Genomic DNA, 140559 nt, shown 5'->3' on the forward strand with positions numbered 1-140559 from the left:
CTAAGACTAACCACGTCCTTGATATCAACAAATGTCCTTCATTGAGCTCAGCTCGCCTTTTAGAAGAGGACCATCCGGTCGGATCACAAAGCAGGAAGCTTCCTAAAGCAGAGGGAGTCAGAGGGTTTGCAATGAGAGGACAGGCAGAGACGTGCCAGGCAAGTGATCCTGAGAAAAACATCAGAACGGGGCTGCATATTGTTTTAACTAGACAAGGTAAAGAATCGAAGATAGCCACAAAAAGTATCCAAGGAGAAAGAATCATGGTGGTGGGTAGTGCTAGTCCATAAATAGACCAATTAACAAATTAGAAAAACCAGAAATACACTCAAGTTTATACAAGAATCTACTGATAAAAATGGCATTTCAAATAATCAGGGAAAGGATTAGTCCTCATGTGGTCCTGAGACAACTAAATAGCCATCTGAAAAATTAACTTCAATCCACACCAAAATAAATTCTAGATAAATCAAAATTTAACTGGAGAAAATGAAAGCATGAAAGTAGAAAATGAAAATATGAATGACTTTTAAAATAATATGAGAGGGGAATTTCTTTCTAAAGTATGATAAAGATTAATAAAAATAATTTTTAAAATAAAATAAAAATATCAATAAATTTTATTACATAAAAATAAAATATATCTTCAACAAAACACAAGCCAAAGACAAAAATTGCAACCTATAAGCATAAACAAAAGGTTAATTGCTTTAACAAATGAGGATACCAACAAATCAATACAAAAGACCACAGACCCAATAGAAAAGTGAGCAATAACTATGAACAGACATTTCACAGCAAAAGAAATGCGTTGGCCTTAAAACTGTGAAAAGATTCATGACCCCAAGAAACACAAACAAACGTTACAAGGAGTGTGGGGTGGGGTCTGCTGTGGTCCTGTTTGGGCATGTGGCTGAGTGCATCTGTGCCCCCGTTCTTCAAAGCATTTTTACACCTCTTCAGAGCCAGCTGTGCCGCCTTTGGAGTATCCTTATATATGGCAAATCTTTGTCATTGAAGGTAAATGTGAATTTTCTTTTTCAACACAGACCACAGTAATTTGGAATCATGATTTTAAATGAAGCGAGTGATGAGGACAGGGCAGTAGCGCTTCCCAGAGCTGAAGGTGCCTCCCAGTTGTTACGGGAGATGCTGTGGCAGCTACGGCTCTGGGCTGTGCCACTGGATGGGTCCAACCGCAGCCTGCGGCTTACTCACAAGAGCATCTGGGACAATCCCTTCGTGCCCCCAGGCCCCAGTTTCCTCCCCTGCAAGATGGGGTAACAGTGGTTTGGAGTCACGGGGTGATTACAGGGTGACTGCTGTCTCAGTTTGCCCAGGCTGAGGGGTGTCCTTGGACACTAGATGGGGGCTGTGCTGGGGGACTGTCTGATCGGCCCCAAGGAACTAGAACTGGACGTGCCTCTCAGCACGGATTTGGGGGGCACTCTGCTGGTGAGCCTCTCCTTTCTCACAAGTTGCTTTGAAAGACAATTCAGAAGCCATGAAGTTTTTGTTAAGAGATTGTGGCAAACTGCTTAAGGGTTTGTGTCTGAGCACAGGTGGTCCCTTTCCATGTTGCTTCTCGGCTTGGCCAGGTGACTTGGTTCGACTAATGGGACACAAGCAGATGCTTGAAACGTTCATGGATCTTGGGGTTTGCCACTTGTGCTGTGGGGAACCCCTTGGTACCGAGTTAGCAAGCCCACTTTGCTGGCCTGAGCACGAGTGACCAAATGGTGGGGCCGGCCCTGCACTGGTGAGTGAGGCCCTCCTAGGCCACCAGCCTGACCACCAGGAGAACTGCCCACCAACCCCAGAACAAGAGAGCGATGCCACTTTAAGCCACAAGGTGTGTGGCGGTTGTTTTATAACCGGCAGAGAGATTTTGTTAAAAAGTTAGTGGTTGAAGCTAAAGCTGCTTAGTGCATAAAATGAAGATGTGGAAATGAGTCTACGCATGGACACTGGAAAGAACATAACACTTTATAAAGTGCAGAGCTGAGACCTAAAGAAGTGAAGTATATAAAATACGTCTTTAGCTTAGATGCACAATGGTCTCTGAAAGGTTTTTTACCCCTGTTTGAATGGTTACCTCTTTCAAAGTTCCTCTTTGTAAGAGAAAATTTCTTGTAAACAAATCCAGATTAGGTGTTGGGGCTTGTTCTGCTATCTTCCTGGTGCATTTGTATCTCAGGAGAATGTCTGCCATGAACACAACAGCGTTCTGGACCGTTCACTGGTACTGGAGGTAGAACTCCATCACTGGGGTGGGTGCTTAGGTCAGGGTCCCAAGGTGCCATCCCAGCTTTGCCCCAGGATGCTCCAGTTTTAAAACTGAAGTGCCATGTCCTGAGAGCCCCCTTTGTCCCTGGCAGACTGGGACTGCTGGTCATACCTTTCCAGAAACAACAGTGAAGAATCCTGTGGGATCTGACAGAAATGCCAATTCTGGGCCTGCCTTGGACCTGCTGAGTCAGAACCTCAGGCCGTGCTGATGCAGCTAAGGGTTGTGCGCTGGCTCCAGGAGGGGCTGGGGTCCAGGCTCGTCTGGCAGGGGCCCAGGGAGGGCTGGAGTTTAACAGAAGCACCTCAGGAACCCAGTGGCTGGGCAAGCCGGCAGACCTGTGGTCTGACCACCAGCTCTCAGCCCTAACCTGCCAAGCCTCAGGAAGCTGGGTTTTCCCGGCTGGCTCCAGGCCACCTTCCAGGCTTCCTTTTCACGTGGGGGACATTGTCAATGTTTCCAGCAGGTGGCACGTGCTAATCACCCCGTCAGAAATCTGAGCAAACCCAGTGGTTGACTTGGTTGCTGAAACATCAGGTGTCTCTATTTGCAAAGCATGCGCAGTCAATCACGCCATCAGCAGTGATGAAGAGAAACGTATAATTGGCATAATTAGCACTGCAGCGCGGTCGTGTGTAATTACAAAGAACACTCTCTTCGGCTCCGGTCAGACTGAAACTGGTAAGCACAGATTTCTGAGGAAAAAGGATAAAGGATGATATTCTGAAATTCAGCCCATTTACTCAACCACATTTTAGCTTTTACTCTGCTTTGTAGGTGATGTGCCAATGTTGCCCAGTCCTGGTAAAAATCTATGGGGTGCCTTCACCAGGACAGAGAAGAAAGTAAGATGGTTTAGTGATGAGTGTGGCCAAAATGCAATGTCTTTTTTATTTCTTAAGGAGGAAATGTGAGACAAAGTAAAGAGCGTAGCTCTATAAATTTTTGTAGTATTCCCATTACTTCACAGTTGGCTTAAAATAAAAAACACATAGTGTAGGTTATTTCTGTTACCTGAGAAATCGCCCCACATCACAGCGACTTCCAGTGAGTGACTTCCACGAGTGTGACTGCCTACTGTCTTGGCGTTGGAATCTCCTGCAGTGGCAGCAGAGGACGTGATCATGGGGCTGCTCTGAGCAGGACGTGAGCTGCGAGCAGCAGAGCCGATGCGACGCGATACCTGAGCTCCCAGCCCTGCCACGGCCGGTGCAGGAAACTTGGCAGGTCCCAGTAGCCCGCCGGGGCCACAGTGGAGACGTAGCTGAGAACCGCAGGGACACGTGTGCACAGAACCTCGGCTGCCCTCATCACTGGCCAGATTTTGGGAGAAAAGTTAGCTTTGAGATCAGCAGTGACATGGGCCTCTCTGAGTTTTGAATAGAGAGTCTTGTAACTTAACCAGGGATTAAGCAGTTCAGCACAGTGTTGAGTAGGTAAATATGGCTGGTGATCCTTGACGCTCTGGGTTGAGCTGGGCTTTGCTAACTAGCTCTGAAAGTCTCAAACAGAAATCAAGCCGTTAAGGGCATTGTGAACGTGGTTGGGAGTTTTTAAAAAATCTGTTAGTACAGGGCTTCCCTGGTGGCGCAGTGCTTGAGAGTCCGCCTGCCGATGCAGGGGACATGGGTTCGTGCCCCGGTCCGGGAGGATCCCACATGCCGTGGAGCGGCTGGGCCCGTGAGCCATGGCCGCTGAGCCTGAGCGTCCGGAGCCTGTGCTCCGCAAAGGGAGAGGCCAAAACCGTGAGAGGCCCGCGTACCGCAAAAAAAAAAAAAAAAAAAATCTGTTAGTACAAAAGCCTTTGAATATCTAAGTCCGTCTTAGGAGTGTCTCATACTGGTAATTACACAATGATGCCTATCTATATATAGTTAAGATGTCGGCATTTAATTTAGAGCACACACACACAAAAAAGAAAACAAAGATGAAACAGAAGCACAAGATCCTCTCCAAAAAGAACCAAATACAGCCCTTTTGAATAAGAATTTCAAAATACCATGCAACCATCTTTTTTGTATTTCTGGTTATTTTATGGGGAGACTGAGACACAGATGAAGCTAACATACACCAGCAGCTGAGGATAGAGCCAGGAATGGCATGTCAATGCCAGATTCTCATATTGAGCTGGAGCAGTTGTTTCTGCTTACTTTTCTCAGTTTTGGCTTAACCCCACTTAAGAGTTAAAGAAATTAAATCTGTATGTGTTTCCGGCTCTGGGACTTCTCAGTTGCTTTTTTAAACTCAGCATTGAGGGCTAGAAAGGAATTTGGGGAAATCCGCCAGCGAGGTGCTCTGGTTTGCTTAGCGGTCCAGAGATCGTGCCGGGGGTTTCCCATCTCGACACCTGATGGGACCCACCAAACCTTAACTCCTGGCTCCTTGGGGGTCAGACAGCTGCTAAATCAGAAAACATCCTCAATTACAGCAACAGAGATGATGATGCCACACATCTTAATTCTCATTTTGATCCACCGTTTAAATTCTCTTTGGGCCGAGTACCGCACGTGTGGATGGAGGTCACACCGGGGCGCAGGCCACGCACACAGTGGGAGACCTGCTCGCAGGCTTCTGGGGCCACGGGAGGCCAGGGCAGCAATGCTTCTTGTCTCCCTGGCAGGAAGCCCTCCTCCAGGGAGCAGGAAGGAAGTGACTGGAGGGCCGTGAGTCACCGACTCTGGCTGAGAATCCTCCGGTGAGGGCATGCGAAACGTTCAGGCCCTGATTAGCTCTGTAGGCCGGACAGCCGCGAGCATCCCTGAGTTTCAGTCCCTCCCGTCTTCAGAGGTACACTCACCACGGTTCAGAGACTGAATGCCTGACATAAACATATGGGGGCAGATTAACTGACGCCTGGGGATGTGGCCTGGCCCTGTTACCCCTGGGACATCACCTTTAAAATAAATACGCGAGTCTTAGGAGGGGCCTCGGTATCACTATGGTAGACTTTTTTTTTTTTTAGGTAAGAAGTAGATTTATTTAGAGAGAAACACACTCCACAGACAGAGTGTGGGCCATCTCAGAAGGTGAGAGCGGCCCGTGGTAGACTTTTAAAAGTAACTTTCTATTTCACTGGCTTAGAAATTTGGGACGAATTAGAGCATGGCCACTGCGACCCAGCTAGAACAGGGATAAACATCTTTTCCTTGCCTCGCAGCAAGAAAGCGACCCTCAGGAACCTGACAGCTGCTGCCGCTCTGTGCAGACCCCAGGCCGGCAGCCTCCGTCGAGTCTCAGGCCCTGTGTGATCAGGCCCTGTGTGATCATGCACTGCTCTGGCCACCGACCTCCGGCTCTTCCGTCCAGCAGACTCATACATGTACATTCTGAGTCCCGTCCACTGTGTGAGCCGGAATTACAAAGACAATTCCACTGGGAGCCATGAGGCTTCCTGCCACCCCGGCCCCCAAACCTGGCACCTCAGCCCGAAGGCCCCGTCTATCCCGGGGCTCCTCCAGGGGCCTCTCCCTCTTTCTGCTTCAGGAAGCTGCTCTACATGATGGGGGTGGGCAGGGACAGTGAAGGCGGGACCTTTGGGGACCTTTGGGTGGTTGGGGTCCAGGGTCATGATCTCGTTAGGGGCACACGGCGTTTGCCGCTTTCTTTGTCCAGAGGACAAGAGGCCCCGCTAACTGCATCTGTTCTTAAGTAAAGCTGAAGACGGCGGGGAGAGAGTCGTGGTGGGAGAGCGAAATCGTGGCCTCACTCACCTCATCCCCTTCCAACGCGCAGAGCCCAGTTTCGCCGTCCATGCCAGGGAAACCCTCAGGCCGCAGTGCGCGCTCCACTGGCATGGTGCAGGGGTCCGGCTGTCCAGGGCCTTGTGAAAATACAGGCGCTCAGGGACAGGACTGCTGGAGATGGGAGTGGGGCACGCGCGGGCTCTCAGGCTTCCCGTAGCGCTGCTCGTACGGCAACCGGCAGCGGACACGCAGAGAAGTGCTCTGGGCGCTGGAGGTGGACGGAGTGCGTAAGCGACACACAGCCACATGCAGCTCCTGCCGTGTGCCGTCCTGAGGGGCGGCTTGGAGGACGACCCTCCGGAAGGCTGGGCATGCTCACTCGGTCACTGGCCTCTCCCCACGCCTCCTCCGCCAGGTGTCTTGACAGGGACAGTGAAGACGCCCCCCGAGTCAGCAGGACGGCAGGAAGCCAGGGCCCACACCTCCCCGAAGCTGGTGCCCAGTCTCCACAGCAGGACTGTGGGCGTGACAGCACTGCACCCCCAGCTCAAACACCAGCTAGTCCTGGGCGCCGGGCCCTCCCACACCCCTGTCAGTCCCTTCACATAAAACAGAGCTGGGCAGGCGAGGGTAGCTGCCTGGAATAGGGCATTTCAAACGGTGGGTCATGGCCAGCGACGGGCAGGTAAGAGCTCAACAGCTGCCGGGGAGCGGGGAGAGGGGTGCGTGCAGGGCTTGTCCGTTTCCATGGCATCAACCCTCCGCCGGAACAGACAAAAAGGGCCCATCATATGCGGTGTTTCCACCGTGTAACAGCCAGTGAGGACTTCAAGAGCAGGGGTTTGTACAGTTTTTTTTTTTTTTTTTTCGGTACACGGGCCTCTCATTGTTGTGGCCTCTCCCGTTGCGGAGCACAGGCTCAGGATACGCAGGCTCAGCGGCCATGGCTCACGGGCCCAGCCGCTCCACGGCATATGGGATCCTCCCGGACCGGGGCACGAACCCGTATCCCCTGCATCGGCAGGCGGACTCTCAACCACTGCGCCACCAGGGAGGCCCTGTACAGTTTTATAAACTTATAAAGCTTATATAATTTAATTTAAAATAATGGTTCTGTTTAACAACAGCTAGCAGAAGTCCCGAAAACGTAGCGGTTGATCTCGTGAGCTGCTGCCTCCAGGCCACCCGTGGCTCACTGACTCATTGAGGGTCCTGAAAGCAGTTTCAAGATTACGTAAACCAGACGAGGTTAAGTGAAGCTGGGATAGAAGATGAAATTTTAGAGCAGATTATATCTAGTCAGGATGTCAAGTGCTTGTGTGTGTCAGGTCGTGACCTAAAGTGTATTTACTTTTGTGGGTCTTTTAACAAGAAGTGTGAGCAGTTCTGGAATCGGGACTCCAGCTGCCTTTCTGCCCAGCTTCAGAGTGACCGTCAGGAGGGTCGCGCCCATGACCTGCTGTCTGAGGGAGATGCCCCGAGAGCTTGAGGAGACGGACTCTGCAAAAGGACACCCTGGAGGGGAAAGAAGGCAGCAGAGCCGGGTTTGTCCTCGGGCCCCTGAGCCGCTGGCGCCAGTCGCTGTCCTAGGTGTGGACGGGGACCCACACATCACCGTCTCATGACACCAAGGGCAAGGTGAGCGGTCGTGCAGGGACCCCTCCCGGGGCGCCGGGTCTCAGACTCCCCGCCGGAGGGGACCTGGGTCCTGCGGGGCTGCAGCAGGAGCACAGGAGGGAACAGTGAGTGCTCATCTACCACCGTCTTGTCCTTTTCAAAAAAATTATTTGTTATTTTGAGGTCATTGTAGGTTCACGTGCAATTATAAGGTGTAGGACAGAGATCCCACATCGCCGTCCCCAAGGCCTCGTGTGGTGACGTCTTGCGTGACCGTGGTGACTGCACAGATCTCAGCAGGAGCTGGGAGAGATACAGCCCGCTGCCCGCTTGGGGTGCACCAGGGCACAAGCACACGCGCATGTGTGTGTGTAGATCTGTGTGATTCTGTCACACGTGCACACGCGTGTGGCCACCACCACTGTCAGGGCACAGAACGCATCCACCCCACAGGGTCCCTCCTGCTGCCTTGTTACGTACACAGCCGTCGCCTCCCCCTTCCCTGGGCCCTGACCCCCACTGTCCCTTCCCCGTCTCTGCAGTTTGTCATTCTAAGAAAGTTGTGTAGGGAGTTCCTGGTGGCCTAGTGGTTAGGATTCCAGACTCTCACTGCCAGGGCCCAGGTTCAATCCCCGGTCGGGGAACTGAGATCCCGCAAACCTCGCGGCCAAAGAAAAGAAGAAAGAAAAGAAGTTGTGTACGTGGCATCACGCGTGAGCGCGGCAGGCTCTCCTCCACCTCGAGGTCGCCGGGGTTACTGCGTCAGTCATCTGTTCCTTTCTGTTGCAGAGCAGAGTCGGCTTCGGCTCCTACCTGTGGAAGGGTGGGTGGAGGTTGCCTCTGGTTTGCAGCGTCAGTGAACAGCGTGGTTTTGCGAGCGTCCTGTCTTTTGAAGGAGACTTTCTTCCTCCAGGCGGAGGGTCTGGGGAGAGCGTAAGGCCTCCCTCTGCACTGGTTACAGGCTCATCGGGGGCGGGCGGGGGGGGTGCTGACTCCTGGGAGGAGGTGGAGGCCTGGAGGGACCTGCGGGGACCGCATCCCAAGGTCCCAGGGCAGAGCCACCGTCTGCCCACCCCCCAGCGTCTCCCAGGCCCAGCGCCGGTGCTGCAGGACAGCCAGTGTCTCCTGGGCGCTGGTGGGGAGGGCCGAGGGGAAAGCATCCCGCCCTAACCCTGGGGCTGATGAAACTGCCAAGCAGGCCCGGGTGCTGCACCCCGCACAGCAGCACACGGGCCCCACGGCAGCCGGGTGGGTGGGCACTGCTGCTGGTCCATTTCACAGACCAAGAAACTTAGCGACGATCAGCGGGGAAGAGTTCTGTTCACCTCAAACCATCTGGAAGGAAGAGAGGTAATTTAACTGGGGTGTCGTGGGCTACGTCTGTAGTAAAAGCAGGGTCAGCCCGTCACTTTCACACTCAAAGTTGATTGCCACGTGTTCACACCCCCAGGTGCTGTGCTTGTGCAGTCTGGCCAGCTGCCACCGTCCACTCCCTCCTGTGCCACCCTTGGCCCTGAAGCTGGGAGTGATGGCCACACAGCTCCTGTGAAGGGGTGAGGGGTAGTCCCGGCCGCGCCGTCCCGAGGCAGCTCCCCCATCCCCAGAGTCGGCACAACCTCAGAAATGGGCTTTCCCACCATCACAAAGCAATTATACTCCAATAAAGACGTTAAAAAAAAAAAAAAAAAAAGACAGACATGGGCTTTCCATTCTTACTCGGTGCTGCCACTGTGTTCATAGCTTCGAGACCACGTCAGCTTCTGGGGTTGTCTCCTCTGCTTATTTCCCCACACCATTCCAGGTGGAACTAACTGCAGGCCGTGGGGTGGACAGTGACTTCCTGCTCTTCCCACGGGATCTCGCGGCTTCTGGACATGTGCCCCGTGCTCAGTAAATGAATCGCTAAACAAGAGTACATACTCATTCAAACACCTTGTACGGCCACTGTACAAGATTGTCTATAAATATTAATAAAACCTTGAAGGAAATACAATATAATGGTGGGCACACAGGTATCATTTTGCTCTTTTCCAGTTTCTTTACTATTACGTTGCATCTCCCAACCTAATGTTTCACAAAAGCAGCAGCTCCTACTGGCCATTGATAAAATCTCTGTTGCGTGGTTGTAACAACCTGCCAAGCAGTTTGCCACCGTGGCTGCCTTTGTCGCTGGGTCTCTGGAGCCTGCCTCCCTGGACAGGAAGTGTCTGTGGGCAGAGCTCCTGGGTTTTCTCCTTCGCAGCTTGTGTTGTGATCCTGTTGTGAGGACTGAGTGGCAGCAAAGCCCCGTCTCCCGTGGTGTGGTCAGTTACCTCCTCCGCTCCTGTTAGCTTCTGGGATCCTTCGATGGAGATTTTAGAAGAAAAGACACACACCATCCGTCCATAGCTAAGAAGGCAAGACTTGGAGCCTAGTTAATTGCTGATTTCAGGGGTGTCTTCAAGGAGCTTCTTGATATTTGGCTAATTATGGTCAAAAATAACAAGTTAAACTTTACTATGATAAAAACGTAGATATTTTGAGCAATTGTTCTTCATAATAAGCGATCAAGGCATTATACAAGTGTCTTCAACAGGTAAGTCCATTAGGTACCTGGGGTTATATTTTACTATTAACTCAAACTGATGGGTATACTGATATTGATCAATGTCATCCCACATCAGCTGTTAGGGTTTCTGTTAGTGAGGCTGGGCCAGGCATGGGCTGGGCCAGTGATCCCTACATCTCGTTGGCTTTACACAACAGGAGCCATTTCTCACGTTTGTTCATCAAGACGGTTCCAGGGCAGCTGCCTCTCCACAGGGACTCAGGGGTCCACTTAGCTCTGAATTTTTTTTTTTTGTTGTTGTTGTTGTTGTTTTTTGTGGTATGCAGGCCTCTCACTGTTGTGGCCTCTCCCGTTGCGGAGCACAGGCTCCGGACGCGCAGGCTCAGCGGCCATGGCTCACGGGCCCAGCCACTCCGCGGCATGTGGGATCTTCCCAGACCGGGGCACGAACCCGTGTCCCCTGCATCGGCAGGCGGACTCTCAACCACCGTGCCACCAGGGAAGCCCTAGCTCTGAATTTTAAAGCGATGCCTCCCAGTTGCCATCGATGGAGAAGAGAGAGACGAAGCTACACGGTGGCTTTTCCCAGCTTCCAACCAGATGCGCTCACTTCCTAGGCACCCGGTCCCTCGGCGAGCTCCCAGGAGCGAGGCAGCATGGCCCCTACTCCCCCCGCCCCCCGGCCCGTCCCAGGAGGAGCTGCTGGTGCTGGCAGTGGCTCTGGCGCTGCCTCCTTGTAGGCGGGCCCCCTTTCCACCAGCAGCACAGAACACCTGGGCTTCGAGCATCCAATGGGAACTTCAGCGCAGGCGTCTCCCCTCTATGGCTTTTCTCCCCATTGTGGCCCAAACGACAAATATTGGAGAAAGATTATTTGAGGGTGTTATTACTCATTTCTCTGGATTCTCCAAATGCTTTCTCTCCTAGACTATCAGGTCACCAGAGCCACATCCCTTGACTCCTAAGGGCCTGAGTAAACTATCAGAGAATTAGGATTGAACATTACGTTCCCAACATTTCCATGTGACAGTAGGAGAAACCACTACATTCATTCAACGAATAGTAGTTGGACTTTTACTATGTGCCAGGCAGTGCTGTGAGCAGAGCAGCAAAGTCCAGTCATTTGAGATGGAAAAATCCTTCCCTGACTTGTTGAATATCTGTATGAAAAAAATTATCTAAAAACTTCCTCCTAGTGCTTAGTTGGCCAAAATATTGTCTTTTCTGAAAAAATGGATACACTTCTTTTTATTAGGTAATATATAACATATATGGAAATATGGAAACATGTTTCCATATTTCCCTTTTCACCTTGACTATCAGGAAACTCAGAGCTGAGCTCTACATTCATTGCAGTAGCTGTTTTCACTGCAGATGTTTGATACAATAATTTCTTCCTTCAAAAAATTTTTAAATTCATTGTATACTGGTCATTTATTTTATGTCACTTCAAATCCTTTGAAAGTAGACTGAGCAGATATGAATAATAAATTATCTAATTATGCGGTTTTAGCCAATACATAAATATCCACTGGTTGATAGATTGATGCCTCTCAATAAATATTTTTGGGGGGGGTTGCAGAAGAGGATTCTATCAAAGAGAGAATAAGACAACAGCGAGTTATAAACAAGAGAGTATAGATGCTTTCTATGAGTCACCACCTTTTCCTTTAATCCCTCAGTATCTTCCTGTCTCTTATAATCACAACTCTAAGGCAACAGATTCTAATTTAGAAAAGAAGGATCAATCCCTTTGGGCAGAACACAGGTTTAAGAAGGCACGGTGCCCGCACAGGTCTACGGAGGTGAGTCTTCTTAGGGAAGGAATAGAGGAAGGGTGCCGTGTGGGTCTCCGTGTTGCGTGGAGGGAAAGCAAGGTGCTCACCGACATCTGGCCCCACTGATGTGCGGCCCCGCATTCTCATAAACTTATTTCCTACCTTCTGAGCACACGTGTCTTATCAAACCCTCTGATGAGCTGCCAACCTCTTGCTCATTTGGTCTGATTAAAATGATGTCATGGATACGGCAAACCAAACTGATGCTCTGCAGACTGTCCAGACTGTCCAGGTCTCTTTGGGCTGTATTATAACAGAGGGCAGGAAAGCCGAAGGATGAGGTGAGATTCCAAGTGTGGGCTAGAGTCTATGCCATGTGATGTAAACGGCTTCTGATTCTCCTCCTTATTCGGGATGGAGAAGAGGGCATTTCCCAGTTCCATGGCCACATACCACGGATCAGAAGCCATGCTGATGTGGCCTGGAAGTGGCACCACCTCTGGCATGGCAGCTGCAATGGGGGCTACTGTGTGGTTGAGTTTTTGGTGGTTCAGTGTCATCCTCCAGAACCTATCCGGCATCAGACATGGGACTGGTGAATTATATGGTCCTTTAGGTCTTTAAGGGAGGTCTTGCTCTCCATGTTTCCTCCAGGATGTGTCATTGCTTTTGAGGCTTCCCTGCTGGTATGCCTGTTAACCCACATACCAAGGAACCGAGGTGGGTGTTTTGACAACTGTCACATGCATCCCTACCGGTCCCTTACCTGTGGTGAGAGGAGAAATGATCACTTGGGGGCTCCCTGTGAGCCGCTCCTAGCAGAGTTCCATGTGTTTCTTGGGCCTCACAAGTTTTGCTTTAACAGGGGCATGACGACCCCTCGACTCAGACCTCAGCCCAGCAGCCCTTCAGACATCTAGGTGTTTCCCTTTCCATGTGGAATTACATGAGTAAATGGCCACAGGCCCCTCTGGGGACATCCCAGGGGAATCCTCACTGTCCACATGTGCAGCCGGGTCCTCTCCTCCAGTCAGCAGGCTCCAGGGCTGAGAACTGGCTCATGCCTGGAAACTGGGTAAAGGGTTGTGACGTTTTATTGAAGCAACTTTCTTCAGCACCCGCGAGCCCTGTCTACGATTTCCTTTGGCAGCGTAAACTGAGTTACACTGCTGCTGGCCGGCTCTCCGTACTGCCCCTGACATTGTGTTCGACTGACCATCACTACAGCCTCTTCAGGTCAGGGCGCCGGGGCTGCCACTGCAGTCTTGCTCACAATAACTGCCCCTGCCTGGCTTCTGATGTTAAATGTCACCTTCTGGCCTCTGTCATGTCACCACCCCATCATCCTCACTGCTCTTAGGGGGCCCAATGCTCCCTGTGACAGCGTCTCCACCCCCAGCCCAGTCCTGCATGTCCAGCCGTGGTTGAGCTCTCTCTGGCACATTCCTCATCCTAGGCACTGACTAGGTTTCCTGGTCTCATGGAGCTTATTTACTCTCCCCTGCCATCTCTCTGAGCACTGGGATGCCTTCCTTGGCTGTCTGCCATGACCACAGGGCATTTCCACTTCACTTAGTGTGGGATGCTGCTTTTTACGAGCTTTCAAAGGCCATACTAGGGGCCTGGGGTCCTGGCCAGCGTGCCAAATCCTGCATCATGGTTGAATGATGCCGTACCAGTGAACTCTAACCTGGTCCCCCTTGCGTGCTGCCTCTCCCGGGTCCAGCATTCTCTGGCTCTGCTTCTGCCTTTGCTCACCCAGCCCCCACTGGCATGTTTCCCGGGTCTCTTTGCAGACCCAGCGCTTCCCTGGCTGGGTGATGCTGCTGTGCTTCCCTGGCTGGGAGTGGAGCTGGACACAGAGCACTGGTACCATCCCGCAATCATCTCCAAGCACAGGGGAAGGAGGACACCTCTTCAGGTCCAGAAGATTTACGGAAAGCTGGAATTCAAGGTTTTGAGTGCATTAATTCAGATGATGTTCCCCCAAGCCTCAGGGTTACAGCAACCTTCCTTGGTTGAGCCTGCAGGCAGCCCTGGAGCACCACTACCTTCATGATTAAGTTCTCCCTCTGATCTGCACCTTTTTTGGTTCTCTGGTGTAGAAGATGAGGCTGTCTTTATATGGTAGCAAGAAAACCTTTTTGTCACACTTTTCTTTAAATGGGTGATCTTTTCACTGCCTTGCCCTCAGCAAGAACCACCTGATTGCAAAGTCGAGGTGATTCCTGCTTCCCAGCCTCCCCATGCCTGAGACGCTGCCCCCCACTGTGTGCCCCCCACTGTGTGCCCCCCACGCTCAGCGCTGCTGCATCCACCAGCAGGTGTCCTGCTCTCAAACCCCGTCACAGAGGCTGCTCCTAGAACACTCCTGGCCCCAGCCATCTTATGCCGGGTTCCTCTGGAAACAGACTCCGAAGCAGAAGTCTGTGTGCAGGCCTTTACTGGCAGTGTTCTCAGAAGGGAAGTCCTGTGAGGGTGTGAGGGAAGGTGGGCTGGACAGAGAAGCAGCTTGACAACAAGGCTGCTGCTACCGGGGCTCCGGCCGATCCTCTGAGAAGCTCGGGAGCTGGGGGTGCTTTTCAGTTACATTGATGGAGGCAAAGCCTTGGTCATGCAGAGGGATGACAGCACTCGCTACAGAAGCCGCCTGACGTCCAGGCTTAGAGACAGCAGCTCTAACTGGCTGCTTTCCTAACCTCCCTGTTAAACCTGAGTAAACACTTCCTATGAAGGTCTCGAGAAGATAAACTCAAGCAGATGACTGAGGACCTGGAAGGAGACGCAGGTAGTCTGGGTAAAGAAAGGTCATTAATCTTTTTTAACATGTACCTAAGCTTTTTTTTTTTTTTAGGAAGTGAGGTAAAGCAATAAAAAGAACAGGGCTTTCTCTTTATTAAGCTTGTAGTCTGGTCTACACATGGGGGGTGTGTGTCTGTGTGTTTGTGTGTGTGTGTGTGTGTGTGTGAGAGCGAGAGAGAGAGAGAGAGAGAGAGAGAGAGAGTGGTGTTGGGCGCTATAAAGCCAGAGGAGTAGGAAGTGGACACGAAATCAGGAGACACAGACAAGCTGAGGTTGGCGGTCTGCGGGTCAGCAAGGGCAGACAAGAGTGCACTTGGCCTGTGTGAGAAGCTAGGAGCCAGGGTGGCCCGAGAGATGCCCGGGGACAGCAGAGGGGCAGGAAGGCAGCGGGAGGGACTGGGCAGCTCTGGAGCCTGATCAGGATCTCACCCGGACTGCGCACTCCCCCAGACCCCAGGTGGCCGGCAGCCCCTACTCTGAGGGGGCTGAGCTGGGCCAGGGAATTCTTTTCCTTTGATACCTGTAGGTCTGAGTTTCTTAAAACCCTGTGCATGTGCCCCCCCCCCCAAAAGCCTCCGGCCAGTTTCCACCGCTCCCGCCTGGTCCCCCCACCAACAACCCTAGCCCGGTCGCCCCCCCAGCAAATCTCGCCCGGTGGCCCCCGCCGCCCGACCAGGTACCCCCGCACTCCCGGCCGGATCCTCCCTGCGGGGCGAGACGTCCCCTCCGGGTCCCTTCGATGCCTCCTTGGAGGCCGACCCCGCCCCTCTGCGGGCCTTGGGATGTGGGCGGAGCCGTCTTGCTCCCGCCTCCTAGCCCTCAGCCAATGGGCAGTTGGGGACGCGCTGTTGGAACCGTAACGCTCCCGCCCCTCTGCGGGCCTTGGGCAAGCGGGAACTGGGCAGGGCCGTGGGCGGAGCCTCACCGCCCCCACCCGCGTCCTCGGCCAATGAGCGGGCTGTGGGCGGAGCCGGAGGTGGAGGTGCCGCGGACGCGCGGGCACTGGGTAGGGCGCAGAGCTCCGGGACTGCGCCGCCGCTCGGGCTCTGCTGCTCTGCGGGGCTCGGCGCGCGAATTCCGGGCAGACCCAGCATGGCGGTGGAAGAAGAGGGACTCCGGGTCTTCCAGAGCGTGAAGATCAAGATCGGTGAGCTCCCGAGGGCTGGCGGGGGCGGCGGGGTCTTCGAGGGGGCTCGCGGCGGGCGCCCACAGGCCCCCGACCCCTTCCCTGGGGGCCAAGGCCCTGACGCCTCCTGGCCATGTGCGCTCCCCGGTTGCGACCCCTCCCCACCACCCCGGAGGCCGCGGGCCTCGGCCCCCTCCCCATCACAGGGAGATGATGGGCCGCGGCTCCCTCCCCATCTCCAGGAGATGCCCGGCCGCTGCCCTCTCCCCACCTCCTCCAAGGACGGACTGGGCCGAGCCGGGCCGGCGGCTCAGGGGGACGCAGCTCCTTGCGCTGCCTCCACGCCACTAGCGGCCCCAGGTCCCCGGAGGTGGGGTCGCCTGCACCAGAGGGAGGTGCGGTGCCGGACTTGGGTCGGGTCCCCGCTGGGAGTGTGTATCTGCGTGTGCATGAGCGCGCGCGCGGGTGCTCTCCGGATGAGTGCATTTCAGGTGCCCAAAACACCAACCCCGGGGTTCCGAGCCTCGCTGAGTGCGGCACCCAGACCCTTCCTTCGCTGGGGAAGTGGAAGCTCTTTCAGGTTCCCCCAGGGGCGAGGGGCCGAGCGGGCGGCTGAATGGAGCCTGGGTGTGCACGCGACTGTGTAGGTGGATGTGTGGGCATGTGTGTGTTCCTGCGTGTTTGTGTGTGTGTGTGTCTGCCTGTGACTCTGTGGAACGCTCTGGCCCAGGGCTCCCTCCGGGCAGGTCGCCACAAGAGCCACCCCTCCCCCTTCCATTGAGAACTGGCTGCGGGAGCTTCTGGCCACCAGGGCCTGCCATTCAGGTCGTGTCCCCGGAGCAGTCTGCCTTTCTCACTGGACCCAAGAGCTGGGGGAGGGAAGTGCAGATTCTGGAGTGGGCTGGAAGGCTATATCTGGACTTCCTGGGTTTATCTGGAGAGACTTGCTTTTTCCCAGTTCTGTTTTAACTTGGGAGGGTGATGTGCAAGTTTCTTCCCCCCAAAACAAGATCGGTTCCTGGAGTGACTGTTGCACATTAATGCCATAAATGTGCCAGCTGAGAGGACAGCTCCCATTGGAGAGGGCTTCTGAGACCCTGGTGTGTTGCCCGTCCTCGGGGCCCTTGTTGCCCACTGAATGCCTGGGTCCTCCACATTCCCATGTGAAAAAGGGGCTCCGGGAACCAAGCCAGGCGCCCAGTGACTGCTGGAGCGTCAGTTGCTGGTGACATTCGATGCTGCTTAGGAATTCCAGCTTACCCCAAATCAGCGTGTTGTTTCCTGTCTGCTTTATTTTGGTTTATGGATCATCGCTGAGACGCTGTTGATATTTGGCTCAGAAGCACTGCAGATGGGATGTGGTCGCACCTCAGCCTTGAGGAGCCTGCCTGGAGAGGGTTTCTCTTGTTTACTTGGTTGAAATCTGCTGTCACTTTCTGCTGAGAGGTTCAACATGGCACTCCACCTGAAGCGTGGCAGGGAAAGTGCCTCTCAGTGCCAGGGTCCAGTGAGCATGAGGGGGATGCCAACCCAGAGGCCTTGAGGTGCTTCCTTAATTAGGGTACAGGAAGGGGTGGGGCAAGGCTGTGAGGGCTGTGCCAGGCTTCTGGGTGCAGCAGGCAGGAAGGGGTCTGGGGACTTTGGGGTTCAGGCCCCGCACGGCCATCCTGGACTCGACTCAGGAGGGTTCTGGAACCGTGGTCTGTTAAGCAGAGGGGATTGATTTCTTTCGAGAATGGCACCGAGGAGATCTGCTGGCCTGGCAGGGCGCCCTCACGGGAGGTTCTGGACCTCACACACAGGGGCCATGTATGGAAGGAAGGAGTTTGAAGATGCTGCTCCGTTCGGCTTTCCCTCTTTTGTGCTTCAGTTGAAACAAGTGAGAGAAATGCCCAGCTCAGCTGAGGATTAGTGCAGCGACTGAACATCTGCCGGTCTAACTCCGTGTGGGCACGGGGTATTATTAGAACCTTTGGACCCCCGCCCCCATATCTGGGGGCTGTAGCAGAGACGATGAGCAGAAACGTCTGTGCACAGTGGTCCAACTCCCTGGACGCGGCTCCGGCTCTCAGAAGCCCCTGTCTTCTCCCCACTCCAAGGGTCTTCACCTGCAGCTCGGGGCTGCAGGAGGGAGACATCTGTGTCCCACCCTCATTGCTGGGGCTTGCAGGGAACAAGGACCTGTGCACAGCACAGGCATTGGGGCAAAGAGGTGTCCTGGGCTGTGCTGCCGACTTAGAGCCGGGGCCGGCCCCAGAGGTGAGCTGTGGGGACTGGCCTGGGGCTTAGTCTTGTCCCACTGTGAGTAGACAGGGCCTGGTGGGCGGTGCCCCGAGCTCTCCGTTTCTTTCCTTAGTCCTCTGCTGTGGCCAGTCTTGACTCTGACTTGCCTGAGTGCCCCAGCCGTGAAGGTACAATGACGAGGAAGGACACCAGAGATGACCGGGAGGAGGGGCGGCTGCGCAGGAATCACTGGCATGCTCGTCTCCTTGTTCCCGGAGACCCTGGCCGGCTGGCCATTCATGCTGAGCCCTGTCTCCGGGCCGGCTGGCTGCGTGCCCGTGTCTGCTGGTGGCCTGCTGGCCTGCCGGCTGGAAGACCCAGGGCAGGCGCCCCCCCGCCCCCCTTTCACGGCCTCATTTTTCCATTTGCGAAATGCCGGCAGGCATTGTCTGTGGCATCCGGTGGGAGCCCCTCATCCCAGAAAGAGACAGAGAGAAACTCTCCCTCCAGTTATAGCATCAGCAGTGTCACCGTTCCTGTGGCTGAGGGGAAAGGCGGAACATTTTGGGGGGCTGAAGAGTTTTTAGTGGGGGGGCCTTGGCCGTTTAGTCCTTAGAAAGTCTGGAACGTGTGCTGGTAGTACGTGGTCATTGAGAGGCTAACGCTGGGGAACATGAGAAGAATCTCTTCCTTTTTTCCCTCTTCCCCTTTCTTTTTCCTTCCACCTTTTGCAAATGAGATAATACATAAGAAAGTGCCAAATAAAAGTAGGGTATTTTTATTGTAACTATTTCAAGTCCTTGTCCTGAAGAACTTGTGTCTTTCCCCACTTAAATCTCGCAGTTATTTTGGACCGTTCTTCTGCACACTTGAAAATCTTACCCGCGGTCTATCTTTGGTAACAGCAGTATCTCATGTCACGTAAGACTGAACACACTTCCTGTGAGGCTGCTTGAGGAAGTGTGCTCCTCTGGCTTTCCATGAGTCAGGGCTTCAGCCCTGGAAGGGAAGCAACGTGAAGGTTTGTAGGCGGCGACGGGTGAAGGCTCCCGCCGAGAGCGCCTCTGCCCGGCAGGCTCCTTTGGACTCGGCACTCCTTTAGGCCTTGCAACATAGCTTTACTTTACGGTGATATTTCCCTTTTCCATGATAGTTACTCCTTGTTTTTAAAAGTGTCATCTTGATAAATGTGTCCAGTTAAGAGCAATGTCCAAAGGTATTCCTCTCAAGCTAAAAAAAGAGAAAATCCTAGCCTTGCCCTTGAGGGTGAGAAAAGCCCTCTTGGGCTGTGAGTGGGTCTCGTCGTTGTCAGGTTTGAGGGCAGCTTGGGGATGCGTGGCGAGTCCCATGTGAGGCCACAGGGCAGACCTTCCTTCTTGGACCCAGAGCAGCGGCCCCCCTGCTCTCCCCGGGCTGAGAGCACCCACTCCTGTTCCTTCTCATTCAGATTTGAACCCGTCACCAAGAAGGGCCAGGGCAAGCGACGTGCCCCCATTCAGCCAGATGTGGCCCCGCGGCAGCTGGCTGTAGGCTCGCCCGCCCCCCAGTCGTCACCCCCCCAGAAGCAGGAGGCTCCTCAGGTCGGGGAAGCGGGGAGCAGGGAGGGCCCCTGGGTGGCCTGGAGAAGAAGCCCCAGACCACAGGGGTTGGGAGCTCAGGGTTCTAGGTCCGCGCTGCCGAGAGTGTGATTTTTTAACCCAATGTCCAAGGTGGGAAGCAGTGGCGCGCTGGTCCCGGGGTCTGTAAGGCTCAGGCGGGGCGGTCCAGCTTGTAAGTGGCAGCGGTTGTCAGCAGCCGGGCGTCACAGGCTCCGTTAGAGGACACGTTCTGTGCGCACGATGGCCGACGTCCGCGCGAGGCTGCGCGTGGGACGGGGAGCGGGGAGCTGCGCCGGCCACGCACGGTTCTTGGCATCAGGGGCTGCGTGTTCTCTGGAGCTCTCTGATGCTAAAATTAGCCTGGATACTCTGTTAACCTGGGAGCGCAGCTCGCGGGCTATTTTTGGCCCCTGAGGACCGGTGTGCAGACTGGCGCTGCCCGCGGGGCCGCAGGGTCGGCCGCCTGGCCGCAGCACGCGGGTCTGGGCTCCTCCGGGCAGCGCAGCGGCGTGTGCTGACGTGTGAGGTGGGAAGGGTGCAGACTTCAGGGTCTGGCGTGCACCTTCTCTCATCGCACCTAAGCTCTCACAAACCCTCATGGAGTCACCTGCCCAGGGTCTTGGCCTGCAGGGCGCGGGAGCTCACCTCGCGTGCTGCCTCCTGCCCGGTAACGCACCTGGACAGGAGGGGCCACCGGTGCCCCTGAGGGGAGGGCCCGGGCCACTGGCGCCTGTGGGAGGACCGGGGTGTGCGCACACGGCCCCTAGTGCAGGTGCTGGGAGGAAGCTGGAGGGGACAGAACGCGTGAAGGTGTGACTGAACAGGGCACGAGACCCGGAGCCGAGCCCTCGAGTGGGGCCACCTGCAGCCCACGTAGCCCCGGGCACGCAGGGAAAAGGGTCTGCAGGTGGTGGGGCCCTGTGGACGGGCCATGGGGCTGCAAAACACCATTTGGCAGAAAACATCTGGATTTGTTTCTCTGAAGCTAACGAGGCACTTGCATGTGTCAACACTCACACCTTCCGGAGAGTATTTGGGAAATCAGGACATCGGAGCATCACGCTTTAGAAACAACCACAGTGGGAGCAGCTAAGCCCGAGAAGTGAGGTTTGCAAGTCACACTGGAAGGTGGAGGCTGCAGGTGCCCCAGCTGCTTCCGAGCGAGGAGGGTCCATGCTGGGCCCAGGCGGCCCAGGAGGGGAGGCTGGGACCTGAGACTGAGTCCTGGCCACCTTTCTCGCTAACTCTGCAACTTCAGGCACATCTGAGCCCACTCTGCCTTCAGTTTCTTCCTCTGTCACAGGGGAGAGTAAGGCCCTTTCTGTGCAGCTCAGCGAGCTTGTGTGAACACAGACACTCGCATCGCTCCGGTCCTGATGGCAAGGTGTTACTGCTGGTACAGTTTGAAGCTACTTGTTCTCTTAATCTTGTAACGGGTTAGAGATCCAGCTCAGCAAGTCAGGAGAAGGTGGTGAGGCAGGAGTGGGGAGGGCTCGCTGGTTGTCTGTCCCCTGCACCCAGGGTCAGCATGGGGGTCTGTGTTCCAGCTGTGCCCAGTCGGTGGGACGTTCAGATAGCAAAATGGGGAGACAGAGTATTGATAAATGCCAGTGGAAGGGGCAGTTACATTACGGAGCTTCCACAGCCTGGAATATTGTGCAGCTTTCAGAGAAATAAGTTGGAGCCCGGCCCGGCCATGTGACATGCAGGAAGCCCGTGGGGTGTGACTGGAAAGAAAGCAGCATGCAGAGCGTGTCTCCGAAGGTCCCAGAGAAGAGCAAGGCAACCGATACGGGTGTGCAGGTGTGGAAGCGAGACCCACACACGTCTGTCACTTGGCCCCCCAGGGCTTGGGAGTGTGCAAGTGGTTTTGTAGGAAGAGGGAGTAAAAGGTCTGTTTGAAAAAGCAAGAATATTACTGTTATGTATACAGATAGGTAAATAAAGAGTTTAAAAGTCACAACCACTTAAAAAATGGAATGAACAATGTTCTGTAGAGGACACTGAGGCCCAGAAAGATAAACTAATTTCCTAGATGACACAAGGCTCACTCAGTGCAGGAAAAGTGTGGGGCTGCCAGCAGGTCCAAGAGCGAGTGAGTGACGGGCTGAGGGCTGGCCCGGGAGGGGACCTCGAACGGACCCAGACATGAGGGCGGCGCGGGCTGCAGCCCTGTGTTCAGGAAACCCTGACCCGGATGAGAGGGAAGTTAAAGTCCCACCATCCACACAAATGACCCTGTGCTTTTCTTTAAGTGTGAGGCAACTTCCAGAATTAACAGTGAACACATTCAAATTGCGGCGTTAGTGCACGTTTCGTGATCCTCCTTAGAAATAAGCGGACGAGTGTCTCCTGACTGCGCGTCCCAGCTCACTCCGTGGGCCGGGACCCACGTGTCGCTTCCACACGACGGCTCCTGGGTCAGACTCAGAGCTGCTCGTTATCGGAAGCTTCTTTGCCGGAAGTGATGGGTCAACAAGTGGACCGTGGGACCACGGGTCGTGACCCTCGTCCTCCGAGTGTCTGCAAACACGGATTGTGTTTCTGCACGCGGGGCAGATCCCTGGCCAGCCCGGTCTGTCCTGAGATTTGGCCTTGCTCGTTTGCGTTTTCAAATAAGCCTGCAGCCCGTGGCAGGGCCAGTCAGCATCCGGGCGAGGGCCCTGTTGGTGCGGCCGCGTGTCTACGCCCGAGACCTGCCGTGGAGGCCTGGGGGAGGCTGGGCCGCCGCCGCTCAGGGTTTGAGCCGAGCGCTGTGCCCTGCACTCCTAAGTCAGACCAGTGCCTGTTTCCCTCTTCGCACAGTTTCTCTTCCTGTTGTCTGAATAATTTCCAAAGTGTAAAGAAGTGATCTGTCTCGGCCCCCATTGCCAATGGGATAAAATCCAAAGGCAGGCAAAGTCGCCGCGTCTCTCTTGGACTCAGGGTGACTCAGAGCCTGGAGCCTCGGTTGGCGGCCGTGCTTCCTCAGCCAGGCTGCCCCGTTAGTGCTCCGGACACAGCCTCGCTCTCGGCTTGGCGGCCACGAGTGCCATTGCGGCCTGCGGCAGCGCCAGGACCGGGCCTGGTCGCCGGCCTCTCCCGGGACTGGCTCCCCCTTCGGCCACCCCCCCAGGGCTGACGGGAGCCCAGGAGTGGGCCTGGGCTTCTGGGTTTTGGGGACATTTAACTGAGTGGGGGGCTGATAACTAGCCTGCCTTTCTCTGGAGCTTTGATTTGGACTCGACCATGGGTCCCGTCGGGTGTGATCCGTGTGTGGAGTCAGGGCCTGTCTCTCCTTCCTGTGACGCCCCTTGGCCCTCCCAGGAGCCCCCCATGGCCAAGCCCCCCGTGGTTGAGGGCAGCTACGCGTGCCCCTGGATCTTCTCTGTAGCTTTGTCTGGTGTGGTTTTTCCTCTGAGGAAAAAGTTGTCGTTTTCCTTTTTTGCTCTGTGGGACTGGTCTGATTTTGTGCACTCTGTGCGTTTCCACGATGCCGGATCCGTTGTTGCCTGCGGAGCCCTGGACACGCCGGGGGGCAGCAGGTGCCCCTGCAGGACGTGGTCCTGTCAGAGTCTGGCAACGACTCTGTGCCTTGTGCAGGCACGTGTCTTAACTGCCCCCCGCCCCCGCCAGGCTCAGAGAAGCCAGGTCACTTTCCCAAAGTCACACAGCAGGAGAGGTTGTGACTGTTGTCCTGTAATGAACTTGAAATTACCAAGGCCCAGGCACTCCTCCTGTGGTCAGTGAGGAACAGCCTTCTTGGGTGTGTTATCAAGTCACTTCCTCAGTAGGCAGCTCACTTCCCACCAAGGCTTCTCCTTCCCTGAGAATCTTTGAACGAGCATTTATGGGAGATTCTCAGGAGAGTGACACCGGCGCCTGAACCTGTGGTCCTGAGAGGCCAGGACACCCGGGGCTCAGGGCCTGCTGACCACCTCCCAGCTGAGTGTCTTGAGCTGCTGGACACCTGAGCAATTTCCCCTGAGACCGTGCTTTACACAGGGGCCAGCCTCCGAGTGGGCAGACTGCAGGCTGCCCTGGGGGCGGGAGCAGCCCTGTTTCTTCCGCCGTCTGGCTTCTGACCATCTCTTCCTCCTGCTGGGGTGGGACCCAGGCCCAGAGTTTGCCTTATGCAGGAAAAGCCCCCCGGCCAGGCAGGCAACAGCGGGGAGGGGTGAAGTGGGCCAGTTAAACTCCAGCCGGAGGTGGTTCAGCCCCAGGCCCGGAGCCTCTGGGCCTCTGCTTGTTTGGACCCAGCTGACTGGGGACTTCCCAGAGCCGGGCTCAGATGGTGGTACAGAGCTGTTTGCAGAGATCCTGGAACCCGAGCTGGTTCCAGAAATCCCATCGGTGTGCAGACTCCAGGGGACCTGGCCAAGCTGCCTTGTTGTAGAGGTCTGCAATGGGCTGCTGTGCCGGGGCTGCTTTTCCCATGGCCTTCGGGGTGAGGGCGGGCTGGGGAATTCCAGATTGTTCTGGGCTGCGGCTTGGCGAGCTCACCCTTCTCAGGGGGCCCTGCTGGCCTGTCCTGGGGCTGACTGCCACAAGCAGTTTTTAGCTTAGGATCTGACGACTGGGTGTTTTATCTACTTTGTAGGGGTGAGTTTCAAGGGCAGAAGACACCGTGTATGCGATGTTCCCATGGAGGGCACACCCCACCCGTGTGTGGTGTGTCCAGGACCTTCTGGAGGAGCGAGGTGTCCCCAGGCTCCCCTGAGAAAGGCCTGCACCCCACGAGGCAGAGCGTTCAGTTGAGGGAGGGGTGGTTCGCCTCGACCTTCTCACGGGGGCCCCTCACGTCCTAGTGCGGGTGTGCGCGCACACGCACACACACGCCCCTGGCCTGTCTCGGGGCAGAGGTGCGTGGTGTCGTGTCACCGCGCGGTGATGGCGGGGGAGGCCCGGGAGGCCCACAGCGGCTCCTGCTGGCTCTTTCCCGTTGGCGGGACCCGTGGTGCCCGGGAACCGGCCTCGTCTGCGCAGCAAGGCGTGTGGAGTTTAGAAGAGGTTCCTGTTTCTCAGGCGTTCTTGCTGTCCTTTCTCCTGCCCGACGTGGTGGAGGCTGCAGAGTCACGGGGCCCGTGTGGGCCCGACCCCGGGGGTCTGGGGGTGTATGTTTGGCGGCGCCTGCCGTCCGAGAGCCCTGAGGGCGTCATGGCCGGGTCCCCACCCCGCTCTGGGGCCTCGCTGCTGGGACGCCTGCCTTTCCGCTTTCTGTGACTCGAGCGTCTTTTCTGCACTTTTTGATTCTTTAATATTTTGTATGTGCATCAGACACCTTTCACATTTTACGCCCACAAGCCGGGTTTTTCCTGTAGCTTCTTTTCCTCTTCATTTCTGGCCCATTCTGTCTCCTGGCTGTGCTCAGGTGGGAGCCCCCAGGCTTTGAGAAGCTCCGAGGACCCCGGGCCGGGCTGGGCTGCCTGGGAGAGTATGCTGGGATCAAGCGAGAGGACGTTAAGGTGAACAGGGAAGCACTGCAAATGGGGGTGCGTGAGCCATAGTGGGTGGGGGGCTGCCGAGGGGCCTCCTCGTCCCCCGAGGTGTGAGGCTCTTGTTTCCTGCCCCGCTGTACGGGCGAGAGAGCCCAGCTCCCCGGAAGTGGGCGCCCTGCCTGGTGGGACCCGAGCCAGGTGGGCTGCAGATGCCCCATGGCCCCCTGGCTCTCCTGGCCGTGCTCCCGGAGACCTTGTAGCTCCTGGGTGATGCTTCTTGGGGCGTGGGGGGGAAGGGCAGAGGACCCTGTGCTTCCCGAGCCCCAGCTGGCCCCGTCCATCTGGGGCCGCGGCGTTCCTTTCTCTGTTCATCATTTCCTGCTCCACTCAGCCCCGCCTCCGTATTTGGAGAAAGGATTTCTCAGCGTTTGGACCCGAGGATGTGTTTGTGCACATCCCGACCGGAAGGAAGGGTCTCGGGGACAGAAAACCCCTGGTCGCTACGGTTTTGCTCCGTCTCTTGACTTTCTGTTTGTTGGTTTTGCGGAGGGTGTTCTGGCCTTCTCTTCTCTGCCTGTGTCCTTCCCGGACGGGCAGGCTGTCCAGTCAGGAGGGCAGAGCCTGGGTCCTGAATGAGACGCTTCCACCTCTTTTTCACCCGCACAGGATTCACTACAGTTAGTAGCAATTTAGTTCTGATTGTTACTAGACCTCCTCCTGCCTCTCCCCAGCCTAGCCTGCTTCCCTATCAGTATATGTGCGAGGACCCACCAGTTTGGTGAATAACATAAGAGTGCTGGGTTTTCTTAAGCAGGAATTTCTGTGGCCGGAAGGAGCTGGCTGGGGGGGGCAGTGGGTGTTGGCCCCCAGCACACAGATCTCTTCAGCCCTTCACGTGCAAGAGGCCAGTCCAGGTTTACTGTCACCGGGGCCTGGAAGTGGTGGAGGCACCCTTTTCGGACAGAATATTTCAGAACAGTGTGGGAGGGTTCTGTGTATCTGACCTGGGACGTGTTGGGGGCGTGTACAGACGTGCTGATTTTGTGCATCAGGGCACGTGGAGGCCAGTGTAAGGGCCACCCTGAAGCAGCAGCAGGAACTCTGAGCCTGACCTAACGTGTGAATCACAAAGACTGGTTGGGAAAAGCTAGTTTCCAAAAGCTCTCCTCCTTGCAAAAAGTGCTCAGGGGTCGTCTAGGGGGGGATTCCGCATCACACGGGCTGACCTTTAGGTGAAGTCGGCCCGGGGGCGGGGTGGGGGGTGACTTTTGCCTCCCTGGTTGTCCCACGGCAGTTGGACGCCACCTGCAGGTGCTGCACGTGGGCCCGTGGGGCCATAAATTGGGCATTTCACAGGATGCACGGGAAACGTTGGCCTTGCCTTCCAAGCCTCTACAGATCAAAGGATAAATAAGACAAACCCATCAACATAGTCACGCTTTTATGGGAATAATAATAACTGGGATTTTCAGGTCTTGGGGAGGCGCTAAGGAAGACTGGAAGGGGTCTCCCTGCTCTCTTCTTGTTCTCCCAGGAACGGGGGCCTATGTGTGCACACGTGTGCACAAACATACATGCACACGCGTGCAGACATGCGCACGCACACACTCTGCACACAATGTGTTTTCCAAACCTGGAGAATTCTTAGAAGTAATAGAAACTGTACGTGCAGAATTAATTTCTAAATGTATAAAGTGACCCCCACTGAAGAGGGCAGCACTTACTTTTCTCATTAAAACTAAACTAAACATTAACTTGTCGTTTTCTACTCTAAGGCTTAGTCTGTCCGAAGGTGTACCTGCCCCCTGGTTAACAGCTCTGGGGAGGGGACGCCTCTACAGCGGCCCCTTGATGGTCACTGCTTCCTGCTCTTAGTAGCAGACGACAGTAATCTGTCTTGTTATGAAGGCGTCTTGGGGTCCTTGAAACGTGCCGTCTTCCTTGGAAGGCAGAGGCCGGGAGGGCGGCAGACAGGACACTGTACGTCTGTTTTAGTGTGCCTGAATTTCTGGGTCGCAAACCACCTTAGGTAAAGTAGGGCCCTGAGCAGGGCAGGCCTGCTCGGGGGACCCGGCCGCCCCCTTGGGCCAGGCTTTTGGGCTGTGCCCCAGCTCGCGGTTTGGTCCTCTGTCTTTTCCTTTCCAGGGTTTTTGTAACCTGTGGGGTCCCTGTAGAGAGGGTGCGGAGCAGGGCACAGGAGAGAAGCACCACGGAGAACACGAGTTGCAGGTGAAGTGAGGGAGCAGCAGGCCGCCTGCTGCAAGGTCCCCCGGTCCCTCCTGGCTCCGGGGTCTCCTGGCCCCGGGGTCTCCTGGCTCCGGGGTCTCCTGGCCCCGGGGTCTCCTGGCTCTGGGGAGCCTGCTGGGCTCTGCCCCCGAGGAACAGAGCGGAAACCAGCAGGACGGCTGGTGGGTTCTCTAAGATGCGCTTGTTCCTGGGTGACCAGTGAGCGTGGTTCCTGCCTTGAGAGCAGACGTCCTGCGGCGGGGGACAGTCTCCCCATCGGGCTCCGAGACACCCGTCCTGAGCTCCTGGCCGCTGGGGAAAGTGTTTCCACTTTCCTCCAGTGCCCCGGTTCTAGCCAGGGAACCGCCCCCCGGGGACAGGTGGCCATGCTCGGGGACTTGCTGTTTGTCACGCTGGGGGTGGGGGAGTGTGGACCTAGTGGGCAGAACCCCTACCCCCCTGCAGCTCAGCACCTGAGTGTGCACGGGGCGTGCCCGGGGGAGGGGGAGGGGGCTGTGTGAAAACCGCGCCTGTGTCCTGTGTGCTCTCCGCCTCTCCTCAGGAGCGTGCGGGCGGGGAGCAGCCAGATCCCATGCTCGCCTGGGGGAGAGACGCCTGCGGTGTGGACCCGCCACACTGCCCAAAGGTTTAGGGTGTGGATGGGGCCAGCAGGACCCTAGGGCAGCGGCACTGTGGCCAGTCCGCTGGCGACACTCCCGCTCTGCAGCTTGGGGCAAGTCACTTAACCTCTCTGTGCCTTAGTTTTAGTGTCTGTAAAATGAGGATACTAATAGCTACTTCGCAGGGTTGTTAGAGGGTTGAGGGTAACTGTCACCCTCCTGCCCGCTGCCTCACTTCACGCTGGAGGAGAGTGAGGCTCAGAAGGGTCTGGACCTGTTCGAGTCGCCAGGTTGCGTCCGTGAGCCAAAGCTGTTTTCATGAGCGGTGGAAGCGGGACCCAGCCGCGGACTCCTGGGGAGGATGTGGCTGTGGGCGGAAGGGCTGGGCTGGGAGGGCGTGGGCTTGTGTGGCCGCCCCTGGGGTCTGGCGGCACCCTCCCCAGCCGTGTGGTCTGAGCTGCGTTACCCGACCCCCCGAGGGGACCCCGGGATGGCACCAGCTCCGCCGCGGGCTACTTCCGAGCCCGTGCGTTCTCTTCCGAGCGTCGATGCTTCTCTGGGCAGCCGCCGATGACTTAAAGGTGAAGTGTTAACCAAGAAGTGTAATCTCGCAGTCGAGCGTGGTGTTGCGGGAGCAGGGACCTGCAGCAGCGTCATCAGGGGCTGTGCTCCCTGAGAGAGGCAGGGAGGGGGGAGCGGCAGGGACTTCTGGCTTCCGGGCGAGCGCAGAGCTCACACAGGGCTGCACGCGTCTGGGAAGAAATGGGAAGAGCAGTCCCCCTTTAGATACTGTGGACGTCAGGTGACAGTTGCTTATTTACCATGTTTTGAATTCTGTAACTTTTTTCTGGATCATTCTGTGGTTTTATCTCTATGGCACAATGCTTTTATGACAGGAAGTGGGTATTGATGAATCAGTTAACTATTTTGTAAATCTAGGATGCTGTCTTGTGATGTCTTTGTAGCCCCCAAACACAGGCGCTATGGCAGGACGTGCACAGTTGGGTGGGGACAGCTGCTCTGACCCCTCATGTGCTAACCTCGCCCGGGAAATGCTTGGGGAAACTGCTGAGCCTCTCACAGGGGGACGAGGGTGTAAATATTTACCCACCTCTGTGGGCTGGGGATGCTTCACTGTCGCCGTGCCCCCCTGCAGCAGTGACCTCTCCATGGGCCGGGGGTGCTCTCTGCACGCAGACATTAGCCAGGGTGGGTGGTGGGGGGAGAGTCTAGCTCCCGTGTCCCCTGCTCGGGTGACGTGGATCATTTCACCAGTGATTTAGAGAGTCTGCTTCTCCCCACACATGGAAATGAGGCCGCTGAGAAACCAACACCAAACAAGTTTGGAGGGTGTGTTTAACCCACTCTCAGGCTCGTCCAGAAAACTTGTCCCAATTTTATTAATGGATAAGAGTGAACAAAGGTTCGGGACTTCCCTGGTGGTCCAGTGGTAAAGAATCCGCCTTCCAATGCAGGGGACGCGGGTTCAATCTCTGGTCAGAGAACTAAGATCCCACATGTCGCAGGGCAACTAGGCCCGCGAGCCACAACTACTGAGCTCCCGCGCCTCGACTAGAGAGCCTTCGTGCCGCAGACTACAGAGCCCATGCGCTCCGGAACCCGCGCGCCACAGCTACAGGCCCACACGCTGCAGTGAAGAGCCCGTATGGCACAACGAAAGATCCCGCATGCCTCAACGAAGATCCTGCGTGCCGCAACTAAGACCCAACACAGCCAAAAAAAAAAAAAAAGTAAACAAAGGTTAGTGAAGAAGGAAGAAAAACACGTTGCTTTTATAAGTAAAATCATATATATAAAAATGTTCCACTCATTTTGGCCCATGCAGTGTAAAGACCAGCCAAGAATAAGGCATTTTTTTAAAGGTAGGATGAGGTGCTGGCCCATTTTGCAGCATTGAGCAGTTTTGTGGCTGGTCCCTGAGGGCCCCAGAGCAGGGATGCGCCCACTTCCACATCCCTCCGCAGGTTAACTGTCCTCCTCACCCCCTCACAAGTGCGAGGCCGAGATGACCCAGAGTCCTTTCTGAGATAGATCTGGACGCAAGTCTAATAAAGGAAACCCCAGGAAGTCCAGGATACACATTAGCACGTGACAAGGGGAAGTTCATTTTTCAGCTCTGCAGATAAACTGCGGTTTGGCCTCCTCACATCGAGGCAAAGGGCAGGGGCGCCGGGGCCCTCCGTGTAAACTGGGGTAAATTAAGGAACCGTGTGCAAGCGAACAAGTCTCAGTCCTGAAGTTCGGGTAACAAAGGCTACCAGTCTGGTTTTCTCACTCGCACATTTCTCTCTTTCTTAGAAGTTTGCTGAAAGCAATGGTGGTTATTCCCCATGGGGTGACGGGGATCCGCAGAGCCTTTCAGATATGTTTCTTTGATGTTCCTTTTGTTTGTTCGGAGGTTTCAGGAAGCCCCAAGCCACAGCTGCTGGTTAGGGTGTGGTGTGCAGGGGGTGGGGCCTGTCCCGGGAGAGACCCTCTCGGGACCAGAGGCCTGACGATGAATAAGCTCGACGAGGACGCTGCCAGGCCCACCTGGACGTGGGAGAGGACGGGACCCTCCCCCTCCTGAGTTTCTCCCCTTCGACCCGCTGTGGACCCACGGAGGGCTCTCCCTGGGGGGTCCTCTGAGGCGGGGCCTGGGGGTCTTGCTTAAGGGTCCCACGCGGAGGGGGTCCGAGGGCCCAGGTCCAAGGTCTGCTCCCTTACAGCTGAGCTGGGCACCCGCGTGCGTCCTGCGTTGTCATCCTGCACTGTCATCGGCAAGGCTGCGCTTGGCCCTGGGCCCGGCTTTCCCGGGGGAAATCCTCCCTGCCCTGCGGCCAGGTTCCGGCTCCCACGGGGGCCAGTGGCTTTGGCAGCTCCGGAAGGACGCCCCCCGCCTCCCCACCCACCGCGCGTCTGCAGGAGAGGGTGGGACCCCACGATCTGATCTGCTTTTGGCTTCTGCTGTTTCCACTAAAATCCACCCCCTCCCCCGTGCTTTGGAATTAGACGGAGGGTGGCAGCGGGACAGGTTTAGGATGGTTGCGTTCTGTGCTGAGTCACCGCCGCTGTGCATGGTGACCCCGGCCACAGCTCGGGGTTTGACAGCCCCCAGAAGTGCCGGTTTTGCTCAGATAGCATCAGGCAGGCCCCGGTCGCCGGCCGTGCACGGAGACTCCACACACTCTGCTCTTACTTCTGAGCTGCTTTGAACAGCTCGTGTGGCTAGAGACTCTTCTGGAAGGAGATTGTCACGAATGTACTTGGAACACCGAGGCTTTTCATGGTGCTGTTGAGAGGCTGGCCCTGCCTGCGAGCGTGGGGTGTGGGACCTGGGGCTTCTTTCCTGGAGCCGCCAGCCCCCTGGAATTTTCACTCAGCTCGTTTGTGGCATCAACAGTGTTCTGTTCTGTAGTTTTACCTGGTTCACCTGGAGCAGCCCTGAGTGGTGGCGGTGCTGGTCCCACGTCCTCTGGGCTGCCACGCCGGCAGCTTTCATGCCCCAGTCGGGGTCTCAGCGCCGTCTCGCATGCTGACCAGTCTCCACGGGCCCCAGACAGGCATGAACCAGGGCTCAGCTTCTTAGTTTCCAGAGCAGTGTGTCCCTGTGCAGCGAGGTGCATGCGGGCTGATGACCAAGTGGGTGGATGCATCCCCGGACCCATAGGAGATGCCCATGGGGCCGGGACCTACCTCTTTGTCCCCCTGACGCCCACGGGCAGTCAGGCAGCTGTCCCCAGGCCGCCCTAGAGAGCTCTAGGACAACAGCAGTGCCGGGTCCCCCCCAGGACCTGCTTCTGTCGGCTGGGCCAGGCGCCGGACACTTTCAGAGCCCGGGGCTGGAGACGGAGGAGGAGGAGGAGGGCAGCGGCGGCTGCGGGGCGGGGGGGCTCCTGCTGCGCCGCCCTCCCCACCCCCCTCGCGTTTCCCTCTCGGGGTCTCGGCTGCCCGCTCCCCACGCTCGTCCCCTGAGGACTGAAGCAAGCACCCTCTGGATGCCGTCTGTGTGTGTGTGTGTGTGTGTGTGTGTGTGTGTGTGTGTGTTCAGAAGTAAACATCTTCCCTGAAGAAGGTGTGGGGAACATAGAAAAGCAAAGTGAGAACATGAACAGCTGTAATTGAACGGCGGGTGCCTCGGGCCTGGGTCACTCCAGCCCGTCAGCCGGCAGCCGCGAAGCGGGGCACGTTTGCGCTCCGCGTGCGCACATCCGTGTGGGTTCCGACCTGTCGGCCCGTTTCAAAGCTGAGAGACCCCCGAATCAAAGGGCGCCCCCGCGCCCGGGGCCGGCTGCAGCCTCTGCTCTGGGAGCTGGAGCGGAGAGGGGCCTGCGGGTGGCGGTTAGAGGCTGAGGGCCTTTGTTTCACCCGCGTGGGTGCATGACCCTGGTGCCCGGTGAGTGGCGCAGGTCTAGAGGCGGCCTCAGCTTGGGAGAACGTGCCTCGGCCTCTCAGCCTGTGCTGCGCAGTGGCCGGCCCTGCGTCTGGAGCTGTTGGTGGTTGGGAGTCATGACGAGACGCGGGTGTACTTGGGCCGAGCTCTGGAGGGACGTCGAGAGAGAGGCGGCCGGGAACGGGCCCCGAGGGCCTGGCTGGGCTTCTGGGTTGGTGGGAAGAGCCCTGTGACAAAGCAGAACTGTGAAGGGGACCAAGAGCAAGGTGCCCAGCGCTGCAGAGTGCCTGCTGGCTACCTGAAGCTTTTCTCTAGGCAAGATCGCTGCACCAGAGGTTTGGACTGAAACAGGCAGCTGAACGTCGTGCGGCCGTGGGGAGCCTCTCGGAGCCCAGGAGCCTGGCCGGCCTGCGTGGCCTGTGGTCAGACCCGAGGGCCTGACAGCTCCTCAGAAGAGTCTCCCTGGGAAACGCCTGGGATTCTGACCCCATTGAAGGTTGTAGGCACCGCGTCCCCGCGTCTGGATCTGGATCTGCCCTGACTGTCCACACAGCCCGAGCCTCCTTCCTGCAGCTCTGAAGTGAGTGGTCACCCGTCTGCTCGCGGCTGCTTCTGTTATTCTGGGCGCCTCTCTGTGATAAACTGGACCTTCACGGTGATAACTGTGGAACCGGAGTTCTGTGGAAGGACTGTGACCTACACGGGACGCTTGGCTCGGCTCAGAAACACGCAAGCTGAAGCGCTGGCGGTGTGATTGGGGGCCGTGACACCCCCCCGTGGACCCGGCCTCCAGTGTGAGGCTGTGGACCCGGCGGGTCCAGACACGCAGCAGGGGCCTCTCCTTGCTGGTATGGCACCAAGAGAGCCAAGCAAGGCGATGACAGTGGCAGCCCCTGTGTTGTGGTAGGAGCGGGAAGACGAGGGCTCGGATGGTCCCGGGGGAGCGCCTGCCCTGGGAGAGTGCCAGGAACTGGGCGTCTCGCAGGCGGTATGTCCCCTTTTTACCGACAGGGACACAGGCTGCTGCTGACCTCAGGTGACAGCAGGGAGGCCGCTGGTTCGGAGCGTTGTACTGTCTCTGTCCTGGAAAGCACAGCCGCGCCGTGAGCCCTGAGCCCGGAGGCTTGGAGCTTCCTGGGAGGATGGGGGGACGCCCGCGTTGGGAGCGGGGCGTGAGGGGCAGGACCGCAGACCTTCGAAGGGCGGGTAACGGGGGTGGGAAGTGGCACCGCTGGGCCGCGCTTGAGGGAGGTGGGGACAAAACGTTACATCTGCCATCACCAGCCAGGGGAACAGAAAACGCGGGAAAAACATCCAGGGTGCTCGGTGTGTGCGAGGGCCGTAGGCTTCTGCTTCTCTTCCCTCCTTTTCTCTGGGTTTCAGAGGTCCTGGGCCGTTGTTCCACTGTTGTAACAACACACACAGTGGTAGCTGCTTCCTGTGTTGCTAATGCAGGGAGCATTCCCTCTGCCCTTGGGCCTCCACCTTCCCTGACGCCCCACCCTGCCCTTTGGCCTTGTCCCCATCTCCCTGCCTGACCTCCGCCCTCTCCCGTCCTCTCGCCCCAGGTCCCCTGACACGGCCATCGGGGCTGCTCCTCCGTCACTGCCCTGGGGAGGGGCCGCCAGACGGCCTCTGCAGCTGGAAGCACTTTTCATTTCTTAGAAGTGGTGGTGGCGTTAGGACTGGACTCTTCTATGAGTGCAGTTTATTTTAATTCATGGAAAATGGCGAATTGGCCCTTGGTTGATTAACGATCGGGCAGGCTAGGCCAGGCCAGCCAAGGGCTCGGATTCTGGGAGCTGAAATAGAAGTGCTCTGGGGAGGGCGAGTGTCCCCAGGTGAGGTGCTGGGGCCCAGACGGCACACGGCCGACAGGGCACGCGGCCGGAGAAGTTTCTGTAGAGTTTTGTGTTTTGCTCAGGCATCGTAGGCTGTTAAGCGGGAAGTGGATGGTTAAATTCAGATTAGAATAAATTAAAGAGTAAGTGTGGAGCATTCAGTGTTGGTTTATTAGCTGGTGTATAAGTTAGCGTGTGGAAATGTGATTATCACTTGGAGGATGACAAGTGACGGGGTTGTCAGCTTGCGTATATGTCACCTTTTAGTAGACAGACATGGTCGACTCTTTAAAACGTTAGGTAGATATTCTTAGATTCCTAATAGACAAAATATCACAGAGGATACCGAAGCAGATCAGAACGTATATGGGCACCTAATCCACAATGAAGACGCATTTTAGTTCCCTGGAGAATGTGGGAGTTGCCTTCTTTGGCATGCGGCTTGAAAAAGGTTACATCCTAACTCACACCATATAAAACAAATGCCGAATGGATTAAAGGTTACAAAATGAAAAACTAAAGCAAGATATCAGAAACATTTTGGAGAATATTGTGAATAACCTCTGGAATGTGGGAGAACTTCTAAGCAGTCAGTAAACTAAAAAGATAGACCGATCTGATTATATAAGAATAAAGATTTATGTCTAAGTGATGACCTCACAGCGGCTGAGCGCTCATGCCCGGGACAGGCCGGCCAGGAGGTGGGGGACAGGCCAGCGGGGCCCGGGCCACGTGCTCGCAGACACTTTCCCCTGGTGGCTCGGCCTCGCCCTCAGCCCTGCCTGCACGCGGTAGCGGGGTGGACCCTCTGTGTTGGTGCCACGTCCTGAGGACGGCCGGGTCGTCCCTGGATCCACGGGTGGAAGCAGACCTGTCTCGTGGTAAAGAGAAAACTGCTCTCGCCGAGCCGTGATCAGTGATCCTGTTTCAGTGACCAAGTTAAGGCTCTCCACCCACCCCCGACATTTCCTCCCTGTGGGGCTGTGAGGGTGCAGCGCAGGGTCTGGAAGTGAACCAGCAGGGCTGGTGTAGCTCAGGGCCGCGGGCCGGCAGAGGGAGGCTGGTGACGAACCTTTTCTGTAGGTGCTTATGCAGCGTTACCGGTTACAATGAATATGTATTTCTTTTGTAGTAAAAAGTGTTCAAAAAGAGGCGGAAAAAAGAGTTTCTCTATAAAACTCAGTTTCAAGCACAGAGCCTGTGCCTGTCCTTCGGTGGCCGTGGACTGTGTGCCCGCCGTGTGCCCTGAGACGGGACAGGTGACTTCCTGGCATGTGTCACAGTTTGGACCCAGCTGGTTCAGGACTTAAGCAGAAAACACTTAATAAGATTAAGTGATTAATTTACCATCTGCCAGGGACTCAGCCTCTGGAGCTGGAAGCTCTCGGCCTCAGTGGGGTTTGTGAGTGAATTTCTAATTTAGAGTTAATAAAGGGGGCATTTGTTCACAAAGCCCTGAATTATACTCTGTCATTTTACATTTAAACTTACTTATCAGAAATGGCTGTTATCATTACACATAATAAATTGACTCTGTCAGTGTTTAATGTAAAAGGAAGGAATAGCTGGCAAAAGAGAGATTAGACCTAAAATTTATATTTAAAATAAATCTCAGATGCTGTTAAATTTATAAGCATTTCTATTCAAACATAGTGCATGCTCTATAGAAATTTTAGAAAACCTAGTTCTTAAGTTTTCAGGGTTGAGAAAAAGGTGACTCATTTCCCCGCTGAAAGCTTTGCCACTGTTAACATGTTGGTTCTTCTGTTCAATTATTTCCTCTCCATTTTGTTTTTCATATGGAGATATATTGTGTGTGCACATATACTTATTAGTTATTAAATATAGGGCTTCCCTGGTGGCGCAGTGGTTGAGAGTCTGCCTGCCGATGCAGGGGACACGGGTTCGTGCCCCGGTCCGGGAAGCTCCCACATGCCGCGGAGCGGCTGGGCCCGTGAGCCATGGCCGCCGAGCCTGCGCGTCCGGAGCCTGTGCTCCGCAACGGGAGAGGCCACAGCAGTGAGAGGCCCGCCTACCGCAAAAACAAAAACAAAACAAAAGAACACACATATATACGTGTGTATTACGTATGTCCCTTCAAACTTGTCTGTGTGTTACTGGAAGGTCTTTGTAAACTCCGCTCTGGTTGCTGTGTCGCAGCCCCCTTCCCTCCTGCGCTCTGGACGCCGGGGGTCCTGCCGTCGGCTCTGGAGGCCGGGCCCAGGCCGTTGGAATTGCCTGTTTTTGGACATTTAACTGTTCCCTTCCTTTTGGCCAACATAAATATTGTTATAATAAACATCGATCCTTCATAAATCTTTGTTTTATGGATTATTTCATTAGGACAGCGGTCCCCAACCTTTTTGGCACTAGGGACCGGTTTTGCGGAAGACAGTTTTTCCACAGACGGAGGTGAGGGTGGTGGTTCAGGCGGCCACGCGAGCGGTGGGGGGCGGCAGATGCTTGCCCGCCGCTCACCTCCAGCTGTGCGGCCCGGTTCCTAACAGGCCGCGGACCAGTACCGGTCTGTGGCCCGGGGGTTGGGGACCCCTGCCTCAGGAGACCTAGATGTAGATGTATTCATGGCCTTTAAAACATGGTTTTGAAAGTTCGAGAAGAAACGGCAGCTGTGGGAATGGTAGCCAGGCGTCAGGGGAGGCCGTGGAGCTGCAGGCACAGGGCCTCTGCAGTGAGGCGTGGGTGCCGTGTCCCCACCTCAGGCCGGTGAAGATGCGGAGGTGGATTTCTGCTTTGTCAGCCGTGGCCCTTGATGTGACAGTGGCTTTGGGGGAGGTGGGTGGCCAGTGGGGGGCAGTTCCCACGCAGGGGCCGCGGTGGCGGGGCTGCTCTGCCCTCGCCCTGGGCGCCCTCCGCGGAGCCCGCGCTGCTGGCCAGAACCAGGCGTAAGGAGCTTGGGTGCCGGCGTCGGAGGGCCAGCACCCGCTCGCTGCGCCCCGAGCTTCCGCTGCTCTTGTGAACGGACCTGCCCCTCGTGGTCCACACAGCTCGGGGAGCAGGCCTGTCAGGCGGCGGGGGCCCTCTGCCCGGCCCCAGGACCACCCATTGCCTCCTCTCTGCGCACTGTGGGCGCGGCCTCCTGCCCCGGGGCGGCGGGAAGCCTCAGGGTGGGAGAAGGTGGGCCACCCGTGTGCGCCCCGTGTGAGCCGCAGGTTTGCCACGGCTGTGACTCAGGAGCGAAGGGGCAAACGCCACCGTCTCTCTGACGTGGAACCTGATCTCGCTCTTGGCCGCTCTTTCCAGTAATGAATGAGGAAGGAAAAACCAAAGTGTTAATTTTGCCGTTTTCTTCTGTCCTAAAGTTGCCACGAAGACTCATATCCAGAGGCCAGCGTGGGCTTTAGGCTTGCGGTTCTCTGCAGGGACAGCAGATTAGAGACCGTCTTTGCAGCGGGTTCACTGAAGCGGGATGATGCTCACCACGGTCACCCACGCCCGACGGCCAGGTCTGAGCGGCACTCCTGGGGGCTCACGGCCTGTGCTTGCAGACCCCTGGGCCCGGCTTCCAGTGTGGCTGCACCTGGCAGTTGGCCACCTCGTGGCAGGAGCCCCCCAGGCCCGGGTCCATGAGCCATGAGCCGGGGCTCCCTTTGGGGCGCTGAAGTCTGGGGTGCTGGGCACAGACCCAGCGTGCCTGGGATCCTGAGGTTCTGTGTTTGTTGGCGTCTCCGAGCCTCTCAGACCCTCGTGGTTTGATGGGGCCGTGATTGCCCTGAGGGGGTCCCGAGTGGCGAACTGCAGTCTGTTTGGTGCCAGGCGACTGGCGCACTTGCCGAGATGTGAGGCCTGGGGTCCTGCCGCGTCTAAGCTGGTCAGCCTGCCTCTCCTCCTGCCGGACCCCGCACAGTGTGGGCACCGCCGAGCTGGTGAGCTCAGAGGGGCCCGGCCTTGGCCGCTCACTGCTCTGGGCCGGGCCGTCTACCCCTCGAGAAACTGGAGCCATGCACACCTTCTGGGGCAGCCAGTCCGCGGACTGACCCTCTGCTGTTTGCTTGTTCTACGTGGCCTCTGGTCACTCACCGAGACTCTGCCCTCAGACCCGGAAGGGATGACAGCGGGGCTCCCTTGGGGGTAGGTCCCTGTCTCAGGCCTCCAGGGCGAGGCCTGTGCACTGCGTGGAGCCCCGCAGGTGAGGGGTGAGGCCGCGACGAGCGTGAGCATCTCTGGCTTGCTTTGGTCCCCACTCAGGTCAGCGCCCGTCTGTTCCCTGAGACCTGGCGAGTCTGCAGCGGGAATGGTTGGGCAGGAGCCCGACCCTGGAGGCCCACATCCTGGCGTGGAGGTCCCCCCGCTGGCCGGTCAGGGGTGGTGGCCGCGGGGAGAAGGGCCGCAGCGATGCCGCGCCCACGTGGCTGCCGGGATCAGGACCATTCTGGATCGCACTTTTGCAGCATCTCGTGCCCAGGTGGGTCCTGGGCTCTTCTTCAAGGTGGTCCTCCACCAGCCGGAGAGCAGGCTGTTGCCACAGATGGTAGAGTCGAGTCGGGAAGCCTGGGGCACGGCAGTTGTTGCCGGGAGGACGCTGTGCACACAGCCCTCGGGCTCGGGCGAAGGCAGACTCGGCCTGTGTCCTCTGACCGAGATGCGCCCGCAGTGTGGGGAGCAGCCCAGACGCCCCCTGGTTCGAATCTGCCGGGTGCCTCCGGGCCTCAGTTCCCCGTGGAGTGGGTGTTCGGGGCTGTGCCTGGCGAGGCCCAGCTGTCGAGCCCTTTGCTGCTGCAGGTCCTGATGGCCCCTCCCTCCCCCTCCACACAACAGGAGGTGTGTCTAGTGGCTGAGGCGGTAAACTTGATGGTGTTTCGTGCCTCCTTAGATTGACAGTGGTGTTGAAAATGACTTTGGAGCTTTAAACAGCTCTTGAGATGTGGAGCCCGGGGTCGGGGGTGGGGGCTGCTGTGGGGCTGGGTCTGTAGCATATTCAGGCCCCGAGGGTGGGGAGAGGCCTGAGTCACCCGGGACACGTGGTCCTGGCGTGCAGGGTGGGCCTGAGATCCTTCCCGCGGGAGACACTCCTGCACATGAATCACGGCTGAGACAGCCCTTTAGAAATAGTTTTGAAGCTTTTATTACTTCATTCTCGGAACCCCTGGCAGGGTCCCGCCTCCCCCCACCCCACCCGCGTGCCTTCCAGCTGCCTCTCTCCTGGGCCCCAGGCTCAAGGAAGCCTGTGTTCCGGGATGTTCCCCGGGTGTCACGCCTTCTCTGACTCCAGCCAGCCTCCACTGTGCCTGCCCTTCCCGCGTCCCCTTGTCACCCCCAGGGGCGGTCACCCCAGCCTCCACCTTCCAGGCTCCTGCCCACCTCTCTGTCTCCAGGGTCCTGCCCCTCGGACCCTCGGGCGCCCTCACCTGCCCCTGACTTCCTCTGCCTGGTGGTGCGTGTGGTCGGCCGCATGGTTGCTGCTCCGCGGAGAGAAGGCGGGTGACGAGCCAAGGTCGTCCTCCCCTCTGGGCGGGTCCCCGTTAGCACCCAGCGCTTTCCTTGTTCCCGCGTTTGCCAGGAACCGCCCAGCGACTGGAACGGGGAGGCCTGGCCCCTGCAGGCGCAGAAGGGAAGCACTGTGACCTCCGTGGAAATGGCAGAGCGCTTGGGGCGGGGGTGGGCCTCAGGGTGGGGAGGTGGGGGACGCAGGGGTCTGGACGCAGGGACGCACTGGTGGCGGGAACCATGGGGGCCTCGGGGGCCCGGCTGAGGGCTGTGCCTCGTTCATGGGGAATAGGCCGCTTTGGAGGGGTGGGGCGGGAAGGGTTGTTCTGGAGGTGACAGGCACGCCCACGTGAGCCACCGGGGAGGCCCCTGAGCATCCGTGATCGGGAGAAGCGTGCTTCCCGGGACAGCTAGAATGCCGTGGAATGTCCTGGAATACAGCGCGAGGCATGGGCAGGGAGATGCCGGCTTTGGGGCTGTAAGGGGTTCTCAAACGTGGGCCGGCTCCTGAGGCCACGGGGCTGGTGGGCCTGGGAGTCTGCTTTTCCAACCAGGCGCCCGGTGATGCCGCTGCTGCCGGTCTGGCCCCCGGCTCAGAGCCGCCGGGTGGACGGACGCGGGGAGCCGCTCGACCTGACAACCAGACGCGTGCCGGTCACCTGGCGGGTGTCCCGGTGAGGCTGTGCCCACACCCTAGAGATGCTGCCTGACACCGGCCACACGCGGGGGAGCCTGGAACACGAGGCCGGGGCCACGCTTCCGTCGCATGAGACGTCCAGGGAAGGCAGGCCTGGTGGGCGCGTGGACGTGAGGCTGGGGCGGGAGTGCTCACGGGGCTGCGCTTCTGCTTCAGGTGATGAAGGTCTTGGGTATTAGTGCTGATGGCCGCGCAACTCTGTCCTAAACAGCACTGAATCGTACGTTTCAAAAGGTTGCATTTTATGCTGTATAAATTACATCTCAATAAAAAACAATAGTTGCAAAAAAATTACAAAAAACTCAAATTATCCACATTCTGAGGGCAACAGGGAGCTAATTCATTCTTTGAAAACTTGGTAAATAAGAGGCAATTACTGAGTGTTTACCCTTGGTGTGTGGACCTCAGCAGTGGGTCAGTAAACGGCAGAAGAGGGGTGCACTCTCTTATAAAATTACTTCAGCTTATAAACCAGAATCAAAGACTATTACCATTTTGCAACCCCTAACGGGTTAGTGGATTTGGCTCCATTTTTATGAGATACAGAGTGGGCAAAACGGATGATGCTGTGGAATTCTGAGAGGGCCAGGCTCTGGATGGGGAGGGGCCTGAGGATGTGCTCAGCGCCGGAAATGTTCCCCATCTTACCCGGCCGTGCACGTAGGGAAACTCGTGGAGCTCTGTTTACCTAGTGTGCGTTGTACCCCAACAAAAAGGTACAAATGACAAACAACAACATCAAATGTACACTCCAAAAGAGGTATTTATTTATTCCCGCCCTTTCTCTCTCCAGAAAAGGGTCTGGGGAGGTGCGTGGCCGTGAGTGACACATGGTCACACTGAACCACGCCCGCCCTGTCCACACCCGTAACCAGCTTTTCTTGGTTTTGCTTGAAATGTGGTAAAATGCACATCACATAGAATTCAGCAGTCTAGCCATTCCTAAGTGTACAGTTCAGGGGCATTTAGTACGTTTACATGTTGTGCCACTACGGGCTCTAGTTCTAGAGTTTTTGAGTCGCCTCTAAGGACACGTCTCATCCCGACCCCCTGGCAACACGGAGGACGCACCGTGTGTTATCAGCATGAGCAGAGTTGTTGTGAACATTCACGTACATGTGTGTTGTTTTGCTTTTTAAAAAATAAATTTATTTATTTTTGGCTGCGTTGGGTCTTCGTTGCTGTGCACAGGCTGTCTCTAGTTGCGGTGAGCGGGCTTCTCATTGCGGTGGCTTCTCTTGTTTTGGAGCACGGGCTCTAAGCATGTGGGCTTCAGTAGTTGTGGCTCGTGGGCTCAGTAGTTGTGGTTCACGGGCTCTAGAGCACAGGCTCGGTAGCCGCGGCGCACGGGCTTAGTTGCTCTGCGGCATGTGGGATCTTCCCGAACCAGGGCTCGAACCCGTGTCCCCTGCGTTGGCAGGCGGATTCTTAACCACTGCACCACCAGGGAAGTCTCCAAGTATTTGTTTCAGCACCTGTTTTCACTTCTTCCCAGTGGAATTGCTGGGCTGGTTGGTGACTCTGTGTTTAAGTTTTTCTTCCCACCGTGGCTGCACCGCTTTGTGTTTTCTTCCTCAAGTTCAAGACAGGACTCTTTCAGAGAAAGGTGTGGGAAAAAGAAAAGCAGAAATAGTACCAAAATATACAGGGTGGGGTCGTATGTGGATTGTTTCTGAAAAATGAACCTAGATCTTTCCTCTGCCAATGGAGTGGGGGTCTTTGGAGGCCAGGCGTCTTCCTTTGCTCATTGAGACCAGCGGGGCTCATGGCTGCACTGCACTTGGCGACTTTCCCCAAATTCATATTTTCCAGATTGTCTTTCCTCCTTGAATTCAAAATAACACTAATGCAAGCTATGAGGAATGTTTTCCTGTCAGAATCCAGAAACCTGGACTGTAGCGGTGCCAGGTAGCCCTTAACCCGAGGTGAGGGTCCTTGGCCTTCACCAGGGGACCCGCTGGAGGGCGGGCGGACCCCCTGCCGCGTCGGGCCGTGCGGGGGTCTCAGCCCCTCCAGTCCGTGCGCCACAGGATATTGTAGGGCTAGTCAGGAGGGTGGATCTAGACACAGCTGGAAAATCAGAATTTGACAGCCAAGGAGGTCTCAGCTCCCTAACCCCTGCTTTCACAGCCTCCGTCAGAGCTGGGGGTGCTAACCCTTGTCAGGGCTGGTTTGGGGGCCCTCGTCCTTCGGAGGACAGAGAAGAGGGACAGGAGAGGCTGGGAGTAGCTTCAACTCCCGAATAAATGGAATGGAATCAGGTCCTTCAAAAAAAAAGAGCCCTTCTTAACAAACGGAGGGCAAAGCACACACAGCATTTTTACCTCTCAGACTGGCAAAGATGCATGATTTCGACGACTCAGTTCTAGCAGGGATCTGGGAAGAGCGTTTTCAAACGCGGTGGTGGCTCGTGAATCGCTGCTCCGGACGAGGGCTGTTTGGCAGCGCGCTGCGTGGGTGTGAAAAGTACAAACCGCCCTTCGGCCGGAAAGTCTGATTCTGGGCGCTTGTTGCTGCTGCCTTCTCGGTCCCGGGAAGGGACCTGTCACTCAGTGGGAGGCAGAGAAGACCCCTCCCCCAGCAGAGGGGGTTCTGCCCGGTCCTTACGCGCTCGGCGCTCACGCGGCCTGGTGGGCGCTGCTGCCTGGGGGCCGTGCTGGCTCCTGTTTACCCCGAATCTCCAGCAGGAGCAGGACTCCGCACGTTGCAGCCTGTAAAGGAGGCTGAGGATGGGACTGAAATGCGGACCATTCAGTGCGCTTGAGCTGCTCCCACAGCTGGGACGGGGCCCTGCAGGCTTGAGGGGAAGGCAGCTTGAACCCCGAACTGACACTTGGTCAAACCATGAGGACCCTTGGGCGGAACGAAGTTGCCAGGGCCTGGGAGTTGGGTGTGGGGTGTGAGGGGTGATAGTTGCACAACCCTGTGAATGTGCTAAAAGCATTGAATTGTGCACTTTAAGTGGGTGAACTTCATGGTCCACCGATCCTATTGCGATAAATCTGTTAAAAAACAAAGATCGAAACATGCACGTACACACCCGTACATGCCAGGCACATGCAGGATGGCTGTCGCAGCCAACGGCCGGCTGCGGGCATGGCTGTCTGGCCATGCCCACTGCCACGCGTCAGCCTTGGTGTCCCCACCTTTCCTGGCTCTCCTCTGGGTCCCTTCCTCACCCCTCACGTCTGGGTCTCGTAGCGCGGAAAAGTCCCAAGGGCTGTGTTCTGTTCTGTGTCGTCTGTGCTCACGGGCACCTCCGGATCGCTGCCCACATGTGCAGGGACCCTAGGGGTGGCCTCCCTGCCCTTGCGGAGCTCGTATCCAGGGGTCCTCACTCTTCTCGAAGTTTCCATGATATCCTCACCTTAGTTTGTTTCATTAAAAAGAAAAATCTAGCAATGGCCCTGCCATCTCTGTTTCCTTTTTCTCCTTCACCCTCTCAGCTACCTTGAAATTCTCACCTCACCCTTTACTGGGAACCTGCTAGAAATTCCTGTGCAGTTCGTAAAGGCAGAGCACAGAGGAGCAGCGGATGGGGGGGCCGTGCAGCCGAGCGGGGGGGGAGGGGGTCTGGACTGGGGGTGAAGCTCCCACAGGCTTCAGCTGCTGTTTAAGTCATCGTGATGTCACACACAATGATGTTCTTTTTTTTTTTTTTTTTTTTTTTTTAATTTATTTATTTTTATTTATTTATTTTTGGCTGTGTTGGGTCTTCGTTTCTGTGCTAGGGCTTTCTCTAGCTGCGGTGAGTGGGGGCCACTCTTCATCGCGGTGTGCGGGCCTCTCACTGTCACGGCCTCTCTCATTGCGGAGCACAGGCTCCAGACACGCAGGCTCAGTAGTTGTGGCTCACGGGCCCAGTTGCCCCGTGGCATGTGGGATCTTCCCAGACCAGGTCTCGAACCTGTGTCCCCTTCATTGGCAGGCAGATTCTCAACTACTGCGCCACCAGGGAAGCCCCCAATGATGTTCTTGATCCCTGTTTATTTCTTAGGTGTTTTCCCTACTTTGTTTTCCAGAAGCTTCTGCATTGATCTTAGTAACCAGCTAACCCACGTCTTCTCGTGTGAAAATCAATCGGGAGATGTGCAGTTTACACGTGTATTCAAATGTGTCCACAGCGGTTCTCGGGAGGACCCCGGCTTCTTTAGACTCTGCTTCTGTTCTCGAGGGGCTCACAGCCGAGAGGAGAGATGGGAGGGAATTCCCGCCCGGGCGAGGCGCGGGTGCCCGGAGCTCGGGTGGGGAGGGTCCCGAGGCTGGTCTCAGGCCGGGGGCGAGAGCAGAGGCACAGCTGCTCGGGGTACCCGGCACACGGGGCAGTGGCTACCGGCACATGTGTCAGATGCTGTGTCTCAGTCGTGGGGCCTTTGACCGAGCTGTTGATTGAGTGAGCGTGTATGTCACGGAGCACATACGTCCTGCCCCCAGAGGGAGCCCTGGAGGGGGGGCTGTGCCCCCAAGTGCCTGCTGGGGCGCCTGCTGCCCCGTTTCCACCGTCCCCGAGGCCCCTCAGGTGTGTCCCCAGGGTTAGGGTGGCAGAGTAAGTGCCGCTTGCTCTTTTCTGGCCTTTGCAGCCCTTCGAAATGCAGCATTAGGTGAAAAAGTATGTCCTCAACAGAGGCACAAATGTTCAGGTTCCAAGAAATCAGAAATACCCATTCACCACAGCATTCTGAAATGAAAGGAAACGAGTGGTTTCTCTTTCCCTGGACTTAATTTTACAGCTTTTATTTCGGGATTGAGTTATTGTCCAAGAACACTATTTTCATTTCTAGCTTAATTGGAAAAGCACAAGAGAATAGCACTTGCTTTTTTTTCCCGATGGGAAAAGAGCAGCCTCTAAGTAAAAGCAAAATTAGCTAATATTTTGTGTGTTTTTAGGTGCTGAATAGGTTGAATTCAATTCAGATGGAGGATCTAGATAATTCTGGGACTGTGCTGTTGTCCACAAAGTCCGTCTGGACGTGGAGAAGCGGATGATCGTCCACCTGCTGTTCCTCGTGCCACAGGCGTTCTTTCTTGTCCAGGAGCCTAAACTGCACTTTTCTTTAGATTCTAAGGCCTTCTCAGTTCAAGCAGAGAAGTGCGTAGGGTGCTCCGCGCCCCCTTGCCTTAGGGCGTCTGCCGGGCTCTGCATGAAGGAGCACTGAGGGCGGGGGGACAGCCCAGGGTGGAGGAGACACCCACCCGCCCCCTGCAGCCCCGGCATTTTCCGCCGGCTCAGAAGCTGGGGGGCTCCCACGGGTGTCGGGGCACCGGGCCGAGCAGCCCGGCAGGTGGTGCCAGCCCTGCATTTTATGATTGCAGGGGTCCCACAGATCTGTGCCCCAGAGGACCCCCACAAGCCCTGCAGGGCCGTCCATCCAGCCAGAAATTCCCGTCCCTCAAGGTGACCGGTGCTTGGGCCATGGGGAGAGACGGAAGCTTCCAGGGGCGGGTGGAGGCCTCAGGCGGGAGGAGACCCATGTGTAGCTGGGGGCTCTTGTCGGTACTTCTCTCCACAAGTCTTTTGGGCGGCGACAAGATAGAATCTGACAGTCACGGCACATGAGGAGGGCGGACAGGTGCCCCTGGGAGGGGCTGCCCAACCCGGCCAGGGACTGTTAAAACGGGGACGTGGCCCAGCACCACTGGATCTTCTGAGTTTTCTAATAGCGTGGGAGTCCTGGATTAGAAAAATGTGAAATCACCAGTTTTAAATGGCGTCAACTAATTCAGAATTGAAAAATCACCGTGTAGGGAGAGCATTGCCTTCACCGCCAGCCCCCAGCTGAGACCTGAGGGTCAGCTCCCAGCCCGGAAGGCCCTTGGTCATTGCTGTGCGGTCCAGCCCCCCGCCGCACTCGCCCAGCTGTCGGTGGTGCTGCCGGAGCCCGGGTGTCCCCCGGCTGCACGGCTGCCGCACTTCATTATTATTCTCATTAGAGTCGGAGGTACTTTGAGTCAGAGTCAGAAGGCAGCAGGGGCGCAGGGCAGGGTCTCCTCACCTGGAGGGACGGGATCTCTCCAGGGTGTCTCCTGGGCTCTCCGCTGCCGGGTTAGTCCACCTTTAAGCCCTCACCGTGTGCAGGGAGGGGCCCGGTGAAGAGCTGCTTTGCCTAGACCCCCGTGAGCGTCTGACAGCTGTGCTATCACATCTCACAACGTTGGGGCCAGGGATTTGGGCTGGACGTGAGGCCTGGATGGAGCCATGGTGGGCAGCTGGTGGGCGGGCTGCCCCGCAGGCATGAGATGCGTCCGTCACCCGTGTGGGGCGCTGGGAAGTTAGACTGGCCCGGGTTGTCCAGGCAGCTGCATTGTCCCCACAGCGGTGGCCTCCGGGGCCTGGCCTGTGGCTCAGGGCTCAGAGGGTGTCCAGTGGCCAGGGTGGAGGCACATGGCTCTGACATCTCCCAGGAAGCTGGGCAGTCACTGCTGGTCAGTCAGGGCCCTGAGGCCAGCCCAGACCAAAGGGAGGGACGCAGGAGTCCCCCTCGGAGGAGCAGAATAGGAGCTATGACTGTCCCCACGTCGTGTCTCTGGCGAGTGTCTTCAGAAGCTGCCGTGTGTGGTCATTTCATCACAGACTTTCTCCTTTAATCCCCGGGACAAACATTTCAGGGACGCTCATCATCTGCCCGGCGCTGCTGGGGTGCTGAAAACGAGACCAGGCGTGGCCGTGGGGTCCACAGCGAGGAGGGGGTGACCAGAGGCTCCCCCGGGGTCCCTCCAACCCGCAGTCCCCGGGCCTGAGGGGTGACCCTGTCGTGTCTGTGTGCGGAATGGGGCCTCACCGGGCTCTTCCTGGGACTCCTGGCCGCCCAGCGTCCTCGGCCCCCGTCAGCGTCCCCTCCTGTGCCAAGCGATTCTCACAGGTCGTCATTCGAGTCCCCACCTGCTGAGGACAGAAAAGAAGCAACCCATGAGCATGTTTCTGCATCTTTTGTAAAATTTTCTCGGAAGACACGCCTGTCCCTTTTTTCATGGCGTTTCCTCCTGGAGAGCTGGTGTCTTTCTTTCTTCCTTTCTTTCTTTCTTTTCTTTTCTTTCTTTCTTTTGGGCTGTGTTTGGTCTTCGTTTCTGTGCGAGGGCTTTCTCTAGTTGTGGCAAGTGGGGGCCACTCTTCATCGCGGTGCGCGGGCCTCTCACTATCGTGGCCTCCTGTTGCGGAGCACAGGCTCCAGACATGCAGGCTCAGTAATTGTGGCTCACGGGCCCAGTTGCTCCGCGGCATGTGGGATCCTCCCAGACCAGGGCTCGAACCCGTGTCCCCTGCATCGGCAGGCGGACTCTCAACCACTGCGCCACCAGGGAAGCCCCTGGTGTGTTTCATTTTTAGGTAAATTGTGAGAAGTGTGTGTTCTGCCATACTTCCATTTGTTCCTTAGCTTCCAGGAAACTCGGAACCACTCACCGTGGGGTTGGAACTTTCCTCCCTCTTACCATATGTTAAACGTTTAATTTCCATTTTAACAGCCTTTTTTTTTTTTTTTTTTTTTGCGGTACGCGGGCCTCTCACTGTTGTGGCCTCTCCCGTTGCGGAGCGCAGGCTCAGCGGCCATGGCTCACGGGCCCAGCGGCTCCGCGGCATGTGGGATCTTCCCGGATCGGGGCACGAACCTGTGTCCCCTGCATCGGCAGGCGGACTCTCAACCACTGCGCCACCAGGGAAGCCCTAACAGCCTTATTTTAAACTTGTCTTTCATGTTGTCGCCTATTCTTTTTGGAAATTGGAGGAAACCTGCGATGCATGTTAGTAAATCCTCCTGTGTCCTGGTCATGCCCCTGCCCGGGCGCAGACATCAGCCGAGCCCTGCGGGTCCGGCAGCTCAGCCTGGAGCTCTCCTGACTTGTAAGTCAGCATGCAGTAGAGGAGGCTGTTGGTAACTTGATTATAAAATCCAATGTCATCAGGTTTTATGGACTTTTGTTCTATTTAATATCAAGTGCTAAAGTAAAATAGCAAGGCAGTCAAAAATATATTCATGGAAATAGAATGTTTCAATCATGAAACTGATCTTTTGAGGCCAATAGGCTTTTATGTAGGTATAATGAGCTGTTGTTGGCTGCCAGAATTTGTAGACCCGTTAGGTGTTTAGAATGAGCAGAAAGCCCATGTAAAGACGGGAGCACCGGGGGTTGTAATTCCTCCATGTGTCCTGCCTCTGTGCACAGAGGCCCTGGGCCGGGGAGGGTCGCTTTTACAGGACTAGTGCACTGGTCTCTAGTACCTGTTTAGGTGTCATTTGCAGAGGTTGGCCTGTAGTTGAGGTGAAAACCAACACACTGAGCAGGAAAGAGCGAAGTTCCAACACTCCATGGATGTGGCAGACTTGAGCCCCCGGCTCACGGCTGGGAGTCTCTCTTGGGGTGGCTGAGGACACTCTTCTCGAGGGCAGCAGACAAGACAGAGCCCCTTGGAGGTGAGCTGGCTGACATGCGGTGCCCAGGCTGGTTAGACCTCCAACACCGTCTTGGGGTGCAGACAGCATTGTTGCCCCGCAAGGGCAGTAGGCTTTCTCGTCAGGGCAGAACCTAGCGGTGCCACGAAGACTGCCCACAACCCTGCGGGAGGCGTGGACATCCACACCTGGCTCTTCCCTCCACCGGGTCAGGTTGGAGACCCAGCTGCCTGTGGGTCTGGGGCTCTCTGGCTGTGATCACCCTGAGTGTGACGCCTGTAATCAGAAACAGGTTTGCTGTTTCAGTGCTGTTTCATTACCGATTTTTAAGTGCTCCCTTTTACTTCTGTTAGTAAATTCAGGGTTCAGAGATGGTACTGGGCGCCAATTTGCTGTCTCTATCAAATTCACCAGCAGACAGTTCTGGTGGGTGAACAGTGTGCGCTTTTGAGACGTGGGTAACAGGAGGGAGGCGTCTGAAAATGTGACTTGGCTCGTAGACTGAAACCAGAGCTTACTTTCCTTTTTCCTTGCGGGCGTTTATCCATCCAGTCATTCAACAAATGTATACGAGGCATGGCTTTACCTTCTTAGGTAAATGTCTCCACACACTGGGAAAAGGGTCACGGCTCTCTTCTCCTTTGAGGGAGACCAAAGGCCCCTAATCTGCATCCAGGGAGGGGAGCGGCCTCCGGCCTTTGGCACAAGTAACACGCCTGGAAGAGACGTCATCTGCTCTGAGTGTGGCTGGGACATGCCCCGCCCGGCCCCCTGGGCCACGGTGGGGTCCCCAGCTGGAGGACCCTGGGCAGACCACGCGGCCAGGACCGGGTGCCGGCCCGCTCCCAACCTTCCTGGCCTGAACCGCTCGTTAATGTTGGCGCGGCTCTGCCTGCCGGTGCTCTGGTGCTGCCGTCGTCATAGCAACCGGGATGTTTCTGTAACCGGTGGGGGTGGGCAGGGCCCGGGGTGGGAGGCGGGGAGCCAGGCCACGTTCACAGCCGCACAAGGTAGTTCGGCATCTCGCAGCTGTTAACCCGATTGCTCGGGGCAGGCGCGTCCGGCTCTTCTGTCCTTGAAGAGAAGTGTCAGCTGCCGCTGCTTGTGTTCTGAGGTTCTTCCGGGAATAAACAGAAGAAAAATCCCAGTTCTGTATTTTCCACCAATGGCCATCTCCAATAAGACTTTCAAAGAAAAGGGTTTTTTCTACTTTTAAGAAACACAGGAACTTGCAGCTAAATATCTCATTTGTTGCCCCAAAAGTTCCAGCAGGAAATAGGGTCACATTCTAGAGGTGTCAGCTGGAAAGTCAGCAGAGCCGGGCTGTTTGAGGGGGAAGATTTGTGAATGTAAATCAGTTTGGAAAGCGGGCGGGAAGCCACTGGGCCCCTTCGGATGTGGGTCGTCACGCCCCCTGCATGCACCTGTGTGTGCACACGTGACTGCTCACGTCTGCCAGGAGCCATCGGAAAGTCTGTCTTTGGACACTTAACAGCGGGCTCGAAGCCGGGCAGGGATCACGCGCCTCTTCTCAGATGGTCTGTGGGTCTGTGCCTGACTCTTTGTGGACTGGCGCTTCCCGGAGCCTTCTGTGAGGATAATCGCACCCCTAGGAAAACATTCATTTGTTATTTCTTTTTCTTCACCATCTGAGAGTCCCTGACGATTCCCTGATGATTCCCAAAAGAAAAATTCCTAGAACCTTTTGAGTTAGAGGAGGCTGGGAGACGTGTGCTGTCTTGCTTTTACGGTTGGGGAAGCCGAGGCCCAGAGGAGAGGCCTGGTGTCCCGGCCGCGTGTGCGGCAGATCCGCCTGTGCAGAGTGCAGCTGGGGCTGCTAGGAAGCCTCAAAACACTCGATTTATTGGCCCAGAAAACATCCACCCAGTTACTGAGCCACTTCTGTTCATTGCTGCTCTCCTCTGTCCCGAGCAAAAAGGTTAATCAGAAGTTTGAGAGAAAGACTCCGCACCGGTCAAGCTCACCTCCACCCTTGGGAGGTCACAGCAGGAAGTTGCCAACTGCGTGTTTCCCGGAGAGCGGCGTCAAGTGTGTTTGTGGGGTGTGGGCGTGGCTCCTCTGGGTGCTGAGCCCTGAGGTTTTGGTTTGCTTTCTGTTGTTGTTGCTTTTCCTTCAGTTTTCACCAGAAGAGGTAGTGCGGCCCTGGGTGGTACTAACAGGTGTCGGCCGTGCCTGGGCTGGGTTGGTGGGGGCTGGGTGCTCAGCCCCGGCCCCCTTCCTGGCCCTGGGTCTGGGGCCTGCACACGCCCAGCCGGGGGGGGGGGGGTCCTTCCAGGGAGGGGCTTCTCCCCCCTGGTTGCAGGCCCCTCTGCTCCCAGTCAGTCCACAAGCAAAGGGGCTGCTTGGACTTGCAGCCCAAGCTCACTCCCAGCTTCTGGCAGAGGGTCCAGCAGCTGCGGCTTCGCTAATGGTCTTCGGTGAGACCCAAGATCAAAGGCGACATGGCGTCCAAGATTCCATGGGGCCGTGGGCAGCTCCTGCCTTTTCTCCAGCGTATGTCAGGGAGGCATGGCCCGTGGCTGGTCCCCCCACCCCAGGCTTCTCCTCACCGGCTTCTACACAGCTGGAGTTCGTAGCTTACTCATCAGTAAAAAAAGAGTCCTTCTCCTTAATTATTGCCCCAACTTTGACCTAGTACTATCAAATTAAATTCAAAATAAAAAGGGACCCGGGGCATGAATAGATAAGCAAAACGTTAGCCTTGGCAAAGAAGCGAATCCTGTCTCGGGCTGTGATGTGGATGAGCCTTGAGGACGTTGCGCTCAGTGACACAAGCCAGACCCAGAAGGACAGGCAGTGTGTGGTTCCACTTCTGTGAGGTCCCTGGGCAGAAGGTGGGCGGCAGGGGCTGGGGGTGGCGGGGAAGCGGGGCTCGTTGTTTAGCGGGTGCAGTTTCAGCTTTACGAGGTGAAGGAGTTCCGTAGATTGATTGTGCAACAGTGTGAATAGAGTTCACTGCGGTGCTGCTGAGCTGTATGTGTGAAGGTGCATGAGAGGATACATTTTAATTTCTATGTATCTTACCATCATTTAAACATGAAAAATATTAAAGGGACTAATGTGGGTAAAACGATACAATCCTTAATTCCTAGGCCAATGGATCACTACTTTTATAGGAATCCATTGCTTTAGAGGTTAATGTATATGTTACCTTGCACTGTAACAGAACAGATGGTTTTCTCATCAACACTTTGGTGGCAAGAAAACCGAGACCTCATGGAGAGCTAATGAACATACAGAAGTGGGCAGGTGCCTTGCTGTGAGATAAATCCATCATTGGGAAAGGTGTCTGTGGTTAACAAGGAGACTAAATAATTCCATGCTAAACTGATGATAGATTTACGTTTGCTTTTTAGGTGAAGCCAAAAATCTTCCCACTTACCCGGGGCCAAACAAGATGCGAGATTGTTACTGCACCGTGAACCTAGACCAGGAGGAGGTTTTCAGGACCCAAATCGTGGAGAAATCACTCTGGTAATGTCTGCTGCCGCTTTATTTGATGCTGACAGTTGCTTCTGTGTGGACGGTTTCCTCACTCGATCCTTATCCTCTCTCTCGGCCTGAGAGAGGAACGGGCTCCCGGGGCAGCTACGGACTCGTGGTCCCTAAATGCCCGTAATGACCGGGGCAGAGCGGGAGGGACAGAACACATAGACTTCTTTGTCGGCTGAGAGGTGGACGAGGACTTTCTAAGTCCAGGTGAGCTGGGCAGTATATAGTGCAACAGAAGAGTACAGATCAAGGATTTCAGAGCATAAATATTCGGGAAGCTTGCTTTGACCATCTTCCTTTTTCTAAAGAGGCTCAAGACGGGGGTGGAGGTAACTGTTCACAGAGATCAGAGACCTAGAAAGCATTGTTGCTAGATTTGAGCAATAGAGGGGTCAGGTGAGAGAGGGCAGCATTTAAGCCTCAAGACTGAGAGGTTTGCAGCCTAAGAAGCACGTCCGTGCCCCTCAACCCCAGCTTGTGTAGGAACCGTTCGGAGAGCCTGTTAAAGCCCGGGTGTCACCCCAGGCGGGTGTGGTAGGGCGGTGATTTGCATTTCCCACCAGCTCCTGGCCTGCTGGCCCCGGACCCCGCCCTGGGGTAGGAAGTGGTGGCACCTGTGGTCACAGCACGTCTCCGGGAGAGGGAGTGGGTAGGTGGAGGGGCCCTCTGCCGCCCTGGCAGGCGGGCGGGGACGGTGGCGTGAGTCTGGGGGAAGCACAGTAAAGCCAGGTGGAGTCCCAACCAGAGTAAGTGGTTCGGGAGCCCGTGCTGACAGTGGGCCCACCCTCGGGCTTAGAACTGTGGGTTGTATGGGCCCATCCAAAGAGCTATCTTGGGCTTGAGAACATTTTTAGCAGATGAATTATATCCTTGCATATTGATGCTTCTAAGTGGGAACAAACAGCACATTCTGATGACTTAATGAATTTAACTTTTAGAAACTGTTAAGATCTCCTGCCCCACAAACATGGAGACACTTCCCTTCTCCGTCTGCCCCGTTGTCACCCAGACCGGCAGGGCTGCTCCTGAGGCCCTGTGTTATTTGAATGCACCCTCTGGATTCTCTGAAGTAATTTGTTGAAGGAGAAGGAGAAGACTGAGGAGTTTGTCAGGAGTCGCGTGTGGCTTTGGTGCTGATGTTGAAGGTGCTACCGTCGCCCTCAGGGCTATTTCCGTGAGCTCCCCAGGAGAAGAGTCCACGTTAGAGGGTTGTAAACCTGGAGAACCAGCGTCTGTGTCTGCAGAGCTGGGCTCCCCGCAGACCTGCTGGGTGAGGGTCTCTGGGAAGGGAATTTGGGAACCTCTGCTTTAGTTGAGGCCTAGAAATAGGGACCATTCCTGAAAATATTTCTTACAAGTTTAGAAATAGAAATCATAGTTTCTGGTTTTGATGGCACAAGAAAATGTGCTTTTGGAGCAGAAAAGGGAGGCTGAGAGCCAAATAAAAATAGTGGTGTAGTAATATTGTCTCTTCTGGGAAGTCAGCTACCTGTGATACAGCCAGAATCAGGGGCAGCCCCCAGACACTGTCACCAGAAGCCAGTTAACTCTAGTGAGTATGCCGAGGTGATTCTCCCAGCTCATCAGAGCGTCTAACCCTTCACAGACCATTCCTGCTTTCCTCAGACAGTTTTAATAAGCTTAGTTTTTGAAAGGTTAATTTATGCATTAGCTCAATTAATATTTATTGAGTGCTTATCTAATATGCCAGATAAGTCAGGGAGTGCTGTAAGCAGAAAGTTAAAGCGGACAGTAAATAAAGAGACAAACCTACACAAAATAATTCCAAGAGGTTAAAAAAAATGAGACAAGAAACAAATGGGACCTAATTAAACTTAAAAGCTTTGCACAGCAAAGGAAACCATAAACAAAGTGAAAAGACAACCTATGGAATGGGGGAAAGTATTTATAAATGATACTACTGACAAAGGATTAATTTCCAAAATATACAAACGGCTCATACTTAATAACAAAAAAATCAAACAACCCAATTAAAAAATGGGCAGAAAACCTAAATAGACATTTCTCCAAAGAAGATGTACAAATGGCCAACAAACACATGAAAAGATGTTCAACATCGCTAATTATTAGAGAAATGCAAATCAAAACCTCACTGTAATGAGGTACCACCTTACACAGGTCAGAATGGCCATCATTAAAAAGTCTACAAATAATAAATGCTGTAGAGGGTGTGGAGAAAATGGAACCCTCCTACGTAGTTGGTGGGAATGTAAATTGGTGCAGCCACTATGGAGAACAGTATGGAGCTTTCTTTAAAAACTAAAAACAGAGCTACTATATGATCCAGTAGTCCCATTCCTGGGTGTATATCCAGAGAAAACCATAATTCGTAAAGGTGCATGCGCCCCAATGCTCATAGCAGCACTATTGACAATAGCCAAGACATGGAAGCAACCTAGATGTCCATCACCAGATGAATGGATAAAGAAGATGTGGTACATATATATATATAATGGAATATTACTTAGCCATAAAAAAGATGAAATGATGCCATTTGCAGCAACACGGGTGGACCTAGGGATTATCATACTAAATGAAGTAAGTCAGACAGAGAAAGACAAATATATGATATCACTTATATGTGGAATCTAAAAAAATGATACAAATGAACTTATTTACAAAACAGAAACAGACTCAGACATAGAAAACAAACATGGTTACCAAAGGGCATAGCGGGGAAGGGGAGAGGGATAAATTAGGAGTTTGGGATTAACCATACACAATACTATATATAAAATAGATAAACAGCAAAGACCTACTGTATAGCACAGGGAACTATATTCAACATCTTGCAAGAACCTATAATGGAAAAGAATCTGAAAAAGAACATATATATATATATATATTCTGAATATATATTCCTGGATCACTTTGCTGTACACCTGAAACTAATACACATTGTAAATTAACTATACTTTAATTTTAAAAATGATTTAAAAATATGGGTGTATGTGACCATTTAGTTTTGAGGCAAAACCCCTATTTATACTGGTGAGGGGCAAGCTGGTAGCCCCAGACCTTGACTCTACAGTGTAAGGGCAAAAGCAAATAACCTGCTCCATAAAAGAAGTTCGCAAGGAAAATTGTGCCTCCACTTGGTGCTGAGTACTTGAAATCACAAGCTGGCTCTTGTGAGTGTGTAGCCTGAATCCACACCACATCTGTGGTTCAAAAACCACAACCCACGCACGTATATTAATGCAGTCTTGGGTTAGTAGTTTGTAACGCCTGCTGAGGCAATGACAGGGCAGTCGAAAGCAAATCCACTCCTCTCCTTCAATCTAGGTCTCAGGATTCTCCAGTAAAACGTTTCAGGGAGCTTGAGCTCAGAGGAGAAAATGCACAAAGAACACAGAAATAAAGCGTCATGTGCATTTTCCAAGAGAAACAACAGACAGCAGAATCAGGCCTGCAGTGTTTGCAGAATGTCAGCTAACAAAGTTTAATGAACTTAAAAGTAATGAGACAAGATTGAAAACATGAGCAGGATACGGAACGATGAAGAACGCCTGCACCAATTTGAAAAAGAATGAAACAGAATTTCTAAAAACGCAGATCACAAGAATTTAGATGAAAAACTCAGTGAATGAATTAAATAGTTGATTAGACATAGCTGAAAGGAAAATTGGTAAGGTGGAAGGTACATTTGAAATATACCCCAGAGGGACTTCCCTGGTGGTCCAGTGGTTAGGACTTTGCCTTCCAATGCAGGAGGTGCAGGTTCAATCCCTGGTCAGGGAGTTAAGATCCCACATGCCTCGTGGCCATAAAACCAAAAGATAAAACAGAAGCAATACTGTAACAAATTCAATAAAGATTTTTAAAATGGTCCACATCAAAAAAATCTTAAAAAAAAAAAAAAAAAGAAATCTACCCCAGAGACAAAGGAATGGACAGTGTGAGAGAGGTTTAGAGACACAGAAGGTGGAGGGACGTCTGCATATGTCCTGTGGGGATTCCTAAGGCCGGAGACCTCGGGTGGAGGTCACAGGGGGTGGTGTCTTAATGCAGCTCAGTTCTTGAGGGGCTGACTCTGGGGGGCAGAGCCCAGCAGCACAAGACCCAGACCCAGATGGCAGCTGTGAGGGTGGAGGGAAGGGGGCATGCCTGGGTGGCAAGGAGGGCATTGCGCCCTGGACAGGCCACCGGCACCAGCAGCCGTCAGGGTTCAGTGTTGCCCGCACAGGGCAGCTGCACGCCTTGCTGTGTTATGGCCCTAACTCCCGGATCGTCCTCCAGGCTCAGCATCGCCTGTGAGGGTTGATCATTTGTTTGGCAAAGTTGCTGTAGGAAACAAAGAGCCTACGTCTGATCTCTGGACCTGAGAGAGCCGGCAGGACCTGGTGCCCCTTCTGGGGCTCGTAGTCAGAGGGGCCTCGGTGGCCGCAGAGGATCAGTGCCACCCAGCGTGGTCTGTGCTCCCTCAGGCTGGAGTGCAGATGGAGCTTGAGGGCGACAGGGAGGACACACACCCCCTTCCCTCCTTTCTCCAGGGGAAGGGGGTCCGGGAATCGGGCTGCGGCCTGGCTCTGTGGGTGTCCCCACGCCCTGGGTCTGCAGAACGCCGCTCACCCATGAGCAGGTGTCACCATCCCTGCCTTCCTTTCCTGTGTATCTGGCGTGGGACAGTGGGCACTGATAGGGGACTGCTGTTGCAGATTTACTGGGGAGACCCCTGGGTCGGACACCTCGGGGAGAAGGAGGCTGTTCCGGCCCCGCCCCTCCTCCAGGACGGTGATTCGGGGAAAGTTCTGTCCTGAGAACAGTATCTTCCTGATGGTGCAAGTGGACGGTGTTCACGTTTAACTTTGCACAGCTATAATTTTTAATCATTTAAATGGCAAGTCATCATTTCTTTACCATTTATTTAAACGGAAAGGCTCTATGAAACTGGGTTGTCAGGGTCTGGGCGGGTTAGCTGCCTGCCTGGGGCCACAGTGCATCTGCGGAGGGCATCCTGGGGTCCCCGGGAGGGCAAAGCAGAGCTGAAGGCTGCCTGTGGAGAAAACCACCGTCCTATCCAGTAAAAGGAGCACGTTCGTGCTACAGTTAAAAATAAGAACTCTTAGGAGCTGGGTTGGTCCAGTCGTTTGCAGGCGTATCCCATGAAGTGCCAGTTTTTCCTTTTGTCCATGTAAGTGATTATTTTGAGGAGGACATTGCCCGCCTCTCCCCACGACAGGCAGGATGGGGCTCCTACTCGGACCCTCACTTTCCCCAAGGGCAACTCTGTTGAGGCTGTGCTGAGCCTCCTGCCTGGACCGCCCCCCCCCCCATATCCAGCCCAGAAGCCCCTCCCTCCCGCCCCTGAGGGCCTCTGGACCGGAGGGCCCCGACCCCGCGACTGTGCCTCCTTGCCTCTCGCAGAGTTTGGTTGTGTCTGTCAAGCGATAAAGGCAAGTTAGAAAGTTGTGTTCACAGTAATATTCCTTTTTGTTTAAAAAACTGGCATAGCTCTAAAAATGGTCTGGTATGTGAGGACTTAAATGCCAATGTGGTTATTTTTTCTGGGTAGTGGGATTATGGGCAGTACTTTTGTTCTTTTGTTGGTAGGTTTTGGTTTTTTTTTTTTACATAACATTAGAAGTTAGTAAAATAACCGCTTTCTAGAGCACAGTGAGGAAGGAGCTAGCTCATCACCACGCTTATCTATTTGGGTGTCATTACAGAATCTCTAATCCCGTCATTGTCGCCAAGAATTTTCCGGAATGAAAGGCTGTTCCCCCGCGGGTGGGCGCGGACTTCCGGGTTGGAATCAGAAAGGAGCATGTGGGTCAGTGGCTTGAGAGGGTCTCTCTGTTCCTCCGAGAGATGCAAATTGCTCAGAAAATAGAGCTTTGTGTGGTGGCCTCCGCGGTCTTCGGGTCTTTGTCTCCGGGAGGGAGAAGTTGTTTGGGGTTAGGGTGTGACAGCACAAGAGGGAGCCTGTGGTTTGGGAAGAAAGACGTCATTTTCTCAGATGTTCTTAATGAAAACCAAGTTGTTGACTAGAAAACACCAACTTTGAGATTATGAGACTGTACAAATAGCATCATCTGTCCTTATGTTTCTTTTCTCTCTAATTTCTCAAGTTAAAGCTTAAAAAATAAGTCTTTTTGACATAAATGCAGGTCTCAGGCCCAGACGTTCCACACCACCCTTCCACCACCCCCGGTCCTGGGGAGCTCCAGGCGGGGACCCTTCCACCACCCCCGGTCCTGGGGAGCTCCAGGCGGGGACCCTTCCCCCCGGTCCTGGGGAGATGTCTGGTCCAGGGTGGGCCTTTAGCTCGGAGCATCCCCCTGACATCGGGCTCCAGTCCTCACTGAGCCCCTGAATCTCAGGATATGGGGCTTCTCACGGGGCTTCCCAGATGCCCAGCTGACCGCCATGCCCAGGCCCACGTAAGGCTGGGACCCTGCAGGGAGAGACCACCCTGCAGGGAGAGACCATGGGCCTGCCCTGTCCACCCTCCCTGAGTAGACAGTCAGTCCCCGTGGAGCTGTGGGCTGGGCAGTTTGGGTGTCGGGATGCTGTGGTTAATGGGTTCCTCTGGGGTCCCCAAAAGCTCCCCAGGCTGCCGGCCCTCTCACGCCCCCAGGCTTCACCCTGACACCCTCCTTCCCTTGAGGCCTTTCTGAAGGTTCTGGAGTCCGGGGGCTTCAGTTACCTTAAGAAGCGTGGCCAGGCCTTAAAAGGACAGTCCGGGTGTGAGTTGTTGGTGAGGACACGTGATTTCTGGGGGTGGGGGGAGGGTAGGGGCTGCACGTGGGAGTCCCATGTGGGGTGCACCCCATGTGAGCAGATGGGGAAACTGAGTCTGGAAGAAGTGAGGAACCCGCCAAGGCCACGTGGCCATCCACCGTGGGCTGCAGGTCACCCATGAGGGCCGGGCTCTGGCACAGACATCGGCTGGGGTCCTGTGCTTCTGGAAGAGCGTGTTGCTGGCCCTGTAGGCGGGCGCCCTGGGTGCCCTTGTGCCCTGTGATCCAGCCTTGTCCTGCGGGCCAAGACTGGCCCAGGTGGGGTCCAGGCAGGGTGCTTCTTCCCCAGCATTTGGAGGAAAACTGTGATCTGACCTCCAAGGCTCCTTCCCCGGGAGGGTCAGCTGCATCCCTCCGTTCACATCTGCATGAAGCTGGGGGGGCAGGCCCTCGTTTCTCCATCCGTCCTTCGCGTGGACGGAGCGGCTTTCTGTCCCGGGAGCCGCCCCTCCCTGTGTTCAGGCCGTCACCCACGACTTAGGGGGAGGCTTCAGCAGCAGATGCTGAGCACCCGGCCTCCCAGTGAGATGCAGTAGCTTATTAGAAGCCTCAGAGACAAGCTCTCAGGTGCCGAGGGCCTCGCTGCTTTAAAATCGCCATTTGGAGGAAGTGAGAGAGGAACCAGACAGGGTTTCTCCTGCTTCTGGGAGCCATGGGCGGTTCGCGCCTGGGGTGCAGGCCCTCCCAGTGCTGGGGTCCCGCGAGCACCAGCCCGTGCGGGGTGCAGGCTGCACGAGTCCCCTCCCTTCCCGACTCTTCTGTGGACGTCTGAATACAGTATTTGGTTTCATGAATTTTAATCCAGGTTTTAGTGAATGGTTTAACCACCTGCACATTTATTAGCCGAACGCAGAGCTGTTCAGAGCCGGCCAGCACCCTTTTCGGAGAACGGGCCCTGCCTGCCTGGCTTCCAGCTCTCTCTGGGCCTCGGTGTGGGCCCCGGGTCCCCGCTTCTGGGCACCTGGACTCCGCCAGGGCTGCCCTGTGGTGCATCCGGGGCTTGCGGGGAGGCTCCCCTCTGTCCCCGTGGCTCCCGCACTCCCCCCCCACCAGATGCTGGGAAACGGATGCTGGCGTTTGCAACATAGGACACAGCACACAGCACGAAACCGGGGAGAACCTCGCGTCTGGCCCCGGCGGGGGCAGGGCAGTACCAGCCGGGCTCTGTGGGGGCCGGGGAAGGACTCTGCGGTCCTGCGGGGGGTGCCCTGCCGGGACCTCTCGGCTGCACATCTGGGCTCACGGAGCAGGAGGCCAACAGCTTCCCCTGTTGGAGGCTTTTTCTCTTTTCCCAATTCTGTGAAACTGCATTTAAACTTCTCCTTGTAATTAGCGAGGAAAGTGCTCTGGCCGGCCTCAGAGGCCAGAGGCCACGTTTTAATCCCCTTGTCAGATAGTGGTAGTTAAGGCCGTCCAGTCCTTCGCGTGGCATTTTCCCTTTATCTGGACAAGCCTGCAACCGTGCAGGGCATGAACCCTGCCTCTGTTGCTGCTGAGCTGTGCGCAGAGATGCCCAGGCAAAGGCGCCAGCTGGGGGAGCCAGGGTTTTGCAGCCCCTCTGAGTCCCCCAGAAAGGAGAGTCTGGGTTGCAGGCATGTGGGGGGATCTCACCCCGCTCCCCACCATCCACAGCTTCCTTTTCTTTCGGAAATATGCTTCCAACTCTGCCCCCTTGAAGAAACACTGCAGGCTTTCCCGTCGACCAAGAAGGGGGTGGCCTGGCTGCGTGCGGGCACCAGGGGGCGCCTGTCCCACCCCCAGGACGTCTGCCTTGCTCCCTCATGCCCCTGTGGGCCCTGCTGATGCCAGCGCCGACCTGAGAGATGCCATGATTGGGCTGAGGAGGCCTTTGTGCAGAGACCCCCTGGGCTTCTGGTGGGGACAGCCGGGTCGCCTGCCTGTCCCTGTTCGTGGACGACAAACATTCTCCTTGTATGCTGGGCGTCAGGTACTTGCCTTTTACTTTGCAACATAAATTTAAAAGTTCTCAGTGGATTAGTATCCTGAACTTGAAAAGAATGTGAAAAGATGGTCATTTGACAGAAAATGAGCCAAAGACATTTCAACACAAAACGAAACAAGAAGTGCTTCAGACACACTTGACAGATATTCAGCCTCACCAATAATGTAAACTTTTCAAATGAAAGCAGTAGTTTTGGTCACCAGCTTAGCAGAGTTTGTAAACATTGATGGAGACCTTCCTGGAAGGTCCGTGGTCCCAGAGCCCAGGATGGAGGACACCCTCCCACCAAGTAGGCCACCTCGGGGACTGTCCTGAGGACACCAGGGCTAGGGACACTCCTGGTGGTGGACGTGGGGGAGGACTTGCTGTCTGCGTGTTGGAAGGTGTGAGTCCTGCAGTTGTGGTCACTCAGACCTCAGGTGCTGTTTGGCCTTTACTTACTTGGGAAGTGGTCCATGGCCTCATGCTAAAGGAACAAGCTGACTGTATATCAGGTTGAATAATGTAACCCCACGTTTATTTAAAAACATGTGTCTTTATTTTTATTCTATATCCGTATAACTTTAGAGAAAAAAAAAACTTAAGCATGATATAGCCTAGAATGTTAATTCTGTTATTCACTTGCTGACATCTTTATGTATTTTTAAAATTTTTTGTTTTTGAAAAATAGCTTCATTGAGATATAATTCACATACCGTATAATTTACCCATTTAAAATGTGCAGTTCTGTGGTTTTTATTATATTCAGAGTTGTGTGGCCATCACCACAACCAATTTTAGAACATTTCCATCTCCCTAAAGAGAAACCCATTCCCTTTACCTGCTCCCCAGCCCCTGGCAACCAGGAATCCACTTTGTCTCCGCAGATGAGCTTGTTCTGGTCATTTCACGTAGAGGGAGCAGCACCCTGTGTGGCCTCTTGTGTTGGCTTCTCTCGTTGAGCATCAGCGTCAGAGCTGAAGGTGCCCGCGGGTCAGGGGCCCCGTTCGGTGCGTCCGTCCTCTGTTGATGGATGCTTGGGTTGTTTCTGCTGTAACCTTGCACGTACCAGTTTTGGTGTGGATGTGTTTTCATTGCTCCCGGACATACCCCTGGGGGTGGGCTGTTGGGCTATAATGGTTACTCCGGGTTTACCGTTTTGGAAAAGTGATGGCCCCATTTTACATTCCTACAAGCAGTTCAGTTTCTGCATGTCCTCACTGAGGGGAGTGCATTCCGGGTGCAGGACCGCCCTGTCCCGGGGCTCCTGTGCCTCCAGGGCTTGGGGTGAGATTTGTGTCCCCCACGTGTAACCGGCTGGCGTCACGGCTCTGTGTCAGGAGGTGGCAGGTGTGGGACTGAAGGTGCTACCCTGTGACCCACCCCTGAAGAGGGTCCTCTGAGTAGGGCCTGGGCAGTGTGTTTTCTAGAAACCTCTCCAGGTGATCCTGATTTGCAGCTGAGAGTGGGGACAGTCCCCCAAGATAAAGCCGGGATGGGGGCCAGGCCGTGGGCAGGGGCACTGGAGTCAGGACTCGCATGTGTGGCCGTCTCGGGGGCAGCCCTGGAAACACCTGCCGTACGCGTGCGCCTTATCGCGAGGCCTCGGCCGCAGCTCTGACTCCTGGGGGACGTGCCTTTGGGGCTCTGGCCCCCAGGACATGGCGGAGGGAGAGCAGCTGGCTTCCTTGCACACCTGGACCTCAGGCTAGCGTGGTCCCCCTTCCTGCTCTGGACCTGAGCTGGTCAGTAAAACAAGCGAAACCTGTGAGGTGCTTCTGACAGCAGCACCACAGGTGGGCTCGTCCTCCTCCCGAGCGGAGGCTCTGATGCAGCTCCTGCGCACAGGTCCTTCCATGTCTGTCACCTGCCCTCGCCTCCCCCCACCCCCAACCTCCCTCGGCCCGCCGGGACCACCAGCTCCCAATTTCATGTCCCCCATGTGAGGTCACAGGTGCATGCCTGAGGCAGGCGCTTGGAAGCCGGCCCCCCCCAGGACTGATCCTCCACCCAGGACGGATCCCCCCAGGACTGGCCCCCCCCCAGGACTGATCCCCCCAGGACGGATCCCCCCCTCAGGACTGGTTCCCCACAGGACTGATCCTCCCCCAGGACTGACCCCCCAGGACTGATCCCCCCAGGACTGGCCCCACAGGACTGATCCTCTCCCAGGACTGACCCCCCCAGGACTGATTGCCCCCCAGGATGGATTCCCTCCTCAGGACTGATCCTCCCCCAGGACTGACCCCCCCTCAGGACTGATCACCCCCCAGGATGGATTCCCTCCTCAGGACTGATTCCCCACAGGACTGATCCTCCCCCAGGACTGATCCTCCCCCAGGACTGACCCCCCAGGACTGACCCCACAGGACTGATCCTCCCCCAGGACTGACCCCACAGGACTGATCCTCCCCCAGGACTGATCCTCCCCCAGGACTGACCCCCCAGGACTGACCCCACAGGACTGATCCTCCCCCAGGACTGACCCCCCCTCAGGACTGATCGCCCCCCAGGATGGATTCCCTCCTCAGGACTGATTCCCCACAGGACTGATCCTCCCCCAGGACTGACCCTCCAGGACTGACCCCCCAGGACTGACCCCCAGGGCAGGGGACGCGGCCTCGTAGAATCTAACGGTGCCCCTTCTGTCTGTGTCCAGCCCCTTCTACGGAGAGGACTTCTACTGCGAGATTCCGCGGAGTTTCCGTCACCTGTCCTTTTACATTTTCGATAGAGACGTTTTCCGGAGAGATTCAATCATAGGTAGGTACCGACCGACCAGGTGTTTTCTTCATTTTCTCCGCCTCTTCTGAACGGGGCTTATTCTCACAGAATTGGGGCATCTCCCGGGCACCCCGTCTGAGCTGGTGAGCCATGCCAGCATCTCGCCTGCCCTTGCTGGCCGTCCCGGAGCTGCCCTGTCACTGTGTTCTGGGGCGACACACCACGAGCTCACGCGGGGACACGGGGACACGCGGCAAAGGCAAACCATCCTTCAAGGCGAGAGTGGCGTCCCCCCAAATGACTCCCGGAGCCTTCTCCAACCATCCCACCACCCCAGGCCTTGCCCATCCCCGAACCCAGCACCCGTGTATGGAGGACTGGGATGGTATTGGGGTGCCCTCGAGGTATTGGGGGTGCACTCAAAAGTATTAGGGGCTCTCAGAGACACTGGGATGCTGTCAGAGGTACTGGGGGTCTCAGAGGTATTGAGGGCCCCAGAGGCACCAGCGTCCTGGAGAGAGCGGGGCCCACCTTGAATGTGGGGCAGCCCAGAGCCGCCCGTTTGGGGGGTGCACCTCTGTCCCAGGAAAACCCTATCAGTTCCCCGTGGCACCAGAATTAGACCCGAGCTGCCCAATGTGGGCTCAGTTGTGGCCATGGGACCCCAGCTGCTCGTCGCTGGCCTGGCTGCTCCTGGCAGGAGGCGTCTCGGTGCTTCGCTCCTGGACAGAGCAGTTGAATCTGTGGGGCCCCTGACACCGCAGCCTCCCGCCCGCTCCTGGGGCGTCTGACCAGCTCCACTCACTGTCCACAAGTGACTGGTCAGGAGTGTTTGCGCCCAGGCCAGCAGCCCTCAAAAAAAAGTCTGAAGGCAGCTCTGGAGCTGAGGTCCTTTGAAGAAGCATCTGGCAGTGTTTCCAGCACATGGATCAGAGCTTCCCACACTCGTCAAAATGCAGATGCTGGTTACTGGGTCTGGGGCAGGGCCCAGAGTCTGCATTTCCAACAAATAGCATGCTTGGAAACTGCTGTGTTTTACGTAGAAATCACCAGAGTTTGTTCAGGAAGTACACGGCCTAGATGACACAGCAGCTCAGATAATTCACCCTTGACTTCATTTAAGAGGGAGCTGTGATAGGGCCTCTCGGCAGACCTTTAACTCTGAAGCGAGAAGGGATCGTGTTTGCGGGGGCACTTCCATGCTGCTCGTCCTGCAGGCCTGCTCCCTTCGCTCTCAGGACGGCGCCCGAACCTTAGCTTGGCACCACGCTCTGGGGATTCCTCCTCCAGCCCAGACATAGGCTCTGGCCCTCCCGGCCCCTCTCCCGGTGCCTCGCGGCCTGACGCCCACCTCAGGCCCTTCTCCGATGCCCACGTGGCTGCCGCTGTCGGCCCGAGACCCAGGTCAGCTGGAGGCTGCTCCTTGGTGTGCGTTGTTCTCACCGTCGCCTGTGGGAGCATTTCTTTTGTGTCCACTGGACCGTACTTCCTGTGGCCTGGGGCTCTCGGAGCAGGGCCCGGGGGTGTCTCGGTCTAGCGCTTGCTGGATGCACCCAGGTTTGTTCAAGAAGGAAAGGAGAGGGCCAGAGTGGTGGGTTGGAAGCTTACATGTTACCTGATGGAGCTCACCTGGGCGACCGGTGAGACCCACAGGGAGATGCAGCGCTGGCAGGGTAGCTGGCTCAGGTTATACCAGAATGAAGAGGAATTTGACTAATCCTTGGAGGTACATGGGAGCTTTTTTGAGTGGTAATCCTAAGGAAAAAGAAATTTTAAAATATCTTTGCACATTTTAATCAGAGAACCTGATCTAGTTGGTTTTGGGGTTATTTCCCCTTATAAAAATCAAGTAAGATGTTTATCGATCATTCTGTTTAAGGCACCCGCTATTTTTAAAGAGAACCAGCAAAACCATGGTTGAGCAATTCCTGGTGGCTTTAAAATTGGGATGTGTCAGGGTGCAACCAGATTTAGATGTTTTCAACATTGTTCTCACAGCCGTAAAAATAAGAGGCTGTCTGGATCTCCAGGGATAATTTGAAGTTATGACTAGCAATTATGTTGTTACCAGGATGAGAAACTAAGTTCTAGGGTATAAATTTGTGTCACGGAAACGAGCATAGTGTCACCGGCTTCTCACGTCTGCCATGTGATCTGATGGCACCGCACCAGGTTCTCTGGGTGCAGCAGCGCGTGGGCCCCCCCGCGGACCGAGTCCAGGGGTGGGGTTTGTCTCAGGGAGGGTGTGGAGATGCAGTGTGGGTGTGGTTGAGGCAGTGCTGGGTCAGGGCCACCAACCCCACTTCCAGTGCGGGGCGTGGGCTGGTGGGGCTCTGGGGGCCTGGAGCCAGGCCTCCCCCTCTGCCCGACTCCGGCTGTGGGCCTGCGCATCCCACCATCTCCCCGCTTTGTCCCTCCAGCCCCGCTGGCAGGGGCTTCCTGCAGTTTCTGTATTAAAGGGTGGGGGTGTGTGAAGTGAGACCTTGATCCTTTTGTTTATAAGCTGGGGTTATCAAGGTATAATTTGCACACTGCGCCCACTGCAGGGAAGTGCCACCGTTTTCCACTCGTCATTCGACGGAGGTGGGGTCGTGTCCTGCTTTTAGTGATTGTGAATAAAGCTGCCATAAACATTCTTGCCTAGGTCTCTGTGTTGGCAAATGTTTTTATTTCTCTTAGAAAATACCTAAGAGTGAGATTGCTGGGGCGTACTATAGGTTTTAAAGGACAGCAGAATTTGCCATCCCAAATAGGCCACTGTGGCATAACGATTTGTTTGAGCTGGAAGGCAGTTGGGAAGAAGCAGACACAAGGAAATCTCTCTACCCTAAAAGCAGAACGTAAATTCATCCAAATCTGAGACGACCCTAGACCCTTGTCAGCCCAGAGGCTACACCAAAGAACCCACACAACGAGCCTTCTGGACCATTGGTTCCCACATACATTTACCTTCCTTGAAACTCAGAGTCCTTTCCTTGGTCTTGTCACTTCTCTGAAAACTGGTGGTGGTTGTTTTAGGTTAAGATGCTACGAGTTCCAGCCACCCCCTTGAGATACTCATCACGGAGTTTCCCCCACCTATATCTGAGATACACATGTTAATAAACTTCTGTTTGTTTTTCTCTTGTTAATCTTTCTTTTGTTACAGTTCTCTTTGTCCTGAGAGCCTAAAAGAGTAGAAGGAAAAAGATTTTTCCTCCCCTGCAGTGTATGTTTACCTTTATTAGAAACTGACAACCTCCTTTCCTGAGTGCACCATTTTGAATTCTCTCCGGCACTTGTATCATCAACTTTTATTTTTGATTCATTTTTGCCCTTCTAATATGTGCGTAGTATCTTATTGTAGCTTTTACTTTTAATTTACTTTTAATGATGTAGGGCATTTTTTCATGTGTTTATTTACCATCTGTATCTCTTTGGTAAATCATTCAAATCTTTTGCCCTTTTAATTGGATTTTCTTATTGAGTTTTTAAAGTTTTTTAAATATATTCTGGATACAAGTCCTTTATCAGATGTATGTTTTGCAAATATTTTCTTCTAGCTTGTGGCTCGTCTTTTCATTTTCTTATGAGTGTCTTTTGAAGAGCAGAAGTTTTTAATTTTGATGACGTCCAATTCATCAAACATTTTTTTCTTTTATAGTTTGTATTTTTGATGTCATGTCTAAGAAATCTTTCCCTACCACAGGGTTGTGAAGATTTTCTTCTATCTTTTCTTCTAGAAAGCTTTTGGTTTTAGCTCTCATGTTGCGATCCATTTCAAGTGAATTTTACACATGACAGGCTTCCTTTTTCTCCTTACAGATGTCCAGTTGAATTACCTTAGCAGCTTTTGAAAGTCAACTAACTTTATATGCATGGGTCTATTTATGGCTTCTGTGTTCTGTTCCACTGACCTGTATTCCTTTCCTCACACCGACACAAAACTGTCTTAATTCCTGTATCTTCACAGCAAGTCTTAAGTCAGTCGTGTGAGCTCACCAACTTTATTCTTTTCCAAACTTGTTTTGCTATTCTAGGTCCTTTGAATTGTCATTTACATTTTCAGTCATCTTCTCAATTTCCAAAATGACTGAGATTATACTGATCTATAGATTAATTTGGGGAGAATTAGCATCTTAACAAAACTGAGTCTTCAGACCCTCCAGCATGGCATGTCTCTCCACGTACTTGGGTCTTTAATTTCTCTCATCAGGGTTTTGTGATGTGTTTTCAGCACACACACACACGTGTGTGTATGTGTGTGTGTGTGTGTGTGTGTATACATATAATATATCCCTATATTTTATGATTTTGATAGAGTAGACAAAGATTTCTGGGATAGTACACCAAAAACTCAAGCCGTAAAAGCATCATTTTGTGGATGTGCTGTTGGCATCTTTTCGATTTCAATTTCCATTGTCATTGCTTGTGTGTACAAATACAATTGATTTTACGTATTGACCTTTATTCTAAACACACCTACTCTGCCAGCTTTTCTTGTAGCTTTTCCTATAGATTCTGTGAATAAAGACTTATTTCTTCCCTTCAAGTCTACAGGCCCTTGTTTCTCTCTCTTGCCTCTGTGCGCTTGCTGGGCACCAGGGTGAACAGGAGCGATGAGAAAGACATCTCTGCCCCCTGCCAGGCCCGGGCGGTGGGGGGCATCCGGCTGTCCCTCCTTAGTCACCACCCTGCAGGTGTCACCCCTGGCTGCCCACCTTCCTGCACCCTCTGACCTACCGTACCTGGTTCCCCACGTCACATGCTGCCTCTTGAACTACCTGATGTGCTTCTCTCTTCTGAACAGACCCTGGCAGGTACAGCACCCACCAGAGGAAGTAATACACGGGGCTTTTAGTGGTGGAAAGGCTGCCACACCACCCGTGTCCTTGTCAGAGGGTGACGCCCAGGGGGCATAGTGACCTGATGTCGCTCAGATCGATCGGGACAGCTGTGGATTATGACACATCAGGCACGTTTAAGTGGGCGTTGTGGTCTGCAGGTCAGGTGCTCCCCAGGACAGCCTGTGGGAACACCTACCTCTCACGTGTAAAGAGTGCATGTTCATGTGTTCTTGATGTGGTCGGTCTCTAGAAGGACAGACTGGCAGCTGGTGACAGAGGTAATCCTGAGGTGGGACCCGTGTAGCAGGGGAGAGAGAAAGTTATTCTTGGCTGTATTGTATATCTTTTCTAATGTTTCAGACTTTGTTCTATGATCTGGTATTACCCATTTAAAACTAAGTACTTCCGAAAATAAAGAGTAATGAGGTTGTGTACGTTGTAGGGGTCATATGAGCCTTACGTATGTGCCTCCTCCCTCTTCCAGTCAAAGCTGATAAAAACATTGCATTTACTGAAAATTTCAGACTTCAGATGTGACCCTCCTATCCAGCTGAACTAATCGTGGAGTCTGCAAATTTCTTTATCCCTTTTTAGTGGAATATTATTGCCCAATTTAGTTCCAAGAAATGTTTGTTTCTTGTGGCTTTATTCCTGCAACACTCAACATTATATTCCCATCGGCGAAAGGGGTGGAGTTTTGCAGGAGCCGAGCAGAGAGAAAGCCGGGGGCTCTGCCTGGTGACAGGTGGTTAGAGGCGGCGGGACCCCCGTCAGGACCTCGGAGGGTGCCCCCAAGACCAGGAGTGGTGGGAGGGGAGGGGCCTGGGATGGGCCGGAGTTAGGGTGGGGTTAGTCCTCGTGACTTGATGCTGGCTGGAGCGAGGCCTGTGTGGCCTATAGCTCCAGTTCCCTGAATCCCTGTGGAACACCCTCTTTCTGCAGCCTGTGCGCTCTGTGTCTTCTGCCCTCCACCTACGGGCTCTGCATGCCGTGGCCTCAGTGCCCTGTGAGGCCTGTGGCTGGGCAGGACTTGGCTGCAGATGGGTCTGCGTGGCCAGAGCTGAGCCAGCGAGGTCGATGTGGGCAGTGGTGTTGACCCTCGGAGCCAGCTGTGCTGCGTCCACCTTGCAAGTGGACAGAGGGCTGGCCCTGAACCGCCGAGCCTGGCCTTTCCCAAGGCTGTGTGACGGTGGGAGGTGAGTGGAGGGCCGAGGTGAGCGTGCTGAGGTGCTGCGGGGACAGTGGGCAGGGAGACGGGGCTGCTGCAGGTGACGGTGGGGAGTAAACAGACCCGACTCCGCCACGCTCAGCCGCGGCACTCGGGCCGGCGCGTCCCTGCTTCATTTCCAGCTTCCCGTCTGTGCCCGGTGGGTGCGCCTGTCGGGTCTGGACACCAGGCGTGAAGACTGCAGGGCGAGACCCTTCTCTCACCCACCTGGGTTCCCCGGCTGGACCCCTACAAAACTAGATGGAAGATGGGCTAACAAGAGAGAAGCAAGCATTTTCTAACGCCTTCCAAGCGCACGTCTTGGGAGGAACCTCAGCGTCGAGTAGCTGGGAGCTGGCAACACGTGGGCCCGCAGTGCATCTTAGCAAAGGGACAGCACGTTCAGAGGAGGCACAAGCCAGAGGAGGGGGGTGCGGGCTCCTGGGGCGCCGAGCGCTGGAAGGAACCGTGCAGGCTGCCTGGCGGGGTGTGTGCACGGGCCTCTGGGCCGACGCCCCCTCCTCACGGCCGAGCCGCCCTCGCCTCTCGCTCTGAGACGCGCCACGTGTACGTTGGGTGACATTCTGAGCTCCCCCAGGAGCCACCTGCAGAGTGTCCTTTCCCTTAAGCCTACCAACCAGCAGGTGGCTGGGCCCCAGCGAGGCCTCGTGTGAGCCTCTGAGAGCAGAGCAGAGGCTGCCCTGTGGGCCCCAGGGGAGGCCAGAGAGGAGGTGACATCGCAGGAGGGCCTCGTGGGATGGGGGCGTTTGGGGAGAAGAAGTGGTAGGAGAAGCACGGAGGGCAGAGCCGCAGCGACGAGGCCCAAAGCCTGTGGGCGGGACGTCTGCCACGTCTGTGACCAGCACCTCCTGCCTCGCGCCGGGGTTGCTGCAGGGCGACGTGAGGGGAGAGTGCGAGGGGCTGGCGGGCAGCATGTGTGGGCAACCAGAGGATCAGCTGGGGCGTCCGGCCCCGCTGTGAGGCCGCCGGGTGCTTCTGCTCAGAAGCACAAGTCTTTGAAGAAACAGGGAACGGAGGGCAGTCCCTTTGCGGAGAGGACTCTGTGTCCTGGGTGAGGGCAGGGTGGGCCAGCCAGCTCGGGGCTCTGCAGGGTGGCCACAGGGGCCTGGGGAGCGTCCCAAGTAGCAGATGACGCGGGGTGAAATGGCGCCAGGGGCCCAAAACGTGTCCTTTGGTAACTGGACTGCGATCCTGAGTTAGGCAGTGTGTCCTGGGCTGTTCGCCAGAAACAACTGAACTGAAAAAATGTTGACTTTTATGTTGTCCTTTATCGTTCCTATTTCCGTGTGTGATTTACAGTGTACGTGTGTACTGCATGCATATACATGTGTACTCAGGGATGCTCACGTGGGCAAGCATCCAACTCCCCGTGGTCCCCGTGCCCGAGGCCACGGGATGTGGGGATAGGAGGACAGCCCAGTGCCCGGTGCCCTCTGTCCTCCCAAGCTGTGGGGTGTGTGCTTGCTAGCTGCCACGTACGTCTTTCGAATAAATAAGGTGAATGAACAATGCATGACGGTGGTAGATGGATATTTAAATACCATACATCTGTGTCAGGTAATGTCATCACACACGTATATTTACGTGTGTATTTTCGTTGACATTCTAGCTCCTAAGTACCAAGCCTATGTCAGGAATGTAAAACTGTTGAGAGCAGACGTCCTTAAACTTTGGGACCCACAGAAGTTCTCTGGGGACCTCGTGAAAATGAAGATTGCAGGGCCCCACCCCAGAGATTGTTTTCTCACGCAGGATGGGGCTGGGGAACTTGCATTTAGGAAACTCTCCAGCTGTTTTGATGCAGGTGGCCTGTGATTACACTTTGAGAGACACTGATTCATAGACCCAGGCGGGCGATAACCCGGCTCATTCCACGGGCCCGACAGGAACACGTGTGCACACGTGCTACATAAGCTAGATGTGCACACACGTGTGCACACTCTGTGAGCCAACTGTGGACGTTGCCTGTGAGCTAGATGTGCACACACATGAATTCTAAGCCACAGCTCATGCGGGCAGACACGCACTTCCAGGGACTCTGCAGCAAAGCCCTCCCGGCAGACGCCGTCCTGCCTTGCTCTGCAGCTCGGGCATCGGGGCAGGGGATGGCCGGGACGTGGCTGCCCGGGACGTGGCTGCCCGGGGTGCCTGCTGCTCACCCCATCCCACACGCCGCCCTCCGGGCCCTGAGCAGTGCACCTGGCGTAGCCGCCCCCCGATCTGTAAGATCTGCGCCGGGTGCACCCATCTCCCGCAGCCTGGGTGGTGGGGGAGAGGCTCCCATCCGTGCCCAGGCTGTGGACACCGTGGAAGTGACCTCGAGATGGGCTGTGCTCAGGGTGGACGTGGCACCTCCGAGATGCAGAGTGGCATCTGTTGCTCTAACTGCGTCGTCTCTTGCCCGATGATCTGTTCTGTATTTCCCATTTGGAGTGACTGGCAGAGGTAGTGGAGACTGCTCCCAGCCCTGCTGGGTGGGAAGGTTGGTGCCTTCGTGACCGGTCTCCTCTGCATTGATCTTCCAGGGAAGGTGGCCATCCGGAAGGAAGACCTGCAGAAGTACCACAACCGGGACACGTGGTTCCAGCTGCAGCACGTGGACGCCGACTCCGAGGTGCAGGTGAGGCCTCGCGGGGCCCACGGGACATGGGGGCCTTGGCAGAGGAGGCCTGATTGTGGTTAGAGACAGAGACGCTGGACTCTGGCCTTCAGAGGGACAAGGCTCAGCAAGCTGTCCCCTGCGCACGTCCTCCTGGGCTTGTGCATTTGGTTTGTTCCATTGGTTACTGTCGGACTTAGTCGTGCAGCTTAAAAAATGTAACGTGCGAAAGAATGCAACGCATACCTGAAGGTAAAGAGAGAATAGGTGAGAAAACGTAAGGCTGTGGGCGTTGCCCATTGGAGGTGCCCGTGTGTGTTCCGGGCTCCCTGCCCTCAGCAAGGCGGGGCTGGAGCTGAAGGGAGTGACCGGAGGGATGAAGTCCCTGTGGCCTGAGCGTCCCTGGGGCTCGCCCAGCGCCCTGGCGATGTGTTAACTGGGACTGACCCCTTGACCAGTGCAAGGTGCACCCACCCCGGGACTGGGGGTTTCTCCCCCAGCTGGGCCGCTCCCCATGCCCAGGGTCCAGGAGATGCCCGTCATGGGGGCCGCCTGCATCTTCTCTTCTCTGGTGACCCTGGCATGAGTTTCCGGTCAAGCCCGTCCCCGAGCCCCGGCCATGCCTGAATTCCGGGGCCAGCACCGAGCTGGGCCTGCTCTGAGCTCAGCAGAGTGCGTGGCTCTGATGCTCTCTGAGCCTCGGTTTCCTCTCCTGTAAAGCGGGGTTTTGTGAACAGCAGGGTCAAACAGCAGGTGTCACGGACAAAATCCCCAAGTGGGCGCCTCGCGAGGCCTTCCCCGGGCTCCTGGCCCAGCGTCAGCATGCCTCCTCGTGGACCTGGGGCCTTGGCCGAGCTTGGAACTGCACACCGGCGGCTCAGGGTGTCCACTGCCGAGGCCCCTGGTGGCCGCCGGGGCCGATGCTCAAACTTTGACAAAGAGGCAGCCAGAGGGACGCCTTGAGAAGCCTAGCCCAAGGGACATCGTGAGGGTGCTTCACGCTCAGTTAATTCTGACTGAGGGGCCCACACGTGCTGTGGAAATTGGGGGCCCTGTGACTGCTCAGAACTAGTCACGGAACCCCAAGTCCAGGAGGACTGCGGCCACTGCTGCTCAGGTGACCAGGAAATCACCTCCTTAGGAAGAAGTTTCCGGACCCCTGTGCCGTGTGTGCTTTACACCTGGGCCCGGCCTGCCTCCGTCACTGTCGTTCTTGAGAGATTCCGCCTGTGGCCTCGATGAGCCTGCTGTTTAGTCCCCAGATTTAAGTTCTGTTTTGTTGGCAAGTGTAGCTTTTCCTTTTTCTTGCCTTTTCAAAAAAACCAACTTTTAATTTTGAAATGGTTACAGAGTCACAGGAAGCCACAGGAAGTACTGCACAGGGAGTAAGGGTTAGCAAGCTGTGTGTTCTCCTGTTGACACTCAAAGACTGAAAATAGGAAGCAGGGCCACGTCCCTTCCCGGGCCCCGCACAGTGACATCCGCATAACTGGTACAGGGTCCCCGACCCCATTCAGGTCTCACCAGCCCCGCGTGTGCCTGCATGTCCCCGTGGGTGCGTCTCACGCGTGTGGCTGTGTAACCACCACTGTCCAGATCCGGAGCCGCTGGGTCACCGCAGCCTTGGGAACGTGACGCGTGTGTCCACCTGCAGCCTGAGGACGCCCAGGCCATTCCCTGATGGTCCCTGTGACGTGGGTCCCGACCCACTGGTGATTCCACGGAAGCGGGACTGTGGGCGGTGGCGGCCGCTGAGTTCCAGGCACCGAGCAAGTGCTCTCCAGAGGGGACCCGTCAGGTGCCACGGGCAGCAGCCTTTAAAGGGTCAGTTACGCAACTTCCCTGCAGCCACGAAGGTCAGGGGACACATACGATTTCTCTAACTATCTGCTCAGCGATTCACAAAGGCAGCAGAAAGGGAGTGTCGCAAAGCCAGGGCCCACGAGAGACCAGCAAGTCATGGAATTGGGGGAAGAAGAGGAGTGGGGGAACGCCTGGCTTCCCTCTGGAACTGATGTCTGTGAAGGTCTCTGCTCAATCGCTTTATTAAAAAGAGCCCGTTAGGGGCTTCCCTGGTGGCGCAGTGGTTAAGAATCCGCCTGCCGATGCAGGGCACATGGGTTCGTGCCCCGGTCCGGGAAGATCCCACATGCCGCGGAGCGGCTAGGCCCGTGAGCCATGGCTGCTGAGCCTGCGCGTCTGGAGCCTGTGCTCCGCAACGGGAGAGGCCACAACAGTGAGAGGCCCACGTACCGCAAAAAAAAAAAAAAAAAAAAAAAAAAGAGCCCGTCGCTTCTCCTCCTTCCCTGTCCCCGGCTGGGCACCTTCTGGATGAGGCAGTCGGCAGGGACGGCCCTACCCGTGGTCCGCGCCGGGCAGCGGTGGCCAGAATGCATGCTCACGTCCGCGAGGGCCCCTGCCGATCCTCCAAGGACACCGGCAGCCGCAAGCTCTGCGTTGAGCGGCTTCTGTGAAACTTGTTCTTGGAGCACGTGTTCCGAAAAGGCAGAGGCAGGAGGGCCGCCCCAGCAGAGCCGCAGCCCCCCAGCCTGTGGCCTCTTCTTGCACCTGTAGCGACAGGGCAGTAACCTTGGCCTCATAGTGGACGCCCTGGGAACGTCCTCTGTGTGTCTGCCGTCCTGTCTGAGGATTTCCCCAACAATCAGCGCCTGCAGCCATACACCTGCAAGGACCTGAGAGTCTTTCTAAGGCTGGGGGGCGTCCGAAGGAGAGGAGGGGGTGGCCTTCGCCTCCCCTCGAGGACGTGGCCTTCGCCTCCCCTCGAGGACGTGGCCTTCGCCTCCCCTCGAGGACGTGGCCTTCGCCTCCCCTCAAGGACGTGGCCTTCGCCTCCCCTCGAGGACGTGGCCTTCGCCTCCCCTCGAGGACGTGGCTGCTGCTCTTGGTCGCCCTCACGTCCCTGCCCCCTCCCGATGCTCTCAGCTCGGCGGGGCTGCAGGTCCAGCACTCAGTCGCCTGCGCCTGGGTTTGCTCTGCGCTGACCTCCGCCTGGCCTTGCAGGTCCTGTGCAGAAGGAGGACAGGGCAGTGATGGCTCATGTGCTGCTGGGCCCCTGCCTGCGGCCACGGGCCCTGCAGATCAGGGACCGATGCCTTCCTGAGAAAATTGCACAGGAACCACCGGTGCTTTTCTCTCTTAATTAATAAACTTTGTTTTTTGAGCAGTTTTGTCTTTGCAGAAAAGTTGAGGGGAGTGTATGAAGAACCCCGTGTACTCCTCCCCCAGGCATTGCTAGCGTCCTGGGTGCATTTGCTATGGCTGACGCCTTATATTCGCTGAAGCCCCCGGCTTACAGTGGGGTTCACCTTGGGCTCTGGGCCCCCCTGGCTGACAGGTGGGTGACGTCTTGGATCCCCTGTCGGAACCACTGCTGGTTTTCTGCAGCCAGGAGTGACGGCCCTGCTTTCATTTCTGTTTTTTCTTAGCGGGGCTAGAACTTTACCAATTTTATTGATCTTTTCAAAAAAACAGCTTTGGTTTGTTTATTTTCTGTATTGATTTCCAGTTTTCATTTTCGTTGATTTCTGCTCTAATTTTTATTATTTCTTTTCTGCTCACTTTGGATTTAATTTGCTCTTCTTTTTCTAGTTTCCTAAGGTTAGAAACTTACATTATTGATTTTTGCCTTTCGTCTTTTCCAGTATCTGCATTCACTGCTTTAAATTTCCCTCTAAGCATTGCTTTTGCTGCATTTCACACATTTTGATGTTTGATTTCATTTTCACTTGTGAAAAGAAATGAATTCAAAGTATTTTTCAGTTTCTCCTGAAACTTCTTCTTTGGGCTGCTTGTTATTTGGAAGTGTGTTCTTTAACCTCCACGTGTTTGGGGATTTTCTAGCTATCTTTCTGTCACTGAGCTCTAGTTTAATTTCCACTGTGGTCTGAGAGCAGCTGTGATGTGATTTTTACTCTCCTAGACTTGCTGACGTGTTGAAGGCCAGGTTGGTCTCTCCCAGTGGATGTTCCGTGGGGGTGGGTGATGCTGCTCAGTCCCAGCTCTTTTTTTAAACGACTTCTTCTCATTATTCTCCTTAAATGAGACTGGGAACGACTATGAAACCAGCATTCTCAATGCTCTGTCCGAAGCTTTCTCTTCTCACACACCAACATAAATGCGAGGACACCGGCCAAGTATCAGTACGTCCTGCTTGGGCTAATTGTTAACAAGCACCATTCAGCTGGACCCCCTCCGGGGTTCTGGCCCCTGTGGGAGGCGTGGCCACCTCTGCCCTCAGCCTGGCAGGTGGGCCTGTGACTGCCTCCCTGGGGAGAGGGCTCCCGCTGGGGCCAAAACAAGCGGAGGGGACAGTTTTGTGTGTAGCTATGCATCCATGGAAGGTCGCGTGCCCTGCAGAGGCCGAGCCTGGGAAACCACACTTCCTGCCTGCCCTGTGCAGGGTGTGGCCCGCGCCACCCTGGGGCGTTGGTGTTTGCGGTGGGACTGTTTGTGCAGTGAGGATGGGTGTGAACTTCTGAGCTGCAGGTCCTGGGTTGTTCTGCAGGGGTTTCTCTCCGAGATGTGTGTGTTTGTGTTTTATTTACCTCATACCACCCTCCCCCAAACCCCCCGAAATGTAACAGCACGAATCAGCTGACAACATCTGCCGCCTCCTGGAGGACGCGCTGCCCCAGGAGAGGAGTGAGCGGTCACAGTCCACATCCACCCTCCACTGGGGAGCAGAGGTCCGGACGGCCGGCGGCTCCCCAGCCCAGCCCAGCGCCCGGCGCCCGAGGCTGGGGCCCCACTTCTCGGAAGCCGGTCGCGCATAGCTGCGGACGTGTCGGTCCGAGGGGCCACCGTCCACCGTCTGCCTCAGAGCGGGCGCCCGTGCACCTGGGGTGCGACGAAGGACACCAGGCTGACTGGGCCACCAGTGACAGCTGAGCTTCTGCTGGGCTGGTTTCCAGGCCGTCAGTCTATGCGTGCTTGTTTCACTGTAAGGACGGCAGTGCCCGCTCCGGGGACAGTGCTGAGGATCGGGTGGCTCAGGATGAGCCACTGGCCTTTGGGGACTTTGTTTTTTCCACCCGCACAGGGAGGCCGCGCCCCCACCCCCCGCCACTCCCGCCCCAGTTACCGGCCCCAAGGATTCACTGTCGGACCAGCCTGCCGCGCGCCAGGGTTGTGGTGCGCAGTGGACCCTGTGTCCGCGCCTGGCGGGTGAAGGGCGCTCGGGCGGACGCCCCGAGCCACTGTGGGAAGAGCCACTGCTCTAGGCGAGTGCGTCCCCGCGAGGGGCAGGCCCCGTCAGAGCCTCCGCAGGTAACAGATGTGACTCCGGGTCGGGATGCTGGTGTTGCCCGGGCCGCGCGGCTGTGACGCCTGCGGGCTGGTCCCACCTCGCGGGACTTGTCGCGGGTTGCCTGCCCGCAGGTGAGGGCAAGGCCGGGACCCAGCCCTGCCCGCGGCTGGGGGGCCTGGACGCATCTGCGGCTGTGAGCACCGCCTGCGGCCTGGGCTCCCCACGGGGAGGCATCCGTGTCATCGGGAGCCCGTGTCAGTGTCGTGGGTGAGGTGTCTGGTGCGTGAGGCCGCCCCACCCCCCATGCTGCGGCCCGGGGCACCTGCTCGCTTCCAGGCTCGCGATCCCGGAGCTGGTTTGCTCTGAGTGGGAGACGCTATCATGGGGAGCTCGTGTCACCTACCAGTGCGGGGCCCGAGAGGTGTGTAGGAAAGAGGGCCTGGGGTGATGGAGGTATCGCTCTTGACCCTTCTCATGTCCAGACCCTGGTTTCTTGTTTATTTTCTCTTGTCTGGAGGGCGGGGCTCTAGCTGGGGGTGCTCCCCGCACCCCCCATCCTCAGGCTGCGTGTCCGGGTCCAGCCTCTCCCTTTCTCATAATCGGTGCTGCTGGCATTTTGTCGAAACACTTCTGTGGTGGCTCAGGTCAAGCTTAGAAGCAGCAGGTGGGAAGGTCTGGCCGCTGTTGGAGCTTCCCTGGGGCAGAAGAGGAACAGCAAGCATCCCGGGCCCAGGAGCCGCTGGCCAGGTCAGCACACGCCCCGTGCAGACGGCCCGGGCCGGAGTGCTGGATGCTCCCGCGTGGGGTCGGGGTCCCGCGCTGCAGTGGGCGACTGTCGGGGCTGTGACGGGAGCGTGCGGGGCTGAGCGCCCCTCATCGACCCCCCAGCTGGTGAGCAATCCCCACCGCGTCCTGGGTTCTCCTGAGACGTGGCAGCCCTCACAGGCTCTCCCCAGGCTGCAGGGTCCAGGGGTTTCAGTCGGAAACGACCTTGGAGACAATGGATGCAGTTCACTCCGTGTCTAAGGAAAGTCAGTTTAATTTAACCGAACGCTCGCTCACGGAAACACGAGCATCATGCCTCCTCCCGTTGGACTTTTCGGGAGCTCGTCTCCCCCCTTCTCTTCGTGGCCCTGACGATGCCCTGGCCGTGTCCGCCCCGCCCACCCGCCGTCCTCAGCCGGCGCCCTTTGCACAGGCGGACGGGTGGAAGCACAGCCTCGGCTGCTCTGCTGCTCCTCCCAGGGCGCGCGTGAGCGTCCGCTTCCTTCCTAAAGGGCAGGGCTGAGGTTCCTGGCCTCCGACCCTGCCTGTCGCAGACGCAGAAGCACCGAGACGCCTGGGCAGAGCTGCCCACGCCTGCCTGGGGCCTGCGGCGCATGAGTGGACACAGCCCAGAGTGGACAGTCAGGCCCATTTGGGACACTGCTGCCTCCAGGACCTTTTCCTTTTCTTTCTTCTGAAACAGTGCCTGCTGTCAGCGTCGTGCCCGATGGGCTGCAAGCTTCTTTAACTCTCTGGGATCTGAGCCGGGTGGCTGGACGCGCGTGGATGCCACGCAGGGTCATGTGTCACCAGTCTGTGATCAGAGCCCAAGAGCTCCCGCTGCTTGTGGCCCCCCTGTGACCCCCTGTCATTGTCACTTTCAGGGCAAGGTCCACCTGGAGCTGAGGCTGAGTGAGGTCATCACCGACTCGGGTGTCGTCTGCCACAAGCTAGCCACGCGGTAAGTCACGGGACGGCCGCCACGGCCTGTCTGCCCAGGACTAAGTCTCACCCCCAGGGAGTGCGGTGGCTCATGTTTTTTAAACAAATGACTCAGGATTCCCAGACTTGGGCATTCCCCAGATGACTTTCTTAACATCCTTGCTCACCCTGGAGGTGACGCGTTCGGCTTTTGCAAATAACCAGTTACTCAGGGCGACGTTTAGGCAAAGAGGCTGGGGTTGTGGAGACAGTGAGGTGGGGGCGGAGCTGGGGCCTGACCTCAGGCCTCGACCCGAAATCGGAGCTCCTCCTACCCTGTATGCTTGATGAGTGTGCAGTGTGAGTGTGTGCAGGTGTGAGTGTGAGAGTGCAGGTGTGTACGTGTGAGTGTGCACATGTGTGTATGGGATCGGCTTAGACAAATGCCTGGGGTGTGAATATACCTTTTGCAGTGAAATAGGCTCTGGTTGGATGTGATGCAAGCAGCCGTGACCCCCAGGTTATACAGCTGAGCCGTGACCCCCAGGCTGTACAGCTGAGCCGTGACCCTCAGGTTGTACAGCAGAGCCGTGACCCCCAAGTTACACAGCTGAGCCGTGACCCCCAGGTTGTACAGCTGAGCCGTGACCCCCAGGCTGTACAGCTGAGCCGTGACCCCCAGGTTGTACAGCTGAGCCGTGACCCCCCAGGTTGTACAGCTGAGCCGTGACCCCCAGGTTGTACAGCTGAGCCGTGACCCCCAGGCTGTACAGCTGAGCCGTGACCCCCAGGTTGTACAGCTGAGCCGTGACCCCCCAGGTTGTACAGCTGAGCCGTGACCCCCAGGCTGTACAGCTGAGCCGTGACCCCCAGGCTGTACAGCTGAGCCGTGACCCCCAGGTTGTACAGCTGAGCCGTGACCCCCCAGGTTGTACAGCTGAGCCGTGACCCCCAGGCTGTACAGCTGAGCCGTGACCCCCCAGGTTGTACAGCTGAGCCGTGACCCCCCAGGTTGTACAGCTGAGCCGTGACCCCCAGGTTGTACAGCTGAGCCGTGACCCCCAGGCTGTACAGCTGAGCCGTGACCCCCAGGTTATGCAGCTGGTGAGGTGATATCTGAGGGAGGAGGGTGCAATGTGCCCATGACACCTGTTTTCCTGTTGTGCGTCTTGCATCCAGGTGTCAGCGTGTCGGTTTTTCTTTTTCTCCGGGATGTGTAACTGCCGTTGGGGCCAGGCAGCGTGTTGGTTAGCGCCTTCTTCACGGTGGTCTGTGAGGGGCGGCAGTGACACTGACGGGCGGCTGCTGTGCTGCATCTGGCAGCGCTTCTCCAAGACGCCAGCTGTGGGAAGAACTGCTCTCCCTGTCTGAGCTGCTGCCGGGAAAACCGTTACCTCTGCAGATCCAAAATGCACCACTGTCCCAACCTTCCTGTTCAGCAACTGAATGTGATCAAAATACGTTTGCCTTGAACTCTGGGCTTTGGCAGAGGGAGGGGGCGAGTGAGCCCCTTCTCGTGCTTCCAGCCCCAGAGGTAGCAGCCCCCCGACTGAGGGAGGGTCGGTCTTGTCCTGAGACCTCCTCCCACCCGCCCACCCGACGGGTCGCCCTGTGTGTTCCTCGCATGCGTGACCCACCCGCTGTCCCTGTGGCTGCCGGGACCCCGAGCCCCCGGGGGCTTCTCAGGGTGTCAGCCCCTTGCACAAGCTCTTGGCTGGCTCAGGGTTCTGTGCCTGTCCCTGGAAATGTACCTGAAGATACTTGTTTAGTGACGAGTTAGTTAGTTCACAGAGGGAGGAAGATGACCCAAGACCAGGTTAGTAGCAGGGAGAGAAGTGCAGAAATTCCAGAAGAAGAGTGAAAAGAGAAAGAGTTGAAAAGATTCACTAAAGTCCCTGAGGGCCAGCCTGTCTAGCGGGGCGGAACGCAGTGGTGGAGAAATGGAGAGAGACGGGGCCACACGCTCCAGGGAGCAGGAACGGAGGGGACGGGCCCTCGCCCCGAGGGAAGAGGTCCCGTAACGCGTCAGGACCACCGGGCTCCCGAGAGGCGCAGCAGCCACCCAGGCCACCCGGCGTGGAGGAGTGAGCGAGGAGGCAGGGCGCCCAGAGCCACGGCGTCGAGCACGGGGTTAGGGCTCTGCTTCCGGCCAGGCTCCCACCACAAAGGACTAAGGAGCTGACGCCGTGCGAGCCAGCCGTGCAGGCGGAGGGCGATCGGCCCCCAAGTGGGGAAACAGACAAGGTCGCCGCAGGCCAGCTTTCGTCCTGGAGGTGCGTCGGCAACGTGGCCAGCAAGGCGTCCCCAGCAGAGCCCAAGGCGGGTGAGGCGACAGATGGGAGCTGGAGTGTCAAGGCCACCGTGGGCATGTTCTGCAGGGCAGGGGACCTCGTGGCACTCCCCAGACCTGCGCCAACGGGCAAGGTGGAGTCCCTCAGGGCCGGGCAGGCGAGGGGCCGGGGGGGCGATGGGGCCATGGAGCTGGGGGCCATCCGAGTCCCCACCAAGCCCAGTGGAGAGCCTGCGCTCACTCCGACCCGCAGCATGGACTCCAGGGGCCACACCGGGCGGTGGGGCCGCGCTGTCCCCGAACAAGGCTGCTGGCACCTCCCGGACAGAGCCGCAGACGAGAATCGCTCTCCAGACAAGAGACCCCAACCACTGACAGCGCGGATGAGCCCAGAATCCGGGCACCAGCGACGTGAAGTTCACAGCGCCCAGCGTCCCGCCAGAAGCAGGAGCAGGAGCTGTCCAGCGACAGCCAGGGTGACAGGCGCAGGAGTGACCAGGGCGGTCCAGAGCCCAAAGGGGGCCAGGCGCCGGGGTGGTCGGCAGAGTGAAGCCCGAGAGAGGTGCGTTGCAGGCAACGCCCGGCCTAGGGCTCTAAGTCCCTGGGGTGCCGGGCCCTCAGGTCCCCACCGATAACACGGACTTCACCACAGTTCCTACCTGGCAGGCCGGGCCGGGCGGATCTCTCTCAAGCTCCTAGGAAGGGAGGGCGGGGGCTTCGCTCAGGGAAATCTCCACTGTGGACGAAGAACGTCAGCTGCTGTATCTGTAGACAAAGGGTGTTGCGGCCCCTGCAGCTGCCCCCACGGCGCCCCTGAGGGGACACCGGGTGGGAAAGCACAGGACGCTGGCCCCAGAGAGCTGAGGTGCAGATCAAAGGGACGATTCCAGTGAGCCCCGACTCCCGTGCCTCACCACACATGGAGAAGTGCTACATTCCTTAACTGGAGATGTCTGGTTTTCTTTCATGAACAGTAATTTTCTGATGTTCCGACTACCTGGTCTTTGTTGCAGAAACTCCTGCATATCCTGGCTCCCCCCTGACCTCTTCAGAGGGGTCCCTCCGAGCCTTCTGAGAGGCTGCGGCCCCGGCTCAAGTCCTCAGAAAGTCCACCAAATAAAACAATTCTCAATAGTATTTGTTATGCGTTTTTTTTGCAGTCGACACCAGCAACCTGTCCTCCGCAGCCGGGCTGCTTTTCCCTTTTCCCTGGATGCACGCGCACCTTCTCCTGCCTCCAGATGTCTTATGACTGCTGACCAGCGCGTCCATCTCTGTCTATTAGACAGGAGCCCCTGGGAAGCACTTTGCAGGGACTCGGAGCTCTTGGCCTGAGAGCTGTTGAGACAGCTGCCCTCCCGGACCCCCGGGTGGCCTTGACAGATGGCCCGCTGGCCCCGGGTCCCCTCCTGACTTCCCACATCTTTCCTCAGCATCCTCGAGTGCCAGGGCCTCCCCATCGTGAACGGACAGTGTGACCCCTACGCCACGGTGACCCTGGCAGGACCGTGCAGGCAAGTACAGCCTCGGCTGGGGGGGCGGCGAGGTCGGATTTCCCGCTCGGGAAAGCAGGTGAACCAGACGAGGGTGTGCAACTTTAACTTCCTTTTGTTTCCTTTATTGCACTAGAGTTGCTTTGTAAAAAAGAGAGCCTTTCTGATCTTCACGTTGGGTATCTTTGGCTCAGTAAAGGGCCCCGATTTGCATACCATCTGGGGTTAGAGACAGACACGCCCGTAGGCCACGGTGACGTGCGTGCTGGATGGCCCAGCCTCAGCCAAGAGATTCGGCATCAACAGTGTTTGTTTTCCATCCTGATCTTCCCCCCTCGATTACAGGTCGGAAGCAAAGAAGACAAAAGTGAAAAAGAAGACCAACAACCCCCAGTTTGACGAAGTGTTTTACTTTGAGGTTGGTGTTTCAGTGGCACAAATGCAGTTGAAAAGCACACCCCAGGGTCTTTGGCAGAAAGACCCTCAGTCGCTTACTTCTGAGAATTCTGGGGTGCTGTGCCCCCACGTGAAGACCCCGTCCTGCCCTGCAGCTCGAATTCCTAGGACCTGTTCTTCCTTCCCTGGGCAGAAAGGCTGTTTGTTGCTTCCAGCATGACCCGGTTTTGAGTTGAATGCTGACAAATTAATACTTGCCAAATTATCAAGACATTGATTTTGTTTGTGGTTTGGTTTGGTTGGTTTGGGGGTTCCTGGTTTTTGCCTGCCCCACCCAGTCTTCCCTGAGCAGTGGAGGGAGGCTTGTTTCACCAGAAGTAGTGAGGGTCTTGAGGCAGAAGAGGAAGTGCATTCAGATGAGAGCCCCCGACTGCCCCTCAGAACGTGAACCACCAGCAGGACGGCGGCTGGGGGCCGAGGCTGGAGCAGAACGGCCAGCCGCTGGCTCCATGGCCTCGGCCCCGGGGACGCGCAGGTGGCCGTTCTTCCCCCACAAGGGCCACAGCACAGATGAGCACAAGGGGGCCTTGCTCCCAGTGCAGGGAGAGTGGGCAGCCAGGGGCAGCAGAGGCCTGACGGTCTCCCTCCATCCCCCAGGTGACCAGGCCCTGCAGCTACAACCGCAAGTCCCACTTCGACTTCGAGGACGAGGACGTGGACAAGCTGGAAATCCGGTGAGCGGGAGGCGCTCGGGGTCGAGTTGCTGGCTCGGCGGGGCGGCCTGATTTCCTCTCTCCTGCTTGCTTTTTGCTTTGTCTTTAAACATTGGGGAATGGATAGAAAGGAGCTTCAGTTTTCTGGATTATTTTAATGTGAGGCTGTTGGGTGATGGCGAAAGGGCAAAGGTGGTGTGTGTTCGCTTTGCAGTATCTTCCGCCGGGCTGAAGGGCGAAGGCTTCGAGCCCCTCTGCGTGTGCAAGGCCCGGCCTGGCCGCGGTCCCGCTGCTGCGGGGCCCCCGCTGTGCCAGGTCGCAGCGTCCGCTGGGGGACTCGCCAGCCCTCCTGCCACGCCGGCCACAGCACCTCCCCCGCGTCAGGGGGCAGATCATAAGCCTGGGGCTGGGGTGACCGCATTAGGTCCAATGGGCCCCGCTCACGAGAACCGTGGGGATTCTCCAGATTTGACATCACTTAAAATCTGCTTTCCTGTGGGTCAGGGTTTCCCGAGGCACCTGAGGTTCGGAAGCTCAGAGGGGCCAGAATCGGGTCCCTCCCACGAACCCGGCCTCAAGCAGTGACAAGCCATGGGGGTGTGGGGCTCCTGGCAGCCGGGCTTGTCCCTCCAAGGGCCTGAACTGCCCAACCTCACGCTCCAGCCGTGCTCAGTGTGGCCTTCAGGCCCCATCCTGTCCTGCCCCGGGTTCTCTGGGGAGAGCTCGGGGGCGCAGGGACCCCGCCCCGCCTCGCCGCCCGGTAAAAGGTCCCGCACAACTGCTGTTTTCCAGGGTGGACCTCTGGAACGCCAGCAACCTGAAGTTTGGGGACGAGTTTCTGGGGGAGCTGAGGGTCCCGCTGAAGGTGCTGCGGCAGTCCAGCCCCCACGAGGCCTGGTGAGGGCACCCGGGGCCCCGCAGCGGCCTCCGCACGGAAGGGGGCCGTGCCAGCCGTGCCCCGCCACACTCAAAACCCTCGCGTGTCCCGGAGACCACTGTCCTGCGCCCCATCTCCCTCTCTCATCTCCAGGGCACCTGGTTCCCTTTCACCAGGGCTTCCAGGTCACATCACGTGACAGGGAGCAGATGCCAGTCTCGGCCGCTCCGGCCCCAGACTGGCTTCACTCCCCACATCCCCGCAACAGACGCTTGGGCGGGGGCAGGTGCACGCACCCCACGCCACACACCAGAGCCCTGCACGCCTGCAGACCTGGGTGGGTAAAATTTGGGTTGTGCCCTGGGGAAACTGGAATTCCTGATTCAGTGCCCCAGGCGACCCTGCTCAGCCAGCAGCCCGGCCTCGTGACAGGGCTGTGACGGGCGGCCCCCGGTGGCCAGTGCCTCAGCCCAGGGCGCGCCGCCCGGCACGTGCGCTCAGAGCAGCCGGGTGCCTGCAAGGCCGCCGGCTGGGCCGGGAGAGGTAGAGTGTCTGTCAGGAGGACCGCCGGGTGCCCGTGTGCCCGGGGCCACCCGCCCTGCAGCACAAGCCCACCCCCCGGCGTGCACTTATGAGGGTGATTCCACCTGGGCTCTGCTCAGGGCTGGCCGCTGTCGGGTGTCAGTCTTCAGGGGTAAATTGTTTTACTGCAGTTTCCTAAACTGCTCATGACCCCTTCCCCTGTCCTACCTGTTCCTCCCGCCCTCCCGCTTCCCCACCCCAGCGTCTGAGTCTGTGGCTCTGTTTGATCAGCACCAAGTACACAGTGTGGGGGATGCCCATGCGGATGCTGCGGGGGTGTCAGATGGGGGACGCCCCAGGTGCCCGGACCCTGCGGGAGGTATCAGGTGGGGGACCCCCCAGGTGCAGGGACCCTGCGGGGATATCAGGTGGGGGACCTCCCAGGTGCAGGAACCCTGCAGAGGTATCAGATGGGGGACCCTCAGGCACAGGGACCCTGCGGGGGTTTCAGGTGGGGGGACCCCCCAGGTGCAGGGACCCTGCGGGGGTTTCAGGTGGGGGACCCCACAGGTGCCCGGACTCTGCGGGGGTGTCAGGTGGCGGACCCCACAGGTGCCCGCATCTGCGGGGGTGTCAGGTTGGGGCCACTGAGGCAGAGGGACCTAAGCGCGGTGTCCTGCAGAATCTCCCGAGTCCCCTTGCCTCAGACCCCGACACAGCCTGTGACGGGAGGACCACCCAAGCGGGGTCCCTGGGGGAGCTGCTGCCTCAAACTGCCTTGTTTGTCCGTGTGTCCTGCACCAGGTACTTCCTTCAGCCCCGGGACAATGGCAGTAAGAGCCTGAAGCCGGAAGACCTGGGGTCCCTGCGTTTGAACGTGGTTTACACGGAAGACCACGTCTTCTCCTCCGACTACTACAGCCCCCTGCGGGACCTGCTTCTGCGGTCGGCGGACGTGGAGGTACCTGCGTGGCTCGCACACCGTAGCCCCCACCTTGGGCCTGCCGTGTATTCGGGACCCTCTGGGTCTCCCTCTGCTGGGGATGGGAGCCCTCACGCCCCCCGCAGCGAGAGCCACAGGACCTGGCGTGGCCCACGCCTGGCGCTCTGTCTGACTGTGACCCCAGGGTCGTGGCCCTCTGCTCACCGGCCCGGTGCTGTGTGTGGTTGTGGGGGAGGCGCAGACCCGCCGGGCACGCGCAAAGCAGGGGCTGGGCCCGGGGCTCACCTCCTTCACGCCCTGTCTCCCCAGCCCGTCTCGGCGTCCGCGGCCCACATCCTGGGCGAGGTCTGCAGGGAGAAGCAGGAGGCGGCCGTCCCGCTGGTGCGGCTCTTCCTGCACTACGGCCGGGTGGTGCCCTTCATCAGTGCCATCGCCAGCGCCGAGGTCCGGAGGACCCAGTGAGTGCCGAGAGTGCCCCGAGACCCTCCGGGGGTCCGGCCTGGTGAGGGGCTGGACGGGGGTCCGGGCGGCCAGAGGAAGCCACACGGGCCAGGGTTCCTTCAGAGACACACTTGCTCTTTTAAAAATGCGCCTTTTCTCCTGGGAACTGGGAGGCACGTGGCACGGAGCGGTGAGCGGGGCACCGGGTGCCTCGGGGGCGGCTCCGTTCCTGAGGCTGGGCCGCGGGCCTTCCGGGGAGGTGGGTTCTGCTGGGAGTGGCGCCCTGGGACCGTTGGCTCAGAAGGATCCAGAGCGCGCCCTGCCGGACGCGCCGTGAGGTTGGGCTCTGCTTCCCGTGCTGACCCCAGGCCCTGAGGAGCACAGGAGGCCCTCGAAGCGCAGGGCGGGGGGCGCACGGCTGCCGCGCCCCACGGACCCGGCGGTGGCCGCGGTGGGTTTGTTACACGGCAGGCAGGCCCAGGGCTCAGGCCCCCACTGCGAGGCGTCGGTCAGGTGGCCTCCCTGCCCCCTGGATGCCTCCCTATCCGACACTGTTTTCCAGGGATCCCAATACCATCTTCCGAGGAAACTCGCTAACGTCCAAGTGCATTGACGAGACGATGAAGCTGGCGGGGATGCACTACCTGCACGTCACCCTGAAGCCCACCATAGAGGAGGTGAGGGAGGCGCTGCTGGCGGGCCAGAGTCCCGAGGGGAGGACAGGCGACACAGAGCCCGCAGCCCCGGGCCCCGCCTAAGCCCAGAACTGTGGCTTCCACGTCAGCTTCTCCCCGGCTTCCCAAGGGGACCTTCTGAGCATCCCAGAATCTTCCTTTTCTCAAATTAGAAAAATACTTAAGCAAGTCCATCATTCCACTAAGACAGAATGACACACAAGAGAAAAACTGGTTCTTCCGAGGACGCCTCCTTCCCCAAATCCGCGAGGCCAGAGAGACAGCCCTGCTGCTGTTCCCCCCCACCCCAAACCCCTGCCCCGGGTCAGACACCCTGCGAGGAGTGACCCTCCATCTCTTACTGACCCCTTCCTGGGAGGGGGTGTTTCCCCCAGAACAGTTTCACCAAAAAACAGGTCCTTTGCGGTCCTTGCGGTGCTTTGAGGGAATTGAGAATAGATTCTGGTTTGATCTGTGAGCCAGACCCTGAGAGCACTTTGAGGTAAAACGTTAATAAACTGGTGAAGCCTCATCCCGTGTCAGCCGCCGCGCTGCAGTCTCGAGAAGGACCGCCCCTCCTGGACCAGGCCCGCCTCGCCCGCCGGGACCCCGCCCACCTGGGCTCCGGGCTCGGCTCACGCACTGCGTGTCCTCAACGCTCTCCGCAGATTTGCCAGAGTCACAAGTCCTGTGAGATCGACCCCGTGAGGCTGAAGGACGGTGAGAGCCTGGAGAGCAACACGGTGAGGCCCGGCTCGCCCTCCAGCAAGGCGCTGCGACCCCCGGGATGGTGGGTGGTGGCAGGCGCCTGAGCTGCAGCGGCCTCAGGGGACCACCCCCCGCCCCCGGCGCCCAGCGCCAGCCACCACCTCCCCTGCTCTGTGCCCGGCCTGCGCCTCCCCCCACCCATAACCGGGAGGCTCCCATGGGTTGGGGGCGTCTCCCTCAGCTCAGCAAACACGGGTCCCCAACCTGGGCCACCTCTGGCTGCTCCTGGAGCTCTGCCGCAATTTTTAAAACAGCCAAGTCCCTGTTTTCATCTTTCCGTGTGGTTTCTTCACGTGAATCGTGCCAAGTCTTTGCCTCTAAAGAGCAGAGACCGGTCCTGGCATTCGGGAGGTCACATCGCTGCGGGCGCTGCCTCTAGGCTGTCGGTCGATGTGGGGGACACAGCGTGCTCCCTCCACCCGCATCCCCGGTTGGTTGCATGCGTCACTGTGATTGCAGCGCGCTGCTCCTGACGCGCGACAGGAAGTCTGTCTTTGCTGCTCTGGGGCCCCAGCCCCGCCCTCGTCCCTCCTGGCGGCCGTGGGGCACGGCAGCCCAGGGGAGTCCGGAGCAGACGGCACTGAGCCCCACCTTTGCAGGAGAACCTGCGGCAGTACGTGGACCGCGTCTTCAGCGTCATCACCAAGTCGGGGGTGAGCTGCCCCACCGTCATGTGTGACATCTTCTTCTCCCTGCGAGAAGCGGCCGCCAAGCGCTTCCAAGGTGAGTGCTTGTGGCGCTCACACCATGGGGACGCCCACACCCCTCTCTGGACGAGGCCTCCAGGCAGAGAATGGACGTTCAGGGCCCTATAACGAGGGTTCTGACCCCGTAGCCAGTGGGCAGGGTCAGGCACGAGCGGGCAGAGCCCCCCGCTCCTGTCTGCACTCGCCCCTGTGTGAGTTGGGCCCCAGCCCCACCCGGAGGCCACAGCCGAGCTTTGTCCCAGTGGTTCCCAGTTTCTTCCCGGCCCCCGGTTATTCCCTGCGGCTCCAGAAGCCCCGGTGAGTCGGCTGTCTCTGTGTCCTGGCCACAGATGACCTGGACGTGAGGTACACGGCCGTGAGCAGCTTCATCTTCCTGAGGTTCTTCGCTCCAGCCATCCTGTCCCCCAACCTCTTCCAGCTCACGCCCCACCACACAGTAAGTGAGCACCTGTCCTGTAAGCTAGTCAACCAGACCTCCTGACCATCCGGCCCCCTGGACCAGCAGGTGGCCCGGGCAGTTCCCGCGAGCCGAGCCGGGGAGGTGCAGAGGTAGCCCCAGGTGGTGACTGGGTCGTGAACGTGCCACATGCCCTTACGTCTTTGTCTCAGGAAGGTTTCAAGACGTTTTAATCAAAGTTGTGTTGTTAAAACCGCTGGATGGTGTGACCAGGGCTTCGTCTGGGGGCTTTTGTTTTGACGTTACCCCCTGCCCACACACAGGAAGATGGAGCGTGGATACTCAGTCATCATTCGGGCCACGTGGTCAGCAGATGGTTTTTGAGCTCCCACCGTGAGCAAGGCCCGAGGCCCGAGCCCTTGCAGAGAGCGTGCCAGGGGGCCACAGTGCTAGGCGGAAAGCCCAGGGTGATGGGCCCGTTCCTGGTTTTGCTGGTTTTAAATTAAGCCTGCGAACCGTGTGGAGGGTGAGAGGCCCCCAGGCTGGGTCCCCGGGAGACTCAGACCCAGGGTCGCTGGGGGGATCCGATCCTTTGCTGGAAACGTGGGGTCTGGGGTCAGGGGTGGCCTGAGAGCCTGCATTTCAGCAGCTCGCAGACCACCCGGGTTGGAGGGTCCACAGGGACCTCCGAATCCAGCGTTGGCGAGTTCATCTGCTCACTCACGGACGGCGCTCGCTCTGGGCAGCTTTTAGGGGTGTCGTTCGTTTTGTCGGAGGCAGTCCTGGGCTCATTCACGACTCTTCTGTGAGACCGTCCCCTTCCCGTCTCTGGCAGGACCCGCAGACGTCGAGGACGCTGACGCTTGTCTCGAAGACCATTCAGACTCTCGGCAGCCTGTCCAAGTCCAAGTCTGTGAGTCGCTGACTTGAGTTCTCTTTTCCACACGAAGGAGGAAGGGGTAGTAGGACAGGAGCAGGCGCTGCCCAGAGTCTCCCCGCGAGGGGCCGTGAGGGCGGCCTGGGGGGGACAGCCCGGCCGCACTGGGTGGAGGTGTGCCCTGTGGGCGGTGACCGTCCCCTGTGGGCGGTGACCGTCCCCTGTGGGTGATGACCATCCCCTGTGGGCGGTGACCGTCCCCTGTGGGCAAAGATGTTCCCTGTGGGTGATGACCGTCGCCTGTGGGTGATGACCGTCCCCTGTGGGCAGAGATGTCCCCTGTGGGTGATGACCGTCCCCTGTGGGTGGTGACCGTCCTGTGGGCAGAGATGTCCCCTGTGGGTGATGACCGTCCCCTGTGGGCGGTGACCGTCCCCTGTGGGCAGAGATGTCCCCTGTGGGTGATGACCGTCCCCCGTGGGCGGTGACCGTCCCATGGGCAGAGATGTCCCCTGTGGGTGATGACCGTCCCCTGTGGGTGATGACCATCCCCTGTGGGCGGTGACCATCCCGTGGGCAGAGGTTTCCCCTGTGGGTGATGACCGTCCCCTGTGGGCGGTGACCGTCCCATGGGCAGAGATATCCCCTGTGGGCGGTGACCGTCCCCTGTGGGCGATGACCGTCCCCTGTGGGCAGAGATGTCCCCTGTGGGCGATGACCGTCCCAGTGGGCAGTGACTGTCCTCTGTGGGTGGAGATGTCCCCTGTGGTCAGTGACTGTCCCTGTGGGCAGTGACCGTCCCCTGTGGGTGGAGACATCCCCTGTGGGCGGTGATGTCCCCTGACGTCAGTGACCGTCCCCTGTGCGTCCCCCGTGGGCAGCTAACACTCCCGCTGCCATGTATGGATCCGCAAACCGTGTCCCCTTGGCTGTAGGGACTGCCTAGCCCTGCCACACAGCCGGGCGTCCTCGGCCTGAGCACCTTAAGGAAGTCGGGGTGCTGCCTGGTGACCGAGGGCTCGTCTACATGGAGCCAGCGATAGCCCCCCCTTTCCCTGGGTCTGAGCTCGTTTTACCCCTTTTGGTGACAAATCTGCGTCTCCCCTTTACGGGGGCTTCCTGGAGACTGATGATGTGCCAGGGCCCCGAGCGTCCACCCCATGACAGCAGCAGCGGTGTGGGCTCCGGGTACCCCGCACACAGGCAGTGACGTGGCCTGTTCCTCAGGGACGGGCCTGTCAGGCTCTGTCTGGAAAGGGTTGAGCCATGACCTACAGGATCACCCCAGCCCTCCCCATTCTGTTCTCTGTGGGGCGGAGTGACCCAGGCTCTCAGCACTGCAGACAAGCAGCCCCCTGCAGGGCAAACGCTCGGCTTTCTCTGAATCCGAGGGACACGAAGCCGTGCGCCCACGCTCTCCTGCATCCGTCAGCCCCAGCGTTTGTCGGCTGGAAGCCCAGATAAACAGGCACCTGCTGGGCTGAGGTCTGCACAGACTCGCTCGTTTTCACACCCAGGGTAGCAAAGTGCCCTCATGCGGACACAGGTCCCCCCGGGTCCCTCTTGCTGTTGCCCCAGCTCCTGGAGGTGAGGACCCCTCCCGTCCCAGCAACCGCGTCTGGGAGCCACAGCCCGCGAAAGGTGTTGAGTCATGCACGACAAAGATCTCACCAAGGACCCCGTGTGGTTTGCTTTTTGAACACGGTTTGAGTGGAATCCACCCTGCAGAGTTTGGCAAGCCCCTCCCTGCGGCTGGGGTTGGGGTACTCAGCGCCCCGGACAGCATCCACCCCTGTGTGTTTTGCTGTTCAGCGCCCGTGACCGCACTCTAGATCTTTCGGGTTCGGGCCAGGAGACCTTAGGCCTTCATTAAGTGACCTGTTTCATTTTAGGCCAGTTTTAAGGAATCCTACATGGCTGCCTTCTATGAATTTTTCAACGAGCAGAAGTACGCTGATGCAGTGAAAAATGTAAGTATCGGCAGCGATTAACGCAGACTCAGGGAAGCAGAGGCAGCTGACTCGGTGGGAGGGATCCAGACGGTGGTGGGTGGTTGAACTGAGCAGGGGGGCCCTGTGGGGGCAAAACCTGGAGGGGGGCCAGGGAGGGGAGCCGGGATGGCTTCCAGCTCCACGGGGGGAGCAGGTGGACCTCCAGGTGTTAACCTGAGGCCTGGCAGCCTCTCAGGAGCGGTAACAGCTGTGGGTGCTGCCAGCCCTTCCCGGGAGGGGCCGGGGGTTCAGCTAGGGCTGGAAGTGTCTCAGTCTCAGCAGAGACAAGACCCCATGGTCCTCTCAGAGGGACCCCCGCCCGACAACTTGCTTCTCAAGAGTCTCCTCTCTCCTCTGGTTCCAGAAGGAGATGCAGGGCACCCAGGCGCTGTTCCTACGAAGGTTCGCCTTTTAACCATCCGGTTTCTTTCCCACTTCAGTTCTTAGATTTGATCTCGTCCTCCGGGAGAAGAGACCCCAAGAGTGTGCAGCAGCCCATCCTGCTTAAGGAAGGGTAGGGCTGGCGGGAGAGAGGCAGGGTGGGGCTCCCAGGCTGGCTCGGCGCCAAGCGGGCATCCCTGCCCGCGGGGCCGGAGGGCGTCCAGACCCGTCTGGGGCCTTGGTCCGTCTGGAAGAGATGCCCCAGGGCTGCGCCATGGCGAGTTTTCACTCCTGTGCCTGTTTTCTGCTGAGGCTGCGAGTGGAGGGATGCCCATGTGGGAGCAGAGTTTGAAGGCCGGGGAGACTGAACGGCCCCCAAATAGTCAGAGGCTTCTGCCCGGGTGGCTCCCTCACCCGAGTCCAAGGCCCCCCTGCCCTCCGTCAACCCCTCGCTCAGAAGTGTCCCTCGTCAGGGGCTCAGAACACAGGACGTGGCAGAGAGCAGCTACCTCTCACCTCCTGTCTTTGCTTGCAGAGCACACCTGTGGGGCTGGGAGCCTGCCGCCGGCACTTTCTTTGGGAGCATCTCTTGTCCGTGTTTTCAGGGTGGGAGGTGAGGGAGGTGCCCTTTGTTGGAGCTTAGATAGACCCACGGTCATCACCAACTCGTGACTTGAAGTTGACACCCGCACAGGAGCCAAACTTTTCAAAAGTAGAGACCTTTGCCTTTTGATTTTTAAATCCTGTCACTTGGAAATAAAATTATAAGATACTGAAATCCCACAGTCTGCTTCGAGTATCACAGGTACGGCAGTGGCGACCTGTTGTGATTCTGCAGGCTTTGATTTTGTGACTTGGGCTGCCGGAGCTGGCGGGCAGGGGGGCCATGCGCCCAGCCCTAAGCTGCTCACCCACCAGCCTGTGCCGTTCACGACAGGTTCATGATTAAGAGGGCACAGGGGCGAAAACGCTTTGGGATGAAGAATTTTAAGAAAAGATGGTTTCGCCTGACAAACCATGAATTTACCTACCAGAAAAGCAAAGGTAACAAGAATAGTTCGCTTTTTATTCGTTCTCACGTATTGCATCCCGAGAGACCAGAGCCTTGCCTCGGCCCCTGTGGCGGCACTGGTCGCTTTTCTGGGGCGGGCGGGTCCTTACCCGGGAAGGGGGCACCGAGAGGGTGTCCTGGGCATCGTGGCGAGCAGCGTCGGCACCTCCGGGGTGGGTGCGGGGAGCAGGGCCTCGGGGTGGACGCTCTTGTCCTGTGTGGGTGGCTATGATCTAGATCACAGTATGTTCCCATAGAAACCGGTTGGCTTCTCAGGACCCGGGTCCTGTTGGGGGTGAGCGCGTGAGGCCAGCGTCCCCTGCCTTCGAGGGGAGACTGGCCCCTCCTGGCGACTCACAGGCACACTCTGCCACAGGGGACCCGCCTCTCTACAGCATCCCCATCGAGAATATCCTGGCCGTGGAGCCGCTGGAAGAGGAGTCCTTCAAGATGAAGAACGTGAGTACTACTACCCCGTCCCCACTCGACCTCGCTGCCGCCCCGCGTCCTGCACCTGCTCCCAGACCCTTGTGGGCCGGCAGCCACAGGTGCTGCCACGGGGCAGAGAGCCCGACCCTGCCTGCTGGGTTGGCAGGACCCGAGGGGCTTCTCTAAGACTTTTGATTTAGATTGAGTCTTGCATCTACAAGCTCCAAATACAGAGCAAGGGCTGCAGCCCCTCACCGCGAGCGGTTGGTCGTTTGCACTTGTCCTGTTTGCTGAGTTGAGTCCCCGGCCTCCTCCCATCTCTCTCCGTGTAGATGTGCATATGTCTTCTGAACCATGTGTATCTTCAGTGTATTTCTTAAAAACAAGGACATCCTTTATATAACTCTGTGCAGCTGCCAGAATCAGGACACCCAACCCGCACGCAGCGTTACTACTGAGCCACCATCCAGCTGTCCAGTGACATTCTCTAAGCCGTTGTTTGTCCCAGGCCAACACCTGGTACTTGGTTCTCTGCTGTCTCCTTAATCTGGGACATTCCTCAGCCTTTCTCTGTGTTTTGTGGCCTCGGCATTTTTGAAGCAGAAAGGCCAGTGTTTGGAGACGGCCCTTGGTTTGGGTGTGTCGGGGTCAGTGTGGCAGCTTCAAGTGATGCATTTTGTAGGGACTCCCTCGGATGTGGCACAAGCGCTGGTGACTTGTATCAGGGACCCGTGGCCCGGGGTCTGTCAGGGACACGTGGCCCAGGGTGAGTCAAGGACATGTGGCCTGGGGTCTGTTGGGGACATGTGACCCAGGGTGAGTCAGGGACATGTGGCCCGGGGTCGGCCGGGGGCCCATGGCTGGGGGTCGGTCGGGGACATGTGGCCCCACTGGATGCATCAGCTCTGCCCCGTCTTTCTTGGCCACACGCTTTTTGCCTCTCGTCCCTTCGCTGCATCTTGTCGCTTCCTCCTGCCGAGAGCCTTTCTCTCTCCCTGGTGTTTTTTGGGCTGTGAGGCCCCGCAGGGCCCCGTTTCATTCAGGGAGGAGCCCCTCATTGGTGAGACCACGTGGGTGCTCACGTGGCCCGGATCTGGCCGTGGGAACGGCACGGTTTTTGCTGCCCCTGTAGCTCCCCCCTCCGGGCACACGCCGTCCACGCAGTCGGGCCCCACGGAGGTGTCCGCGTCTGCAGGAGCCCACGTGTGGCCTGACCGGCAGGAATGAGCAGCTGCCAATCGGCTTGGTCATTTCAAAGTCAGACTTTGGGCGGAGGCTCTGGGGGACCCTCCCATCAGGTCCGCCTCTGCTGACCGTCCAGATGCTTGCAGACAGCTTGGGGAACCCCTGCTTTGCGTTCACTTCCCGACACTGTGGGCACCATAGTAGAAGGGGGCTGGGGGGACGGTGCCTGAGTTCTCGTCACCGAGCACCTCCGCACAGTGGGGAGGAGAAAGCACTGCTGCCCACCCCCCGCCATCACCGCCGTGTCCCCTCCTGTCCCCTGCGAGGGGGAGCACGGGGTTCCCACCGGGTGGCAGGACGACTCTGCTCTCCAAGGGGTGGTCTCGTGGGGAAGTCCCCTGCAGCCTCGCGTGGCCACTGGGGGACGATGGCCTTGCGTCCCACCTCCCCAGGCCGCCAGCCCGGAGCCGATCTGAGGGCTTTTCTGGGTTGTCTGTTTTCATTAGAAAATCTGTGCGCTTAGGTCCTGTTTCTCCCAAGTCTGTTCCCATTTCTCTTTCTCTGTTCCTAATTTTCTAAATATTTTTTATATTTTTCAGTTTCGTTAGATATATTTTGTATAAGTCGCCTGCAGTCTTTTCTGAAGGAAGGTGGGGCTGTACATAATAACTAAGAGTTAAAACTTCAAATCCTCCAAATTATTCCCGAGTCTTCCAGCTTTAAAGAGACCCAACCTGTGACTGGGCCCAAGGGTGACTGGCGGCGTGGGCTCCACACCCAGGGTCCGTGGGCGGAGCCATGGGTCTGAGGCCGGCCCCACGGCCTCAGAGGGTTAGGATGCTCGCTGGACGGATGGTTGGAGACGGCAGCTGCGCTCGCCCCGCGCTGGCTCCCAACCTTGGCTCCTGGTCCCGCCCCAGGACAATTTGAGGCCACGTTTTGGGCCGGCAGATGGCCCCGTGGCAGGTGTGGGCGGGTTTCCGGACCTGAGGGAGGTTAGCACCCTCGTCCTGCCCCCTTGGTGGGCCGCGTCCTGCCGCATGTGTCTGCACGGCACCTCCCACCCCTTCCCCGGATGGGGCTGGGGACGCTGTGCTCTCAGCCGGTGGCGTTCCCGACGACCACAGAGGGACAGAGTGTGGAAAATACCCTAGAAGCCGCCGTGAGCTGCTCCGTCCCGTCAGGGTTACAGTGCTTCCCTCATTTCAGGATCCTTTTCTCATCGGCCTGTGTTTTCGCGCTGCCGTCCCCAGAGGCGGCTTCCACGCACTAACTGCCAGGCCAGCGTCCTCTTCCATTTGTGAGACGTCTTCGAAGGCCTGTGCTGTGCCGGGCCCTGGGGGAGGGGCCAGCCTGTGAGGACGATCGGAGCAGCGCGCTCCCTCCAGGGCCTCCCCTCCGTCGGGGATCACAGCCACGTACAAATCGTGCAGTCTGAGGCCTGTGCGACGGTGCATGTGTGGGTAGGGCGGGGCTGGGGGGAGCCTTGGCTATTCACTCAGGAACTTGGACCCAGACCCCTCCCAGAATCCTTCGAATCCTGTTCCTCCTCCCGGGCACACCACCCCACCTTGCAAAAGGCCACCGTGGACTTGGACGTCCCGACTCCTGGCCTCCCACATGCCCTCTGACAAGTCCAGCCTGACAGCCTCCCAGGGCTCAGGGCTGCGGGCCTGCGTCTGCTCGGAGCACCTGACCCCCAGGGCCTTTGCACCTACTGTCCCCTGCTGCCTGCTTTACCTCCCTGCTTTCCCCACTGAGCTTAATTAACTCTGGGTCGCCCGTCTGATCGCAACTGGAGGATCGTTTATCTCGAGGGCTCTCTCCTGACCCTCCCTTTGGCCTCCTCCCTCACACAGCCCCTGTGCTTTGTGTTCACTCTTGTCTTTCTTGCTGGCTGGGAGCTCATGAGAGCAGAAACTCTGTCTGGGCCACTGTGTCCCCAGAACCTAGGACAGTGCCTGGTACTCAGGAATGTTTGTTGAGTGAATAATAAACAGGAAAGGCAGTGGAGGCTCCGAGAAGCCTCACGGGGGAAGTAACATCTGCCTGGAAGGAGGAGGAGGGGTCCCTGGAGTGGTCAGGCTGTGTGGGGGGGTGCATTTCAGATGGACAACAGCACATGCAAAGGCCCCGAGGCCAGTCTGGGGATGCGGACGGGAGAGTGGGCAGGGCGTGCTATGGCGTCTTGTACAAAGCCCATCCCGCCCAAAGAAGGAGGAGGCCCAGAGGAGCCAACGCGTCTGTGTGACAGCCACGTCCCACTTCAGGTGTCCTGGGGGAGGCAGGTGGTACAGTGCCTTTGCTTTTCCAGGGGGACCCCAAGACCCCCGAAAGGCAGCGCCCTGGCCCGGGTGACCAGGGCTGACCCAGCCGAGCCACGCAGCCTCCTGTGTCCCCCCTTTGCTCCCACTCGGCCCCAGGCTGGTTGGCGTGGACAAGAGTGGCCCTCGCAGTTCAGGCAGGAGGCCCTGCCACGGGGCCCCCTGAGCCCGCTCTTGCCCCTCAGATGTTCCAGGTCATCCAGCCCGAGCGGGCACTGTACATCCAGGCCAACAACTGCGTGGAGGCCAAGGCCTGGATCGACATCCTCACCAAGGTGAGCCAGTGCAACCAGAAGCGCCTGGCTGTCTACCACCCGTCCGCCTACCTGAACGGCCACTGGCTGTGCTGCAGGGCCTCCTCAGACACGGCCGCCGGCTGCTCCCCCTGCACCAGGTAGGCTGTGACTGGCACCGCAGCCCCGGGCGGGGATAAGTGCGGGGCTGGGTCCCCCGTCTTCAGTGACCTTTAGATAACCAGCGCCACAACTGACCCCTCCCCCCCTCCGCCTCTCGCGGTGTCTGGGCAGCGGCCTCCCAGCAAACATCCAGCTGGACATCGACGGGGACCGAGAGACTGAGCGCATCTACTCTCTCTTCAGCTCGTACATGAGCAAACTCGAGAAGATGCAAGGTGAGGCGGGGCGGGCGGGGGTGAGCCCTGGGGGCCGCCAAGGGCTGCGCGCGGTGTCGTCATTTATAGCGCTGATGGGGAAAACGTTTCTGCGGGTTGAGTGGCTATCTTGGGGGCAGCTACTTTGATAACAGGCTCCATGGGTCATTTTAAGATGGCAGTTAGCTTGCAACCTCTGAGCTGCCAGATTCTTGAGAAGATCCTATGTCTTAATAACCTCCCACGCCTCCAAACAAGGAGTTTCATTCTTCTGTGTTTTCCGGAGGGATGTGTGGACCCGTGTGTGAGTGCGCGTGTGTCTGTGCCTGCCCAGCAGCTCCAGGCGTATCTGTGCAACTTTGTTTTCCTGCATTTCGTTGCTCTCCCTGCCCTGCAGAATGAAGCAGTGTAGGTGACGCAAGTCAGGAGACCAGGGGGGCACCTGGGCCGTAGCAGGAGGGGCAGATGCAAGGCGAGCTGGGGGGCGGGGAGCTGCTTGACCCTGCACTGGGGCTGGCGCTTCCCAGAGCTGCTGGTAGAGATTCTGTGCTGGGCCCTGCAGCCCCCTCAGAAGGTGCCTGGAAATAAGCCTGTTGGACTCTTTTCCTTTTCGTCTCCTGGTCAGTTGTGGGCCACAGCCTGGAGGGCACTTTAGCCATGCCTTGGTGAGCATGCAGCCGCCCGCCCATGTTCTCCAGACCCCCCACCTCCCTCTCTGCCCCAGCACCACGCGGCAGACCCCTGTGCCTTTGCCCCTGATGCGCCCCTCGTCTGGCTAACACCGTGTGTCCTGTGGGGGCCCCTCCTGAGCTTATCCTGCCCCCGCGCGGACAGCCTGTGCTGATCTCTGTCATTGCGATGATACCCTCTCAGATCTGTTCACCAGCGACACACATGACCTTGAGAGGAGAGGCTGGTGTCATTCATCCCGGTGCCTGGCACACAGGAGGGACTCAGTACCTGTTTGCTGGATGCGTGGATGGATGGGTGGATGGGTGGGTGGATGGACAGTCAAATGGAAAGGGGTCTTGAACACCCAGCCTCCCTCCCAGGATAGCAGTGATCTTGACAACAGGGTTCACAGAAAGTCAGCAGGATTGGAGACCTTACCGCTCAGTTCATGGAGGCACCAAAGCGCTGAGTCACTTTCCACAGTCTTCAGGCCTCTGCCTGGAACCTCAGGGCTTTCTTGAGGCGGATACTCTGCTGTCAGGGGCTCTCATCTCCTTGAGACCCTCGTTTATGTCGGCCAAACTGCCCTGAGCACTCAGCCCGTGGGCTGACGACATACCAAGGCCCCTCCTCCGGGCACAGCAGCCTTTCCGTGCTTGGAGACGGTTGTGTTCCGGTCGCCTGTGAGTCTGTCCCCCCACCTCCCTCACGGCAGGGACACCCACTCAGTGTCCCCCTGAAGTTTAGTGCCCAGTGCTTCAGGTGGCGCAGGGCCAGTGCAGGGCTGGGTGGGATCGTGTGCTGAAGGGCTGCCGTGGGGCCTGGGCTGCTGGACCGAGATCATGTGGCCAAGATCCTGGTGATGGCAGCCAGCCGCCTTGTCTGTGCCCTGGAAGGCAGCCTGCACCCACAACTTCCCACAGGCATGATCAGGGGGCCTGGGAAGGTCTCGGGGTGACTTTCACAGACACGGAGCCGTGCTGCACGCGTGACCGTTAAATCAGCGTGAAGCCTTGTCACCCTCCCCCCGCGGCTCAGCCAGCACCTCGGTGCAGCTCATCAGCCAAGGGCCACCGTCTGCCCTTAGCAGGGAGCAAGACGCGCTTTTAGTCTTGCCCTTCCCATCTCAGGGCACGGACATTGGGCTCACTGTCAGGGCCTCTGTGTCCTGTGTCACCCGGCCATTGGGTGTCCTCCCGACTTTGATATCTGCTCCCCAGTGTCGCCGGCAGGGGCCACGCTCGCTGTCCTCCAGTCCTTGGGACGCGGCGTGTCGGTCAGCAAGTCCGCCTTTGGACTGTCCCGCGTCTGCCCTGTGCTCTTCCTCGTTCCCAGGGCTGTTTTAGAAACGTGCACCCGCCGCCAGCTGGCACCAGCACGCGCTCCAGCGTTGCCCAGGCTTGGTTTGGGGAACCCCGTTAACGAGGAGTACAGGGTGAGCTTGCCGCCCGGCCCAGCGGACGCTCCGGGTCTGTTTTGGGTCCAGGCACGAATCTTGCGTCTGACGTTGGGCCCAGAATTAAAACCTGCTCCCCAGCCTGGTCCTGGGACCTCCTCCCGGGCCTGTCCTGGCTCCCGCCCCCGCGGCCACGCTCCTTGGCGCCCTAGCATGGGATTCCCCGCGACGCACAGGCCTCAGGGCATCCGCTGCGAGACCAACTGGGCACACGGCCCCCTCCTCTGGGAAACGGCAGCGACGGGCCCCACCCGCCAGGCTGGCCCAGGGGCCGCGTGGAACAACCCCTGTGAAGCGGTTCACGCAGCCCCTGAGCTTAGGCGGCCGGGCGTCCCTGCCTGTGTCCCGACCCCGCCGCTGCCCGTCCCCCCGCGTGGGATCGCGGTCCTTCGGTGATTCCCATCCTGCTCCGCAGCTGCCCTGTTTCCCAGGAGGGTTCACTGAGGCTCGGGAGCTTGAAGGACTCGCTCAAGGCCAAGCAGTTACAGCCAGAGGGGATTTGGGGAGGACATGCAGGCAGCCGGGCTCCAGGGGCGTCACCGGTGTGGCTCACCCTCGCCCTGGGTGCTCCCGCCCCGGTCTCTGTGCCTTTATCCCTCGCGTGTGGAGCCCTTATCTTTCTCACGTCATGTTCCCATTTCCTTGAAATTTTGAATCTTCCCAGGTTCCCTTGGCACAGACTTGTGATTTTTCAGTAAGAATTACGAGGTTTCCCTTGAGTTGGAAGTGAAGGCAGTAAAGCTTTCTGTGACGGTGAATCAGCAGCACGTCACAGGCCGTGCTGAAGGGGCCTGATGCCAGCTCACCTGGGCCGGGCACCTGGTCTCTCTGTGGCCCTGGAGTGCAGGACTCAGCTCGGGTGTTTGTAGGCAGGTGAGGGGCCCGAAGGCCACAGCGTGGTCTTCAGCAGGAGTGAGGTGGTCAGATGAGAAAGGTACCTGTTGAGCAGGTGGGGCGATGGAGGCCCTCAGAAGCTGCTAGCACAGACTGGCCGACAGGTGACGGCTGAGAGGATGGCTTCTTGTCCACCCTGCGCCCTGCAGGTCCCTGCCGTGGCGCGTCCTTGTAAATGTGGGGTGGAGCCCGGCACACCTTTCTAGGGTGGGGCTTCTCGAACGCATCTCCCCAGACTGACCCTGGGTGAGCCCACCGGTCCTTGAACCAGCCTGGCTCAGGCTCCAGGAGCAGCCGTCTGGGATCCTGGGCCAGGCTGCACAGAGCCCGGTCACTCTGGAGAGGGGTTGGGCCCTGGTGCTCAGCCTTGAACCCTCGGGGCTGCGGTTCCGGCGCTGCAGGCTTCTCCGGGGTTCAGGGTTGGCCCCACTCTTAGCGGCTCCTGTTTCGTGTGCGTTTGCGTGAGCGGTCGGCCCTTCCCCGTGTGCTCGGAGGGCAGCCTGTCCGCTCGCCCCAAACTGACCTCGGCCCCTGCCCCCGACGCTGCAGAGGCCTGTGGGAGCAGGTCTGTGTACGACGGCCCAGAGCGGGAGGAGTACTCCACGTTCGTCATCGACGACCCCCAGGAGACCTACAAGACGCTGAAGCAGGTCATCGCCGGGGTCGGGGCCCTGGAGCTGGAGCACGCCCAGCACAGAAGGGACAAGTTCAAGAGGACCAAGTACGGGAGCCAGTGAGTCTGGGGTCTTGGAGGCATGGGGAGCCGGGGAGGGGCCGCCTCGGGCCGCCTGCCTGTGGGGCGCGGCGGGCCCCCTGTCTGGCTTCACCCCCAGCGCCCTCTGCACCGGGTCCCCGGAGGCGCCTCCTGCCCCCGCCTCGCGACCCATGTGCTTCTGAAATTAGGCTTCCATCGTGGGCCAGCGGCCCTGCCCCTGGGAAGCACCTTTTGCCTCTCCGGGCTGGCTCTGGACCCCGGCACCCCCACCACCACCGCGTCCTGGGAGGGAGGGGTCGGCCGCAGAGGGGCAGGCGCAGCCGGGCCCCCCGCACTCTGTGCCAGGGGCTGCAGCTCCAGCTCTGGGCAGGCAACCAGGCGGCGCCCTCCTCCTGCTCGAAGCGTGTGGGTGACGAGAGCCTATGAGCACTTGGAGCCCATGGACCCGCGGCAGAGCCCGCCCCAACACCTGAGGCAGGAGCCCTGCGTGGGCCCAGCCCCCTCCCTGCTGGCTGCTTCCTTCCAGGGAAGACATGGCTTGGGTCTGGGAAGGGAAGGGGGGCTCTGGGAGAGACCCTGACTCTGGCCAGGCTGCGAGGGCGCCCAGCACCTCTGGGGACGCCGACCGTGCCTGCTGCCGGCTCCACAGACGTTCACATCACATTCTAGACCCTTTAACACCCTCTGTCAGATCCCACGTCAACCGTCTAAAAATGCCTTTTTTAAAACACGGCAGAGCCCGTGACTCACGGCTGCGCCAGCATCTGTCAGCTAACAGGGCACAGCGCCACGTGCTCACTGCAGGAGGCCATGGTCTCCCCACGCATGAACACATGTGCCCTGCACGTTGAGACCGGGGTCACGGGCTGTGCTTCCGCAGGCAGTTTTGGGCTAACTTCTTCCTTTGCTAGTCCATCCTTCTCATATTTATTACGATGAACACGCATCACAAGCAAAGGTAGGAAAAGGTGATGACAACTACATACACGTGAAAGGATGCTCAGCATCACTAATCATTAAAGAAACGTAAATCAAAACTACAGTGAGATATCACCTCACACTGGCCAGAATGGCCATCATCAAAAAATCTACAAACAATACGTGCTGGAGAGGGTGTGGAGAAAAGGGAACCCTCCTGCACTGTTGGTGGGAATGTAAATTGATACAGCCACTATGGAGAACAGTATGGAGGTTCCTTAAAAAACTAAAAATAGAATTACCATATGACCCAGCAATCCCACTACTAGGCATATACCCTGAGAAAACCATAATTCAAAAAGAGTCATGTACCAAAATGTTCATTGCAGCTCTATTTACAACAGCCAGGACATGGAAGCAACCTAAGTGTCCATCGACAGATGAATGGGTAAAGAAGATGTGGCACATATATACAATGGAGTATTACTCAGCCATAAAAAGAAACAAAACTGAGTTATTTGTAGTGAGGTGGGTGGACCTAGAGTCTTTCATACAGAGTGAAGTAAGTCAGAAAGAGAAAAACAATACTGTATGCTAACACATATACATGGAATCTAAAACAAAAAACGGTTCTAAAGAACCTAGGGGCAGGAGAGGAATAAAGACGCAGACGTGGAGAATGGACTTGAGGACACGGGGAGAGGAAAGGGTAAGCTGGGACGAAGTGAGAGAGTGGCATGGACATATACACACTCCCAAATGTAACATCGATAGCTAGTGGGAAGCAGCCGCATAGCACAGGGAGATCAGCTCGGTGCTTTGTGACCACCTAGAGGGGTGGGACAGGGAGGGTGGGAGGGAGGGAGATGCAAGAGGGATGGGCTATGGGGATATATGTATACATACAGCTGATTCACTTTGTTATACAGCAGCAACTAACACACCATTGTAAAGCAGTTCTACCCCCCCAATAAAATAAATAAATAAATAAATAAACAGGCGATGGCAGTTCAGAGGCGCACCAGCCACAGGGCGGCGCACGCTCACGTTGCTCTCCCTACACCCCCGCAGGGAGCACCCCATCGGAGACAAGAGCTTCCAAAGCTACATCAGGCAGCAGTCTGAGACGCCCGCCCATTCCATGTGAAGCCCGCGGGACCCCCTGTCCCAGGATGGTGCCCTGCGCTGCGCCGGGTGAGCCCATGTCCAGGAAGGAGAGAACACCAGACCAGAGGGCAGCTCCTCAGCTTGCAAGCCGACAGGGGTCGAGCTTGTGAACTTCTGAGGCTCCCGGGCCATTTCTGGGTGGCTGTGCACTTGATCACGCCAGTGGCAGGCAACCTGAGCTGGCATTTCGGGAACAGGGTGCCAGCGACACCGCGGCCTGCAGGGCGTGTGCCCTGTGCTGCGTGCACGTTTGTCTCCGCTGGTCTGTGGCGCCCGCACCGTGGAGCCTTCCGGCACTAACGTTCTGCTTCGACTCAGCGGGGATGTTGTGAGCGTTATTCTTTTCCTATGAGCCAGCCGTGGGCGGCCACCAGCACGAGGCCTCCTGGTTTCAGCTTTTGACGTTTCTATCGGTCCTGGCCAGAGGGTCGGAACCGCACGGAGATCCCAGTTTGAGGATGCCCTCGCTCTCTGGGGACATGGGGTCCTTTTGCAGAGAGATTTCCTAGGGGTCCCAGCCTTCATTCCCGAGGTGGGAGCCCCGCTGCCTGCTGCTGATACGCGTCCACGCAGCCGCCACATCAAGCAAAGTTGTGTTGTTTGCTGTCAGTGGGGCTAAAAGTAGAATCCACGTTTGCCACCCTGGTGGGAGTTTGGGGAAGGTTGTAAAAATAGAAATGTGCATTATTTTCAAGCTGTTTTTCTTAATGTTTTTAAAGGACTGTTTTTAACTAGCTCTTTGATATAAAGTAACTCAGAACATCCAGGCCTGTATGTGCCTCCATAGGACAGAAAAGGGAGTGGTTGTGTCTCATGGCAGCCAAGTAAAGGTCCCCGAGAGAAAACAGGGAGGGAGGCAGGGAGAAACCTGGGCCCGCACTGGGAGGCTCGGGAGTGGACACCGGGCCAGGGGCAGTGCTCGCTGTCTCTGAGGCCCTGGGGGCTGCCAGGGCTGCTGTGCTTTGGGGGTTGGGGGTCCTGATGAGCTTCTGCTGACTCCCCCGAAAGCCTCGGCTGCAGCCTGGCTTTGGAAAGGCCCTTTCAGACCCATAGGACCAGGTGCCACGTGCCCGTCTGTTCAGACTCGAGATCTAGATGGCAGATAGTAACATTGCCTGTTGTCACAAAAATGGTGGAGGAAAATGTTGCAAAAATAAAAAGCTCCATATACGCAGCTATTAGGCTGCTCCAAACTGCAGTTTTTAATATGGATTTGTAATTTAATGTTTCTGTTTATAAGATACTAATGATTTGTGATGTATTTTACTGGCCAATTAAAACAGACCTTTTATTCTTTCTGAGACTGGCTTGGTTTCACATGAGCATCCACTGATACTGCACACGTGGAGATGGGGGGTGTGGTGGAGTGGGGCAGGAGGGACGACATACCTGTGATGACAGGCGAGGTGCCTTGACAACAAATGTGGTCCCTCTGACGATAGAGGGTGTCCCCCTGATGATAGGTCCCCCTTACAACAAGTGTGAGCCCCCTGATGACAGGTGAGGTCCCCTTAGCAACAGGTGTGGTTCCCCCTAGCGACAGGTGTGATCCCGACGACAGATGTGGTACCCATGGTGACAGGTGAGGTCCCCCTAGCGACAGGTGTGATCACCCTGACGATAGGTGAGGTCCCTTTGACGACATGTGGGATCCACCTGACAACAGGTTTGGTCCCCTGACAACAGGTAAGATTCCCCTGACAATAGGTGAGGTCCCTCTGATGACAGGTGAGGTCCCTCTGATGACAGGTGTGGTCCCCCTGATGACAGGTGAGGTCCCTTTGACACCTGATGGGATCCCCTTGACAACAGGTGTGGTCCCCCGACAGGTGAGGTCCCTTTGATGACAGGTGAGGTCCCTCTGGTGACAGGTGAGGTCCAGTTGTGGGGCTTTGGGTTGTGCTGGAAACCACAATGCTTCTGGGATGGAAAGGTGTGGAGTGCGGCCCTGTGAGGGCCATGGGGACCTCAGGGCGGACAGAGATGGCGTCAAGCTCAAGGAGGGTGGGAAAGGCAGGGTCCCTCATGTCTCCGAGCACTCAGCAGGGGGGCGTGTGCTCGAGGGCCAGACACAGATCAGTGTCCCGAGGGAGGGGGAACAGGAGGCTGGTGGCCTGAGGGGAGACAGAGGGAGCTCAGTGCCGTTGAGCAGATATGGCTGCACCCCTTCGAAAGGCGGAGGGGAGGACTGGATGCACAATATGGGGGACCCACCCTCCCCCTCCCGGGGAAACATGCCTCTTCTCATCTCCTTTTTCCTGTCTTTTCTCCATTTGGTTTCCACTCAGTTGTCTTTTTAAGTCCAGCCCTGGTCGGTCGCCTGGTATGAGAGAGTCGTGGGGGGAGGGTGGTGGGATCTGGCTCTGGGGAAGCCGGGTCAGGCCTTCAGGGGTGCCGCAGCCCTGAACCGAGGACAGTGGTGATGAGCCTCCTTCCCAGGTGCATGTGGACTTGGGGAGGAAAGTGCTGTCCTGCTGCTCTCCAGCTCCTCCTGTCTGCTCTGGGTGGGGGCCAAGAGGTTCAGATGCCCCAAACACGAGCGTCCACGGCAGGGCCGCAGGGCAGCTGCCAGGGGCCTGGGCAACTCAGATTCACACGCAGGCCCAGGCCCGGCGGAGAGAGTTGGGGCTGGCGGGGGCGGGTAACGAGCCCTGCCCACGTTGGGGTATGTGGGAGGACTGAAAAGAGAAAACCTGGGAGAATGAGGACCCAGAGCCCCACTCCTAGGACCCCAATCTTTTGCGCCCCAATCTGTGCCCACTGACTTTCTCCAGACCACCTGTTACCTCAAGAGGGAGCTGGTTCAGCTGCCCGCCGTCCTGGCTTCATCTGTCTCCCCCCCGAGACAGCCTCTGAGCAGCATCCACGGCGGCACCTGAACCGGCCCCTGGCTGGCGGAGCCGAGGCCTCCTGGGAGCTAAGATGCTGGGAGCTTGTTTAGGGAACGGAAGTGCACGTGGAAAAAGGGAGTCAGTCACTTTTACTTCGTTCTGCACATTTATGACACACCTAGTGCTGTCGGCTGGGTGCCCAGGAAACACCTGCTATGATTTGTCCCCCGTGGTCCCAGATGAGAAGAAAAACTTGTGTTGAATAGATTGTCAGCAACTTTCTGTCAGGCTGTGTTATAGGCTGAACTGTGACACCCCAAAATTCATGTGTGAAGTCCTGGTCCCCAGGACCTCAGAAAGTGACTGCCTTTGGAGCTGGGCCTTTAAAGAGGTGATTAAGGTTACATGAGGTCACTAGGGTGGCCCTGATCCAGTCTGACTGGTGTCCTTTTAAGAAGAGGAGGTCAGGACACAGACACGCACAGAGAACGACCCCGTGAGGACACAGGGAGGAGACGGGCATCTACATGCTGAGGAGAGAAGCCTCAGGAGGCCAGCCCTGCCCACGCCTGGACTTCAGACCTCCGGGCTCCTGACCCAGAAAGCGAATGTCTACTATGGAAGCCGCCCAAGCGAGCCTTTGGTCACGGCAGTGTCAGCAAACAGCTCGACTGAAAACGCAGAGGAGGGTTTCCTCGGCACAGTTCAGAGGTACCTGTCCGCAGACGGCTGCCCTCCGAAGCTGCGTTTGCGTGAATCTCCCCTCGTCTGGAGGGGGGAGGACGCAGGACGCCACCCAGGGCCCAGGCCGCCAAGTGGAGTCCCCGCCGTGACCTCCGAGTCCTTCGTCCCTGCTAGGAATCAAGAGATTCACCTGAAGGCTCAGCAGACCCAACACCAGAAGCGCCTGCAGAGCCGCATGAAGGCCCCCGGCCACCTGGCCCTTTGCCGTCTCTGCTGAGAGGCAGGCGGCCCTGGGAGGAGGCCCCTCTGACCCAGGGCCGCGGGAGGGGCCGCTGCTCTGCCTCTGCAGTGATGTCACAGGGGCCACCTAGCAACGGGGCCCGGGCACACAAGGGCAGCTCCCCGTGGAGGGGGTGGAAGCCATACGCTCCGTCTGAGGGCTGCGTGAGAGCCGGTCCTCCTTCTTTCCCGTGGCCGCACACAGGAGGCACCGGCCGGGCCCCGGGGCCCCTCCCTCGGCCGTGAGCCCCGGACACCTCAAGGCGGCCAGCAGGATGGCTGAGCTCCAGAGGAGCCAGAGTGTGGGCTGCCTGCACCGGAAGGGGGACCCCCCGAGCTGCATCAAGACGCTGTGCAAGGAGCTAGGTAGGGCTGCGGGCGGGACGGGGCAGACCGCTCTCCCTGGGCCAGCGAGGGCCACACACCCACCCCCGCCCCGGACCCACTGCCCCTGCCTAAGATCCTAAAGGCCAGGGTGGGACGTGTCGGGCACTGGGGCCTGAGGGGCAGGGCCAGCCTGGGACTGTGTGGGGACATCCTGGGGGCCCGCCGGAGGGCCAGTCTGGGGCTGCAGGGGGGCAGCTGGAAGCCCTGTCGAGGGCAGGAGGACGGGGTGAGGACAGAGACCTGGGCCCCGTGGCCTGTGAAGGCTCTGGGGACGTTGGGAAGACCGTTGGCACGTGAGGGCCAGCATGGGAAGTGTCTCAGGTTTATGAGGAGGCCCTGGGGTGAGCCCCAGTCCCGCTGCCGGAGCAGGGCCCTCACGGCCAGGGGCAGCAGTGAACCCACGGGCTGGGGGCCGCCCGTCTGCTCGTCACTAGTGTGGCCTTTACATTGTAAAGTGTGAGCACTTATACCCTGTGTCAGCCACGTGTCCCACTCCGGCATGTTTCTAACCCTGCGAGTGGGCCATGGTGTGGCCGAAGTGGGGACGGGTACCCTAAATGCCCTGGTCCTTACGTGGACCTGCCCCTGGAAGGTCAGCTACCCCAGGGCAGCGGGCCCGAGGTGGCGGAGAGACGGGGTGACTGCCAGTCGTCGGCAGGACCCCAGCAGTTGTGGTTCACACCAGCAAGTGCCCTTTGCTGAGACTGTCGTGTAGGAAGTCTAAATGACTCTGTTAGGAAACAAAACTCAGTAAGCGGGAAATGCGGTTTGCTTGTTCAAGCCCTAGGGGCGATTTTAAGAGGTCATTGTATAAAAATATTTGTTCTTCTCTCAGCTTAAAAGTCCAAAGCTGTGTTATCTCTGGAGGAGGAGGGGAAGTGGGGGCCGGCGGTCACAGCACAGGGGCCGCTGCATCTCCACTACCTCCGACCGATGAAAGTCCGAGCACAGGGCTTCCCTGGTGGCGCAGTGGTTGAGAGTCCGCCTGCCGATGCAGGGGACACGGGTTCGTGCCCCGGTCTGGGAAGATCCCACATGCCGCAGAGCGGCTGGGCCCGTGAGCTGTGGCCGCTGAGCCTGCGCGTCCGGAGCCTGTGCTCCGCAACGGGAGAGGCCACAGCAGTGAGAGGCCCGCGTACCGAAAAAAAAAAAAAAAAAAAAAAAAAAAGTCCGATTACAGCCGCTCCTTCTCAGGCTCTCGGGAGGGCCGAGCTCCCCAGAGAGGAAACCAACCTATAACCTGCTCAGGAAATACTGCAAGTAGCCACAGCACCACTGGGATTGCCGAGACAGGATGGATGGCAGGGACGCACCGAGCGCCGTGCACACACCCGCCCCAGGCGCCAGGCCCGGTGGGGCTCCCGGACAGCAGGGAGGGGCATGGAGGGGATGAGCCGCCCGGAGCCGGAGCCACGCGGAGCACTGCTCGCTGTCCAGCGGCCCCCCGGGTGAGGGCGGGGCACCCGCCAGGCCTGGGCGCTCACACTTGGAAGCAATAGCCAGGAGGCTGGTGCCGCAGGGCCCGCAAGTGCCAAGGTGACGTGGACGCAGGAGGCGGGGCCGAGCGCCTGTGGGACACGCCCCCCAGCCGGGCGGGAGAGGAGTCCGCGCACGGAGGGGCCACGCGAACCCGCGGATCCACGGCTGAGCTCGCGCCCGGGCCCTGAGCCTTTGCCTGGGACGCCAGGCCGCAGCCGCCGGCCTCACTGCCGCGGAGCCTCCGGGCCAGGCGCCCCAACGACGCGTCCCGGGCAAGGAGGGGGCTGTTCCCCGGAGGGGCTCCAGGCCTCGGCCAGCAGGGCCTGCTGAAATCCGCAAGGTGGAGGCAGCTCTCGGTCGCGAAGGGAGCGAGGGGCGCCCTGGCCGCGAGGTGGCGTCCGGCCGCTCGTGCAGAGGGTTCATGCCAGTGTCGGCCCCGCCCTGGCCCGCGCCTGTCCCGCCCCCCGCTCCCACCGGCGCGAACCCCGACTTCCGGGGGCGGCTCGCGGTCCAGACAGTGACCTGTAAGTGGTTTGGCGATCACTTAGAGGCCAGCTGAAGAAAGGAAGCAAAGGAAATAGTCTGTTCGCGTGCGGGGGCAGAGCTTCTGCCCGGCCTGCCACTCCTCCCCGAGCCACGCACGAGGCCCAGCCGGAGCAGTGCCCTCGCGCCCCGCCTGGAGCCTTACCTGCTGAGCCCTGCTGGTGCGCCCAGAACCGCGAAAAAAGCAGGGCCTTTCTTAGAAAGCGGACAAAGGGGGAACCCACGAACACGCTGATATTTTTACTTTATGATAACGAGGCACTGGGGGCAGGTGTGTGTTTCTCGTTCCACAGCTGCTTTGGAGCAAAGAAAAACCAGGCTCTCTTTTTACTGATTCTTTCCTTCCTGCTGAATACACGTTACAGGAAGGAGCAGGTTTGAAGATCTATCTGGTTCAGCCCTGTGTCTTCTAAAAACGGACACACTTGCACACATACACAGACATGCACAAGCACACACGTGTGCACCCACGGGCTAGGGGCTGCTGAAGATTTTCCGGAAGAAGTCCACCGTAGATCCCTGCCAGAAAACCACTGAGCCGAACCATTCGGGCCCTTCCATCTGAGGTCGATGCAGCGCCTTTCCCGCTGAGAGCTGCGAAGTTCTGAAATACTCTCTGAAGACCCAAGGTCGCCCCACCCTTGGCCTTCAGGGCTTTGTTTCTAGGTGGCCAGGGCCGGCCTGGGGATGGCAGCACAGCCGTAGGTCAGCAGACGTCCCGGAGCCGGTGTGCGAACCGTGGATTGAGGAGGATGCACAGCACCTAGTTCTCACCCACAGGGAACTCAGACCAGAGACAAGGAACGTGCGCGGACGACCCAGCCCAGGGCCGGTGCCGAGTGCCAGGGAGGATGGGCGTGACGGAAAGCTGCCTCCAAGGAAGGTCGCTTAACACTGGGCAGGGGGCCCAGGTCCCCATGAAGGATGGCGCTGGAGGATGGCAGGGGTCGGGGGACACGGTCCGGGGGGGGGGACACGGTCCAGGGGAGGGACAGCATGCAAGACAGCGAGGACCAGCGACAAAGCAGGAACAGAAAGCAGGGCACCTGCCAGAGCCAGGCCCTCACCCCCTCTGTCCTGCAGGTATCCCCGGCCCCGAGGCCTGTGAGCTGAAAGGATCCCGAGTAGCTGATCTGGCCACCAAATTCTGTAGGAAGTCCTCCGGGATAGAGGCTTGCAGAGGCATCCTGCTGTGTCTCCTGTCAAAAACATTATTTAAAGCTTGGAGTCTCCCTGGGGCGGTGTTTCCGTCGGGGCCAGGAGTCCAGGCTGTGTGTCAGGCTGGGGGGTGGAAAGCAGGCCACTCTGGGGAGAGTCTGGAGCAGCTACGGGGACTGTCATCTCAGGCATCTTGGGCTCAGAGGTGACTGCACAGAAACGGGACCTGGAGCGTCTGCGACCTCGAGACCCCTCCCTCGGGGGCTTTCTCTTAGGTCCCAAAGGGGGTAGGAAACCCCCTTGAGGTCTGCAACCTACGAGAAGCAGAAGCCTGCGTTTCACCAGGAAACCCCGGTGTCTTGCTCAGAGCTCACAGCTCACGAGGCTCACGCTGTCTTGCCGCGGTCACCAAAATGCAGCTTCCCCGTAATTGTTCACTGACACCCGCTCCATGCATGAGGCCGGGGCTGGATCCTGTGCCCCTTTCTCCTCACCGGACAGAGACCTTTCCCAGCCAGAGGACTCCCACCGCCAGCAACGCCCCTCAGAGGGGCCAGGAGGAGCGTCCTGGAGGGGATGGTGTGGCTCAGATCTCACCTCCAGGGCTGGGTCGCCCCCCCCCCTCCACTGGCCGCAGGCTGAGGCCCGCCCCCCCCGCCCTGGCCCTCAGCTCCTGCTGCTTCCAACCTGCTGCCACCAGGAGGACGCAAGGGGTCCCTGTGCCTGGCACAGTGACAGTAGAGGCAACGCCAAGGCCTCCCGCCGCGTGCCACAGAGCGGGCAGAGGCCCTGCGGGGACCCTGTGGGGGGCAGGGGGCCTTCGACGCCCTGCACCGGCCTGCAGAGGGCTGATGTGAAGGGTCGGGGCGGGCAGCCTCCTGGGCCGGGGATGCGCGAGAACGCCGGTCAGAACTGGGGCGGCGGTGCCGACACCCCGCGGGTGGCCCGTCAGCATCCTCGCAGGCTGACGACAGACCCGCTGCTTCCTCCTCAGAGCCTGAAGATCAGGGGAAGGACCTCAGAAGCGACATGGAAGATGCCCGCTGGTGAGTGGCCTTGGTCCAGCGGAGGCAGCTGTGCAGAGACGTGGGGAGGACACGGCAGGCCGGGGTGGGAGTGGGCGCCAGGTTAAAGACCTGGCGGGTGAGGGGTGGCTCGAGGGAGGCCAGGGCGTCCGGAGAAGACCTCGAGGCTCAGACGGGAGGGTCGGGGGCCGGTGACCCAGGGGGCTCGCAGGGCCTCAAGCAGCCCCCCACCGGCATCCCCCCAGCCCAGCATCTTGGGGCCGGCGCCTATCACTGCAGACCTTCCCCCTCGGATCCCCGGGCAGAAGGCATCTCCCCTCGGATCCCCGGGCAGAAGGCATCTCACCCGAGAGCCTGCCGGGGCTGCCGGCGTCCCTCGTGTTGGGGCAGGTCGGGGTGACGGCTCCTCAGGGAGGTCAGCTCAGCAGCCCTGCCGCGTCCTTCTCCGCTCTGCCCACCCCTCTACCTGGGTCTGCCTCGCCCACTGCCCGCCAGCCCCGCCCTGCTGACCCAGGGGCGCCAGTGCCCAGGAGGGAGGAAGGTGTCGTCTCCAAAGCCCTGCTTGCACCCGCTGCAGCCAGGCGAGCCCGGAGGAGCAGCGCCAGGACGCCGCTGGGCAGGTGCAGGGGCATTGGAAGGAGGCGGAGCCCGAGGCCAGCGGCCAGGAGGAGCCGGGCGGCAGGGAGCGCGCAGACAAGCGCGCCCTGGAGGCCAAGGTCAGGAGTGGTCCTTTAATGTGCACGCGCTGCCGGCCCTGCGTGTGGGAGTCCTGCCTCAGTTTATCTGTTTGGTGTCTTCTTACAGGAAGGAGAGCGAGAGTCCGTACAGCTGGGTGCCCTTCTGGAAACAGAGGCAAGAGCTTTTCACTTCAGTAACAGAGTCAGAAGGGGAGGCCTGTCAGGCACAGTCCTGCCGAGGACGCGCGGGCTGGACCAGGCCCCGCCTGAGCTGCCTCAGCGCCCAGTCTGTGCTCCTGGCTGGCGCTGGGGCACCTTAACCCCGGCTTGCCAAACAGCACAGCTGCTGAGGAAGCGGGGGCCCAGACAGGAAGTGACCCTCAGCTTGCCCTTGTCAGGGAGCCCCAGCTCCGGCCCATCGCAGCCCGGGGGCAGCGGTGCTCACAGGACCCTGTCCGAGAGAGGCTTTCCTTCCCCTTCCCGATCCGCATGCGGGGCGGGAGGGGAGCTGGGCTTGGCCTGCGTCCAGGGCCCCTGGGGTCCCCTCCACTCCCCAAAACACTTCTCCCGGTGTTGACTAAACTGCTACCACTGGGCTAAGCCAAGGTGCCTGGTCAGAGACCTGGGGGCCGCTGCACCTGAGCCCCCCAGGCCTTCCCAGCTCACTGTGTGTCTCTGCAGCTCGGGCGCTGCCCAGGTGAGCAGGCCTGCAGTGGACCTGGAGGGTCCACCCCGCTCTGGGCATCACCAGCCCTGATTCTCAGGGGGCAAAGCTGGGGGACACCCTCTGAGTTCTCAGGGACCTGATGGGAGGTGAGCAGGGAGGGTTGGGAGGCCACATCCCTCCTCTCCCTCTGCCAGAGGGCACCTTACCAACCACACTGTCAGCAGGTCCCACCACACACGGCCAGTGTCTGGTGGGCTCAGTGTAACACCCAGACCCTGGGCACCACCTCAGGAATCTGTGTGCCTCCCTGGCTCACCCAAGCCCACCATACACGCCTCTTTGGTTTCTATCCACAGAAATCATCTGTGTTTGTGGAGGTTGATCTGGGAGACCGAGCAGAGGAGGTAAAAAAACCCAAAGTTCACAAAGCCAAACCACCCACCGGGAAACGCCTTGCTTGGAGCCATGCGGCATTCCCAGAAGCTTGCCCCGGGCATGGGTGTGCTGGAGGCTGAGGCAGAGATGGGGCCCTGGGGGTTGGAGACTGGCCAGGGGGCCAGAGAGCACCTTGCTTCTTTCTCATTTTCCCTCACGCCAACCGACACACATTCCTGCACCTCCATAGATTCCAGGGCCTGGGTCATCCCTCGAGGTACCCAGGGGCCCTGAGAACCTCTTGTGAGATTGTGCTGGGGTGGTGAAAGGGCACAAGCTGAGGAGCTGGGAGACCCAGCCTCCACAGCTCTCCAGGGAATGCTCAAACAAGTCACCATACCTCTCCATGCCTCAGTTTTCTCATCTGCAAAATGGGGATCTTAGTAGCACCCACAGCCCGGCATTGTTTTGTGACACCCTCAGAACACTGCCTGGTACCCAGAAAGTCCCAGCATTAGATATCATCTTCACCACCTACACCACCACCACCATCATCACTATCTTCATCACCATCAACATCATCAAAACCACCACCCCAATCATCATCTTCATCGCCATCAGCATCACTATCTCCATAATCTTCATCACTATCGTCATCACCTGCACCACCACAGTCATCATCACTATCATCACCACCTTCATCACTTCTTCACCAGCATCATCACCATCATTACCATCATCATCACATCATCACCACCATCATCACATCTTCACCATCATCACCACCATCATCACATCTTCACCATCATCACCACCATCACCACCATCATCATCACATCATCACATCACCACCATCATCATCACCATCATCACGTCTTCACCATCATCATCACCACTGTCACCACCTACACCACCATCACCATCATCATCACCATTATCACCATCACCATTGTCACATCATCATCATCATCATCACCATTTTCTGTAAAAGGAAGTGGTTAACCCCATGGCCTGACTGGGCCCTTCCAACACATATATTCTCCATTTCTCTGCTATAGTGAGCAGCCATCTCTTTGGAAGTTTTTTGAAATTCTCTCCTGGCAAATGTAAGCCCCTACCTGGGGGTTGCTTTTTTCCAGATTGCACCATCTAAATCTGCCCTCAGAACATGCTGTACGATGAAGAGAGCTGTTTATTGACCGCCTCCACACACAAGGCTACCACGGGGCACCACAGGCTTCAAGGACTTAAGAAGAATCAGTCAGGGGCAGAGCTGGGACTTAGGGCCCAGGTCTTCTGACCCACAGTCCAGGGGTCATGGTAGCTCACATCAAGGGCACAGTGCCTTGGCCAGGGTCCCCTAGTTAGAAACTTCCACTTGACGGTGCCCCGTCTCGTGGGAGGATACTCAGTGCAGTCTCCACGCCCCATCTCGTCCTTGGGCAGGATCAGCGGGTCCGGCCTCGGCCCCTGTCATGACCTCCTCGCCTGTCCCCTCAACTACTGCCACCACATCCCACAGGTGATCACATGTGCCATGAACGAAGAGGAGTGGTTCCAGATGGACATGGGGGATTTTTCAGAGGACGAGTGAGTGAGGAGGTCGCACTCGGGGAGGTGGGGGTCTTTTCCTCCCGCAGGGTTTCTGGTTCCTCCTGGGCGCACGCAGAGCCCCAGGCGTGTACTGCGGCTGGAGGGGTGCGGCAGGATCCCCGTGAGCCCCACCTCCCCCCTAGCTAGACCCCTCTCCCCACCCTGTCAGCCAACAGAAGGGCCAGAGTAGGAGGGAGGGACAGGTGGGAAGAAGAAGAGGAGGAGAGAGTGGGAGGGTCTCCTCTCCGTGCAGCTCGGGGTTTGGGCTGCCGAGGTCGCAGCCCTTGGTCCCGCAGGCAGTGGGGGGACCCGTCCCACGTGGCTGCTGGCTCAGCAGGGCAGAGGGACCTGGGGGCTGGGGCGGGAGACGTTTGTCCTGACCGCCTCCACCCTATGGGTAGAGATTGTGAGGCTGTGAGCCACCTGGGAACAGGTGAGACGCTCGCCCAGGGCCGTGGATCTATGGTATTTTAAACAATACAGAGAAACACAAACGAGAAAATAGCAATGTATCCACTTTCCCCCACTCTGAATGAACAACCACATTAATGTCTTGGCTAATTTGCTTGCACGGTTTTTAAAAGAAAAATTTCTCTATTTACTTTGTAAAACCGATACGCAGTCATTTAAAATAAATGAAACAATGTGAGATAGCACAACACAGAGGAAAACTTTTTTTTTTTTTTTTTTTTTTTTGCGGTACGCGGGCCTCTCACTGCTGTGGCCTCTCCCGCTGCGGAGCACAGGCTCTGGACGCGCAGGCTCAGCGGCCGTGGCTCACGGGCCCAGCCGCTCCGCGGCATGCGGGACCTTCCCGGACCGGGGCACGAACCCGTGTCCCCTGCATCGGCAGGTGGACTCTCAACCACTGCGCCACCAGGGAAGCCCCAGAGGAAAACTTTTAAATCTGCAAGTGCCACCTCTCGGAAACAGTGGGGACTTCACGGGAGCACATGGCCCCAAAGGAAGATCCGGAGCAGAGGCCGGACATCGGGAGAACAGGGCCTTCTTCGGGCCATTTTCCTGGGTCGCCAGCTGTGAATGTTTATAGCATTACAGCCCTTTGCTTATTTGGCAGTTGCTGTTACTGCCTTTCCCCAGGTTGTGTGTTTTGGGGGAGAGCGTTCCTGTTAGGAAGTGTCCCCCCACGTCTCTCCTGACCTCTGCTCACACAGCCAGCCGTGTGGCTTTCACCAAGATGTCAGGACTGCCCGGCACGCTGCCAAATCTGTGCTTGGGGAATTCCCTGGTGGTCCAGCTGTTAGGTATCCGCGCTTTCACTGCCAAGGGCTCAGGTTCAATACCTGGTTGGGGAACTAAGATCCTGCAAGCTGTGTGGCATGGCCCAAAATAAATTTTTTTTTAATTTAAAAATTAAAAAAAAAATTAAACCAAATCTATGCTTGACATGGGAAGGTCTTTCCTAAGCAGACGTCTGTTTTTCTCATCAATTCTTGATGGACGTAGTGATGGATTCGGCCACACCGGACACAGCCTGGCAGCTCCTTTTCTGCCCCAGGCCAGGCGGGCCCAGGCCCACCCTCTCGGCCTCTTAAGAGTCCGGCTCCCCACCCCCTGTGCTCAGTTGCCCCAGAGAACCTGCAGACGGGCCGTGCCCAGGAACCAAGCCTCAGCTGCTGGAGGCTGCTTGGCCAGCAGGACAGGGTCTGCTCCACAGGGGCCTGGCCTGGACATTTGCCGGGCGGGGCCACCTGTCTGCCCTGCTCACCTGCAGCCTCAGTTTCCCTCAGAGCTAAGCCGCCTCTATCCAGCCAGCCCCCTAGGGCACCCAGGCACTAGCAGCCCACTAGCCGCCCGCTGGGGGGCTTTGGCAGTGAGCCGTGGAGGTCCCTGCGAAGGGAAGGGGGCCACCTCGTCCCAGAGCCTCGGTTGGAAGTGGAACCCCCAGAGCCCATGCACAGGGACAGGCACGGGCTGCGATGCTCGGGAAACGCTGGGCTGGGCACCGTCCACCTGCAACGCCTCTTCGCAGCCGGGCAGGGGAGGGAGGGCGGCTCGGCTCCGCTGACCTTCAGGGTCTGCTGTGCTCAAGGGGTCGCTCCTGGGCTGGAGACACGAGGGTGGGGGTGGGAGGGCAAAGTCTGGCTCTGCACCGGCCGGGAACGCCCCTGGCCTTGGCAGGATGGGGCGGGGGCAGCTGTCTCCCCCACCCACCCCGCCCCTCTCCGTCTCCAGGATCGGGACCAGCTGGCTGTGCTGCATCTTGTACTCCACCAGGAAGAAGGTGGAGAAGGTAGTTCACGCTCAGAGATGGGCTGGGGCCGAAGCGGGTGCCTGGAGGGGCAGGAAGTAGAAAGGGGGCGGGGCCAGGCCGCCTTGTGGGTCCCACTCTAGCCCCGCCCCCTGTGGCCAGGGGTCTAACCGAGGTCTCCACTTGTCTCCTAGGGTCGGCGACGCCGGGAGGGGCGAGGGACAAAGCCAGCAGCCCTGAGAGACGCCACGGAGACCTGGTGCCGTGACCACCCAACGTGTGACGTCCCCACCATCACGAAGTGATGACGCCACCTTTAAAAAGGGCTCAGTAAAGCGCAAACAGAAAACGTTGTCCCTCTCCAGGGGCCCCGTCCCTTCTTTCCACGCACCCTGTCCCGTGAAATGTAAGTTGTGGGGGAGATGCAGTCCAGGGATGGACGGCACAGGTGGCCGCACCTCCCAGGTCAGTGGTCGCGCAGCCCTGCACTCAGCCCCAACGAGGGCTGCCACCAGGGCACGGAGGGACCCCAGGCATTGGTCCCCAAGCACCGTGGGCGGGCGTCCTTGCAGCTGGGACTGGGAGCCCCAAGGGCCACGTGGAGGAGATGAAGCCGCAGGGAGGTGCTGCTTGCGGGAGTGGAGAGGGGCGTCAGGGGTCAGGGAGCCGCACCAGGGAGACCCGAGGCTTCGAGGCTCCTCTGTTCAACCAGCTGAGGCTCAGCAGCCTGTCCCAGGCCATTCCTGTGTTTCAGCCCAAGACTAAGGACGCGGTGGCCCACGGGTCCCCAGCAGCAGGCACACTTGCGCGTTCTCACCAGGCACACCCTCCTGAGCAAGTGCCCCCTGTCCCTGCCCGCGGGGTGGCAGCTCCTGGCTCCGGCACCTGGCCCCCGAGTAGGGCACCAAGAGGAGCTTCTGGAGAGTCCGCCGGAGGAGGCTGTCTGGGCTGTGGTCATTTTACTGGTCCCTCTGCTCCCGGGGCTCAGCCACAACAGGCCCCCGGCCGGCCCTCACCCTTCGTCTGTCCGCGTCCACCTCTGGCCGCCGCGGACAGCTGGCCTCGGTCAGAGCCACGTGCCGCCTGTCTGGCCATGGAGGGCCCCCGGGGGGGCAGGGCGGCCTCACACGTGTGCACAACCCGGCTGGCTTGGCAGAGACCTTTCACCTCCCGTGTTGGCTGAGGTGCCTGCGGGGAGCCGGTCCGGGCGGCGCTGTGGGAACCTGCAGGGCCGGCCGCAGGTGTGGACGTGGTGGCTCCTGTCCCCTGCTCACGGGCCAAGCTCCAGCCCGGCAGGTGGACGCGGCCCTGGGGGCCTCCGCTCTGGCGCCCCCAGGCCCGCCGGGGCCCATAGAGCGGGTGCTACCCGTGGAGCCCAACCACAGCCCTGCGTCGCCCAGCTCTGCATCCTGCCAGGGAGCACGCCAGTCCCAGGGGTGACGAGGGCGTGACGAGGGCGTGACGCGGGCCTTGCGGATTTAAAAAGAGCCACGACCTGGAGGGAAGCTGTATGACCTAGCTCGCCGCTGGCAACTCAGTGCGCTCACGTCACACCAGGAGGGAAGCCGGAGTCTCCCGCCTGAGGCGCCCTGGTGGCCGTTGGAGCTGCTTCTGCCCATCGTGGTGCTTGGAGCTCGGCATGGGGCCAGCCTGGCCTTTGTGGCCTGCAAGCAGAAGACGGGTGTTTACATTTAGGGAGGGTTGCCCCGCAGCCTCCCCCTGCTTGGAGGCCCCAGTCCTCAGGGTCCCCCGACTCAGCCTGCAGGGGCGCCTATGCAAGCTTACCAGAGGCTGGGCCCCCTGTCGCCTGACCCAGCTTCCTCCTCCGTCCCCGCTGGCCCCCCAGCTACTCAGACACCAGTGAATGAGAGGCTGCAGGGCCCCCCCCAACCCGGGGCAGGGACGGCCCCGACGCCTCTGGTGGACACTAGCCGCACGCTGGCGCCCGTCCTGTCTGGGCCCCAGAGCACCACGCCAGTGCCTCCTGCTTGCTTCTCCCAATATTAGTATTCTCCCCCAAGTCACATATGCGTTTTCACTGTGGGAAATGTTGGAACCAGCAAAAAGCATTTAGCCTGTCATCTCGTCAGATTACCTTCAGATTATCACTGTTAGAATTTCCATCTATTTCTCGTTTCCTCTCTCTCTTGATGTGTACCCAGAGCTATATATGGAGATGGGTAAATAAAGCTTTTTTACAAAATTGGCATCACACTGCACCAGTTTTTTTGTTTGTTTTACAAGTTTTCCTTACGTCATAAGCCCTTTCCCCAATATCATCGTAAATGTTTGCTGACAGCCTACCACGTGCCAGGCACCGTACCAAGTGCTGGGGACATGGCTATGGTTGAACGAACGAACCCTGGCCTCGCGGAGCTTCCATTCCAAGGGGGAAGCGAGAGTGGGCGTCCAGTGCGTCTTGCTTTATCTGCAGGCAGCCCCACAAAAATGAGCTCCATCATCTGATAAGTGATGCTGCAGGGCCACACCTCCCAGGGCACGGGGCACACCTGCTTATGAGCACGCAGAGTAATGTGAGACGTGGATGGCTGGCTGGGCGAGGAGGGGGCTCGGGGAGCGTGCGGCGAGCAGCGGTGACCACGTGACACCTCGAGACGTTTGGCGTGTCTCGCTTCACTGATTCTACAAGGTGGGCCCTATTATCGTCCCGATTTGGCAGCAGGAAGGCCGGGTGTTTTGTGTGGGGAAGGGTCCCTAGCATGGCTCCTCCCACCGGCTGCTGCCCTCAGAGGCCGCCGTGCCCACGCGCCAACCGACGTATGCTGTTGCTGCTGCTGCCGCCGTCGATTCCTAGTCTTTTCCTGCTGCTCCAAGGACTTGGACGGGAAAGGGAGGCGTCCCCGCCCTCCCTGATCCCGCCTAGAACGGCAGCCGCGCTTGCCCCCGCACGCCCCCTGGTGGCGGGATGGCGCCCTCACAGCCTCTCTGTTTTTCAGTGGGGAAGTCATCCTCCCAGACCTTTCACCAGGAGGCGGCCGTGGCCTGATGCTTCATCACCGTTAGAGATGTTAACTCTAGTCTACTCACTGAAGAAGCAGCCAGAATGTGAATGCGGTGGTGGCCGTCTGTTGTCGGGCACAGTGAGGCCTGACCCAGGCCCCGTGTGCACGGCCGCTGCGCCCTCCAGTCCAAGGCATGTAGCTTACATGCAGCCCGGCGGTCAAGTGTCTTGGCCACTGGCCCTCCCCGCACCATGACCTCGCGACCCATGACCCCACGAGCTCTGTAGGACAGACAGACCTGCACCTCTGTCTAGAGTCCTGAGCGCCTCCGAGGGTGGACGACACTTGGCCCATGTGGAAACCCACCCGCCAAATAGATGCTTCCCGTGATGCCCTGACATACTTCACACAGCAAAACACAAACACGAAGGTCACTCACACGGCAGCATCCTGAGGCCCCTGTGCCCAGTATCCCTCCAGTGTCCCCATGTCCCCAGGTTGCCCTGTGTCCCCAGGTTCTCATGTCCCCCAGTGTCCCCATGTCCCCAGGTGCCCTCGTGTCCCCAGGTGCCCATGTCCCCAGGTGCCCTGAGTCTCTCTGGACTCCCTGGTGTCCCTAGTGACATCCGGCATGGAGGGCCCACTTGTAGGAGGATGGAACTGAGTAAGGACGGCCTGGCCGCCGGGGGTTGGGGGGCACTTGCTAAGGCCTTTGGAGGTGAGAGGCTCACCAGAGCAACACGCAGAGGTTTTGCCCAGCGAGGTCTGGCTAGACTCCCCCTCTGTCCCCCTCCATCTGCATGGACTTGGGATGGGTCTTCAGAGGAGTGTGATGCTCACAACACAGGACGTTTCCTCCATGGACCCAGCCCGCTGTGACAGTCTGTGGGCAAAGGTCTTTCCGGTCCTGATAAGCATGACTGTGGATCAAGATCTTCTGTGTGGAGCAGGGTGTTCGGAAGCCGGGAGCACGCCCTCGGGGACAACAGCAGCACTTAGATGGATTCCACTCTGATGGAGCCTGAGACAAGCCAGGGAGTGATCCCATTCTACAGACAGGAGCACTGAGGCTCACAGAGGCAGGGATGGAGGTTCCAAGGGTGCCGGGCAGTCGTCCTGTCCCACAGGCGGGAGCCCTGGCCGGTGTCAGGGCACATCCCACCCAGGGGGCCCAGACAGCCCTGCCACCCACAAGTTTCGCCTGCTCTTGGGGTCAGTGTGAGGGGCTGCCTGGTATTCCAGCTATGACTGTATCTGGACAGGTTTTTGAGAACTTCACGCCAGTTCTCGGGAGTAAGTGGTACCCCCAGACCCCACAGCAGAGCATCCTGAGCCCGGCTGGGGCTGATGCTGCTCTCTGGGGCGTCCAGCATCCCAAGACCTGACGCTGGTTCCTGGGAAGGGCAGGAAGAGCCGTCAGTGCTGACAGCCCAGACTTATGGAGCAGGGAGCGAGCCGGGAAAGCACAAATCATCCCCCGCCCGGGGCTCTGGGCTGTCCCTCCCCAGGCACGGAGCCAGCATGGAGCAGCGCTGCCCCCGAGGGACTGTGGTGGCGGGGAAGGACTCAGGACCCCCAGGGTAGCAGAGCCGCGGAGGACACCCCACCCCCACCCCCACCCCCCACGCCCCGCTCATCTGCTTGACTCTGTGTTTGGGGCCTGCTCTTGTCAGCCACAGACACCCTCCGCGGGGCTGTGATGTAGAAGCTGGAGACTCAGACGTGGACGCCAGGGTGCAGCCAGCGGGAGACACGGGACATCCTTGAGCCCACGTGTGTGCGGGTGCTTGGGCCGGGGAGCGCCTGGCCTCCAGCAGGTCCTTCGGGAGCCCAACCCCTGCACGCTCCTTCAAGCCCTGCCCAGGCTACTGTCAGCTACCCTCACATCTGTCCAAGCGCTCACTCGTCCTGGACTCCATCAGCTTCGGTGAAGGAACAGACCATCAAACCTGGGCTCCCTGCTTCCTGAGGAGCCATCTGCCTGGTGCCTGGTGACCGCACGGGGCAGGAATAACACCTCCTGCTTCTTGAGACGGCCGGTGGTACCCACCTCCCTGGCCCCGTCTGGCTGCGGGCTCTGGGTTTGTTGGGGGCCCTGGGGGCTGCACCACTGACCACCACCCCCGCCCACCAGGCAGGAGCCCGTAAGCAAGCCCCGGTCTGTGCCCCGGGGTCACCGGTCCCAGCCCTACAAGCAAGCCTGCCTCTCGCCTGTCCAGAGCGAGGACGCCCTCGGTGTTAGGGTTCACACAGACCCTCCTCCAAGCAAGGAACTCTGACCTCGCTTCCCACGGCTTCCTCATGTGTGTATATTCTACGTGTATATAGTGAACTCGTGTAGAGCCCTGGGCTGCGTCCACCCGCCTCAGGACCTCCAGCCTGTCCCACCTGCCTCCCTCCAAACCAGGGGCTGACCTGGCCTGGAGCGCCAACCCTGGCTTCTCTGTTTTCCCCAAAATAGTTCAAGGTGTTACAGAGGCAGCCCTGGTGTTACTGAGGTCACCAAGCAGCCAGGCGGCGAGGGGGCACTGGGTGTCTCATCTGACTAGTCCCAGGATGGCCTGCACAGCCCCAGCTGCTGACACATGCTACCCTTCCCAGTGGCCCTCCTGCTAAAGCCTCCGGTTTAAACCTCTGCCCTGACAGGACAGGACAAAGAGAACAGCTCAGACACCGGCTGTCCCTGCAGGGGTGCTCAGTTAACATGGAGCTAACTAACTCAGCTAATAACCTAGCCCAGTTTACTACACAACCAGCTGACTACCTAACCCCCTTCACTGCTTAACCCACCTTACTACTTAGCCCAACTAACTATCTAACCCAGCTGACCACATTTGTTAGCTACTACCTAACCCAGCTAACTACTTAAACCAGTTGACTACGGATCCAGCTCACTATCTGCCCAGCTAACTACCTATCCATCTGACCACTTACCCAGTTGACTACTTATCCCAGATGACTACCTACCCATCTGACTTCCCACCCAGCTCACTACCTTTCCAGCTGACCACCTGCCCAGCTGATACCTACCCATCTGTCTACCTACCCTGCTAACTACCTAACCATCTGACTACCCACCCATCTGACTACCTGCCCACCTGACTACCTACCCATCTCACTACCTGCCCATCTGACTACCTGCCCAACTGACTACCTACCCATCTGACTACCTGCCCATCTGACTACCTGCCCATCTGGCTACCTACACATCTGACTACCTGCCCAGTTGACTACCTGCCCAGCTGACTACCTACCCATCTGACTACCCGCCCATCTGGCTACCTGCCTATCTGACTACCTGCCCATCTGACTACCTGCCCAGTTGACTACCTGCCCAGCTGACTACCCACCCAGCTCAGTACCTGCTCAGCTGACCACCTGCCCAGCTCCTCTAAACCAGTGGCTCCCTCGGTGAGGGTTCTGCTTGCCACAGGGGTGCTGTCTGTCCATCACCCCCCCATGCTCGGACGCCCACCTTAGAGAACGACCCGGCTGCACTGTGGACTTGAGGACTAGCCATGGGAGCCACGCCGATCCCATAAGCGATTCCAAAGGGGTGTCCGTCCTCACGCCCCTGAGCTCTCTCGTCGGCTGGTGTGAGTTCGCCCGGCTAATTTTCTGTAGCCCTCTTTCCCAGTTACTTACCGATGGAAGGTCTCCCGAAAGGAGGGCCGTCCTGTCCCTGCTCACTTGTTTATCCAGGCGGCCATTTCCATCGGCACGGCTCTCACACACGTTACTCTGTGGGTTAGGACCCATCACCACGTATTCGCTGCTCACAGGATCCCATCTGTGGCCACCAGCAGCGCCTCCAGGGTGTGCCCTGTGTCTGTGACACGCTCTTACTTCTCTAATTAACTAAATCCGGGAGCGTTTCCTGGCTTTCTGGCCCCACTAGATGTTCCGGGCTCATCTCACTGTTTTCCCTGCCCCTGCGCAGTGGTGAATCAGCCGCTCCTCCGAGGACCTAGGCCCCACTCAAAGGGGAGATTAAAGGCGTAATTGGAAACGCTGAAAGGACGTTCTAATAGGAAAATTGACACGCTGGTCGAGCCCAAGGGCAACCTCTCCACCCAGGTTGCTGCCGGGGGGTCCTGCAAGCCAGCTGGCCGGGCAGAGGCTGGTCGAGGTTGGGGACCATGCGTGCGCCCCCGGCCACCTCTGCGGGGACTCCACTGCGGCCTGAGGGGAGGGTGTGGCCCTGCAGAAGGAAGGGGCAGGCAGCCCACAGGCTCCAGCAGGCCCCGCGGGCCCACGGCCATCCCCACGGCCATCCCCACGGCCCGGGGGGCAAGGCGGGGCCTGCTCCCAGAGTCTGGGGCACCCTCGGCTCACGTGTGCCCTGGGTGAGTCGGGAGCACACAGCCACTTGCCTGAAAGGAGACCCTGACGCTGGGGGTGTGAAAACGTCCCTCCTGAGGAACGCCTGGCTGACCTCCCCTGCCCGACACCAGCTCCTTGAGACCCGGGCTCCTTCCCCTGACAAGGAGGAACACTTATGAGCACCTCAGATGGATGATCCATTTGGTCCTCACGTAAAACGTCTCGAAAAGGGACTGCCATTAGCTCTGCTTTGCAGATGACAGCGTGGGTCACAGAGAGGTCAGCACACTGGCCCGGGCCACACAGCACATATAAGGCAACCTGGACTCCAGACTGAGAGGTCGGTCAGGGCCTGACCACTGCCTTCCTGTAGGGGCTAGGGCTTGTGCTTGTTCCCGATTCACACCTGGGGAAACTGAGGCAGCCTCAAGGCTTCTCACCGAGGGGCTACGGAGGCCCTGGTCTGGCACGCCCACAGGTGTGTCCCCACCCCCGTTCTGGGCGTTTCACCCTGTCACGGGGACCACGAGCACAGGGCAGGGGCTGCCCCCGCCCCGGGTTCAGGAAGGCCCCGCTGTAAGCTGAGTTTCCACAAGGGAAGGGGGCAGCAGGTGAGGGCCGTTTGTGAGGGGTGCTGAGCAGGGGGGACGGCTGAGCTGAGGTGTGGAGACGGAGAAGAGAACACAAGGTTCAGGGTGGGCCACGCAGATACCCTGTCTGGCAGTGACCCCCTGCCCCGAACCCCGGGACTGGTGGGTACGTCGCCTCGCTGGTGAAGAGGACTTGGCAAGTGGGATTAAGGTGGGGCTCCTGCGACAGGAGACTGTCCCAGGGTATCCAGGTGGGCCCGGTCTACACACCGGGTCCTGGTCAGAGGGAGGTTGGGGGCCAGAGACAGGCGAGGCTGGGAGATGCTGCACTGCTGGATTTGGACTCGGAGGCCTGGCCTCCGATGCTGGCAGGAGAGGCCGGCCTTCACGGAGCCTCTGGTGGACACAGCCTTGCAGCCCGCGGGGCCAGTGAGGCCACGGCTGACCCCCAGCTCCAGGTGGGAAGGCGCTGAGTCTGCAGAATCTTGAACTGCGAAGCCTGTGGTCATTTATTGAGCAGCCAGAGGCCTCTCGCCCGGGGCTGCTGCAGTCACCTTGGGACCCGCTTGTTTACGAGGAGTCCGCGCGGAGGACCCTGCAGCCTGCCCGGCGGCTCAGGGCTGTGACACGCAGACATCTGGCCTCGGCCTGGACATGCACGGGCTCAGCGGGCAGCAGGGCCGGAGCCCAGGACAGGGGGTCCGTATCACCCCCCGACCCTTGCTGCTCGGAATCCGCAATCGCCCCCAACCGGTCCCTGACGGGCCTGCACTTCCTGGCACTTAAGTCATGTCTGTCTTTTCTAACGCTGGGCTCTTGAAAAACCCTTTGAACTGGATGAAAACCTATTGTGCGTGGACGTCTTTTCTGCCAGTACTGAGGAACTTCACGCTGGCCAGAATCCTGCCTCTCACCAGCTCGGTCCTACACAGCCCTGCTGGATTTTAAGATGCTATTCATTTGTGCATATTTCCTGCAGCACCAGGCGTTTTCAACTGTGATCACAGTTTGCGAAGTTGCTGGGTTTTAGCCGACCTGTGGCGCTGGGCCTGGCGTGGCGGAGGCCCATGGCTGTTTCCCCTCTCACAAAGCATCGGTGCAGCCCCCACTGTTCCCGGCGTTTCTCCAGGGCCCGGGGGGATGAGGGGGTTGGGAAAACACACACCCCGGCCTCCAGCAGCTCACAGCCCAACCAGGAGCCCCGGAGCTTACAACGCAGTTTACACCAAACAGTGGTTGCCACAGCAACAGAGCACAGGATGCCCAGTGGCCGACAGCCCCCAGTTTGGCTGCTGAGAGACAGCTGTCAGGGGGACCAGGCTATCAATCCTTTTCCCCTCTAAAGAGGAAGAAGCTGGATTTTCTGAGAGATTTAAGAGGACAATCCAACAAAAGCAAGGGCTGGGGAATCAGGCGGCAGCTGGGCCGAAGGCCAGCCACCCAAGGCTCTGTTTGTTCTGGCCTCAGCCAGGGCCCCACTTCACAGCAGGGGGACAGCGGCCAAACTTTTATTGGTTAAATAGCACATGGGGGCCAAGTCTGCTAGGAGAAAAAACAATGGCCTGGGGCCAAAGGAGGCTTTGGGGAGCTGTTTTCCACTTTTCCTCCAAGCAGCTGTAGGTCCTGGGGCGAAGGCCTCACGGGGCATCACGCCTGGGGGACCAGGTCCTGACCCAGGAGTCGAGACCCCAGGGAGGCAAGAAGGACAGGGCCCCCGCCCTCGTGCCCAGGATCTTGGGTGAGACTGAGAGGGGCTTTCAGGTCAAAAGGAGAGGGAAGAACCGCTGGCTCCTTTGAGCGGGGGAGAGGAGAACGGGCGAGCTGGGCTCCAGGCCTGCCCCCAGGCCACTTCCCCGCAGCCTGGGCTGCTGCCCTGGGCCGCACCGCCCCTCACTCAGCCCAGGGCCGGGTGACCCACGTCCCACTGTAGGATGTGGGTCCCCTTCTCGTACATTCCCTCCTGGTGGCTGCAGGAGACCTTCAACCACGTCACCAACTGGTCAGTACTTTCCGAGTGACCTGTCAGGAGCCGTGAGCTTGAGTGCGTCACCTGAGGCAGGGGCGCTATGCAGAGCGGGCAGGCCCACGGCCAGGGTCTTGTGACAAGTGGGCCCAGAGGCTGTGACAGGAGGTCGGGTCCAGACCCGGGCACTGCAGCCAGAGGCGGGCCAGGTCAGCGAGGCCCAAGGACGTGGTGCTGGACGTGCTCGGGGCTGCCCAGGGAGCGGACGGAGATTTGGCTGGAACGCCAGGCTGGCCCCGGCTTCCAGACAAGCGGGCGGGAGCCTCCCGCCAGCCGTGGGGAGCACTGGACGGGGCGGCGGCTGAAAACATCTGAAGGCAGAGCCCGTCGCATGTCCCGGGCACCCAGCCTGCGGCTCCGGGGGGCACACTGGCCTTCCCAGGCAGACCCCAGAACCAGATGGGCAGGAGGCTCTGGCCCTGGGCCGTCTAGTCACATTTTTTTGTTTTTCATTTTTTTTAGTTTTTTAGGTTTGGTTTGGTTTGGTTTTGGCTGTGCCACAAAACTTATGGGATCTTAGTTCCCCAACAAGGGATTGAACCTGCGCCCCCTGTAGTGGAAGCACAGAGTCCTAACCAATGGACCGCCAGGAAATTCCCCTAATTATGTTTTTAAAAGTATTTCTTCCTTGAGTATAACTTTACTGAATTAAAGTTAAAGTGCATAAACTGTATGTACCTGAAGTGTGTAATTTGATAGGTTTGGGCGTGTGTTTGGGCCCAGAAGCCGTCACCGTTTCCATCACCCAGAAGGGTGGCGGCTCAGCCCCTCCAGCCCCTCCCCAGAAGCCAGCCATCCACCTCTGGGCAAAACAGACTAGTTTTCAGGTTATGAATTTTATAGGATCGGAACCACACACGTGGGCTCCTTTCACTCAGCGTCATGATTTTGAGACACATCCGTCATCACACTTATTTTCTTCTTTTTATTGCTGAATAGCCCTGAGTTGTATGGTACCATGATCTGTGTGTGTTCACCAGGTGACAGACATGTGGTTTGTTCATGGTTTTAGTGATTCCAAAGGAAGCTTCATGTTCACACCTTGGTGTGGACATATGTTTTTTTTTCTTGGGTAAACATCTCGGGGTGGGATGGTTGTAGAGTTGTGTATGTTTCTGTGATTTATCTTTTCTTTTTCTTAATGGTGTCTTTTTTTTTTTTTGCGGTACGTGGGCCTCTCACTGCTGTGGCCTCTCCCGCTGTGGAGCACAGGCTCCGGACGCGCAGGCTCAGCAGCCATGGCTCACAGGCCCAGCCGCTCCGCGGCATGTGGGATCTTCCCGGACCGGTGCATGAACCCATGTCCCCTGCATCGGCAGGCAGACTCTCAACCACTGCGCCACCAGGGAAGTCCCTTAATGGTGTCTTTTAAAGAGCAGGAGTTTTTAATTTCAATGAAGTCCAACTGATCCATTTTAAAAATTGTTTCGTGCTTTTTGTGTTCTAAGAAATCTTTGCCTACCCCAAGCAAAAGATCTTTCTCCTGTGTTTCCTTGCAGAAGTTTTATAGTTTTAGAATTTACATTTACCAATAAATTTCGAATCAAAATTTTAAATTTTGAATTTTTTGTGTGCGTGTGTGTTGTATGTGATAAGGGTCAATGTTTTTCTCCCCATAAGGATATTCAGCGGATCCAACACTATTTGTTAGAAAAACTTTCTTTTCCCATTGAGTCGTCTTGGCACTTTTGTTGAAAATTGATTTACCATATATGGTAGGTCTATTTCTTTTTAAAAGCAGATTTTTGGAAGGAAAATTCGAGACTCTTTCTTCTAAATTTGGTCCATGTCCTACCACTCCCCACATTTGACTCACCTCCATCCATTGTTTGCCTCGAAGTTTCCTAAAAAGTTAAACATAGATCTGCCTCATGACTCAGCAATTGCACTCCTGGGTTATCCTGGAGAAATAGAAATTTACATTCACACAAAACCTGTACAGAAATGTTCACAGCAGCTTACTGTCTTAGCTAAAGCCTGGAAACACCCAAGCGTCCTTTCAGGTTAAAAGAACCTTCATCCATCCTGGAAGGAAGCGTATTCCAATTACACAATGCTCCTGAAATGACAAATTATCATGATGGAGAAGAAACCAGGGGTTGGGGAAGAACAGCACAAAGGAGTCCTCTGTGGGGACCAAGGAGTTTTGTGTCCTGAATGTGGTTGTGGAATCTACATGTCACAGAATCTCTGCATGAGGACACACCCGAAGGAAAATGTGAACCTGCAAAAATCAGCCCAACCGAGGGAGCTCCATAGTCTAGTTAACTGTGCTGTGCCAACATCCAGCTCCTGGTTTTGATGATTTACGATCATTATGTAAGTTTCCACCACTTGGAGACTCCCAGGGGTGGGTATGTGGGACCTCTCGGTACTGTTTTGCAACTTCTTGTGAAGCTGTAATTCATTCAAAAGACAAAGTTAGAAATACAAATACTTAGAAATAAATTTGACAAAAGATACACACATGACCCATACACTGAGAATGCAAAAACATTGCTGAGAGAAATTAAAGAAGACCTAAGTAAATAAAGAAACACTGAGTTCATGGAGTGGAAGATGCAATACTATTAGAATCATCAAGATGACAATCTCCCCAAATTAATCTGTAGAATCAACACAATCCCAATCAAAATCCTAGCAGGTTTTTCGGTAGAAATTCAGATTCAAGCTAATTCTAAAATTTGTATAGAAATGCACAGGACTTAAAGTAACCAGAGCAAGCATGAAAAAGAACAAGGTTGGAGAATTTATATTACGTGATCCCAAGATTATTTTAAGCAACAGTAATCAAGACTGACTTGTCATGGTTATAACAGACCAACAGATCATCAGGACAAAACAGATTCCAGAAACAAACCTACTCAGATGCAGTCAGTTGACTTTGACAAGGTGCTGAGGCAATTCACGGGAAAATAATAATCTTTCCAAAAATGACACTGGATCATCTGGACATTCATGTGCAACAGAACAAAGCAAAGAAAACCCCTCAAAACCCTTGGCTCACTCCAAAAAAATTATACAAAATTCACCTGAAATTAACAAATTTCAAAAATTAACATAAAAGAGATCTTAGACCTAAATTTATGAGCTAAAACAATGAAACTTCTAGAAGAAATATATGACAAAGTCATAGTGACCTCTCCTTTGGGAAAGATTTCTTAAATATGACACAAAAGTTTAAACTATGTGGAAATTATCAATAAATAAATTTCATCAATGTTGAATTTTTCCCTTCAAAAGGCACCAAAGAAAATGAAAAGGCAGGCAATAGAGTGGGAGAAAATATTTGCAAAACATATATCCAACAAAAGGCTTTTATCTACAACATATATAGCAGTCTTACAACTCAATAATAAGAAGACAAACAATCCAATTTATATATGGGCAAAAGATTTGAACAAACACTTCACCAAAGAAGATATATGGAAGGCAAAGAAGCACAAAAAAGACACCGAACGTCTTTGGAGAAATGCAAATTAAAACCATAACTAAACACCACTACAAACCCACTAGGATGATGAAAATTAAAAAGACTGACAGCCAAGCGGAGGTGAGGGCGTGGGACGCCTGGGCTCTGTAGACAGCAGGCAGGGGTGTAAGACAGGAAAACTCTCTTGGAAAATAGTTGGGCAGTTTCTTAAAAAAATTAAACCCAGACATTCCATTTCTAGGTTTGTCCACACAAAGACTGGTGCATGAATGTCCATTACAGCTTTTAATAGCCAAAATCTGGAAGCCACCCACTTGTCCACTACAGGGTGAGTGGATAAATTAAGACATCCACACAGTGGAAAGCTACCCAGCACTAGCAAGGAGTGATAGACTGGGTGCTCAGCGTGAACAAGGTCAGGCCATAACTACATACATACGTATAATTCCATTCATAGAAAAATCCAAAGCATGCAAATTAATCTATAGTGACGGAAAGGTCAGTGATCCCCCGGCAAGAGAAGCAGGAAGGGCGGGGGGGACTCCGGCGTGACAGATGCGTTCATGATTGTCTTGATTACGGTGATGATTTTACGGGTGTGTCTGGATGTCAAAACTTACCAAGGTGTGCATCTTACATATGTGCATTTTATGTCAAATATAGCTCAAAAAAGCTGAAAAGTGAACAGAAACCCACAACGAATGGCGTCCAGTCGTGATGGGAGGGATTTAGGTCAGTAGAAGGAAGAATCCTTCAGTAGAGGCCGTGGGTCTCTGGGGACAATGACACAACCACACTCCGTGAGTCCTGCTCGGGTGCCATTGGAGGACAGGAGCGGATGCCGGTCACACCGGTGACCCGTGAGTTACTCCTGGGAAATGACATAAAAATAACAACAGCTGCGATCTCTCATCTTGGAGCGCTCTGCAGTTTACAAAGAAGATTCCTCTCCCGACCTAAGGGGTTCCTGGCATCTCCCTCCTGAGCGGCTCCTCCTCCCATCCACCATCCCTCCCAGAACAGGGTCCTCACCCAGCCTCACCTGGACAACTTCAGGCCACAAACTGCATTCCACCCGCACAATGGATTTCTGTCCAGCACAGGAGCTACTGATGGAATAAAATTATTGTTAAGGCAGGACAAGTAAATTTAACACAGAAGTTTCCCTGCCCTTGAGCCACTGGCCCTGCCCTTCAGTGTGCATTGCACACGCGCATTGCACACTCGTTAGAGCCCCTTAGAAGACGCAGGAATGCCTGCTCTCCAAAAAAAAGAGCAAGTTCCTCCTGGCGCCAGCAAGGTGACTCCTTAGGAGATAACATTCCTTTCTCAATCCTGTAAGGGCCACGGTGACCCACTGCTCGCCTTGTTAGACGATGTACACTGTCAATATGTGACTTTGACGTAAGACCCTTCGTCTCAGAAACTTATCTAACTGTGCTTTGACCTCAACCAGGCAGAACAGTCCTCAGAGCTTCTGAAAGACTGTCTCCTGGGTTATAATCCTCAGGTTGCTCGGATAAATTTTTCCATTTCTTTTTTAGATTGGCTACTGATTAGTTTTCCTCATCGACGTTACAAACTGAGTCTCACAGACATAATGCTCAAGGGAAAAGCCAGACTTTTCCCTTGAACATTACTTTTCCCTTGAATGTTCTTCAAGGAATGCAGTTTGATTCCATCCTTGTGAAGGCTCAGGACAGCCAAGGATTCCTTTTCGGCCTGACAGTCGGTCCTGTAAATCCATTTTGCTGACACGACGCCCCAGCCTGGCAGGAGCAGCCCACCTCCGCCCACCGGGCTGTGCTGCTCCCAGACGGGCCTCTGGCGGGGCCTCAGGCAGACCCCACCTCGCTTTGCCCCCTCCCAGGGTCACAGCCTGGGGCACAGGGGCAGCCGGAGCTGTGAGCTGCCCTCTACCGGGGGTGGTGCTGGCCCCAGACGAGGGAGCAGGGAGGGAGGGGCAGGCGGGACCCCTTCCCGAGGACACAGCCCGTCCACCTCCCTGGGCTCCTGCCGGGGGGAGGGGCAGCTACGGGGACGGAAGTGGCAGGTAGCCAGGGGAGGGCGGGGGAGCGGAGCCCGAGGGCCTGGAGGCCCCAGCAGCTCTGCGGACCGGCTGTGGGGGGGACTTGAACCCTCTCACTTGGCTGAGCCAGAGGCTCCGTCTGGTGGTTGGAGCTCTTCCATCCTGCTAGTACTGCCAGGGCTTAGATTCCTCTGACCTCGGCCTAAATCCCAGCCTCCCAAGGTAGGGCCCTGGACTCCTCCATAACCAAACACTGCCTTCTCCTTGGCATGCGGCCCTTTCCTGTCCTGGAGCAAACGGGGGCGGGGTGGTGGGGATGGTGACCTGGGGAGTATGACATTCAACATCAGCATCAGAGGTCGTGGAGTGAAGTGGACCAGGACCTCTCATGGGCAGCGAGGTGTTAGGGCTCCTGAGGGAAGAGTGTTCCTGGCACGCGGCTGACGGGAGCTCACAAGTGCTTCTTGGGATGGCGACCCTGCCGGGATGGGGGCAGCCCTCTGGTTCCCCTTCACAGGTGCGGAGGCCCAGAGCCCGCTGCGCTCTCCCTGGCCTCCTCCCTCCCCAGCGCCAGGGGCCTCCGCTCCAGCCTCAGGTCTCACCCCGGCCGCTCCCCCTGACAAACCTCCTTCCCTGGCTCAGCCCCCTGAAGGAGCCCTTGGAAACAGCCCCCCGTCCCCCACAGGTGAGGGGTACGATCACGCTCCCTGTGGTCTGGCCAGGACCCCTGCTCCAAGCATCCTTCTGGCTGGGAAGACGTGACACACAGTCAGCACTTAAAAGGATAAACAGAAATTCCAATTCCCTGTTCACTGCTCGGGGCCACGTCTGGAGTGAAGGTTTCACAACATCTGGAGGAACACGGTGCTTCCTGTTCCAGGAACCTCCAGAGTTTTGTGGGTTTTACCGCAGAGTTGAGCATCCTTTTACCAGGAAAACAGGTCTGTGTGAACACGACGGCAGGGGAGTCTCCCAGGCCAGGACGCGGGCTCTGGGACACTCGCTGGGGACTCAGCCCAGGAAGCTGACAAAGCTGGACGTGGAAGTGGTCCGAGCACCGAGGCCATGGAGCACCACTCACCACGAAGCAAGGGCCGAGGGCCGGTGCCCACGGGGCTGTTGGCTGGTGTCAGCGTGTGGTGCTGGGCTTGGCCTCAGGGACTGGAAACTCCGGGCAAATGCAGATGTGACCAAATCTTCTGAGTCATCGCGGTCATTACTGCGTGTCTCCCTGGAGCAGGAATGGCCGCTGGGTACGCGTGCTCTCCCGAAAGCTGGGTGACCATCCTGCCTCAGGAGGGCCACCTGGGGGTGAGGGACGGGTGGAGGGCTTCCTCCCAGGCAGGTCTCCCGGGGGTGGGGGGTGGAGGGAGGGATGGGGAGAAGGCCCAGTGCTTGTCCCGGAGTCTAAGTCCCAGACTTAAGCAATCCGGACCCAGGAAGGGAAGGAGGGTGGAGCGGGGAGGCAGGTCTGGGGGAAGCACGGCCGGGGGCGGCTGTGGTCTCCTGCCCTCCAGGCCTCGGGGTTGGTCCAGCCAGGGGGTGCTGCTCTGTCCCGTGGGCCTGGCCGTGGGGTTGTCAGCCGGAGCCCCCCTTCCATCTCTCAGCTTTGACAGCGGGCAGCCAGCAGCTGCCTCCTTGGCCCAGTCAAGGGCTCAATGGCCTCCTTGTGGAGTGAGGCCCCCGGAGGCACTTTACCCCACAGGTGGACGGGGTGGTGTTTTGCCGAGTGTGACACAAGAGTTAAGCTCTGCCCGGCCCCAAGGTCGAAGGCCGTCGGGTACAGACGGCCAGTGCTCTTCAGATCCGGGGACAGACTCAGAAGGCAGTATCTGCAACAACCTCGACCTCTGGGGCCGATCTGGTCCCTGAGGGCCCTGATGCGGCAGCAAAACAGGAACAGGGGCTGAAAGGGGAAGCAAGTGTAAAGTGGTTTGATCTATAAACTGAAATAATCTCAATAACCTACCATCACGATGGAAAGATGGGGTCACTCATAAATGGAACTATTTTAAAGTGTACAATCCAGTGCCATTTAGTGCACAATGTCTGTAAGCACCACTTCTCCCTAGTTCTAAAAATGTTTCAAAACACTCACCCCAGAAAAATACCCCCAAAGCATTAAGTAATCCCTGCACCCCGCCACTTGCCAGACCCGGGCAACCACCGGTCTGCATCCTGTCTCTAAGGATTTGCCTCCCCTGGACATTTCATGTAAAAGGAAGCCTACAGTCTGTGACCTTTCGTGTCTAACGTCTTTCACTGAGCATGTTTTCCGGGTTCATACAAGGTGTACAATTTGCCACTGAACATCTGGCCCTGTGCTTTTCTTTGTCGGGAGGTCTCTGGTTACTGATTCTATCTCTTGACTTTGTATAGGTCTGTTGAGATTTTCTATTCTTTAGTCAATGTTGGTAATTTGTGTTTCCAGAATTTGTCTTTTTCATCTGGATTATCACCTTCGTCAGTATACTGTTACTCCTAGTATTATTCTCTTATAATTCTTTTACCTTCTGTAAGGTTAGTAGTAAAGTACCCACTTTCATTTCTGTTTTTAGTAATTTGTGTATTCTCTCGTTTGTTCTTAGACGGTAGAGCTAACTTCTGGACTCTTGGTCAGAGCTTATCACTTTTGTTGATCTTTTCAAAGAACCAACTTTAGTTTTGTTGATTCTGTTGTTTTGTACTCTTACTTCATTCATCTCTGCTCTAATTATTTCATTATCTCCTCCTTTCTGCTGGCTCTGGGTTTAGTTAGCTCTTTTCTTTCTAGTTCCTTAAGGTGTACAGTTCAGTTGTTGTTTTGAGATCTATTTGTTTGGTAACAAAATGTTATTGAGTTATAATTGACATATAACATTATATTGGTTTCAGGTGTATAACGTGAGTCAACATTTGTATATATTGAGAACTGGTCACCACCATAAGCCTAGTTAACATTCATCACCAAACATAGTTGCACAGTTTTTTTTCTTGTGATGAGAACTTTTAAGTTTCACTCCCTTAGCAACTTTCAAATATGCAATACAGCATTATTAACTACAGTCACCATGCTGTACATGCATCCCCACGGCTTACGTAGTTTATAACTGGAAGTTGGTAACTGTTGGCCCCCTTCACACAGTTTGCCCACCCCACCTCTGTATCCGCAGCTTCTTTTTCTTAAGATTCCGCGTACGAGTGAGATCAGATGGTGTTTGTCTGACTTCTTTCACTTGGACATAACACCTCAAGGTCCATCTATGTTGTTGCAGATGATAAGTTCTCATTCTTTTCATGGCTCAATAATATTCCATTGTACAGAGGGTCCCTGATTTAACAATGGTTCAACGTACGATTTTTCTACCTTATGATGGTGTGAAAACCACGCACATTCAGTAGAAACTGTGCTTCGCACTTTGGATTTTGATCTTTCCCTGGGCTGGCGATGAGGCTCTCGTGGTGCTGGGCAGGGGTGGCAGCCACAGCTCCCAGTCAGCCCCAAGGGCACGAGGGTGAACAACTGATATACACTTACAACCATTCTGTTTTTCACTTTCAGTACAGTATTCAATAAATTATACGAGATATTCAACACTTGATTATAAAATAGGCTTTGTGTTAGATGATTTTGCCCAACTGTAGGCTAATGTAAGTGTTCTGACCATGTTTAAGGTAGGCCAGGCTAAGCTATGGTGTAGTTAGGTGTATTAAATGCATTTTCGACTTACAATATTTTCAACTCAGGATGGGTTTATTGGGACATAACCCCCATTGTAAGTCGAGGAAGAGCTGTGTGTGTATAAATACACACACACACACACACACACACACACATATACACACTGCATTTCTTTATCCATTCATCTATTGATGGACATTTAGGTTGTTTTCACGTATTGGCTATTTTAAATATGCTGTGATGAACATGGTGTCTCTTTCAAATTAATTTTATTTTTTAAATGTAGGTATTTACAGCTATAAATTTCTCTCTGAGCACTGTTTTTGCTGCATACCATAAGTTTTGCTATATTGTGTTTCCATTTTCATTCTTCTCTAAGTATTTTCTTAGATAAATTTTCTAATTTCCGTAGTGATTTCTTCTTTGATCCACTGTTTGTTTGAGTATGTTAGTTCTATGTACTTGCAAATATTCCTATTTTCCTTCTGATATTGATTTGTAGTTTCATTCTGTTGTGATGAGAGAAGATAGTGTGTATGAGTTCAATTTTTAAAAAACTGTACTGAGAATTGTTTCGTGGCCTAATGTGCGGTCTTCCCTGAGGACTAACTATTTCACGTGCAGAATGTGTGTTCTGCTGGTTTTCTGAGTGTTCTTTATAGTCTGGTCTAACTGGTTTACAGTGTGGTTGAAGTCCTCTATTTCCTTCTTGATCCTTTTTCGATGTTCTATTTCTGAAAGTGAGGAAATAATACTCTTTTTCATCTATTTAATAAATGTTTGTTCATCAAATAGTTACCAACCCAGTAAATGAATTCACAGTGAGTTCCAGGTATGGTCAATGCAACATTCAGAGACCAACTATTGATTCATTTATGTAGCAATACCTGTTTTTGCCCACAATATATTGTGCAGGAAGTATAAAAATGGATGACCTATTGCTCAGGCTAGTCGGGCAGAGGAGACCTGTCTACCGGTAACCATACAACAAGGCATGAGATCCCAAGTGCTGTAAAGAGAGCTGTCGCTAACTAGCACACTGCGAGCTTAAAGAACTTTCAGACCCAAGTGGGGTATCATTTATTTGGCCATGAGCAGATTCGGCTGAGGACGAGGATGGCCTCCGCACCGGTAAGAAGGAGACAGTGCGTGGGGTGTGCCAGCTGCACAGGGAAAGGCAGCCGAGGGGGACAGAAAGCGTGGCCCAAGCCCCAGCTGCTCCCACTTGCTCTTGGCCAGTCAGCATCTTCCCAGGGCGAGAGACAAAGAAAACCCCGGAAGCGGTTCCGGATGACTGCAGGCTTCCTGGGGACAGCAGGCTTGTCCCGGATCAGAGCTGCCCGCTCTGGACTCAAGACGGCTGGGGCTGTGGGCGGGCGGCAGGGCTGTCACACTCGGCAGAAGTGGAAGCACAGCTGGCACGCGTGTCCTCCAAGGGGCTCTCCGCAAACTCGGGGACCCCCTCTGCCATTCCTTGGACGCACTGCTGCTCGGTCTCCTTGGCTCTCCGATCTCCCTGCTTCACAGCTGGGCCCATCTTTAGTTCCCCACCCCCCACCGGCAGGGGTGAGGGCAGCAAGTCACGGGCCTCCAAGTCCTGGCCGCACCTGCTTCACGGTCAGCGAGCACCTTCGTCGTGTGGATGGAGACGTGCGCTTGGACAAATGGGGGGTTGTAACTGCAGAGCCACTTAGAGTCAGGGTGGGTGAGTAATGACAGCAGAAGACCCCCAGGAACAAAAAGCCCGGTGTCCCTGAAGGAATTAGGGGTGTTAATCCTGCCAGCATCCATTTAGGAAATCAGCCCTTTCACTGCTCCCAGGAGTGGACACCAGAGGCTGTGAAAGAATTCATTTGTTTCCCACAGATTAGTAACTTGCCTCTGGAGAACCCAGTTACTGATCTTCAGAGCAAGTTCGATAAGATGTTCTGAACTTGACTGGAGAATATAGGCTGAAATTACATACTTATTTCATGACGAATCTTAAGAAAAGCCTCTAAGCCCATTTTAAGACCTTTAGAAGGAAATCTGCTGGACGTGCCTCTGTGTACGGAAGCCAGGTGGTGACAGGTGAGAACTCGACAACACACACGGACACACCTCTGTAGGGCCTGGGGCACAGTGCCCCAGGCACAGGGATCTGCACCTGCTCTCACCGACTTGTCCCTGGGCCAGGAGTCATGCAGGCCCTGGGATGGGTCTCCCACTTGGACCAGCTGTGAGACTGACTCAAAACCTTATCCAGGAAAGAGTGAAAGAAAACACACAACCACTTTTGCAAGTTGCTGCTGTGGACTGAATTGTGTCCCCCAAGTTCATACACGGAAGCCCTGGCCCACAATGTGATGGGATTTGGAGGTGATTAGATAAGGTCGTGAGGCTGGAGCCCCCATGACGGGATTAGTCCTTGACGGGAAGAGGAGGAGACCAGAGCTCACGCTCTCTCCCAGATGAGGACACGGGAAGAGGCCCTCGGAGGAACCAAATCTGCCAGCCCCTGGATCTTGGACATCCAGCCTCCCCCCAGCAGGGGTTGGGGGGCGCCCTGTTACACAGCCCAAGCTGCCCTAGACCCTTGCTAACCCCTGAGTGGTATGTGTGGTGTCACTGCCCTCAGAGGGTCATGCAAGTCCCTGTCCCAGCACAAGTGGGATCCGATTAAGCCAAATGCATGGAGAGAACCAGAGTCAGGACCCAGTGCTTCATGACCTCTGGATGGAGGGCGCTCAGTAAAATGACCCATCGTACAGTTCTCAGCCAAATTTCACTTATAGCTTTCCAAAAATGCCAGACTAAGAAATAAAACAAATAACTGAGAGAGGATTCCCACTTTACAAATGGAGAAATTAGAACTTCCTAAGAGTAAGTAATTTGTTTAAAAAAAAAAGAGAGAAACACTATTTTGGTTATGAATCGAAGACTACTTTTCAAAGGATTTCCCTCAAGCTGCTTGCTGATGATGGCGATGATGGTGGACATGCTTTCTCAGCCAGCAGGTATGTCAAGTTTATTGAGTCAGACAGATTGGGCTCAATTCCTAGCTCCTGAAAGATTACTTTTGACATTGAAATCAGTTCTTTGAACTTCAAACTTTGAAATTATGAGTCAAGTTGTGAAGAGAAAGTAAAGGTGTTTTCTGGCATTCAAGTTTTCAGAATACTTACTTCTGCCCAACACTTTTTTTTTTTTTTTTTTGCGCGGTACGTGGGCGTCTCACTGTTGTGGCCCCTCCCGTTGCGGAGCACAGGCTCCGGACACGCAGGCTCAGCGGCCATGGCTCACGGGCCTAGCTGCTCCGCGGCATGTGGGATCCTCCCAGACCGGGGCATGAACCCGTGTCCCCTGCATTGGCAGGCAGACTCTCAACCACTGCGCCACCAGGGAAGCCCAACCCTTTTTTTAAAAGAAAGTTACTTGAGGATGTGCTCCAGAAAAATGAAGGAAAAAATAAAGAAAGAGAAAGGCTTGGGGTCCACAGAATAGTGGCTCCAACTCAGAAA

General features: G+C 57.1%; 1 protein-coding gene across 1 annotated transcript; it reads left to right on the plus strand.

Moving 5' to 3' along the window:
• Window positions 1-15807: 15807 nt before the first annotated feature.
• On the plus strand, window positions 15808-104107 carry RASA3 (RAS p21 protein activator 3; the record flags this gene model as incomplete). The annotated part of the gene is made up of 24 exons (XM_079722075.1): window positions 15808-15862; window positions 52066-52183; window positions 63567-63670; window positions 72211-72305; window positions 79200-79276; window positions 82960-83040; window positions 83365-83437; window positions 84073-84149; window positions 84921-85025; window positions 86332-86488; window positions 86780-86928; window positions 87474-87588; window positions 88254-88328; window positions 88953-89076; window positions 89390-89496; window positions 90293-90370; window positions 92227-92304; window positions 92766-92839; window positions 93644-93750; window positions 94134-94216; window positions 97881-98089; window positions 98223-98326; window positions 101877-102060; window positions 104032-104107. The coding sequence occupies 24 exons, from the start codon at window positions 15808-15810 to the stop codon at window positions 104105-104107; spliced, it is 2505 nt and encodes an 834-aa protein (XP_079578201.1).
• Between the last annotated feature and the right edge of the window lie 36452 nt (window positions 104108-140559).

This window comes from Hyperoodon ampullatus (assembly GCF_949752795.1).
Source record: "Hyperoodon ampullatus genome assembly, chromosome: 16".
Classification (NCBI taxonomy): domain Eukaryota; kingdom Metazoa; phylum Chordata; class Mammalia; order Artiodactyla; family Ziphiidae; genus Hyperoodon; species Hyperoodon ampullatus.